This window comes from Brachionichthys hirsutus, chromosome 5, assembly GCF_040956055.1.
Source record: "Brachionichthys hirsutus isolate HB-005 chromosome 5, CSIRO-AGI_Bhir_v1, whole genome shotgun sequence".
NCBI lineage: Eukaryota > Metazoa > Chordata > Actinopteri > Lophiiformes > Brachionichthyidae > Brachionichthys > Brachionichthys hirsutus.
Genome location: NC_090901.1, coordinates 6495003 through 6616898, shown reverse-complemented (window position 1 = coordinate 6616898; position 121896 = coordinate 6495003). Strand labels below are relative to the sequence as shown.

The 121896-nt window shown below is 48.3% G+C and overlaps 7 protein-coding genes across 8 annotated transcripts; 2 read left to right on the top strand and 5 right to left on the bottom strand.

Annotated features, from left to right (window-relative positions):
- Positions 1–236: 236 nt before the first annotated feature.
- Positions 237–14338, top strand: ppip5k1b (diphosphoinositol pentakisphosphate kinase 1b). The gene is made up of 31 exons (XM_068739509.1): positions 237–544; positions 752–947; positions 1054–1144; positions 1217–1302; positions 1399–1553; positions 1687–1788; positions 1871–2032; positions 2112–2233; positions 2317–2418; positions 2504–2590; positions 2721–2796; positions 2923–3032; positions 3260–3283; positions 4113–4198; positions 4287–4412; positions 5045–5089; positions 5927–6048; positions 6163–6345; positions 6418–6559; positions 6712–6935; positions 7024–7151; positions 7240–7354; positions 7453–7560; positions 7656–7772; positions 7851–7991; positions 8093–8201; positions 9374–9526; positions 10768–10830; positions 11854–11991; positions 12124–12237; positions 13346–14338. The coding sequence occupies exons 1-31, from the start codon at positions 368–370 to the stop codon at positions 13435–13437; spliced, it is 3696 nt and encodes a 1231-aa protein (XP_068595610.1). The 5' UTR covers positions 237–367; the 3' UTR covers positions 13438–14338.
- Positions 14339–18607: 4269 nt separating this feature from the next.
- Positions 18608–44000, bottom strand: map1ab (microtubule-associated protein 1Ab). Its single transcript, XM_068739963.1, has 8 exons — positions 43931–44000; positions 43032–43133; positions 30908–30990; positions 30338–30475; positions 23127–30246; positions 19719–21107; positions 19313–19542; positions 18608–18871 (listed from the first exon to the last, which is right to left on the bottom strand). The coding sequence occupies exons 1-8, from the start codon at positions 43998–44000 to the stop codon at positions 18716–18718; spliced, it is 9288 nt and encodes a 3095-aa protein (XP_068596064.1). The 3' UTR covers positions 18608–18715.
- Positions 44001–44551: 551 nt separating this feature from the next.
- scamp2 (secretory carrier membrane protein 2) lies at positions 44552–51077 on the bottom strand. Of its 2 annotated transcripts, none has more exons than XM_068739066.1 (9): positions 50947–51077; positions 48812–48889; positions 48524–48610; positions 47970–48081; positions 47514–47642; positions 47236–47395; positions 47047–47148; positions 45939–46053; positions 44552–45845 (listed from the first exon to the last, which is right to left on the bottom strand). In XM_068739066.1, exons 1-9 carry the CDS (start codon positions 51001–51003, stop codon positions 45708–45710), a joined length of 978 nt encoding a protein of 325 aa, XP_068595167.1. In that variant the 5' UTR covers positions 51004–51077; the 3' UTR covers positions 44552–45707. The 2 variants fall into 2 exon arrangements, with proteins under 2 accessions (XP_068595167.1, XP_068595168.1); XM_068739067.1 differs by having other exon boundaries at positions 48824–48889.
- Positions 51078–52517: 1440 nt separating this feature from the next.
- On the top strand, positions 52518–56411 carry mpi (mannose phosphate isomerase). Its single transcript, XM_068739510.1, has 8 exons — positions 52518–52535; positions 53356–53483; positions 53951–54151; positions 54255–54396; positions 54488–54667; positions 54850–55023; positions 55110–55318; positions 55422–56411. Exons 1-8 carry the CDS (start codon positions 52520–52522, stop codon positions 55638–55640), a joined length of 1269 nt encoding a protein of 422 aa, XP_068595611.1. The 5' UTR covers positions 52518–52519; the 3' UTR covers positions 55641–56411.
- Positions 56412–56505: 94 nt separating this feature from the next.
- LOC137894283 (uncharacterized) lies at positions 56506–58627 on the bottom strand. Its single transcript, XM_068739762.1, has 2 exons — positions 58389–58627; positions 56506–57419 (listed from the first exon to the last, which is right to left on the bottom strand). The coding sequence occupies exons 1-2, from the start codon at positions 58465–58467 to the stop codon at positions 56752–56754; spliced, it is 747 nt and encodes a 248-aa protein (XP_068595863.1). The 5' UTR covers positions 58468–58627; the 3' UTR covers positions 56506–56751.
- Positions 58628–59220: 593 nt separating this feature from the next.
- LOC137894284 (DNA polymerase III PolC-type-like) lies at positions 59221–63963 on the bottom strand. The gene is made up of 4 exons (XM_068739763.1): positions 63849–63963; positions 60606–60675; positions 60403–60457; positions 59221–60034 (listed from the first exon to the last, which is right to left on the bottom strand). The coding sequence occupies exons 3-4, from the start codon at positions 60455–60457 to the stop codon at positions 59514–59516; spliced, it is 576 nt and encodes a 191-aa protein (XP_068595864.1). The 5' UTR covers positions 60606–60675; positions 63849–63963; the 3' UTR covers positions 59221–59513.
- Positions 63964–64337: 374 nt separating this feature from the next.
- On the bottom strand, positions 64338–109333 carry LOC137894282 (unconventional myosin-IXAb-like). Its single transcript, XM_068739761.1, has 43 exons — positions 108431–109333; positions 94432–94526; positions 94272–94334; positions 91417–91516; positions 90421–90474; positions 87977–88077; positions 87706–87832; positions 84833–84922; positions 83111–83227; positions 81538–81672; positions 79376–79497; positions 77719–77860; positions 76624–76819; positions 76198–76317; positions 74350–74425; positions 74107–74250; positions 73723–73762; positions 73528–73650; positions 73312–73392; positions 73119–73229; positions 72909–73031; positions 72689–72838; positions 72181–72470; positions 70765–71889; positions 70603–70687; positions 70230–70430; positions 69211–69308; positions 68946–69052; positions 68616–68836; positions 68421–68537; positions 68153–68341; positions 68017–68064; positions 67826–67937; positions 67360–67421; positions 67056–67248; positions 66840–66968; positions 66607–66712; positions 66304–66435; positions 65977–66151; positions 65562–65582; positions 65109–65326; positions 64802–64938; positions 64338–64726 (listed from the first exon to the last, which is right to left on the bottom strand). The coding sequence occupies exons 1-43, from the start codon at positions 109331–109333 to the stop codon at positions 64338–64340; spliced, it is 7368 nt and encodes a 2455-aa protein (XP_068595862.1).
- Between the last annotated feature and the right edge of the window lie 12563 nt (positions 109334–121896).

The window sequence follows — 121896 nt, the reverse complement described above, 5'->3', positions numbered from 1 at the left end:
GTTTCTCTTTTCGTGCTTCCCCAGGTCGAGGGGAGCGGCGCCGGCACGCTGACCGCGGAGTTTCCCTCCGGCCTGGAACATGTTGTCCCCCGGAGCCAGAACTCCTCTGTCCTGACGCGGGGAGCTTTACAGCCGGGATCCTGACGATCGACCTCAACCCTCTTGGAGTCGGCCGTTCTCCTACCTCAGCGCACGCCGGACGCTCCGAGACAAACGCGCCCGTCACCAGCCGGCCCAGGAACTCCAGCGGCAGCTGGACCTTTAAGATCTCGGGCGTCTCCCGGAGGTGCGGGCAGAGACGGCCGGTTTTCTTCCCGTTCGGCTTGAGGAGTCGGCCCCGAGGAGCCATGTCTCGCGGGCGCCGGTGATGTCCGAGCCCTGCAACGGACTGGGAGCAGAAGAAGGGCGGGAGCGGGAGCGGAGGGGCGTTCCTCGGTTTGTGCTTGGCTGGGAAGATGACGAGCTGGACTCGGGCCACGTGGAGGCGGACATGAGGAAAGAGATGTATCGAGACGAGGAAACGGGGCAGGATGAAGACGAGTCGGTGAGCGGCGTGCGCAAAGTTTGAGGCGTCTTAGAGGCGCCTCAAATGTGACAAAAGGCCGTTTAACAGCGATGGTCGTTGTTAAAACTCGTTAAAACCTTCCTGCAGCCCCTGGGAGCTTTAACGCAGGAGTAAATGTAGGCTGTTAATCCGTGCTGTTCAGTCGTCATGGCTTACCCCCCCGTCCCGTCCCGTCCTGTTCCTCAGCCGCCCGAGCGACAGATCGTGGTGGGCATATGTGCCATGATGAAGAAGTCCAAGTCGAAGCCCATGACCCAGATCCTGGAGCGCCTTTGCAAGTTCGATTACATCAACATGGTGATCTTCGCTGAAGAGGTGATTCTGGAGGAGCCGGTGGAGCGATGGCCCCTGTGTGACTGCCTCATCTCCTTCCACTCCAGAGGTGAGGCCGGAGGGCGTTCCCAACGCTCCGGAGCGGTCTGGAGTGTCTCCGAGGAGCTCGCCGCCTGTTTTAGAGCGGAAACAATCCTTCAAAATGTTTTTTCCAGGTTTCCCGCTGGACAAAGCCGTGGAGTACGCCGAGCTCAGGAACCCTCTGCTCATCAACGACCTGAACATGCAGTATTTCATCCAGGACAGGTAGCGTCTGATGCCACACGCAGTCGGGCTGATCCGTCTCGCCGTTAATCAATGCTTTTGATCTGGCGTCAGGAGAGAAGTGTACCGCATTTTGCGGGAAGAGGGCATTGACCTTCCTCGTTACGCCGTTTTAAACCGAGACCCAGACAACCCTGAAGGCGAGTCCTTTTTACTGTTTGTTTAATGAGTTTGAGCTTCATGAGGCACGGGGGGGGGGGGTCCCCGCTTAAAAACGGACGTGTCGCCCCATGCAGAATGCAACCTGGTGGAGGGGGAGGACCACGTGGAGGTGAACGGGGAGGTGTTCCCTAAACCCTTTGTGGAGAAACCCGTGTGCGCCGAGGACCACAACGTCTACATCTACTACCCGACCTCTGCTGGAGGGGGCAGCCAGAGGCTCTTCAGGAAGGTATCCGTGCCGTCTGACGGGCCGGGGCGGGGGGCCCCTGGGGGGGGGGGGCGCGAGGCCGCAGCAGCTTCGGAGCTGTGCAGAGGAGGAGTCGTGTGTTTGACTTCCTCGTCTCTCCTCCTCTGCGCTGCAGATCGGGAGTCGGAGCAGCGTGTATTCCCCCGAGAGCAGCGTGAGGAAGACCGGCTCCTACATATATGAAGAGTTCATGCCCACAGACGGCACCGATGTGAAGGTACCGTTCAGCCCGTCCAGGAGATGGCCGCCGGTTGGCTGCTGGTGCTGACCGGTCCCGTCTCCTCTCCCGTCGGCCTCAGGTTTACACCGTGGGTCCGGACTACGCTCACGCGGAAGCCCGGAAGTCCCCCGCCCTGGACGGGAAGGTGGAGAGGGACAGCGAGGGGAAGGAGATCCGCTACCCCGTCATGCTGACCTCCATGGAGAAGCTGGTGGCCCGCAAGGTCTGCATGGCCTTCAAGGTAACGTCTGCGGAGCGGCGGCCGGTAACGGCACGCCAACGCCGCGCTGAAAGAACGCTTCCTCTGCGTGTGACTCTAGCAAACGGTGTGCGGGTTCGACCTGCTCCGAGCCAACGGCCACTCCTTCGTCTGCGACGTCAACGGTTTCAGCTTCGTCAAGAACTCCATGAAATACTACGACGACTGCGCCAAAGTCCTCGGGTCGGTCCAGATCTGCGCTCTGTGGAAGACGGAACGCGCGGCGAAACGCGTCTTTAAGTCCGTCCGCTTTTCTGCCTCCCCAGGAATATGGTGATGCGGGAGTTGGCCCCCCAGTTCCACATTCCCTGGTCCGTCCCCACGGAAGCTGAAGACATCCCCATCGTCCCGACAACCTCAGGAAGCATGTACGAAAAGGTTCTCAGTGTTTCGTCTGTTCCTTCCGCTGGAAGTGAATTCCGCTGCGTCCTCTCCTCTGCCCCCCCCCCCCAGGATGGAGCTGCGCTGCGTCATCGCCATCATCCGCCACGGCGACCGTACGCCAAAGCAGAAGATGAAAATGGAAGTCAAACATCCTCTGTGAGTCTCCTGCTTTCGCATCGAGGCGCCGGCGTGTCTTTTACGTACCGTCTGGTCGGCGCTCTGCTCCGGGCGTGACGCTCAAGTCTCGATAACCCTCTCGTTGCTGCTTCCGTTTCTCCTTCCGCAGATTCTTTGAGTTGTTTGAGAAGCACGGAGGCTACAAGTCAGGAAAGCTGAAGCTGAAGAAGCCCAAACAGCTTCAGGTGAGTGAGGGAATCCCGCCGCTCCTTCCGTTATCGCCTCGAGTCTCGTCTTCAGGACGCGCGCCGATGATCCGGCGTGTTCAAGCCTGCCGAGCCGCCATCAAGATAAGATCGCTGTGTTTCCAGGAGGTGCTGGACATCGCCCGCCTGCTGCTGGCCGAACTGGGCCAGCACAACGACTGCGAGATCGAGGAGAAGAAATCTAAACTCGAGCAACTGAAGACCGTCCTGGAGATGTGAGTGACGCCCGGCGTTAAACCCACACCCGCCATCATCACCCGCCCCTCCAGCGGCGCCGCTCTCCTTCACAAAGCGAAACCAGATTCACCTTCTAACATTCCTCCTCAGCAGGGTTGAGTCATTTCTTTCTCGTACTGACGGACACCTTTACCTTTCATTCATCTCTAACTCTTTGCTTCTGTCTTCTTTCCTCCTCTGCCATCCCTCGCTCCGTCTCTGAAAGGGAGTCCAGCTTGAATGACGCTCGGTACGCGCTCCTCTCTGAAGGATGAGGTTTCCCCTTCCTCCTGCCGTTCCGTCCGGCAGTGAACACAGCATGAGAAACACCTTCCCTCCTCCTCACAGGAACGCACGTCGGTGGGAGCTGGGATTCTGGATCTGTTTATTTATTTAGGACAAAGATCTGTCACAATTGAAGCTTAAAAGCCTGTTTGGAAGGTGTTCCTGATGTTTTGTACACTTGGCTGCATCATTTTGAATTAACATCCATTAACACCAAACTCACACACACACACACACACACATGTCATCAAATGCGTTTGATGATTCCACTGTGTGGCGTCGACGTGTGCGTGCCGTTCCCACCACATATCAATCTCCGGATGTCTTCCTGTCTTTAGTCGGTGTGTCTGCATGGAGAGCAGAAAAGGATGAGAGCGTCAAGAATTTAAATAAACGCAAGGTTCAAATCCCGCAGGAGAAACCCTCATCTGTCAGGAGTGAGCTCCTCCCACTTGGAATCCTCTTTAAATATTTGTTTTGAGATTTTGCAGATTCCCACTGAAGCACAAACGGAGGCTCTTGATATGTGTTTGTGTGTGATTTTAAAGAGTAACACAATTTAAATGGAGGTCGCAAAGACGTAGAGATTAAACATGGGTGTCTGTGAGATCCGGGTCGGGTCGGTGAATGATGACGACGCCGCGTCGGCTCTGGAGAATCTCCGCCTGCTTTCCGTCTTCATCTTCAGTCTGTTGGAATGAAAATGAAACTCGAGTCAGACGGTGTTAAATATTTAAACCAAACATCTGATGGTCGATTAAATTTGTGTGTGTGTGTGTGTGTGTTCTCTGCAGGTACGGCCATTTCTCAGGCATCAACCGGAAGGTCCAGCTGACCTACCTGCGTAACGGCCAACCAAAAGCCTCCAGCGAAGAAGAAGGTAGAAATCTGCACATAAATGAACCTCACAGCATTTTGTCGTCATTTGTTGTTGTTTGTTTTTATAACGCCGGGTCGCTGTTTCTCAGACTCTAAGAAGGACGGCCCGTCTCTGCTGCTCGTGTTGAAGTGGGGCGGCGAGCTGACGCCTGCGGGCCGGGTTCAAGCTGAGGAGCTGGGCCGGGCCTTCCGCTGCATGTACCCCGGAGGCCAAGGTCAGTCGTGTAGCTAGCAGGGCGCTCTGGCCCTTATAGCGCATAGATCAGAAACGTGTGTGTGTGTCGTACGGCGCTGCACGCCATGCGGGTCATGCATGAGTGTGTTTAAAAGTTTAACCTCTTCCGACACATCAAACCCTTCATTTACATCTTTGCCTCGCCTCCCGAGTTACGCATCGACAGCCGGGAGCTAAACCCGGATACCCGGCGACCCGGCGCCGTTTACAGGCAACGTGCGTGAAATAGTGCAGGCATTGTGAGGCAGAGGCTGTGTAAACAAGACACACTGTGCAATCAAAGCTGAAAGCGTGCAAGATGAAGGTGTGTGTGTGTGTGTGTGGGCGTGCGTGCACGTGTTGTGTTGCTCGGGCTGAATGCGTCGGTACGTCTTCCCAGATGGCAGCCGGGTGGAAACGCAAATAAAATGAATGCTCTGGAGAACTGGGGCCAAAACCTTGCAGATAAGCGTGGACTTTGTTCGTTGAGCGTCCAAACGTTCTGTTTGTGCGTGGCGATGTTCGCCCTCGGGGCGCGGCGACAACCGCTTGTAATGCGTGAGACCTTTCCCGATGTTCATCCCAGCCGCTGACGCCACTCTTCTCTCTCCTCGCCCGCTGCGGGGCCGCCAGCCGGCAGGCGCCGCTCCCTCGGCTGCGAGTCCCCCGTTGACTTCGGTAAGAGAAGGCTCTGCGTTTGTCGCTCTGCTCGCTAACACGCTCTGATCTCTTCTGCTCATCTCGATTCTGTTCCATTCCACCCGCCGTCCAGGCTGGTGTGTGTGTCCCCCCCCCCCCCCCCACACACACACACACGCACATTGAGTTGCTGTGGATTGCTCGTGCTGTCGTCGACGTGTTTCTATGGCGACAGATGTTTGGTCCCTTGCTCGTGCGGATGCGGGGCAGCTGAGACGACTGCTGCTTGGCGTTATGAGCTAACATGGATCGCTCTAATCCTGCCGCAGTTTTTTCCTCGTGCATTCCTGATGGTTGAAAAGGAGCCCGCTTTATTCCTCCATTAGAGCCCAAACCGGAGCGAGTTCCCAAAACGTCCCGGATCTTTTCAAACGAGGCATGAAAACCCAATCGAGCACACGGCGTCCGACTGCCTGCATGTAGCATCGGTGTGATTTGATCTGCAGCAGTGAGACTCGTCCACCTCTGCAGCTGCATTCAAATATATTTGGCAGGATAAAAATATGCATTCAGAGGCATTCACTCGACATCGCTTCACTTTCACTCCATTTTATTTGGTAGCTTAAGCTGCACAATTTCACATCCACGTGAATCACGAAGCATTTTAGGGCCGTGGATCTGAAGTGAAAGTGATGTTTGACGAGGATGGGTGGAAATCCATGGTACTTTCGGGTACAATCAATACACCGTTGTGTATTTCCCCCTTTCTTTCAGTGACGTCAGCCCTTTCTGTTCTTTGAGAAATGATTGTCCGGTATATCTCAGAAGGTGTAAGCGAGCCTCTTACCCGCGATGCCTCTGGGCGCTCTTTCCCAGGTGACTACGCTGGCTTTCCAGGCTGCGGCCTGCTGCGCCTGCACAGCACTTACCGCCACGACCTGAAGATCTACGCCTCCGACGAAGGCCGGGTGCAGATGACAGCCGCTGCTTTCGCAAAGGTAGCGCCTCGCGCCTGACGTGACCTCGGTCTGGACAGGTCGCGTTTGTGGTGCAGAACGCGAGAGGAAGAGGAGCAGGGTGTCTTCGGTTCACGCTGGCTGCTTTATCTGCAGGGTCTGCTGGCTCTGGAAGGGGAGTTGACCCCGATCCTGGTTCAGATGGTGAAGAGCGCCAACATGAACGGGCTGCTGGACAGCGACAGCGACTCTCTCACTGACTGCCAGCAGAAGGTGAAGGCCAGGCTGCACGAAATCATGCAGAAGGACCAGGACTTCACGCAGGAGGACCACCAGAAGGTTTGTGGCAGCTTCAAGCTTCAAGTCTTTCCTGATCCCACTCTGACGTGTTCTCTTTACGTCGGGTCCCAGTTGACACCGACCGGGAGCCCGTCGCTGGAGAACTCCATGAAGGTCATACAGAACCCGGTCAAAACCTGCGACAAGGTCTACGCCCTCATCCAGAGTCTCACCTCACAGATCCGCAAGAGACTGGAGGACCCGAAGTCTGCAGGTAGTGGGGACCAGGTTCAGGAGACCAGAAGTATGAAATGTGTGCGCAGCGAGCCGCGTTTTCAGAAGCGTTTTTGTCTGTCTAGCGTCGAGCCGGTTCTGAAGATCACGAGACGAGTCGTCCTGTGATCAGTTTGAGTTTTCTCCCCACAGACCTGCAGCTTTACCACAGCGAGACGCTGGAGCTGATGCTGCAGCGCTGGTCCAAGCTGGAGAGAGACCTCCGCATGAAGAGCGGCCGCTATGACATCAGCAAGATCCCGGACATTTACGACTGCATCAAGTACGACTCGCAGCACAACGCCTCGCTCGGACTGGAGGACACGCTGGAGCTGTTCAGGCTGTCCCGCGCTCTGGCCGACATCGTCATACCGCAGGTTCAAGGGTCAAAATGATTCTTTGCTCCAAACGCGTTTCTGACTTCAGTCAATGCGGTTCCAATGGATTTCCTGTTATCCGTATCAGGAGTACGGCATCAGCAAAGCGGAGAAACTGGACATCGCTCAGGCGTACTGCGTTCCTCTGATGAAGAAGATCCAGCTGGACCTGCAGAGGACCCACGAGGACGAAGCCGTGAACAAGCTGCACCCCCTGTGAGAACACACACACACACACACACGCACACACGCCCTGTGTATTCATGGCGGTTACGTGTGACCGCTCTCGTACCTTGGCGTTCAGGTATTCTCGTGGCGTGATGTCTCCTGGTCGTCACGTCCGGACACGGCTGTACTTCACCAGCGAGAGCCACGTTCACTCGCTGCTCAGCGTCTTCCGCTACGGAGGCCTGCTGGACGTACGCTCCCGGACCGCTTCCTGCTCCTCGGGGAAACGTTCCGTAATGTTTTTGCTTTGAAACGTTTTCCTTGCGTGTTTTTTTTGCGCGTTCTTCAGGAGGAGAAGGACTGGCAGTGGAAGCAGGCGATGGACTACCTGAGCGCCGTGACGGAGCTCAACTACATGACGCAGATCGTCATCATGCTCTACGAAGACAACGACAAGGTGGGCGAGCGGCCAGCGGCGTTCCTTCTGTGGCCCGTTTCCCGTCGGCTGTGGCGCTCGGGGCTTCATGTGCGGATTCCTTTGCGTGTTCCCAGGAGCCCACCTCAGAGGAACGGTTCCACGTTGAGCTTCACTTCAGTCCGGGAGTGAAAGGGTGTGAGGATGAAGAGAACGTTCCCCTTGGCTGCGGATTCCGCCCCGCCTCCTCCGAGGTGCGTGAACGCGTCTGTACAACCTGGTCACGTAAGAAAATGTCAGTCATGTCCTCCTCATCTTCTGTGGCCAATCAGAATCAAGACAAACAGCCCAACCAGGGCAGCCTGGAGGACCTCTCCCAGGACCAGCCGGACCAGGCGCTTCCTTTCTCCGAGCCAATCAACATCCAGCGACGGTCTCCCATGATCCGCAGCCGTAAGACGGGCTCCATGGAGGTACCAGGAGGCGGTTTTCTGTTTCTCAGTGAAGCGTTGTGGTTCTGTCAGCGTAGCAGCCCGTCTCCGTTTTAATCCCTGATCTCCGTGGCTCCACCCAGGTCCTCTCTGAGACCTCCCCCACCCTGTCCTCCAAAGGCTGCACCTCCCACCGGCTCTTCCACTCCTGTTCACGCCAGTCTCCCGAGGTCAAACCAACCGTTGGGCTAGGTGGGCACTCCGCACTGCTCCTGCGTGTGTTTCTTTACCTCCACCGCTCACCGATCCTCCCTCTGTTCCTCCCTTTATTCTGGTTTGCGCCCCTCTTTTCTTTCTGCCGTTCCCCTGCTGCTTTTGCTTTTTGTTTTCCCGGTCAAAGCGTCCAGCCCGACTTGGCGTGGCGGGACCGGCGTCTCTTGTCTGTGCAGGGAAGAGGTTAGCAGGGATTCACATTTACAGCAGAGGAATACCGAAACCTCTGCTGGCCAATAAAACGACAACATCGGGGGGGGGGAGGGGGGGTGTGTGTGACGGATTCCATCGCTTAATCCCGAGATATTTGGAGGAAGACGTCCTTTTATTACGGTGATAAAATTCGAACTGCCAGGGATCAAACGACCACTGATCAAACCCTAACATGGAACTAATTGGCTGTTAATTTGGTGTATTTTAACCATTAATAGAGACACACTCGAGTATTCTCTTTATCCAGATAATTATCTTCAGCAAACACAGTGAAGAAGGATTTCCAGAGAACTCGGCAGGAGAACTGAACACTCAGTATTCTTGCAACGGCGCCGAATTTCCTCCAAGAATTGGTCTTCTGTGAAAAATGAACGCCGTTGTGTAAACTTACAACCCATAATAGGGTGAGGTGTCACCTGGGAAACGAGGGCCTTCATCAGCTCGATGCGGTCCGTCTGACCTGTTCCTGTTTGCCCTCGTCATCGAACACGGAAGCGTTCAGTATGAGCCTGATTAAAAAGGAGCGCTGAAGGTCACGCCGGCTCCTGTGAGACGCCTCCGCTTGACCTCCGCCAGCCTGCTGACGCTGACTGGACTCCTGCGAGCTGAGCCTGTCGCTGTGGAGCCCCTCCCACCGCCTGCGAGCTGCCCCTCCCACCGCTGCCCCGTTCATAGAACAAAGGCACCAGCCGCCCACGCCTTAAATGGATGTCATTTGTGCTCCGCCGCTTCACACGTGCCGTTTCCACGGCTTCTCATCTGCTTCGCAGTTATTGATTCATAATATTGGAACGAAAAAACTGGATAAAGTTTGCTGTTAAATCCACCGACGACTGTCCACACACACACACACACACACACAGCATGTTTGAGTAATCGCATGGAGTGTGACAAACATTAACCCTCACCCCCCCCCACACACCTCCTCCCCCCCCCAGGCTCCCTCTGCTCTGGCCTCTTCAGTGCCTCGTCCCTCGGCGTGTCCTGTAGCGCCCCCAACCTGCGGGACTACGTCCGCACACACCATCACCACCTCCACCGAAAGCCGCCCCTGTCGCCCGGCAGCCTGCCGTGCCAGGTCGGAATGTTTGGTACGTTCACGCCGCTGTTCCTCCTCCACAGGCCGGGTCTTTTCATCGCTCCCTTTTGACACCTCCACGTATCTCCTTTCTTCTTCTGCTCCTTTTTTCTTTTGTTTTTGCTCCTTCAGCTTCAGATACCTTGATTTTTGGCTCCTCTCTTTCCTCCCACTCCAATCACCCGGAGCGATGTGTGTGCCTGACGAGGGCGCTGATTGGACAGAATCAGAATCCGTTTATTGTCAATGAGGGTTCACAGGCTAGGAATGTTTCTCTGTGAACTCGTGCAACATGTAACAGTAACGACTATCATAAATGCTAGCTGCAGCGCTACGCTGTAGCACACGGCCGTCGGGTCGGGTCATCAATGTGTTGAAATATCCTCTCACTCTCTCTCTCGCTCTCTGTGCATGTTGTTTTACAGTTCCTACCATATTGTCTCACATATTTTAATTTCACAAACAGTTTTTTTTGCATCCGGATTTCAGACATTTGATTTTCTTAATCTTAATTTGCGGTAATCCTTGCACTAATTCTCCGTCTTTCTTCCGACCGGTTTACGCTCGGTGATATGTCGGCGATGACGAGCTGGAGTTTCAGTCGCACAGGGTTCCACGTAGGAATGGGAACCATCCCAAACATCCGGGTTAGATATCGTTCTCACGGTTACAGCTGATGTAGTCGCACTGGTACCTCCCACGGATTAATGTAACGCGTTCTCAGATTAAATCGGAGGATGACTTTACGCGTCAGCGTATGGATCTGCGAGGGATTTATCCGTCAAAGAGAACAAACGGATGCTTCTTCTCTTTGATGATGTCCAAGACGAAGATCAAGGCTGAAGCTGACATCAGCGCCGGTCGTGTGAGGGAAGGTCTCAGCGGCCCGGTTCAGCCCCCCCCCCCCACCCCCTTCTTAAATACCGTTCACTCGATGAAACTGAAAGCTGAAAACAAAGTCAGGAATGGCTCAGGAAATGAACGAAGGGAGTTGGATTCACGTGTCCATCGTCTCCAGGTCAAAGTTCAGCGTCGCCGCCGTCCTGCATGTCGACTCCTCAGACCGTCCCCTCCTCATCTACCCCCCCCAACCCAGCCTTTCTCTTCACACTGGTCTCCTGCTCTTCATTCAGAGATGAACCCCTTCAGATACTGATGACCTGGTTTCCATGAACGGACGGGCAGAAACGGGCGCCAGCCGTCCCAGTAGCGCCAGCCGTCCCAGTAACGCCAGTTACTCTCTTATCTCCTCAGAGCTGTTTGCTATGCCGGCGGTAAAGAGGTTTTCTGTGTCTTTTGCCAGGCATCCGACCAACGGTATGTCTGCATTTATTCACGTTTATTTGACACTCTAGGTTTTTTTTTTAAATCCTGCATGACTTTTTTTTTAATGGGAAAGCACTTTGATTTTTAACTTTTGCTGCGTTAATCCCATTAAACGTCTCCAGGATTAAACACGATGACCGCTAACCCCAGCTGCTGTGCCTGCTCCCGTTTCATCCGAGCCCGCTTCCTTCACAGGAGCAGGATATTCTCCACGTTAATACATTCCCACGCGTGATCGTCTGTAGCTTAGCATCGCCTGCACTTTGGTCCGGCCTGCTGACCAACAGGAGCAGATTCTCCTCCTGTCGTTGAAGCTTTGGCAGGAAGAACGTTTTAATATTTCTCCGGGCGTGTGACTAAAGCTTCCGACAGACATTGTTGAATGTCTTTGTGTGTATTTGTGTGTTGTCATCTCTGTAGAAAAGCTCATGTGAACCTTTGTTACTTCACATGGAAGGAAATTCCCAGATCAGCAGTGACTACTGATCCTCCCGCTTTACCCGATCTTTATCTGAACGCCACCCAGCGCCTCCTGGCGCTTTGTGCTTGGCGTCGTTCATCCGTCATGTCATTTCTGATACTGATGAGCGATCAGAAGTCATCTAATCATTCAATACGAAAGAAGACGACCTCGCTAAACCAGCTGACCGTCAGGATGAAGTTATCTTTGAGAGGAACAGCTGCGTGCGTGGAACGGTCAACTTGGCGTTGTCTTTAGCGCTCCCTTGAGGCTGGATAAAGAGCGACTGCTCTCCTTCCTGACTTCTATCCGGCCAAAAGAAAGAGAGTGAAACGGGAATTCATGCTCTGAAGAGAAATCTAATCTTGAATTTTGCTCATTACGTCCCGTCGCCGCTGCCGACTGAAACGAGCGACTAATGTTGAACCAAAATTAACAAAAAAAAACAAAAATAAAACCGGCTTTGAGAGCGAGGCTGCAAGCAGCATGCACAGAGAGAGCTTCGGCGCCACCGTCTGGTCCAGTGCTACAACAGGCTGTATTATGTGCTGCAGGGTTCGAAGGCTACTCCATGGTGCCCTCCATCTATCCTCTGGAGACGCTGCACAACTCGCTGTCCCTGAAGCAGGTGGACGAGTTCCTCAACACGGTGTGTGAGAGCAGCAGCGAAGCCCACGCCAAAACCATGAGAGGTAGGTGGGCTGACGGCGCAGCCCCCCCGTCAGAATTCAGAATTCACTTTCAGTCTTAAAGTTTTAGAAATGTCTCTTGATTCTGAAGCCAGAGGTTCAGTCTGGCCCGTTTGGATGTTGTCTCTGCTGCAGCTCTCTCCTGCCTGTTCGACTCTCACAGCCAGTCGTCTCTCTACACCCCCCAGCAGCCGCTGTCCTCCTCCGGGTCCGAGACGTCTCTCCGGCCGCCGAGCCAGCCGTTGTGGCGTGAGTGTTCCAAAGGAGTTAATGGTGTCGTGTGATAGAAGGCCAGAGACGAACTAACCACCAGGTTACAGAACTAGTCCCGCCTCCCTTTGCTTTTATTTCTTCGTCTTCCAGATTAAGTAAAAAGTGATAGCAGTAGTTCCCCTCCTGACTGGATCCACATGGTGATCTGGATCAGCACCAAAAGGTTCTAGATTGTTCTTGGTATCTTTATACACCAACCATGAAAAGTCAAAGTGAATCGGTGTTTCTGTGTATTTTTAACTGATTCTTGAATCCATAAATGTGTTTTAATGTTAAATGTAATATTTGTTCTTGACCTCATTCTGGATCAGAACCAGAAGACATGTTTCATGATGGTTCATGTCGGACCCCTTTATCACTGGGATTATTGTTGAGTGAATTGAATGCAGATTTTACAAGATAGGATTTCATTTTTAAGCCTCCATTATAAGTAAATGGGAAAATCCCGATTTCTTATTTTCTTTTTTTTTTCTTTTTTTTTTTTTTTTTGTATCACGACAGTATCAGCAATCCGGATCTGGTCCTGATTAAATTCGGTGGTGAGATAGACCCCCCCCCCCAATCCTATAAGACTGTCAAATTCCATAAACATCAGTCAATAATCAACCGAGATATTGAGGAACGTATTTTGAAGCATTGTTAACGAACATTTCAAAGTGATCTCGAATCCAGGATCTCTTCTGGATCATCACCAGAATTCATCTCTATTTCCGTGGGCGGCGAGGCGATTCATTCATCCTCTGTTGAGCCGCTCCTCTTCCCACCTCCTCGCCGGCGTCTTCATCAGTCAGCGTTATCTGTTTCTGCCTTGGCCGCTCCGGATCCAGGCAGCTGCTGGCTCATAATGAGTTTAGCCTCATTCATCACACACGCAGGCGGAGGTGATGGAGGTCACGCCAGAATTAATGTTCGCTTGTCCTGCGATGAGCTGAAGGCGCCGGACGGCGGTTTTCCGTGTCTGTTTCAGCGCTGGCGAGCTGGACGACAGCAAGACTGATAGAAAACGCACAGTCAGTTTCTGCCGCAGTTTGACACGCGAGTTCATTCCTGACTCTATTTTCTTTGTCTTCTTCCGATCTGAAAGACGGCAGCATCCCGTCCAGCGCCGTGTCCAGCGCCGGGCCCTCCTCCCCGATCGCGGACAACTCCGCCCTGAACTTCAGCTTCATTGAGTAGACGGTCCGTCGGAAAAACACAAGGACTTCTGGGTATCTGAAGACTTCTGTCTGTCCTCTTGTTCACGTCCACCAAACCACCGGTGGGTAGAAACTGGACCGTCTGGCACCGCTGGACCAGCTCCTCCTCCTGCTGCTCCTGCTGCTCCTCCTCCTTGGTGCCTTTATTTAAATTGTGATTCTGTTTCTTCCAAAACGACAAAAGTACCTGCTGATTATTTATTTTTAATTGTTTTCTCTCAATGCCTGTTTTCTGCCAAACGGCCTCGGTTCTGGTTCTGACTGACCCGTAAGTTATTAGCATTTTTTTCTACTGCGCTGCAGCTGAGAAATTTACAGAACGTGTGACCCGACTCCTCGTTGTCTGTCAACATTGATGGAACATTTTTTTTTTTTCTGTTGATCCGTAAAGATGTGATTCGGTTGAAAATGAAAAATGTGATTTCAAATTCTCTAAATTCGCCAAATCACTTGTGAAAATGTAACTTTCACCGACAAGGATGAATTGTTTCTATGGTGAAAATGGGATTACCAAAGAGTTCTGTTAAACAGCAGTGGAATATTTACTGAAATTTTATGAGCCGCTCTAATTTCAGCTGATGCTAAATCAAGATTCAAACTGATTTCAGGTGAAAATAGAATTTACTTTTTAAATCACCAAAGAAATTCTTTAGTGTAATTCTGTCTGACACTGAACTCTAGATGCAGAAATGTAGAACAAACATAGGTGCAGATATTTTTAGTGTTCTGATCATTTCTTACCGGAAGGTGAGCTTTGGATTTAGTTGTGTATTTGTTGGTATTTAATGTCGTGTTTTTGTTTCAGAACAAACTTTAAGATTTCATTTGTGAAACATTTCTGTAGGAAACGAGGAAAATAAAAAAAACAATGAAACAAAAAATTGTGTGTGTGTGTGTCCCACAGTCCAGACATATAATCCTGTTATTGCCCCATAAACAAATCTCCTTGTTGCTCCTCTCCTCCTTCCTCACCTTTCTCTTCTCCCTCCTCACCTCGATGCTTTTACTTCTCCTCTCTTCCCTCCCACCTCTGTTCATTAATCTTCTCTTACCTTTTTTTGTTGCTCACACATTATTGCTTCGATCCCTTCACCTCTTTCATTCTACATTTTCTTCCCTTCCTCTCCTTCACACCCCACTCTATTTTCATTTCCATCATCCTTTTCCTCTTTCACTCTATTCTGTCCGCTCTTTCCGTTTCCTCTTCTCCATACCTCCTTTTCTATTATTTCACCTCATATTTTCTTTACCTTCCTTCCTCTCTTTTCCACACCATTTGGCTACGTTCCTCTCCCCTCAAACAGCTTTTGCAAATACTGATGACTCACGCCTCCTCCTCTTTCACCCATGTGTCGCCATGGCGACCCCCCCCACCAGATGTAATTGAGTCCTCTGAGGGGCGCCGTGAGAATGGAAAGAGATGGAGTGCCAACTCACTGGAAGCCAAACAGTGACTTCATCTGCTGTACCAGCAGGTTCAGTTCTGAACCGATTTTCGTTCCCAGCTTGTAGACTGGGAGGGGCCACGTGATCGTTATTGCTTAAAATAATCTGATGAAGAATTGGCAAAAATAATATCCAGACACAAAAAAAGATCCCGATGCACCATTGTTGACTGGGGGCAGATTCATTGCCCCGGTGCAAACGGGGGTGTTGGAGGAGGTTTGTTTGCTTTGAACCTCTTTAACATCTGTTTTCATCCGCAGGTCGCTGTGGCCCTGACTGTCCTCCAGTCCAGCGACTCGTCGTTCAGTTCATCACCAGAAGGCAAGTAAAGGAGCGGGAGGCGAGGAGGGTAACTATTAGCCGTTCTGATGAGATAATTACCCTCATTTTAACCCCAATCAAAGCTGACGGAGGTAGGAGGGTGTCACCTCTGCACCCACAATCCATCCTAACCCCCCCCCCCCCCCGCAAGGATTCCTCCCAAAGTGCATCGTCATGGTAACCAGGGAGGGCTGGAGAGGAAGGAGTTGTCTTGTGAGGTCGCAGCCGAGCAGCAGTGTCTAAGAAAACTGCGTAATTCATCCAAAGCAGAAGGTAATACCTAACAATGATGTCATAAAACGTAAAGATGCAAGAACAACTACAACTTTACATTTGAATGGACTTTAATTGATGATCGGAGGGCTGTTTCCCGTTTACAATGAATTTTCAGAAGTTCTAGTTTTACCAGTTAGACAGATATTGAATATTGCACTGAAGGAAAAAAACAAACTAAGATTAATACAATGCAAAAAGAGAGCGAGAGATTCAGATAGAACGAGCAGACGTGCTGATAGGGCAAACGATAAAAGCACAGCCCAGTATTATAATACTGCAGGTCATCTCAGTACCAGTTAAGACAACTAGCTTCAAATATACATCTTTAAAACAGCATTGTATTTTTTATTACTTCTATATTAAACAATTACATTCAGGATTATAACTAAATCAGTCACATGCAGAGATTAGATGTCGCGCTCCAGTGATAATTTCGTTTTTACGCAGGTGCGATGAGGTTGAGCTGAAACAGGCTGTTTCTTCATTCTGCATCTTTTTGTGTAGTTTTCTTCCGGTTTTAATCGGACTGTCGCTGAATTCCTCTAAAATGAGCAGTTATCACCAGATGGATAGTTTGTCACGGTAAAGCTTGCTTGTCGTCTTTCCGGAGCGCGATGTACAAATCTGCGTACGCTTGTTTCGTTTCATCGGTGGGTTTTGAGTCCGCATGTGTTTCAAGTCATATTCAGGAAAAGGACAAACTTGCAGCTGCAGTTAGTACTATTTCTGTGTTACTGTCACTGTTTATTGTGGGATATTTACCTCCTCTGGAGCAGAACTACAAGTAAAATGACAATTTGTCATGACGGGAAACAGCATCTGCCCTCACGGCACGCACCCAGAAATGTATTTCTGTGGTGTTTCTTTTCTTTTTTTTCTTTTTTTAAAATTACTTTTCTGTCCATTGTTTTTTGTTCAGCAGCATTCGCATTGGTAGTACCAACTCTACATTCAGAAAAATACATCTCCTGTATAGTGCATTCGTCACACAGATTCACAGCGTTCTACTGATGCCTTGGGAATGTCAAGGCCCTGTATTTGGAATCTTCCAGTTTTAAAAACACAGCGCAACACATCAGAGCATCCAGAAACCCTGATCCAGATATTAAAAAGCTTTTTTTTCTCTTTCCAGAAACAATCACAGATGGTTGAAAAAGGCTTTGCAGACGGGCACAAAATGTAATTTTAAGGTTTCACTGCGTTAAAAACTCGACACCAGGCTGTGTTAACTTGTGCATTCTCGGCTGTTGGAATAGTGTAACAGGGAAAGACATGGCTGCCTTTTTAAGCGGTGCATAATGCACTAGTGGAATGTTGAGGAGCTAAAGGGAGGCCAGGCAAAGCAACAAGCAGAGAGACTTTACAAGTTGAGACATTTTTAGTTGTCCATCATGCCATGTTCTGGTAAATTAACAGAATCTGGATCTGCTCCTCTGTCCAGCTCTGGATCAAGATGTAATGTCAATGTTTTTTGAAAGTTTGGCAAACAAAATTACATTTTATTTTAAGAGAAAGCTCTTCAGTCCTCGACACTCGATAAAAGTTTCATGGAGTAAAAAGCCTCTCCTGACTTTCACGACGGAAGGAGTTTGTTCCATACTGATGAGCCACGTCGGCAAAAATAAATAAATTACAAGTAAAGTAAAAACTTCTCATCAAATGTTGATAAAACAAAAATTCAGAAATTAAACATCGGGTAATTGTAATATGAATCTCTCGGATCAGGGAGCATGCAGAAATATTTATTTAATTTAGAGACATTCCTACCGTTAAACTGCATCCAGTGCCGTCACATTCATGCTCGTTCTGTCAATACGACTCTTGCATCAAGGCTAATTCCATGGTACAATGGAAGGTTTTCTGCTACTACGCTAACGCCCTGTGCTACTGCTGAAAACAAAAATCCAAGCTCTCTCCCACCTCAGAAAAATACATTCCTATTTGGTGCAAGACTTTGCTTGAAGACTTTACTTTTGGTTTAGGTTAGTGACAGACATTTAAGATTGTGAATTTCCGAGGTTATTTCCGTGTAAGCGTATTATTTCTGGTCTGTGCATGTGGTGTGTTGACGGATTGGTCCTCAACATGGTGCATTGGGTTCTTTTACTGAACCCCCCCCCCCCCCCGAAATCACAAGCTAAAGGCACATGAAAGAAGCCCCCCCCCCCCAAACGCCACGCCATTTTATTCCCTGATAAACAACCCGGATAATAAATATGAATATTCCTGTTTCCCAGCATAACCTCCCTTCTGAAGGAATGAGCTAACGTTGCTACATCGATCACGGCTTGTTTGTTAAATGTTGCTGAACACGAGGGACGGACTCACGTTAATGTGCTGCATCATCACGAAATAAATCATTTATTTAACGTATCCTCAACTCAGGAACATTTTCCGCACACCGAAGTCCACGATACCGACTGAAAGGGGAGCCGTTACATCCAGCAGAGATATGTTGTGTACGATTCGTTCCATTGCCCGGCAACATTACTTGAACCTATTTGCGCTATAACTGCATTCCACACGTGATAAACCAGCTGAAGAAAGGGTTAAACCTATGCGAGCATCATGCAGCAGCGACGTCGTGAAAGCTGAACTTCAGGCGCCTCCTAAAAACCAAACCACAAATGACACGAGAAGCTTCTTTTTTCTTCCTTTTTGTTTTTTTTAAATATAACATTAATTTATGTCACTATTGAGTTAATCCGAAAAGCTGCCGAGCAGAAATGCTGCCGAGTATTATTGTGTCGTGCATGGACGAAGAAGAAAGCATCAAATCAAAGATTTAAAAAATTTCTACTGTTTTTAGAATAGCCTAAAACTATTACGCACTGATTCACTTAGAAGGCGTTTTGTTTTTGGGTGATGATGCTGACGCATTCAAATTAAAATCAAAGAGTTAAAAAACGTACGATCACAGTTTGATTCCTTAATTTCATTGTGTCATTATGCTTTTGTGGGAAAACAATGTCTGAATGTTGATCGGAGGTAAACAAATAAACATAAACATGTAATTGTTGGATACGATAACCGAGCCGTCACACAGAACACGTTTAGAACAGAATCTAGCGTACCGGTGGCTGCAGCAAACGCATCAAAGACTGGAATGACGCCGCGATGAAGCCGAGGATTCTGTTCGCTCTATCTCCAGTAAGAACTGATGATGATGATGATGATGGGAATGGCAGGGGAAGGTGCAGCAGCGATGGTGACGCTCAGAACTCAATTTTGCAGGCAGGAAAAGACTCATCCTGCATGACTACGGTGCTGCTGGAGGCCAGAACCATGATGTTCAGGTCCTGCTGTCTCTCGTGGGTCTGCTGGTACCAGTCCCGGGTCACCGGCGTGTCGTGGGTTGGGATCAGAGTGACCTGGTGGAGACAGGAGGAAGGGAGATTGGCCATCGATGAAGATACTGGTCAAACAAATCAAAGAATAAACATCCATGAAACAGTTCAACAGTTGCTTAGCTTATCTTAGCAGGACAATGACTTTATGGATTGCAGAACATGCCGAAAGACGTATTTCTCTTCAATGAATACATGTAAAATGACAAAATCCTCCATTTCTTCCTCCTCATTGATTTTAAAACAACTTTTATTTACATTTTCTGATTAACAAAAACCAAATAGACATTCTGACATGTTTTTTTATCCTTCAATCACAGACTTGCCTGGTATGAGATTAGTTAATAGCGACAGTAAATTATCCCTATATTTATTCTTCATTCATCATTACATACCTGAATAAAGTGATCATTAGGTTTATAATGTCACTCATAGATTAGAATCGCATCATCAATGAAGACAGACCTGTAAATTGGAGCCCCATTGAGCTTTTCCATCCAGCAGGGCATCCAGAACTCCACGGCAGGGCTCGCCACTTCCCGGGTCGTTCCCGCTCACCACGTAGTACGCCGCTCGCACTCTTTTGAAGAACTCCTGGTCCACGTTCTTGGCACTGCAGTGATTGGGCACATAGGCCAGGTCAACGTAGATGGGTGGTCCAGCGGGGACAGCTGAGATTTTCTGGGAGCTGTTGCCTGGATGAAAGATTTTAAATATTGTTACTGGGTAGCAATAGTGTTTTGTTGAACACTTTACTCGTACGATTCAGTTACTACGGAAAACAGGATCAGACCAGGTTGCCATTGGGGCGGCATAAATATGAACATAAATACCTGTCGTGTTGTATGAGAATTTGTAAACGCACCTGAACTACTCTTGACACCATTGACAAAACCTTTCCCTGGGTTCAGGATCTCACTTCTTGACCCTTGGGTCTCAGACATCTTGATCAGCTTGGAGCTTCTGTCCGGGTCTTTCCTCATGAGGGATGCCGGCCGAGGTGCGGCGGAGTCCTTGGACGTCTGCTTCACTGGAGTAGAGGACCTCTTCCTGGTTTCACCCTTACGTGCTGGGGAAGCCGACTTGGGTTTGCCCTTCCTGAGGCCTTTGGTTGTCTTGTGCTCCTTCTTAAGAAGTTTTTCTGTGCTGCTGTGGTCGTTGAGAAGAGTCTCTGGATCTACCATGCACACATCTGGGTGGGGAGGGTGGGGTAGAGGATCCTTCATTGGGGTGGGGAGGGGATCGTGAGACTTCTGAGCTGGCCTTGGGGATGGAGGATGGTGACTCGCTCCAGTTCCAGATGCAGATAATTTGTCCACTGGCAGATGTTCAGCATCTTCATCCGAGTCCAGATTTCCTTCTGCCGTTATGGATGGACACTCCTCAGTCTCCGGAGGGACGTCGGAGTCGGACTGCAAAGGCAGCGATTCGCTGACTGATGTTGGCGGTGTTTCTTCACCAGCTAGTGTCACACCCAAACCAGAAGGCATGGCACCAGGGAGCTGGTCTGCCCCCTGCCCCATGTCCGCATGGTAACTTGGAACCTGGTGGCGCCTCTGCTTGTGTGACCTCCTTTTTACGGAGTGTTGCTCCCGATCATCCTCCTCCCCTTCCTGGGAGTGGCTACTATGACTGTCCTCGTCACCAGAGAGCTGATGAGGACTTGGGTTGATGAATGATGGAGAAAGTTCTCCTTTGCGGTGCTTGTATTCGCAGGAGGCGTACCCTGTCTGGGAGGCGCTGAAAGAACTAGATCCACTGTTAAAGTCAGAGGGACGATCAGCCTTTGAGGCCCCTTGATCAGAGGTTTCTGTGTGATAAGTATCTTTTGATAAGGATGCAGAGGTGCCACGGACACTGTACATCCATTCCATTGCTTCCTCATCATCGTCACCATCATCGGGCCTCTGTAGGAGCTCCCAGTCAGATAAACTGCTCTTTCTCCTGACGGCTAAACTCTCCAATTGCTCTCCCAACAAGCTTCTTTCCTCTGCTGCTTCTCCGCACATCTTTGGATCCACCTTCTTTTCAGCGATGCTGTCTGTACATGCCTTTTCCTCCAATATCTTATCATCAATTTTCTCCTTGTCTTTATCAATCCTCGTCATGCTGGTTTGTAATTTGACGTCTCCGTTTTGTATTTCTTTATCTGAAAGTTTTGCTTCTTCCTGTGAAAGCGCAGCATTTCCAGTGGACTTTTCATCTTTATCTTCAGGCTTGTCCCTTTTTGGTATATCCTCCTCATCCTTTTTGGACACATCTGTTGTGGCACATGTGGTTTTGTTAACTCCACTATCACTCAGTGGATTAACTGAGGCAGTTTGTTGAGTTGTTTCCATCACTATGTCAGATTTAGGCACTACAGAACAGGGTACGGTGTCTGTCTTTGTCTCCATTGAGTGTGTCGTTCTTTCTCCTATGGAAGACTCAGCTTTTGTAGAAAATGTCTCCTTATGCTCAGCCACTTTGATTTTTTGACATTCAACATGACATGGTAGGTTACTGTCCTCCATTTCAGGTACACCATGCCCTTCGTCTTCAGCTGACCCTTGGGACACCCTGTCAGAGCAATCAGCCCTTTGGGGGGGAGAGAGATCAACACAAACCTCTGACGTGGATGAACTCTCTGACATTTTCACAGGTTCGGCACTTTGTAGAGACGCTGCTGCAGAAGACATTGCAATCTCAGTCTCTGGCATGTAGACGCTTGACTTTTCAGACTTTGCAGAACCACTTTTATCCTCAGGCTGAGCAGCGGTGGCAGACGCAACAGCAGGAGGTGCCTTTGTTTCATCAGACTGGCTGGTTGAAGGTTTCGTTGTCACCTCCATGTACTCAGCTCTCTGAAAACCTTCGAAATAGGATCTCGTAGAGTCTGTAAACGACGGCTCGTCTTTAGCTGGAGTCGATTCAGAGCTAGGTTGCGTTGCCGAAGTTTGAATTTTGTCGCCAAACTGTTGGCTCCCAACAGCAGGAGAGAGCTCTGAGGAGGAGTAACTATAGGACGTGGTAGAGAATGTTGAAGAAGAATATGTTAAGGAGGTGTAGGTGCAAGCCGAGGAAGTCTCCTCATGCTTCGTGGGGTGCTGCCTGTCGTCTACACTCCTTTCTCGGTCGTCTCTTTGGCTGTGATGCTTGTCGTCGCTTAGCTTGGATGGCTCAGCGGCGTGATGGGTCTCCCACGTCGATTCCAGTTGACTCCTCTCGCTGTGATATTGCTCAGGTGATCTGCTCTGTCCTATATCAGCATAGTTGCCTCTTGGTGGAGAGGTTGGACACGATGGAATCTCCGATTCTGAATGGTCAGGTGGGCAAACGCTTCCTCTTATGATGCTTGTGGACGTTGGATGAGAAGTTTGTCCTGTCATAAAACTTAACATTGAGGAGAATTCATCTCCATTTCTGACCACAGAGGAGGTCAAACCCTCCGACGAAGATAACCTTCTCTTTGTGGTTGGTTCAAGAGACAAATGCGACCTATCTGCATCGTCTGATTTCTTGGTGTCGGGGAGTTTTGAGGCACCTGCAGTTGTAGAGCTCGTTTCCATTCTGAGGGCATTCGGGTCTGGTGAAGGACTCCGTTGGCCTAAATCAGCACGCTTGGACACGACTGTATAAGCAGCTGCCTCGTCCTCTTTCAGTGATTTTGTACCAGGAGGTACTTTACTCATGTCTTCTTTGTCTTTCTCAACGACTTCAGAAGATGAGCTACGTCTGCAGATTTCTTTTTCAGACTGTTCTCTTGCACCTTTCTCCATATCTACATCACTTAATTCCTCCTCTTCTTCCTCCTCCTCATCCTCATCTTCATCGTCGTCATCGAAATCTTCTCCCTCTACAAGTAGCCTTTTATCTATCAGGCTGTCAGGAAAGACTAACGTGGATTTGGTGTTGGTGGTAGAGCTGCTGAGTAGACTATTGTCAGATGCCAAAATGTTATCATCTATTCCATGTCCTGAAAATGTACCAGCAGAAGCGGTCCTCGAATCACTTGAGGCTCCTTCTTTCTCTAAAGGCGATGCTTGTTGCGGTAAAATGTCCTTTTCCGCAGGTGAACGCCGACCAGATGGAGATCCCTCACATTCACGATCAAAGGACTCCAGTTTGTCTTTGAGCGGCTCTGGAGATCTATCTCTCTCTTTTTCCGCTGTTCCCTTATCTTTGAAATCTCCAAAAGCTGCGGGACTAGCGGAGACTTGGTCCGATCTGCTCCAAGGCGGAGACGGTGCTTGTCTTAATGATGAGCCGGCTGATTGAACTCCAGTTGTAGAAATCTCACCACTTCCTTCCTTTCTAAAAACTGCCGTGGCACTTTTCATATCCTCTTCCTTGTGCTCTTTCTCAGATTTCCCATGTTTGCTCTCCTTGGGACAGAAAGAATAAGTCTCCTGAAACATCTTGTTGTCTTGCATCTCCACAGATGCAAAGCTCCTGCCAACATGAGGTGCATCCGGCCAGTCTTCCCTTTCTCTCTCTTCCTTTTGGCCTTTCTCTCGGTCTTCATATTTAGGCGAGGCACTCGGGCTAAGGTGGCTCGTCCTTTCGCTCTCTGTGAGGGACACCGGGCTGTAATCGACTCTACTGAAGGACAGAGGCTCCTCTTTGTACTGATCCTCCAGGAGGAACATGTCTCCTGCAGCATCTGTCTGACTTGTTCTTCGATTATCATCAATGCTGAAATCAGAGGCGTGCTCGAAACCAAAGGAAACTCCATTTTCTTCTTTGGAGTCCGGGTCCCTGTCCTTTGGAACAGGCTTTTCATACGGATCATATTTGGACGCCACAAAGGTTTGCTTTTCGGCTCCTTCCTTCTCTGACTTAACTGTCTGAACACTCTCTTCGGAGTCCCTTTCCAACATAAAATATGAACAAGGCTGTAATCCTGGAGAAGCCACCTCTCTTTCTCCCTCCATCTCCCTCTCAGCTTCTTTTCCTGGTCTCTCCATTGCTTTTCCTGTAGAAGCGTCTCCTGAGCTCGTCTGAGGCGGTACCTGCTTCTCCGGTTTTGTTTCGTCCACGCTGGACAGGCTTCCGCTGCTGGAAAGCGTACAGCTCTTGGGTTGACTGTCGGTGCTTGAGACTGTTGACAGAACAGGCCTTTTCTCACTCGACACGGACATCGGTTCCGCTTTCACGACTGCGACACCAGAAGTTGTGACTTGCTTCGACTCCTCCGTCGACGCCACTGACTCAAAAGCTGGCTCTGGCTGAGCAAGTGGTCCAGATGCGGTTCCTGCTTTCACAACATCTCTACCTGCCACAGGTGGAAGTCTGGATTCTTCTTTCCTGAACTCATTGGCGTCTTCATCAATGGAAGGTTCTTGCATCGTCAGTGTTGGTATAACCACTGTCTGCTCGGATGTTGCTGGTTTGGTTTGGGAAGGAGGCGGGCCTGCGGAGGACATGTCACGTTCTGATTTTCTCGGCTCAACTGACAAAGGTCTTGAACCTGCACCTCCCATACAAATGTCCTCGTCCTCCTCGTCTTCCCTGTCTTCATCTGAGGACTGCACAACAAATGCAGGTTTGTAATCTGGCTTCAGCGTCATGGTTTCTCCTCCTAGTCCAGGTTGTTTAATGGTCTTGTCCAGGTCTTTCTCTTGTAACTCCTCTCTCTCCCATTTCTCCTCTTTGGTGTGGTCGGCATCAGAGGAGTCACGCTTTTCCTTCTCATCTTCTGATTTTATCTTTTCATCTTTGATTTCTTCCGTGCCATATGTGTATTCTTTTTCTTGCTCCTTCTCCATTTTCTGCTCTTTACTCAGTTCAGCAACATGTGCGTCATCTTTTTCTTTCTCCATCTTCTCGTCTTTGTTCTCCTGGATGTGGCTGGGAGACAAACAGACGCCACCGTTCGCTGGTTTCAGGTTCTCGGTTGCAGTTACTGAAGTATCTTGTTGCATTGGAATCGATGTAGCACCGAAGGTTTGCTGAGCTCCTGGAAGCTTCCCGGAGACTTCCTGCTGGAAAGGCTGATCAGGAACATCACAGATAGATTTAATCTCCTCTGAGGTCTGAGACGCTGGAATTTCTCTCATTTCATCATCCTTCTTAGAGTGAGACTGAAAATGATAATCATCTTTTTTCTCGTCTTTGATGCTAAATGCCGGCGTGAACATTCCCGTCTCTGACTCCTGTTTGACGGATTCAACTGCGCGGGTCTTTGTTTCTTTGTCACTCATTTCCTCCCCCCTTTCATCTTCTTTTTCATCTTTTATATGTTTGGTAGAAATGTCCGTTTTTTTAGACTCTTCGCTGCCCTTTGCTTTGACAGAATCTTCTACGTCACTCTTCTTCCGTTCCATACTCGTTAAGCAAGCAGTGATTTCACTCTTTTCTTTCCCTTTCTCCATTTCTTCCTCCTTGAACTTCATTTCTTTTTCCTGAATTTCCTGTTTTGGGATTTCTTTCTCCTCTTCCTTAATGACTTGTACATCAGCTTTAACGTCTTTCACCGCTACCTTCTTTTCCTTATCCACGGGGCGTGTTCCACCGGTGTCGACGTCTTTCGCTTTATTCATCTCTTGCCATTTGTCTTCGTCCATCGCTGGTTTGCTAACATCTTTGTCAGTCTCTTTTGCTTCAACCTTGATGAATGAAGCAGCAAAATCTTCATCTTTACATACTAACACAGGCTCTTCCTCCATTTCCTTTCTTTCTCTCTCCGTTGGCTGACCAGTGGAGGAATCTCCTGGACTCTGTGCTTTATCTTTCCCCTCTGAATCGGAAGGTTTTATAGCAGCAGTATCATCTTTTATAGTGTCCTCTGTTTTGCTTTCTTCTGCAGATTGGAGGGTGAAGGCTTTATCTTTGCTTGTTGTTCCGTCTTTCACATGCTCTTTGGATAGTTTTGCTTCAGAGTTGTCAACTTTACCGGTATCTTTCTCTTCTTCGAGCTCTGCGGTTGGAAGAATCTCATCTTTGTGCAACATCACTCCCTTTTCTTCCACTTCGGTGACGCTGACAGACGAGCAAGCCTCTTTAGAAATCGATTGGTCCTTTTCGCCTTTTGTCGAAATGGCTGACGTCTCACCTTTACTAGTAATTTCCTCTTTGGTGATTTTAGCAACAACGTTTTCTGGCATCACTTCCTCTTTGCTTGCAGAAACATCTCCCGCTTCCTTCTCTTCTTCCTCTGCATCTTTGATGTCAGGTGTTCCTGTCTCCATCTTATCTTTACCTGGCTCCGTAATCGGTATATCATCTTCCCTCGTCTCATCAATCTCTTTCTCTTCTGTCTTTACAGCGCCAATACCAAACATGTCAATCCCTTCCTTCATCTCCTCTTTCCAGAGCTTACCCTCTGACACATCTTTTTCAAACATCACCTCAGTAATGTCACCTTGAGGTTTGAGGTCAGCATATTTCTGCTTGTGCTCATCTTGGGTTTGTTTGTCTTCCAAAGCAACGGTTTCTATATCCGTTTCTTTAGTAGTTATGACGTTAAGAGTGTGGTCAGACTCTTTCTGCTCATCTTTAGCACCTCTATCAACAGAGACAGTGTCCTCTGCTATTTGCTGAGCTTCGATGGGCTTAATATCCGATGTGAAATCTTTCTCAGCCGTGAAGGTCTTAATGGCAGGAATGTCTTCCTTGATGACAAATGTCTGTTTCTGTTCATCCTTGATTTGTGCGATACTAGAGGCGTCACCTTTTTCTTTCTCTTGTTCCACCTTGCCAGTTTTAGCTGCATATTTACCATCTTGATGATCATCGTCGTCCAGGAAATAGCTCTCCCTCTCTGGAAACTTTCCTACTTTGGGTTCTTCCTCTTTGAGCCTTTCATCGGCCTCTTCATCGCTTTGTACAGACGGAATGAGGGAATCTCTTCCTGACTCCGGCGGTTGGTCTTCCGCTGGGGAAACGGCAGGGAATGTTTCTGCCTGCCTGACTTCATCTTTTGGCATCGCCGATGTCTCTCTTTCTGCCTCCTTCGCTGCATCTCCTGAAACTACTATTGTCTCTTCTGTCTTTTTAATAATGTCTTCAAATAATTCCTCTGGTCTTTGCAGCTCTAAGTCACAGAACACATTTGTCCTGTCTTCCACCGGTGACTGACAAATTGGAGAGTGGGCTGCACTTGGTGGTCCAGACTGTGGAGGGGAGGCCATTTTCACAGTGATGTCGTCCGGACTGAAGCAGCGTTCTTCACTCTCTGAAGTTATGGAGTCTGATCCAAAAGGTTTCGTAGGCACAACAGATGAAATGTCTTTAGGCGCAACTACATCCAGATTTTCCTCTTCGACCGGAAGGTGAACCGGTTTGGTCTCCTCTAAAGGCTGTGAGAATGGAGACACTGAGCCAAGAGGCTTTCCTCTGTCTTTACTCTGTACTAAATGAGATGAAGCATAGCTCTCTTGGAGTTTGTCAAGGGAAATGTCAACATTAGGGGTTTGGTCCTCCTCCTCCTCCTCCTCATCTTCCTCCTCCTTATCAGGAGCATCAGGAGAACCTAACTTCACCTCTGCAACAGGAAGCTTTAAGTCATCGGATAGAGACTTGGATTGTTTGTCTTCCTCTAAAGAAGGCGGGGAAAGCGATCCCACAGAGAGTGGCTGCTCCTGGGCTTGGGAACCGTCGGGCGGAGTCGCCAAGGCAACCAGAGTTTTTGGCGGTTCCGCAGCTGGAGGTGCAACAGATGCAACAGATGGGTCTTCAGTGACAGACGTAGGGAAAGAGGACACTTTGTCATACTCTGTGATGGATGTTGCCGAGGAAACATGCTCCTCCTCCGCCAGAGGAGCAGTGATGATGTTGGTGAAAACTGAGACCTGCTCCTGCACACCTGGAATGAAGCCTTTCTCGGGCGTGGCGGCGGCTTGCATCGCCCTCATCCCGTGAATGTTTACGAAGGATCCCGTTTGATCTGGAACAGAGATGTCGTAAGCACCGACGTCGTACTGAAGGTGTGGGATCCTCTCCTCGGCCTCCTCGTGGATCTCCTCGTCGGAGATGGTCTGTTCTGTCTCTGAGTAGCCGGGGATAGTTTCGTCTTGGAAGTAGGAGGCTGGCTCGGCTGCAGCGGCTCCTTGAACTACTGAGGTTATAGGAGCTGTGGTCCCTCCGACATGTGACAGGTAGCCCTCCTCCTCTTCATCTTCCTCTTCCTCCTCCTCATGTTTGACTGAAGTTGGAATGTCAGTGGTTTTGGTTTTAGCAACCAATTTTTCTTCAGATGTGAATTTGATCTCTTCATCTGCTATTACGTCTAAATCTTCTACCTCTTCAAGTTCTGCTTTCTCTACTGCTGCCTCCTCATCCTCCTCTTCCTCCTCCTCCTTGTACGGAGCCATTTGTAGTTCAGTCCGTGCTGTAAGAGCTGGCCGAGTTTCTGATTTCTCCATTTCTTCTATTTCGTGTTTCGTGTCGAGCCCGTCGTCCGTTGACTCCTTCCATTTTGATTCATCTTCCTCTTCGCCTATTCCCATATCTTCCTCATCCTCTTCTGTTTTTTTCACTATAGTCTGACATTCTTCTTCCTCATCATCCTCATCTTGACTTGCTGCACCTTCATCTTCAAACCTCTGGGACGGTTCCATTTCTCCCTGCTGTGTCGACTCCTTGTCTGAGACCTCCGTTAGAGGAGATTTTGTTCCAGGACTTTCAGAAATAGTTCCTCGTGCCTCCTCCTTTTCTTGGGTAAGACTTTGTGCTGTCGGCTCCAGTGAAATCTTGTTACTGTCCGTTGGCTCTGCTGATACAGCCAGAAGTTCAGCCTTTTTCAGCTCTTCGTAATCTTTGGTGAGGTCTTCAGGAGGCGAGGTGACAACAGCTTTTGTCTCCTCTTTCTTTGCTTCAGCAGATTCAGCCTTTCCTGATTTTTTTCCAGCCTTGGCTTTGCTTGACGCTTTAGCTTTATGTAATGTCTTCCTGACTTCAGGTGTGAGCGGCTTCAGGTCAGGCTTTGTAATTTTTCTCAGCTCCGGTTTCGACGCGTCCTTCTTTTTGCCCTCCTTTGACTTAACATCCTTCCTCTCATCTTTTTTCCCGGCGTCGTCTTTCTTGACTCTCCTGATCTCTTTCTTTTCCTTGTCCTTTTTCTCATCCATTTTAGACGCCCTTTCTTTAGGGTGCTTTTTTAAGGATTTGTCTTTCATGAGCTTTTTCTTTTCTGGAACGTCAGATTTGGATTTTGCCGTTTTAGTCTCTTTCTCCTCTTTCTTCTCTGATATACTTTCCTTTGCAGCGTCACTTTTTGCCTCAGTTGCAACGGACACATCATCTTGTCCTTCGGTTTCTTTCTTTGAGGGCTTTGACGTGGTCTTTGGGGAGGACTTGAGGCTCTCTTTGCTTTCTGTTCTTTGTTTTAACTTGCTTTGCTTAATAACAGAGGGAGGCCCTCCTGATGCAATGTCCTTTTGTGTCGCTATAGGATAGCGCAAGAAGTCAAGGTGCTTCAGTTTTTCTAGGCCCTCCAGGATCTTATTTTGTGGTGCATTACCAGGAAACAGAACTCTGACTATCTTTTCTGCAGGGTTGGCAGGGAGCCACACGACTAAGGCGGTGACCGAGGTCAGGTAGGGCACGGATATTTCCCCTTCCTTTCCATTGGGCAGCACGATGCCAGTCTTGGCCTTGCTGTTGCCAGCCCACTTCTGCATTAAAAACTGCATCTCTTTACTGTCTTTGACCGGATTCAAAATGTACATGTCTAACCTGCCCACTCCCAACTTGTGGAACAGAGTAATGGGCTCGATGGTGTTGCCGACCACTCGACATAGAGGCTCCGGCTTGATTCCTAGTCTGTTAAGGTACTGTAAAGTCAGTGAGGCCTCCTCGATGCTGCGCTTGACTTTGAGATTAGATTCTGGCATGCGAAGCTTCTCTGGCACGTTAAAGAAAACCACTCCGAGCTCAGGAGAGATCAGGTTCTTCATCCAGTCGCTGTAGTTTGTGGAGCCTTGGGATTGCTCTTCTTCCTGCTCTGCTAACTTCCTCTGGAGCAGCCCGTTGATACCTGGGAGGTTGTCAGCGCCGATATGTGTGAGCAGGATCGAGTCAATGCGGTCCAAATGGCGGACGAGCTTCCAGAAGCATGATTTCCTTTCAGAGCCGCCGTCCACTAAGATGTTAAATCCGTTTACCGCAAAGAGAGCAGAGTCTCCTCGTCCACCGGGGAACATGTAGCAGCATGGCTTCGACAGTTTCAGGAAGCCCCCGGAGGTGGGTGGCTCCAGGAGGTCAAACGGTGAAGGGACGTCCACTGTCTCAGAGACGTACTCTGTGAACTCAGTGATGCCCTCCATCTTTGGGAGAACGGGCTCTGGATTTAGTTTGTATTCCAGGAGCTCCTGCAGGTTCAGCTGCTGTCCCAGAGAGCTCCAGCCAACCTCCCCGCGGCAGGAAACGGTGAGCGTAGCCTGCTGCTTGGGGGTCGCCGCGCCCAGTGATTCGCTCACCTGTGAAGGGACACGCCCAGATTTAAAGAATTCATTAATGCATGGTGTACATTAGACTATTGTCAAGTGTGTCAGATTAGATTCGTCTCACCCCGGGATCAGCAAAGACGCACAAAAAGGTCTGGTGGGTGAAAACCCCAGTTTGAAGAAGAAGGCCACCGTGATCCGAGCTTTGGCCACTCAAAACCAGAAGCTTGTGTCCCGCCGGGTTTGTGATGAGAGACCGGATCTGGGACACGTCCATGGGAAAAGACCAGCGGAGACAGGAGGGCAGGCAAAGGTGAGGGAACAACGGCAAGTTTAGGTCAGATTGAACCATGTCAAGGTTAGAAAGCTCTGACAATAGAACACAGAGAAGGTATTTTTATTATCATTCATTGTTGATGTGGATTTCTGCACTGTCATCAGAATTTAGAATATCTTTGAATTAGAAAAAAGACTTTGGATTGCTCAATATAAACTTTCTTCAGCTTAAGCATCTTTTCCCAGTTGTTTCCAAGTAAAGTAAATGTAGAAACATGGATTTTGAGCTCTCTAATATTGATATAATTTGTAAATTTGCATCTCATTTTTGAGCCAGCTCCTGGTAGGCCTCTGTGTTCCAGTCAGCCGGATGAAGGTTACCTCTTTTCTAATTATAGCCTGCCGTACAGAACTCTACCTCTGATAGGACAGCGCCTTCTGAAGGGTTGACAAGCACCACGGTCTCTAACACATCGCTTCTGTGGTGGAGAGTTCTTTGTCCTGAGGAGAAGAATAGAAAACGTCATAAATAAATGACTTGAAATAACGGCGCCGCTTCAGGTCAGCCGCGGAGCTGAGCCGTCTGGCTCTAAGACGTCCCGCTGGAAGGCGTCCAGACCTCTTACAGTCAGCGGCACTGATTCTGCTGCATTCTGCTCTGCATGTGGGGCAGTCGCTATAAAGAGAGAGGCAACCCACTTCTGCACCAACACAAGAACTAAAGTCGGAAATGGAAAGAGGTCACTGATGTCTGTTGAGCAAAAAACACACACGCCTGGATCCATCGGCCTTTGACCTCCGGGTGGAACGGATGGATGCCTGCAGGCTGAGCGTTCGACTGGTACGACGCTACACTGCAACAACAAAGACGCTTTGAGAAGGGACGACCACACAGAGGGGAACCGCCGCTGTCCGCCTCCAGTCCAGGTCCCGTTCGGTGCCAAACTCAGCTGACGGACCGGGATCTGAGTCGGTGACATCACTGCCTTGAAGGTCAGAAGGTTTCCTTCTGGTTTTGTCGTTGTCGCTACTTCTGAGGTGGAATCGCATGAGCGTGCATTTAACGTTTCTGCTGCACGTTTCCCCGGATCATCGGGCAACATTGTTGTCCGCTGATAAATATAAAGCCCGGTCACAGCTGGTGTGTTGTTTCATCTCAGCTTCTGTTTGCGTTACTTTTCACCACAACATATCCTGATGCGTGTGTGTTACCAGCTAATTTATGTAGCGTAGCATCCTGCTCAGAAACCATTGCCGAACCCACACAACCTGTTTTCTTCCTGCAGAGATCAGCCTGATCTCCAACAGGGAAGACGGATGGATTTTCCAAAGACTTGGTGGGAATGGCCTTTTCTCTGCCGTGCGTCAGACACGCCTTGATTTAAACACTCCTTCAAAGTCCGCATAACGCCACCTCAGCTGTTTCCAAGGCTGGAATCCGTGCAGAGGTAAGAAACCAAACATGCTCGCCGTGTATTTGGGTAAGGATAAGAGGAATAATTCAGGCTTCAGGCAAAATGTCGTATTTGTCGATCCTGCAGCAGAACAGACTTCACACGACAGTACCTGAATGGTACCGGACCTTTAGCACTCTGCTCTTTTTATTTTCACAGATTACAACATCCTGATGACGCGAGTCTGCCCCTTGGGTCTCGAGATCCGGACAGCGAGAAACTAACGCTTCCTCAGGCAGTCCGGCGGCTGCTCCAAACGGGCCTTTAGAACACAGCGATGCTCCGCCGAGTCGCCCTTGTCTATTGCCATCCCAGACAGAGAGGAAGCGTCATCCCTTCACGCAGTGAGTCTCAAACCAGAGGCGTTTTGGGAATCTCATGCTCGGAAATGGGCCGCAGGTTATTTTAATTTCTAATAGTTGATACCGGGGTCAGTCGAGTTGCCAAAACCGATACTGATCATTTATCATTGCCAATTAATAGGCTTGTTAAAGAAGCATTTACGCCCTGTTTGGACCCGACATTTAAATACACCCCGATTGATCCGATCCCAAGGGAACGGCCCTGATTTGAACGATCCGTTTTCTCCACCAAACTAATGGTAGAGGCTGAGCTGGACCGAAGCATCTTGGGAAGTGAACTCAACATTCCCTCTCATGCCAGGTGGGAATCGTGACTCAGAACTCAGCATGTCTTCCTCCGCTGCCCTGCTTGTTAAATATATCCACGTCCGAATTCCCCGATCGGGAACGCTCTGTTTAAAGGCAGTTAAACGGGGGCGCTGAACGGCCAAGGCCCGGCCGCCGCGTTGCTCCAGTTAGCATGTTCCACATCTACGGTGGCGCAGGATGCTCAAGGGACGTGAAGACAGAAATGACTTCACTGTGACCGCAGCATGAAATCAGGCCTTCCGCTCAAAATGTTTCATCAGCAAGGACACCTCCTCTGAGAAATCTAAAATAATGACATAAAAACAAGCGTCAGGCGTCGCTGAGGAGCAACAACAGTCGACGTTACGGGTTAGATGATCAGGATATAAAGCGGGATCATTACCCTCGCCGAAGGGGAGGCGAGGGTATTGCAATTGGGTCCGTTTGTCTGTCTGTCTGTCTGTCTGTCTGCGCGCATAACTCAAAAACTAGTAACCCAATCGACTTGAAAGTTTTACACAAGCAAGGTTTTGTCCGTGGCTCGGTCCTCCCCGAGAATGGCGTTGATCCGGATCTGGATCCAGATTCTATAATTATTTTTACATGATCTGGAATTGTGCCTGTGCTGTAACATGGGAGTGTCACTTTAAGAGGGAAGGATACGAATGGCATGATGGGAAAAAGAGTCCAGAAGGAGTCTTGTAGTACGTTCCGTAGCAGCAAGCTAGAGCAGGTTTGGCCCCTCTGATCCGGAAGCCCTGTTTAGTCTATTAGTCTATTGGAGGCGAGGGTCTGCAATCTCTGATTGTCTTTCTAGTTTACATTTGTTCTGCTGGTAGAGAGACGTAATGTCCTCAAACTGTCAATACGTCAATCAATACGTTTATTGAAAGCAGACGTAAAGTAATCTGACCACAGCTCCTCTGTTAAAATTGAACCCAGCAAAATTATTACATTTTAACATTAAAATTCATTTATGGATTCAAACATCTGTTAAAAATCAACTCTGATTCACTTTGACTTTCCATGGTTTCTGTATAAAGATACCAAGAACAATCTAGAACCTTTTGGTGCTGATCCAGATCAGCATGTGGACGGTGTAGATCCAGTTAGGAGGGGAACGAGCTGCTTGGGGGAGGTCTGTGCTCTCAGGGTGATTTTCCAGTTGTTTATGCGTCACATTTAATCACCATTTAATAATTAATCAAATTAAATGTGTAATTCTGCCAGCGGACACACAGCCTAGACAGCCCTAATAAAATATTTAAAACCATTTTCAAAAAAATTCTCAATCCGTTCAGAACTCCTTGAACCAATCCTATTCATTTATTTCAAATAGTTTTTTGTTTGTTAATGGCATTGCAGTGATGTTTGTTGTTTACACATGACTCTAAATAACAACAACCAGAGCAGCAGTGGGAAGCAAACAGACGAGACAGAAAAAAAGCATGAAAACGCTGCTGGAAAAGGGAAGCAGCAGGATTCTGGCATAGAGTCCTCGTCCACAGCGTGCCAGCTATGACATCACCACCACCCCCTGCACTCGTCCCGCCGTCTAAAGAGGCGCTGGCGGCGGTTCAAACGGCACAAAGAGTACAGAACAGGACTTTAAATGAAACCCCTCACATCATTTCTCCACACTGTCTAATAGAACTCATTTTTAATTTCTTGTTCATTCCTTTTTCAAATGCACAGAGCAATTAAATTCATTTGAAGTTCATCACGCAACGGCAAATATTCCATCGCTCCAGTTGAGAAGGGAAAGAGGCATTCCCTTCCCAACAACCTGTAGGAGATCTCAGGCTTGAGAGCGAGAGGACAGGAATCTGAAGTCACGGGCTGTTAAATTGGGTTTACTGGATTTACTCTGAGCTTGAAAAGCTGCCAGCGAAAAGGTTTGGGTTGCCGGTTGGTTGCTTGGCAATAGCAGCTTCCCAGAAACAGCAGCTTTGGGCTGACGATCCGGTCCGACTCATCCAGAGACTTCTCTGACTAATCACAGCGTAATGATTTCAATTCTTTCTTGCAGTCGGAGCTCTCGGAGAAAGTTGAGCCGAAGCTCGAAGGAGCGTTCCAGTGTCTTTCTGGGCGGGGCTCCTCGTCGATTCGGATCACCTCGCCCGCGGGCTGAAGGCTTCTTTCAGGACGATACGAGCTTTTCAATTTACTTCTCTGCTTGCAGCTTTTAAAACAGGCCGGTTTGGGTTGTTGGTATTTCAGCTGCCATCTTTCTTTCACGAATGCTTTGTCGTCTAAAAAGAACAGCGCCGAGACGCAAAGGCGGAGTCTCAGCTTTGTCGCAACCCCGTGGAGGTACTCCCTATCATACCCGGGTTAATTGGACGACACGGCTCCTCCGTAATTATCTCGTGGCTGCAGAGTATTTTCGACTCAGCGAGACGTAGGTCGTTGGGTGAAGCTTCTATGATCTGCTAACGCAGCGTTTCTCGTGTCTTTACGATGACGTTCATTCACGTCATAAAGCAGCCGCTCGCTAAAAGCAACAGCTGAGACGAGGGAATCGATGTTTGCTCCTCCCCTCTGAGGGAGGAGTGCCACGCCGCTGAAGCATCGGCTCCACCCTGCAGCCCAACATGGCGGCCGTCTGTGGCGGGAGTCCGGTCCGGTCTTTTTCTGTTTGTCATCGTTTCCTGTCTTTTTCCTGCTTCGGCATGCAGCATCCTCTCATCGCTTTCACTGTCGTATCGCTGCGTAATGTCTTTTCACCATTCCTCCATCCTCTTCTGTTTCTGCTCCGGGAGCCTCGGGGTGCAGAAAAAGAAAGGCAATTGATTTTGAACTGGATTCTGATCAGTGCCCGACCCACGGGATGTGGGTCGGAAGATAGCAAATCGCTTCCACGATGAACAAATGACGGCGGGAGCCCTCCAGTGAAGAGCAGCTGAGAGCCGATTGGTCGACGAATGCAGAGAAAGGAGATGGAGAGTGAGGCTGAACAGATTCTGCTTCTTCACATTTTCCTTAACAGAACCGGGCCTCCGATGGCAACGTGGGGGGGGGGGGGGGGGGTTCTATGTCGCATTCGTCGCAGAGAGTCGAAACACACAAACACAGCGTTGCTGTTTTCTGTGTGTCGGTGCAGAACCGCTGCAGACCGCTCTGGGTCAGAACCGCCTCTCTTTTTCCGGGTGTCCTTTTCTCCTCTTTCAAAACAGACAGAATCGACACACATTTATGTTTCAGGCATCGTGTATCTGGACGAACCGATCTATTTCCACAGGAAGCAGGATATTTTCACAACTTGTGCAGCGATTATTGACGCTAGCAGCAGTTAGAGGCTTGTAGCATCTACCTTGTATTTTATTTCTGCCCGAGTCACATCAGGCAGAATTCAATTTCTAGTTCCTCGCCATTGTAACGATGGTGGCGCCCATTCTAGTCCTGGACACGTCAGGAATTTTAATCACAGATTAAGTAGATATTTTGAACGAAAGGAAAAGTTGAATTATTTTGAGAACCTTCAAAGTTTCTGAGCTCCAGATCAAATTTCATGAGATGAGATGGAACAGATTTAGAGTTGAGGGATTAAAGCGTGAATGAAATCGTTATCCTTCTATCTAAAGCGCTAAAAACGAGGCCAAAAAAGGTGCATCTCTGGTGCGACTGTTTATACCGTTTGCCAGCGATTGATGGACGAGCCAATAAAGTGATTTTAAGCCGCAGGCTAGGCTAATTTGCGAGCAGGTTTCCTCAAGGCAATAAGCCAGCAGAATGATGATGCCAGCTTCCCGCATCGCCTCACAATTCAGCACACTCCTAGTGTTTCTGAGCGGCGCTCAGCTGGTGCTCTTATCTGAACCGAGCAGGTAGGAGCTCAAATAAGAAAACATCAAGAGCACGACTCTGCTAGAAGTCGCTGCAGGGCCTGCGGGAAGCAGATAATGGCCCCGTGGGAGCGGGAAAGTTAGATCAGCCAATCACCTTCTAGGAAAACTGAAACCTGTAGCAACGGCTCTGGACCGCTCAAAGTCCGACGGGCACGAGGAGAATCTGGTTCAAGCCGATTTCAGGCGATTGCTTTGACACAATCAAGCTGGTGTCTGAGTGGAAATCCATTTAATGGCCCCATTCCGGCATTCATCCAGCGACTTAAGACGGATAACGCTTCACTAAGGTGACCCGATGAAGCGTGGCGGCGATCGTGGCGGCTGCACGCCGGGCTCCATCGTGTGGTTCTGGTGGCGTCAAACCATTTAAATGGCACGCGGGGGGGAAGTGTGACTTTTTATCAATGAACTCCACCTACATGCGGCGCCCGCCACGTGATCCAGACGCTGCGATAAACCGTGCCCATCATGTTCTCCATCTGAATCCCAAATCCCTGCAGCTTAAGGGACAAGCAGCTTCCTGTAGCGGCCTAGAGACCCGGAAACTGATCAGTCAGTTTTCTGATTGATTGACTGGCAGATTACGTTCATCTGAACTGACTCGCTGTTTCACCCGACGACCGAACTGACAGAGGAGGAGATTAGCTTCCTGCTCGGCGCCGCTGCGTTTGTAGCCGTTGATAAAACATCGCTCTCATTTATTTTCCTCGCCGCTGAGATTCAGATCAAGAGTTTTAAAATCTGCTCCCGCCCTTTTTACGCAGCTGAAGATTCGGGAAGTCTGAGACGACTTCGGCGCCGGCTCTCCCTCTGGGTCACCTGCCGAGGCCCACAGCCCGTCCTACGGCTCCGGCAGAAGCCTTTTACTGACGTGGATCCGGCGTGGGGACGTGCGGACTAAACGACGACTCGGCACTCCTGATTCACCGGCAGGCCGAGCAGCAAAGCTAAATGCGCGTTATTGCCGAGTCACCTTGAGGATAGCTGAGGAACGCTAGCGGCGCTATTAACGCTAAATTTCCCAGCATGCCACAGGGCTCGCCCCTAAGAAGTATCATAGATCTAATCGACTTGGTTCTAAATGGTTCTAAATGGAGGTTTGGACATGCTGGGTTTTGTCGTTCACTAAAAGGCTCCGCCCCCTTTAAACAAAATCAAATGATAGGTTCCTGCAGGCCCTGGTCCCACCTCTTTTTAACGTTTTCTAAAAATGTACGCTTTAATTCCCCCCCCCCCCCCCCCCCCCCAAGTTAAAATTGAGATTAGAATGCTGCAGAGTGATATTCATGCACACACACACACACACACACACACACACACACACACAGGCTGCTTCTATTTCTGCTGAGTCACTGGAAGCATCCAGTCCCAAGACTCAGTGATGAGGATGATGAAGAGATGAAGATGAACTCAATGACACAGACGAGGGTGGCTTCGCTGCGACGGCAGCTTTGAATGAATCATCACAAAACCACATTTGGATAACAAATGATGACTGAGTGTAAACACACACGCACGCACGCACGCACGCACACACACAGACACACACGGGTGCCAAATGGAAATGAGTGTTTTTCTCTCTCGTGCGTGTGTGTGTGTGTGTGCGTGTGTGCGTGTTTTATTCTGCACCCCCCCACCTCTCTAATATTATGATTTACAGTGACTCGGCAGAAAGAGGCTAATTTTAGGGGCTGATCCAGGACGCCTCCATCATCATCCTCAAACCTCCCTCAGCAGGTTTCTGATAACTATTTGTTTATCAATGACGATGATCGATCTGTAAACAACGGGCTAAACAGACACCTGCCCTGCCCGCCGCGTTAATCCCGTTACTTTGGATGAAGATCGGACTTTCACTAATCCGTGCCTCCTCTAATCAAGGCTTAACGAGTTCCGGCTGTCGCACGCTCCATGCATTTATCCCTTTACGCGCCATCAAAAACGCTGCGTAGGAAGGAGCCGCTCGTGGAAGCTGCATTACGCAACAGAATCAGGCGAAGGAACGCAGCTTTTAAAGGTAAACGCAGAAGACAGACAGAGGGACGTTTAAAGGTGGACGCAAAACACACGCACGAACACGCAGCAGCCACCGCACAGCTGAAGACACGCAGGCAGGGGAAAAAAGCAAAAGCATCAGAGGAGTGTTTGACGGTTTACGTACCGGAATGGACGGCGAGCCGCTCCAGCAGAGTTGTGAGACTAAACCCGGCGAGGAGGTGCGTGTTGGTGCGTCAGGAGGAGGAGAGAGGAGGTGCGTCAGGAGGAGACAGGAGGAGATTTGGCACAGTCGGAGCGCAGCGCGCAAGGATGCGGCAGCCTCCGACTGTGGACCGCCCGTAAAGCGGCGAGCGGGTCTAACCGGGGAGGCGCGCAACAGGATCACACGCTGCACCAGCAGTAACCCGTTCACTGCCGGGGCGGTGCGGGAGGGTGCGGGGCGGTGCGGGGCGGTGCGGGGCGGTGCGGGGCGGTGCGGGGCGGTGCGGGAGGGTGCGGGAGGGTGCGGCTCGGTTCTGGTTACGCGTGGTCTGTCAGTGCGTGGCTCTATGCGCCACAACAACGCGTCTGGACAGCCCGACGATTGTGTTTCACACGCACACGCACGCGCGTGCTCGCGTAATCGAGAGAGAGAGAAAACATCGCGAGTTCACACAAGTTTGACCTCCTGGTGGCGCTACAGGACAGATTTATTTTGGAAAAGAGGGAACCCGAAACTCTGTCTTAGGGTGCTTTCACACTGGCTGTTGGCTCCCAAGGGAACCGAGTCCTCCTGGTGCAGTGTGAAAGCACCCTTATTAACAGTTGTAGATTAGGTTTGATTTCGGACCGGAAACAGGGAAGTAAGGATCGATCTTCGCTTTGATCTGGCTCCGATCCTCACCTTCTCTTCAGAACTCGACTGCATTGCACCAACAGTCCAACCCGCCTGTCACTGAAGTAAAACCTATACCAGCTGATCAGATCACCATTCATGAGACAATTAGGCCACGCCCCTCTGCCCGCCCCCTGATCTAAACGACCAATCACAGCATCTGAAAGAATGCCTGCTAATAGATGATGCAAGTTGGTAAATCTCAGTGTTTTCATGAGTAAAACTATGGAAATGTTTGAGCTCTGAAGAACTTCTTGGAGAGAATAATACTTTACTGTCAGACATAGCGGGGAAGATGATGCACGACTCTCATATCTTCCTCTTCTCCCCTAGATATATGCATGATGTAATTATTCTCAGCCGATAAAATAATTGTTAATTCTTTGCTTTCCTCGGATAAAATAAGTTCATAAGCTGTACTTTCAGCACAGCTGAAGTTCAGATAGACTAAGATGCACTGAGCAAACGCGGGAGGCTTAATATTCCACGGCTCTAATGAGATTTGTTGTTAAACTTGCAGACTTTTCCTTGCTTTCGGAATCCGGGTGTAACGTGCTGCACGTTATAATTCTGTTATCATCTTCTGAAAATGTAAATAGCAAACCTTCCACGTCAGAGACGAGGCGTTTACTTCTCCGGTCGAACTGTCATCTAAATTCCTAAGATTCCTAATCTCGTTGTATTCCTAATCTCGTTGTATGTCCACATGTAATGACAATGACGGCTTTCTATTCTATTCTGCTTGATTAGTTTTATAGCACCTATGAGAGCTGTGGAGGTAGAGCATGATATCATAAACATGGCTTCTTCTCCTCCTCCTCTCCTTCCTCTTCATTTGTAGAGCGTTCTTAAGTCAATGAACGTCCTTTCTCTTCGTATCGGCTTTATGCATTATTTATTTATTCATGTGGCTAAAAATAAGACGGTAAATTACCAGGCTGATAAATTACATGTCGTGTTGTGCTTCCCTATTTGGCTCACTTATTCCCCTCTTCTTTGTTCTCCTTTCATTTCTCTCCATCCCTCAGACTGCACTGACGGGAAGCCCTGGGATCAATATCCAGGCGATCAATAATTCAACAGCTGCTTCAATCATTTAGAATGCAACGAGCCGCTTCGTGGGAACTCCTCCCCTCTGCTCCGCCCGCTCTCCATCCCTGTTCTCAGACAGGTGAAGCGATTCATTATTAAAAACCCGCAGTGTTCCAACCCTGACGTGGAATTAATGAATGGATGCTGACCTCCTTCAGATCTGACATGTCATTTCTAATTTCCTAAAGTTTGTTCCCACCACAAGAGGAATCACTGCTAACGTTTGCATTGCTGCTAGTTATGGGTATATCCACTGTAGCTGTGACAAACAGAAGTGACAGTAGCTATGCTACGTTAGCAGTGAGTCTTTAAGGAATTCTAAACACTTTTATGACAACTTTGGACATTTTACCTGAACAAATGTCGTCTCTCCCCCACCAGATTAGCCGTGATGAACTTCCTGGTTATTCTCACTACAGAATAAATTACCTGTGAAGCTACCAGTGAAATATTCCAGCATAGTGTCGGGTGTGCAAACATTCTCAGAGCGATTACAGGAGAGACGATGACGCTGCATTTTGAGCATGTGCTGGATTAGCATTAGCGTGCCGTGCACGCAGTTGTAGATGGGCTCAGTTCCATTTAGCTCATCTCCAGACTTCTCCAGAGATCTCATCAAATAGCGTTCAATCGTTTAAGACAAGACATGTCATTTTCATCTTTCTACATTAGCATGTTGTTAGCGGCCATGCAGCTTCTTTTTATTCTGCGCTGTGTGGATTTATTTACTGCTGAAATTTGCTAAATATAAGGAGCTGCTGGTTCCAAAATGTAAAATTTTCATTTTAAAATCCAAAATGAAACTCACTATGTTCAAATAAAATAGTCTCTGAAAGTCACATTTATTTGAAAATTGAAATGTATTGAAATACCCATGAGCCTCGGCGGCATGACGTAACGGCACACTAAACAGGATTCTCGTGTGTGTGTTCAAAGGTTAATGTGACCCAGAAGTGAGTCTCTGTGACCTTGTCTTCAATGAACGCATCATCAAATCCCACGAGAGATCGATGACCCCGCCCCATTCTTTCCAGTAACAACACAGGAGGTAACACACACACACACACACACACACACACGCACCGCATTGTGACAAGGACAGAGATATTGCAGGCTAGGACAATTTTATACAGCAATTAAATTATAATGCTGGATTCTTTAAAGGTAGGCGGGCCTAAAAACCACTGGTCCCGCCCGCCTGTAAAAAAACAATCAAACAAACAAAAAACTCTACTACCCCCTCAAGAGTTATCCATTCCCTGATAGATTATTCTTAATTTTATCAAGATTCCTTCAATATATCCTGAAAAATGAAAGAAAAATATTTTTATTTATTTATTAATTGATCATTTCTGCATCGATGAGACGAGAATCCGTCAAAGGAGCGCAAACAGCATCCTGGCATCACATCTGCCTTTAACGGCCGATAAGAAGCTAATGGGAGGAGGAAGAGAGGATTTCTCGGGATCGTTTGTCGGATCCAGATCCAAATAACATTCCGGATCAACCAGATCCGCACAGGTCTAATCCCAAACATGGCCAGGATGCTTAACCCTTCTGCTCTGTCTCTCTCGGGGTCTTCAAAGTGTTGGGAAGGGATAGAGCGGTCGCTATGACAACAGCCACAAAAACCCGGTCCCCAGACGCCGAAGCAAATTCATCGAATGTGAGTCTTGAATCACTCCGCCGCCCCCGGGTCGACTCTCACCTCCACACATGCACGTCTGCTGATGCCATGGCGTGCGTGTGTGTGTGTGGTGCGTGCGTGCGTGTGGATCGAACTATTGATTCGTTAAAATCTATTTCACGTCAACCACACGCTGCTTGAGTCCCAACGCGTCAGAAGCATTTGAAAACACCTGAACTGACTGGAAGGAGGTGAATTAATATTCACGCGTTAACTCCATCCTCCATTGTTATAACGGTCGGGCTTAGTTGAGAGGCGTTAATTACACTTTGTGGCTCATTTATAGGCTTCACGCTGAGGCACGACTGGCTTCTCATTCTTAATATCCTTACTGGCATAAATAACACAACATTAAATATAATGATTTTTACAGATTCTCCTAAAACTGAAGTTTTAATTTCGCATCATGACTTGTTATTGGGTGGCGCCCCCCTCCTGGTGAGCCTCCACATCGTGGAAACAAGAGGAAAACTGCAGAGAAAAATGAATTCATCAACTCAGAACGAATCAATAAAGACAGTTAATGAGTAATCAATAATTAATCGGTGAGGGATCTCTGGTAGTCATAAACTAATTTATGTCCAGATAGTGTTGTTAAATATGGACTCGGCCCAGACTTCTCTGGAAAACCATCAGAGCTGCGAGGTCGTGAAATTTGGACTGAAACTATAAGTAAAGTTTTAATATCTGACTATTACAGTTTTTCTCAGTCGTTTTGGTGAAAAGTCAAATTGAATCAGAGTTTCTGTGTATTTTTACCTGTTTTTTATTCCATAAAAGAGTTTAAAGCAAAACTATTTTCTCAACACGCGTCCATAAAAATGTTTGATGTCGCAGTTTTGTAATTACCCTCATTACAAACCCGATGCTTTCACCTGGTCCACACAGGTTTTCTAAGAAAACGTGACCCAAACTGAGCAAAGATGACGTCACACTGACCTCTGACCTCAGAGGAGAAGTGGGCGGAGTGTCGGGTTATGAAGAGCTGCAGCTTCTGGTCAAGGTCGCAGACCTTCAGGTCGATGTCCCAGGATCGAATTCCTGCCGGGAAGCAAAGGAAAGAGGTTTGCATTGTTTTTAAATCTTTATATTCCGGAGTGTTGCTATAGAGACAAACTGATCACTTTGAAGATGGAGCAGGTAGACAGGAAGTCACTTATTGCATCACCGGACTAAAATCAAATCGGGTCTATTCTAAACCTTGTCTGGCGGAACGAGCCCGCGGGTCGCGATCCTGATCCACGGGGCAGAGGAGATGTGCATGTCCTGGGAGGCTGGCGTGATTGGATGCGGTTGCCGTGGCACCGGACCATGACGCTGCAGGTCTTTACATCGTCTTCAACTATCAGATCAATGCTGCCGATCTTAAAGGGTCTGAAACTAATGCCCGAGTGGGAGTTGTGTTGTTGTTGTTGTTGTTGTTGTTCTCACTGTAGATGCAGTTTTGGAAGGTGACAGGAAGACGCACGTAAACACAAACATTAAAAACAGGGGCGTGAAAACAAACATTTCTTATTGCCCCCCCCCCCCCCCATTTATCATTATGTTTACATGTTATTTTTGTCACTCGTTAAGTAAATATTGAAAAGCAACACAAACAACGAGTCAAAGAAGTTGCGCGTCTTTAAATCCCTCGCGTGGAAACAGACCCTCCTCCATCCACGACTTCTCTACGCAGTTTTAGCTCCGTGGTGAAAATGCGTCGCGTCCCGCGGCGCAATGCTGCAGCGGAAACACCGGACGCTGCGTGGAAACATCCCCCCCCTCCCTCCCTCCCGGTAATGCTTCCAGCTGCTGACTCACGGCTGAAGCACCGGGCCCGTTCCCGCATTACTCACCGCGCTCTATCTGCGCCTTCACGGTCTCCAGCTGCTGCTCGGTACCGATCGCCCCGATCACCACCAGCATCCGGTTGAGCTGCACCCCGCGTCGCCGCGTCCCGCCTCCCGCTCTACGTCGGTGGTGTAGCGGGTCCTCGGACCCCGGCGGCGCCGCGCTGTATCCCTCGTCCTCCTCCACCACCGGCAGCGCCCCTCGCACCGGGATCTCCATGGCAACAACATCCGGAGCCGATGCTGGACCAGATTCCATCGCTATGACAACTGATGGGTGAGGAGGATGCTAAGAGGTGAGACTCATTTCCGGTTTTTGTAGTTTTCAAAATAAGAGGGGTTCCAGGCAATGGTTAAAATTTTGCTTTTTTGTACAATATATTTAGCAACTCTATTAATTACTTCTCTGTGACACTATAGTATCTATAGAGGAATGCATGAGTAAATTGTCTTGTTTTATATATACTGTATATATATATATATTCTTTTGGGCCTGTCCCAGAACCCCGTTCAGGTTCGACAACGATCCAACAGCTCCCTCTAGTGGAGAATCTGGATACGTTGAGATTCTACCACTTTTAACGCTTCACTTTGTTTCGTTTTTTAGAAGAAAAACCGAAGTTTAAAGGAAAGCAAAGCTTTTTATTAGATGCTATGTTCAATATTGTAATACAAAAGACACTGAATTCTGTTCTCCCAAAAGGATGCATATAGAAATGTGTAATGGACTTTATTTACATTTATAGTGGATGTAAGATTAAACCTCTAATCACAGACACCCGTCGAAAGAACATCACGCTAAATCTCTAACAGCCGTTTTAAAACGCGCACGTTTTCCCAAGACAGTGACGGATGGCGTTCTGAGAGGAGAGCGTAGAACATGTCAACACGGCAGCTCAAACTGATGATGGCACAGCAACGGTCTTTGAAAGAAAACAAAATGCAGCTACTGCCGCCGTTCCCGTTGATCCCCATTAGAGCAGCATGAAATCGAGCATGTTTTCTGATCATACTTGTATTGAATAACCGACTGCAGACGGCGAAATTAAAATCCCAAAGTCTGAGATCAGACAGACTTTAATCATTCACAAGTTACTTAGTTTCCTTATGAAGAAAAGGTTTTGTCAAAATACATTCAATAAGATTCAACCTTGATTCCCCAAAAGTACTAACTCCATGCGAAATACGGTGGAAAAAAAAGACCGGGTTCTGCTCCTGTTGGACAATATATCAGAAGATTCACCTCCTTAACTTCATTGATTTTTTTAGATCAATGCTTAATCTACAGTTCATGCCAGCGAAACATTTGGGAGAGGCTCGGAAACCTGTTTGGATCATTCCACAGGGAAACGGGCTCCGATAATGACAGATAAACAGGATTGTACGTGGAATAGTTCATAAACTGCTAACAAATGATTGTGTTCTGCTTTATCTCCATTTCACACATCTGTGTGAAACAAATTTGGAATCCGTTTTTTGGGACAGACAGAAATTCCCATCAATGACAACCGGGAATACTTCATTAGTTTTGTTACAGGACCCGCACAAGCGTGAGTTAATGCGATCAGTATGCCGGCGCACGAAGCGTCGCAGATAACATCGAAAAGCATTGACAAACAAAACGTGAAGCAGACAAAGCCATCGCACCATCGTGTTAATGTCCGGCCGCAATAAAGCCAAATGAGTTTTCAAAGCATCTGATGGTTCTTTGGACCCAATAATCCAGACCTGGTATCATGTAGACATCGACCTATCAAGTGAGATTAGCTGAGCTCAGTCTACGTTAGTTGTTCTGCTGGAGGGCAGACGTTGCTGCGCTGGAAGCCGCCGTCTGGAAGGTTTTACTGGTGAAGACGCCGGTGGAGATTTCCTGCTGGGCCTTCTGGAAGCTGGCTCCGGTCCGGCGGTACAGGCTGTGGACCTGAAAGAGAGTCGCCCCGGGTCACACCAGGAAATAACCGGTTTCAACTTCTATAGTCGCGAAAAAGACGCAAAAAAGGTACTAAAGTCTCACCATCTTCAGCAGGACGACGGACAGCAGGGCGCAGATGGTGAACAAGATGGCCACCGTGATCATGATGGCGAGCACCGCCTTGTTGTGGCTGTTGGTGAAGGCAGCGATCCAACCACTGGGTCCCACAAACACAAAGTTAGGAGGACATTTCATTCAGTTCTACAGAGGACACATTTAGGAGACGGGCAGGGAAGACGCGACAAGAAAAGGCAGCGAGACGGTTCATAATGGGGTCGTTACATTTTAGATTCAGAAAGGAAAAAAAAAAAACCACGCTCTACAAAATCAAAGCACGGAAAACCATGTGAAAATAAAGAGTGGTTTAAAAACGCCTTAGCAGCTCGTCAGTGAAGAAAGCGTCTGGACGATGAGGCCAGCGGCGTCATTACAAAACAGAAAAGGGGAAATAACGCATCGGGCGGGCGACGGCCTTCCTGGAACGGAAACTCAAGCACGAAGGCTGAAATAGAACCTTAGGCGGAGGAAGAGTCTCTGGAATATGCACAAATACATTATTCCTAAAAAAAGATAAATGAGCACACGTTTGCTTTTGTGGACATACGAACCGGTCCTGCAACCGGCTTTGCTCGATTCATTTCTTAAATAAATATTTTGACTCTTTAAATTTGTGTGATTAATAAATAAACAGGAAGGACAGATTATGAGCGGCGAGTCGGTGCGAAGGAGTTCTGTAAAAACTGGTCTGGCCGGTCCATCGGCTGGCGGGTAGGAACCGTAGGTTCTACCAAGAACCTGCCCTGCGTTCCAACGCTGGGCTGTAAACGCCAGCGAGCGGTCAGAGGCTGCACAAACGTCCACGTGTTTAAACCTCACAAAACGACGTCGATCCGACGGCACGCGTCTTTATGGAGGACAAGAAGAAGAAGGAGCAGAGGCAGGAAGCAGCCGACCGGCGGACAGGTCGAAAGGTCTCTGGCGGAATTAACAAATGCAGAAAATAGAAAAAGAGGCAGCAGGTGCACAGAACACACCTTTAAATGCAATCATAGTATTCACGCGCTCACATCAGATTATATTTGGAACAATGCACCATTACTCGGCAGGATCCGTCATGTTGAATCCACCCGGTCGGGCTGTGGACACTCACCTGTTGCCCCAGCCGGGGATGCCCACCGCCTGGATGACAAAAATCACCACTTGGCAGAAGAACACGAAGAAGAAGAAGAAGAAGCTGAAGGAGCTGTCGGTCCTGAAGACGGGAAAACACGCGAGTCAGTCAGGAACATCCCCCCCCCAAAGGATCTTCTGGAATGATCAAACAACAGACGCTGCCGACCTGAAGGCCTTGTAGACGGGCCGGTACCAGCAGAGGAAGGAGCAGGGGGTGAAGAGGACAAACCAAAGGATGGAGAGGCCGAGGTCGATGCCGCTCGTCGTATCGACGAAGAAGTGAGCGGAACACGACAGGAGGTTGAGGAACAGAGTCACGGAGCCGACTGCAGGAAGAAGTCGTTTAAACACAAACAGCCCGACCTCAGAGAGAGATTTAAACTCCAAATGGCATCACGGCCATCTTTACGAGGCCAGCCTCAGGTCCTGGATGCTCCGACTCACACATCCACAGGTAGTACATCATCTTGCAGACTCTCCGGTACTCCACGGGAATTTCCTCGGAGAAGTCCTGGTAGAAGCACGGCTTGATGGGGAAGCTCTTGGGGAGCGGAGGCCAGTTGTTCTGCTTGCCTGTCGGGAAGAGAGGACCGTTTTCTGGCGACCGAGTCCGGCTGTCGCATTTCGTACAGACGCTGTACGCTGCAGCTTTTAATGAAGAGCCGGGACAACTCATTAATTGTACAAACGGAACGGCAGAGCGGCGTGAAACGCGGAACCTGGTCGGGAGCAGCTTTGTGCTTTTCTAATCTATCATACGTTCCTCACGTGGAAGCTGGAACTGATACTACGGGTTCCAGATTGGCTTTTCTCGCCGCATCCTGGGTGCAAACATCCTGTCGCTGGTGCATAATGCACACATTCGGTATCGTCTTCCTGTCTGGGTGAGCTTTTAATGACCTGTCGGGCCTCTGCTCTGGAGCTCCCGCTCTCTGCGGTCCAGGTCGGCAGCTTTCTTCTCCAGCTCGTCCTGCTGCCTCAGCAGATTGGCCTGAGCGGCTGCAGCGGTCGCCTGGGGGGGGGGCATCAGAAACAAACACGTTATTCCTAAAACACGTTCAATGCGGAGGAGACGTTACAGAGCGACTGCGAGCTCTGACTGAGCCTTTTCCCACATCCTGTCGAGATCGATGTGGCGTCTGAAATAAGCACGGCGCCGGCTAAGGCGCTAACGCAGATATTCTGAGTCAGCTAGTAAACACGGCAACCTTAAGAATGCAGCTATACCCCGAGCCAAACAGCATTACAACACATTCTATGTGCAGGTCCACGAGGCGCCTTAGAGGTTAACCTTTGACCTTAGAATAGTCCATTATTAATGAATGAGTTTATCTGAAGTTGGCTTAGGAGCATCCGAGGTAGATTTTTGGTATTTGGTGGTTTGTTTACTGCTAGAATGCAGACTTATTATTACATTTTTCCCACAGCAGCAGGTAGCTAGAGGGCGGTCTCACCTGAGGGCTGGGCTCCGTAGACGGCTGCAACACCGCGGGCTGGGAGGGAGCGGCGGAGGGCGTTGTGGTGCGAGGCGCTGGGCCTTGCTGCAATGTTTATTTAGTTTAACATTTATTCAACCAGTTCAGTTCATTGAGAATACATTTTTGCATGATTGTGTGGAAAATGTAAACAACGAGCGGAGAAAAAGAAAAAGGCTGCATCAAGGAGGAGGAGGAGCCAATGAAGGAAGATGGAGACCAAGAACATGGAGAACGCGGCCGATAATGAGGCTGAGGGTTTCTTACAGGGGTCTGGGCGGGGAAAGGGTTGTACTGGTCCACTCCTAGGCTTGGCTGGTTGGTTACTTGTGTGACCGAAGGGTCCTGGAATGACAAACAACAGCAACTCAGACTCATTACTGAATCCACGTTTAACCGTTCCACTTCCACTGAACTGGGTTCGGGGTACGGGTATCCTTCATCACCCCGCGCCTGAGACCAGATCAGGAATTGTGTCACTTTGGAACTGAAGCCGCTTTCAACCTCTTTAACATCTGCCAAACATTTCGTGTTCTATCCCGGCCCGATCGCCTCTGCCGTCGGCTCAGAGGTGGAACCATGAATCCTGAACGGTAGAACTGGTCTGAAAAACGTTTCCTACTCATTGTCATCCTTTTAGTCCCTAAATGAAAACCAGATCAGGCTCTGATATCTTGACGGGGTTGTGAAATAGAGTGCAACAACGTCCGGCTGTTCTCGCGCTGGCCTCTAGGCGTCCTGATGAATCATTACCTGAGAAGAACTCATTCCTGAACAGGTGCCAAGCACAGATCCCAGGTAAACGTTAATCTTTGAGATTCAAGTCGTCCGTCAGACCCCAGCGGCTCGTCCGCTACATTAACGGACCCTGAGCATTTTGTGGTTTTGGACAAAAGATGCGTGAAGACGGCACGTCGGACTCTGGGAGGGAAATGTGAGGCGAAATGAATGGATAAATTGATCAAGCACTGCGGAATCAGTGGATTTTATGGATCTGCAGTCCTGCAAAAATGCATTTGTGCTGTTATTAAGTGGGAGTCATCAGATCATCTCTGATGTTGCCAGAGTATCCGGCAGGGTGAGCTTAAAAGTCCAAGATAGTCACCGAGCAAAGGTACAAAGGTCAATAATAAATGTGCTGCACCTGCCCTGATAGCAGAGCCTCCACATGTGCAGCAAAAACAAGTGGAAGTCTGACTTTTCAGTGAAAGTCAAACCGTAAGATCGTAACAAAACTTCTCAGAAGTCTCATGAAGTTTGTGCTAAATTCCATTTCTCATTTAATGATGTGTGGGGAAAGAGTCATGTGGCACGACCCAACATCGACATCAAGATTTCAACCTTCGTCACGATCCCTTATCTGCGTGCGACGCCCCTGTGACTATTCCCAGCAGGAAACGGAGGGATGTCCACACATTTTCACTCCTGAACGGTTTTATTTAATCATTCAACTTAGCGGAGACAACATTCTCAAAAGTATCAGGCCAACGGCATCATTGAAGAGAGAACTATTAAAGAGGAAAACGCCCATGGAGACATTCAAAGAGCGTAAAAAAAAAGTGTTTACCTTGCACCATTGTCACAGCATGACAAACATCCGCCGAGTCACAGAATGTGTGCGCTGTTCTTTTTCTTTTTCTTACGACCAAGCACAGACAGAAATGAGCAAAGCCTAAAAACTAAACCAGATTTGATGAAAACAGAAAAATAGACCAGGAGGAAATGAAGAGGAGCCACAAGATGACAACACAGAGGTTTGGAGACCAGTACAAACGCACCTCTGACCAGTTCCACACTGGTCCGGTCTGACTTAACGAATTCTACTTACGAGCGTGTGAAAATAAAGCTGTGGGTACATTCAGTGTAACAGGACGGCTTTAGGGCCTCCACAGCAGGTAAGAGAAACAGCTGCGATGGCTGTTTGCTGCCGAGGCGTGGCTGGCAGACATTTCATTCTGCAACTAAAGTGCGACTCTGCATTGCTGTAAAAGTTATGTTTTATATCATGTGAGGTCAAACCGAGTCTCGGCAGAGCACTTCCGTTTTGTGTAGATTACCAACAAGCTTATTTTCATTACACCAAGTGAACATAGCAGACTCGTATCACACCCAATCGAATTCGACATATTAGAAAAGCCACACCACGTTATAAAATAATTTTATATAGACTTGCGAAAGAACAAAATTTACTTAAAAGCAGTTTCGCACAATTTCCTGCAACTAATCTGATGATTGGTTGAACGACTGTCAGTCATAATCGATTCAACCAATGGCTTTGGGAGAACAAGAGAAGACCCCGCCCCAACAAGTTTCCTGACGTAAACCACCTTTAATAAGGGATATGTCAGAACTTCGTCCGTTCCCTATTAGCGACTAAACAAAATACAGTAACACGCACTTACATTGAAAGGGTTTTCGCCGGCAGGCTCCGCGAACGGGTTATTATCATATCCCGACATTTTGTAAAGGCTGCGCGCTGTTTCGTCCCCCAAAAACAACAAACTCTTCTCTGTCGTTTGTGTGAGACGTCTCTGCTACCACTTCCGGGAATGAATTTTATAGCGCATGCGCACCGAAACCGCTGTAAAATGACGTATGTGTCTGTCAGCACGCAGTGCAATGAAATGTAAAGATTTATGTAAACGTCTTAAAAATATGACTTATGAATCGTTATAAATAAGCAACATTCCACCGCTGATATGATTGACAAATACAATTTATCAAGTTCCATATTTATCGTTTGGGGTGCAGAAAATATCAAATGCAAGGCTTTTCTGCTAATAGATACGGATTAACTTTAATCCGGCTATAATATACGTATACATATGCTGTATTATATTGATATAGCACACATAACAGTTTGGAACAGAAAATCCAACTGGTTAGCCACGGCAGTGAAGATATTAATTTATTGCAAAGACAAATTGATTATAATCCAATTATTATAAAATGACATGCTACATTCAGTCATACGTAAGTCTCTGTTTGCACTGCGTGATTATACTAGTTTTAATACATACTGCAAATACACATCTGTGTATCCACTCCTGATGCTGCTTTTTTTGTGATGTGTTCTGTACTTGTATGTTTTTTGTAACTTAGTCGTTACTGTTACATGTTGCACGACTTCACTGAGAAAAATTCCTAGTCTGTGAACCCTCATTGACAATGGCAATAAACCACTTCTGACTCTGATTCTGATTCTGATTAATTTACTGAATGGTGATTGTGGAGTGACTGAGTCTGAGTGAAAAACCACTGATTTTCATGAACTGTTGCCAGTGGCAACAGGTAGTAAGAGCTCTTTAACATCTTAACACAAACTAATGTAGTGGATAATAAACTCACGATGGTGCTTCATTAGAATATTTCAAGTCACGTTAGAATTAAAAATACCAGATTTCAGCTGGGGTCAATGCCCCACTGGCCTCACCCCCTGGATCCACCCGTATATCGAGTAAAACAGCAAACCTTTAAGAACTGACCTCGGTTACAAATTTGAGAGACCATTACAGGTAAAAATTAACAAGCGGGGAATCTAATTAATGTGTTGTTTGTGTAAAGTGTTAGTTTTATAGTCTGTTAATGATCCCTTAATTATCTCCTACTCTTCTGCATCAATCGTTTTACTGTTATATTATAAAATCTGCCTTTTTCAAGTCTTTAACTTAACATAAATCAGTATACCTTGATGCAAAAACATGTTCATCACATATTAATTATTATAATTACTGTGCTCTACCCCGAGATACGTTTTTTCTTGTCTGCTTTTGAACACAGGAACAACAGAAAATCTTCGTGAAGGTAATATGTAAGAAAAAAGAGGCAAAAGTAGAAAATAATAAACTCTAACCATAAATAGACAAACTCATACAAATGATTTAAAATATAAACACCTTTTTGTTTGGTTTCAAATTTCAAGGATCAGTGACGAGTCGTGACGTCACCCGCAGTCTGACAGCCGACGTCGCAAACATGGAGGAAGTGAGAGGTGAGCGAGATTCTCTCCGTCTTAAACCTTCCAAAGCATCCGTTTTATCGATTAACGCGCGGCGAGCGCACGCGGCAGCGTTTTATTTGTATCCTGTGATCTCTGATTACGTCATCGGTACGACGAAACTGGACATACACGGACGCGCGGGCGTGCGTGCGTCTCTTTATCCCGTCCGGCGTTTCGTTTGATAAATGGAACAACGGATCCTGGTCCCAAACACGACCGTGAAATGACGACCATGTTTGATTCGAACCTGCGGACGGACTGTCCTTGAAAAACCGGCTCACGGTTCCGGCAGCTTCCCGGTGCGCTGCCCAATACCGGATCCCGGAGAATCTGCCTGCTCATTTTAACCGATTCAAAGGTGTCTGGACGGGGCGTTTCATTAGTTCTAAAATCTGAAACACGATTTATTGAACGGCAAAGTTGGTAATACAGTAATAAATATTTTATATAACTATCACCTATATAGATTTAAAGCGTAATCAATAGAGATGATAAATATTCAACAAACCCCTTGGAAGCGCATATAAAGTAATAAAAACAATACTACATCTACCACAATTTAAAATATATAAAATATTAGTGCATATAAAAATACTAAAGCAGTATTATTAAAATGGCATCTGAATATGTAATAACAACAAAATAAATCTGAATATTGTTAAAACTGGCTCGTCAGTGTGTGTCGTTAATAACCAATAATCAGTACAGATACTAGAATACATGAATCAGGAGACGAGGCAACAAAGGCCTGCTGTTCATTTTGCAGGTGAAGGGATTGAATTAAACTAAATCTGCCCCCCCCCTCCCTCAGTGTTTCCCCTCAGCTGTGCTGTGCAGAACTACGCCTGGGGGAAGGTGGGTGTGGACAGCGAGGTGGCCAAGCTGGTGCTCGGTGGAGATCCACTGGCTGTCATAGAGGATGGGAAGCCCTACGCTGAGGTAAGCGTGCTACTGGGAGGCTACTGGGAGGCTACTGGGAGGCTACTGGGAGGCTACTGGGAGGCTACCGGGAGGCTACTGGGAGGGTAAATGTTGCGTTACCCTGATCTTTGTACTTTGATCAGTTATCCTTATTGATCAGATCTCAGAGGGGACACAACCGTCCCCTGAAAGCATACGACTTTCATGCTGTTGATCTTTGTGGGGCTGAAAACACACAAATAATCTGTGTGAACTTTAAATAAAACAACAACCTCCTGACCCAGTTTGATAAGAGGGTCCACCACGTGTGCTGCAGTCCATCCGCCGGTGTGGAATTCACACAGAGTAAGGAGGTCAAGGTTCCTGCGTCCTCACCGAGTATCAAATACTTTGGCTCACAGCAGGATCTTTTTTTAGGATATCTCCTGCCTCGATGGGCTAATGCTAATTCCTGCAGATGAGGTAATCTCTGATGCCTCTTCCAGCTGTGGATGGGGGCTCACCCGAAAGGCGACGCCCAGATCAAGGACAACAGGATCGCCCAGACCACGCTGGGCCAGTGGATCGCCCACTTCCCTGCCTGCCTGGGCTCCAAGGTCAAAGACGCCTTCCTGGGACAGCTGCCCTTCCTCTTCAAAGTCCTCTCCGTCAACACCGCTTTGTCCATACAGGCCCACCCCAACAGAGTGAGTGCACAAACACGCACGATCTAGCAAAGCACTGACCTGTTTTTAGTTTCATATAAAGCGTCTTACACCTCAGTGATCCCGTGATTAACCCTTTGCTCAGGAGTTAGCCGCTCGTCTCCACGCCGAGTTTCCTGAGCACTATCCAGACAGCAACCACAAGCCGGAGATGGCCATCGCCCTCACCCGCTTCCAGGGCCTGTGCGGCTTCAGACCAGTGGAGGAAATCCTGGGATTCCTTAAATGTGAGCCCCCAAAACCCCACATCGCCATTGCTTCGGCTGCCAAACACGTGCGCACATTACTGAAGGCTAATCCGTGCTTTTGCCAAATCAGCTGTCCCAGAGTTCCGTGCTCTGGTGGGAGGCGAGGCGGCGGAGGAGCTGCAGAGCAGCGTGGGAGACGCGGCTCAGACCAGCCAGGTGCTGAAGAGGTGCTTCACCAGGATGATGAACTGCGAGAAGAAGGTGTTTGTGGATCAGCTCAACATGCTGGTCAAGAGAGTCACAGAAGAGGGTGAGGAGGAGGAGGAGGAGGAGGAGGAGGAGATGTTTGCGCGTCAGGAGTACGTCTCAGAAAGATAGCAAGCAAATCGGGTTTCACCTGAAAAGTTGCGACAGCAGAGACGGCCGCCGGGACGAAGCTGTGGGAAGAGTCCATGAAACGGGCGATTCACGCGTGGCGTTTCACCCGTGCAGGTGCCGCCGGTACGGACACGTCAAACAGCAACGGGGACCTGCTGCTCCGCCTCCACTCCCAGTACCCCGGAGACATCGGCTGCTTCTCCATCTACTTCCTCAACCACATGATCCTGGATCCGGGCCAGGCCATGTTCCTGGGCGCCAACGAGCCTCACGCTTACCTCTACGGAGGTGAGCCGACGCCGCACCCGGGAGCTCGCGGCGGTTCGACGTTTCCGTTCGTTAAAGCCCTGCTTTCCGTCTGTTGACCCGTCTAGACTGCGTGGAGTGTATGGCCTGTTCGGACAACACGGTGCGGGCCGGCCTGACGCCCAAGTACATCGACGTGAACACGCTGTGCGAGATGCTGAACTACAGCCCCGCCCCCGCCAGCTCCAAAATCTTCCCGTGTGTCCAGGATCCTTCAGATCCCTGCGTGGCGCTGTACGACCCGCCGATCCCAGACTTCACCGTTATCAGGATACAGGTAGGAAAATCTCAGTCTTAAGCGTCCTGATCAATATCAAACATTATCGGTAATATCTCTAGGAACGGGTTCACCTTGTTTTCCGACCCGTCCCCTCCTGCAGATCCCCGCCGCCGTGAAGCAGTACACCATCGCCGCACTGGACAGCGCCAGCATCCTCCTGGTCATCGAAGGCAGCGCCAGGGCAGCCTCCGGCGCCGCCCCCTCTGACATCACGCTGAGGCGGGGCACCGTGCTGTTCCTCTCTGCCAACGAAAGCGTCTCCCTGCACGTCTCCTCCCAGTCGGGGATGACCATGTTCCGAGCCTGCTGCCTGCTGTAGCCGCGGTCCCGGCGGCGACCCCCGGTCCGTCTGCGTTTGACATGGCGAGGTCGAAACCGCAGTACGTGGCAAAAAATATTATCATTCTTTCATTTGAATCAGGCCAAAAATATTAGCCCAAACGAGCATCGTGAATATCTGATTTGTGGAATCCTGCATGGATTAATTAAAATTTGATCTGGTTAAAAAACTATTCTGTGTCCAGACCCACGTAGGAATAATGTTCGTGTTCCAGAGATATAATCCTTGTTGACACTTGTTCCAAAACGTCAACGTAATGTTGAGATGATTTCATTGTGGAGCAAACGCGTGCGTTTTATTCCAGCTCGTACTGGAGTCATTGTCTCCATCGGCCGAGTTTGACATGACGGACGGATCAACGTGAACTTTGTGAAGCTTTAGTTCCGTGTTGTTGGGGAAATCCCCCAAAAATCAGAGGGGGGGGTTTAAAGTTAAAAATCATTACCTCACATTCATCCTGCTGCATTTCTGTAATTGATCCTTTTTATTTGCAGTCTTCCTCTATGTTCTATTGATCTTTTTCCATTTAACTAGAGCACCTTTGTTACTCGTCTTTTTTTTAACCACCTTTTAGTTTTTCTTAAATGAGCATCCAGGATTTTGCACAGATTTCTTTTAGGACTTATTCACCTTGATTATCTGGTGAACCTTTCTCTCTTGAATCAACGGTTTAAGCGTTTGTGATCATGCTCATCTACTGTAACCTGCTTCAATAAAGCCCTGTTGTGTGAACGCACCACGTCAACCATGCATTTTGCCTCTCGTCTCTTTTGCCTTTGTTGGCTCAACCATTTAGTCAATTACAGTTTGTTGACTTTGGGTCAAATAATATTTTAATGTTGTTTCCAAATGTTAGTTTTATCCATTGCAGTACAAGGAAGTACAACAGCAATACGCTCCATTAGAATGTATCTGTCCTCAAACACTTGAAGTCAGTTCATATTAAAAATACAAACATGAATATTAGTAGCTCAACTACCTGCATATTTGTACATCAAATTTTCAGTAACTGCATAAAGCAATAGCTTAAAGATGTCAGCCCCCAGAGTAATACTGTAGTATATTCCTTCTCCCAGTGGGTTTCAGCGCTTCATGATTCATTTATCTGTCCATCTTGAACTTCCCTGCTTCGCGTCCCTGAACCTTCATCATCGGTCCGACGGGGGGGGGGGCGCTGTCGGATGGCCTGGCAGGGTTCTTTGGTTTCCGCAGCTGGGTGGCGGTTGATGCTTTCCAGAGAGAACCTATGCTTCAGGATCAACTCAGGTGTGGGCTGAAGAACCCCGAATAGTGCCTGCAATGCCCGCACGTCCTCCAAAGCATCATGGGCCTTGTAGTCCACACCCAGCAGCTCCCCGACGAGCTTCTCCTGTCGAAAACTCCGGAGGCAGCGGTCCTTCAGCACCTCACGGGCCAGCGGCAGAGTGTCGACACAGCCAGAAACGGATGACTCAAAGTCGGCCCGGAGGTTCAGCTGATCTAGATCCCGGGCCAGCAGCGGACAGTCGAAGCGGCGAATGTTGTGGCCTACGATGAGCGGGCGTCCGAGCATTTGCAGGAAAGCTATGAAGGAGACCAGGACCTCTCGAAGAGAGTTTGTGAGGACAAGCTGCCGATGGAGGTACAGTCTCCGTCTCCGGACTCTGAAGCCGGTCACCTTGGCGGCTCCTCGCTCCACCCGAGAGCAAGGGACGACGTAGAGGTTGAGGGAATGGCCTCCGCACACTGCAGCCAGCTGGATGACCTCACAGCTCCGACCTGGAAACACACAGGATGCAGATCAAAGGCCTTGCTTCAGCCTCAAAATGATTAAAAGGTGCTTTTTGCAGCTGTGGCACATTTCTTACAAATCTTTCTTTAAGATGTTGGATTGCAGAAAGTGTGTTAAACACAGGATCATCTCATTATGGGGAACATTTATTGATTTCCCAATGATTTCCCCCAAATTCCCCAAAGTTGATTTTTTTTTTTTTTTTTTTTTTTTTTACCAGCAGCCCTACTTGCATACCCCGCTTATAAAGTTTATCCAGCCATGAGACAGTAGTGATGGGTTAATGATGCCTCATTGACACATTACACAAACTGTGTCAACACTGTGTTGGTCACTCAACAGTGACCTCTGCTGTAGATCTAAAATCATTTCTGGTAAACAAAATGAAAAAAAGATGGGAAAACTTGCACGCTGTAAGCCCAACATTAGCCTGTGAAATAATATTTAATCTTTATTAATCTTACTTAAACTATGATCATCTTTGTATAATATCATTTTCTCCACTTGTTTTTTGAGTGAAGTTGTTCGTGTGAAGGGTTCAAATGTTGCTTGTTTGTGTAAATGCGCAATAGTTGACTTGTAAAATATAGAAAATTTGTACGTAATAAAATTCAGAGTTAAAATGTTTATGTGGTATCTTATTAACCAAAGTGTTCAATCATGTGAAATAACACGAAAAATGGATTCATTCACACATTTCCGAGAATGATCCGTGAATGGGGGCAGAGCGGAAATCCGGTAGGGACAGCAAACAATGCAATCTCCGTCCACGAACCCGCAACAAGTCGATACACTTTGTTTCCTTTTTAACACAATTTGGCGCGGAACATCCGGACGACACATCCTGTATGGGTCACGTGGGTTCCTGTTGAAGCGATACGCGCACCAATCCGGGGTTTCACGTCCCCATGAGACAGGCTGTAGATTAGAACAACCGTAGAAGAAATGGATCTTACCGAACCCGGTTGTCTCCAAGTCAAAGAAAACCGGCGACTGTTGCGGGTCCTCGTCTCGGTCCGGTTGAGTTTGTTGCATCCCGACACGGACGGAGCCTCAACAACGTTTCTGGAAAAGGTCTCATGAAGTAAACAGCGCCAGACGAGAGACACCAGAAAGACGCTTTCAGCCACTTTACGTCACGCGACAAGACCGAGTTTTTAAATAACTGCGCGGACGGAAGCCGAATCCTTTCAAATTAAAAGCCTCGTTGATGATTACATCAGGAAAGATAAAAGCAGATCATTATATAGATCATTCATATCTATATAAAACATCGCGTATGTGTCTGTCTATTTAAGGTATTATTGCTTGTCGATAGCAGAGTAAAACAAAAAAACACTTATTTTTGATATCGCGCAGCGCGGGGTCCCTTTCTTCTTCCTTTTAATTGAAAACCGGATGAGCGTTTTCAACAGTGCTGCCATCTTCAGGAGATTGTTGGAAGCGCATCGGGGTCATGGTAAATAAGAAACAAGTAATGTAAAACTGTAATTTTACAGTTTGAGGAATATTTTTGTTACTACTAGTATTCCAGTGACAAAAATATTGCTGTTAAATTTGCAGTCTTTCTATTCTGGAGAAATTGCATCTAAAATATTTCTTTATTTTCCAAACACATGGAAATTATTCTTAATGAATATTCCTTAAGTGTTAATGCCGTTTCATAATATTTTGATTCATTTTAAGTGTTCAGGGTTCATTTATTTGTCATTCTACAACAAAGGACTAGATTCAAGATTCAAGATTCAAGATACTTTGTCATTATGCGAGCATAATAAAATCGTGAGAAGGCCCACGGCTTAAGGCACACATCATAACATAAACTAAATTCTCTCTCTTAAGAAACAATATATAGCCGGGAGCCTCGGGCCGTAGCGTGTGTACGCGCCGCCATTCAAATAAGACGCAAATAAGATGAAAGTTGTCTCTTTATCACACAAAACAAACATCTTAGTGATTAAAAATCCACCAGGAGATGAGTCAAATGGAACTTTATTAATACTTTTGAGAAAGGCCTGCTTCAATACAACACTTGTGGATTATGTGACTAATGTGTGTGGCTACACCATAAACACAAAGGTTCAATAAAGAAATCTTTTAATAACATGTTGGCTGGGGTTCAGGTGGATCAATAAATCCTGCAGCGCCCTGGCGTCTTCAAGAGCATCGTGAGCATTGTAGGACTTTCCCAGGAAGTGTTGAACCAAGTTTGGCTGAGAATAACTGCTCAGGCCACGATAGACATTTTTAATTAACAGGAAGGTGTCCAGAAACCCGGTAACCAGCGAACTGAACTCACGCCAGAGGGAAAGCGCCTTGAGGGCTGAGGTGAGCACCGGTGCGTCAAACAGCCGTGCGTTGTGGGCCACCAGCAGCACGGGGCGGGGAAAGGACCGGAGGAAGTCGATGAAGGACACGAGAAGATCGTGAAGATCGATGGTTTTCATCCGTTTTCCACGGCAGAAGAGTTTTCCGTTGTCGACGACGAAGCCTGTGACGCTGGCGGCGCTCCGAGTGATGGTGTCATGAGGGACGGTGTACGCGTTAAACACGCGCGCGCCACAGACGGCAGACAACTGGATGATTCCACACGATCCAGTGTCTGAAAGAGGGAACATGGACCAAAGGAGGAAACAGAGAGGCGGAAGAAATGAACGTTAAACATCTTGACATTTGTCTGATTGAACAAAAACACACGACAGGATGCAATGGATATTAATCATTAATCAGGAATGTAAAAGTTTATAGATTAAAATTAAATGTAGGAGAATTTTGTGGATGGGTGCGGGTCTATCTGATGATTCGATTTGGAGGCAGAACCTGATCTGGATTTCAATGAGTTCCTGATTAATATTAGAATTATTTATTATTCATTTCATTTCTGAGAATCGATTTGCTGAGTTTAAAACGATGCCCATCACAACGCGTTTATTATACATTCAGGATCAATGTTCGCAGATTTGAAGTTACCTAATCCGGTCGTCTCCAGGTCAAAGAACACTTTGGTTTGATATTGATGATCCATCTGCAGGAGAAGAAACACACGCACGCGATCATGAGCCGATACATCCAAACACGATCAAAGTATCTGATAATCTATTAAAACCCCGTGTTGAGTTTTAATTAAAGGAGCTAAAACTCTATTCTGGTATAGTTTAGGAGATAAACCAAACCTTGGACGGAGTTGGACCGAACCTTGTGAGAGATGCGAAGTCGTTGGAGCCTCCGGTGGATCGCAGCGATCTGAAACGCAACACAAAGTTTTATACAGCGCGGAACTCACTTTACTTTCATTTGCGTAGAACAGAGACTCGAACCACCGCCCTGCCGTCAAAACGAAAACAGAACTTAAGTAATTCGAATTTTCATTCACGTGGCGAGCTCGACCCGCTAAATCTCACGCAAACAGCTCGTTTCACCCGGTTCCGTGCGTGCGTGGGTCGAACGTTCCAGTCCGATCAGCGCACATAACAGGAAACTTCTTTATGTTCTGTCTTGTTTCAGCTCGACCCAGCTGGTGACGTCACGCTAATGATTTGTTTTTCCAAGTTCTGTGAACTGTGGCGTGGACGAAGAACGAGAACGCGTAAAGATGAAAGGAAATAAAGACGAAATGAAACAATTAAAAACCAAAAAGATTTCCTCAGACGTCTTTCTCTCTTTTTTTAACCCGCTGATCAGTATTGATTATTATCACAATTTCTTCCTCAACAGGAGTTGAGTAGAAAAACCGTCAGAGAGCCTATAGACCTCCTCCAAGCAGCTCGTAGAAGAGTCCCGAATGATCTCTAGGGCATTGATTGATCTTTATAGCTCAGCCTTACAATTATCCTTCAATCCCTCTGCCAACCTCTCGATCATAGGACGGCCCGCTCAGCCACCGTCGCCCCACTCTTAATTACATGAACAGCAGATCCCTAGCAATCAAAGGAGTCCTATGTAAGTCCTATATAAACCCAATGCATTATTAACAGCTCTAAGGCCTCATAGCGTCGCTCTCAGACTGTCATCGGGTGAGGCGTCATTAGGAAGGAACGTGCTGCAGCTATCATCAAACACGGAACAGACACCTCCCTCTCAGGTGGCAGACAGCCAAGAGCAAGACGACTTCAGTGAATCTGTTAAGCGACCAGTGAAGTAGGAGATAATTTAGCATGGACGGCTTCGTATCCGCTGCACACGAATTAGGTCAACCTCTGAAAAGTGTCGTGTACATGACTGATCATGTTGATGTTCCGTGTGGGGTTGTCCAAATAACATTTGATTTGAACCGTCTATAATTTGGGCTAATTGAGTTTATCTTAGTGTTAATGAAGTCGTCCGAGACGCCTCCGGGGATTCTCACCCCATCTCTAAGTTTGTGCTCTATCTACCCCATCGCATCTCGAAGTTTGTGCTCTATCTACCTCATCCCATCTCTAAGTTTGTGCTCTATCTACCTCACCCCATCTCTAAGTTTGTGCTCTATCTACCTCACCCCATCTCTAAGTTTGTGCTCTATCTACCTCTTGTTTATGACCTATTGCGTCTAAAGCCTCTATGAAAGGTGTTCCGAGAGGTTCATAGGGACAGATAATGTCCCAGATCATCTTGACCCATGTCATGCATTCTGTTACATGCAGCACTGCTCAGTGATTGTCTGGTTCCGGGGGGGGGGTATCTGTTATCTCCCCTGCCTCGTCTCTAGTGGGGTGCAGGGGCGTCATATATCCAGAATTCTTCTTGGGGTTTTACGGCGGTCATATAGCTTCTCTGTCACCTTATCAGTGATCTACTGGCATAGCCCTTTGTTATCGGAGGTCTTCATCCTGCCTCTATCCCACTCTGGCGCCTCTATGAGGCCTCGATCTCCCCTCAATCACTCCCTTTATGTGCAGCAACACTCGTTGATTAACCAGTGCTGGGGTCTGTGTTTACATCTGGATCCTCGAGCGCATGCTGTAGCTTCTCCCTCACCTGTGTATAAGGCCTAAGAGGTCCGGTGGTGGATTGGTGTAAATTTTACTAGTCTACTTTAATGTTTGTGTCCATAAAGCAATTTGAGCTTCGTGGGGCTCGTAAACAGGCCTGCCAGCCCCTGCCCCCTGAATGACCTTTTTGAGACCACTTGTCAAACTTCCACAATTAAATCTTTTAGCATCTTATTGGGGCTTTGTCACTTCTAGTTTTTTCAGCTTGCATATCGCCCCACGACTCAGGCTCCACACACACACACACACACACACCAGTGGTGGGTCGTTGGGGCCAGCAAGGCCTCCTCTGCTGGCCTAAAATAACCAGAAATCATTACCCGAATGATCTACTATGGTGGAGTTTATATGTTTGCAAAGCAGCTGTAGATGGGGTTAGGGTTAGACACACACACACACCTCATTTGTGTTTGGCTGCACTTTTTCTTTTTTAATAAACAGATTTACCCCCCCCCCCCTTTCCCCATCCCCATAAAATGTTTTTGTCCTTACAACAATAGACAAATTAAAAACAAAAAACAAAAACGCAAACTACACCTGATACAGAACCATGTCCGGACAGGTACAGATAAAAAAAAAAAAAACTTTTTTTTTGTCATGACAGATCTGTTCTGATCCGTTCAGATATTTTCATGGTTAATAGCAGATAAAAGGACTGTACACAGGATAATATATCCTTTTTATGACACAGAATCTTTTAAACCAATGTACACCCCAAACACATGGTCATAAATACTACATACACGGTGTATAAAAGAGGAACAAAAAAACGACAGGAAACGCAGCGCATGCCTTCCAGTGACGGGTACATTCACTTGTTTTTTTTTTTTAATATTCTGCTGCTTTTAGGGGTCCAGATGCCGTACTGACAGCCGGAACATGTACACAGACCATCCCAACAAGTATCCGCTTCAGGATAGTCGACCTGGAATGATTAACGCCGATTGTGTCCGTGAGGTTGGAGCGGAGGTCCGATCGCAGACGGATATTGCAGCTTAAAGTAGAGACATCATTTCCGTTAAAGGTTACACCGACTGTCTGGACAGAAACTGAAATACGCAGAGACACACGGACACGTCGGGTTTAGCCGCTACTAGTTTTTGTCTGGATAACAGTGAGGATTAAATATGCTACTATTCACAGCCAGTGCCGGGAGAGAGGAGAGGACGGAAGAGCTGCTGTCATGCTACGAAAGAGGAGGAAGAAGTGCTCCGGATGGCTCAGAGGACACCGTGGACGGTCCGAAGGCGTGGGCGAGTGCAAGGGTTTCCCCACAGCTTCAGTGAAATATACGCGAGCTGGTGTCACGCGATGGCAGCAAAGACTTTTCTCGCCTTTGCACGAGGAACACTTGAGAGGAATCGTGGTTCATGCAAAGACATGAACCACGATTCACGATAAAACACCAGAGAGAGAGAGAGAGGAAGAGGCGTTTCAAGTTCTGACCTGGTAACACTGATGATTCCGATTAAAACAGAGGAAGAACAGGACGCCAGGTAAACACTCCTGGATGATTGACACCCGACACGTTTGTGCCAACACGCCACACGGACAGCTTTTCCTTCAGTTCTGTCCAACCCGAGGACATCCAGGACCGGTTTTGGTCACCGTGGAATCGGAAAAGAGAGGATCCCACTTCAGCTAAAAGCGGAACCTGACTTCACTTGGTAAAAACAGGAACAGGAAATCAACAATGAACCACCCAGGAGCAGCACCGGAGGTTCTCCTATGTACACTTGTGTTTCCTCTGCAGCATAATAATAACAACAACAACAACAACAGGTTTCTGTACAGTCTCAGAATGACCTGCAGCCTCCCGGCCGCTGCGTCCCGTGTAAACGTGAGGCGGGAACCGAGGAGGGGCACAAACCTCGCTCAACCCTGGACTCTCGCCCCTCCCCTTCTAGTGCACGCTCCGGCACTCAAAATGGCTCTTCACACCATGAACTCGTTGCTGCCATACAGAACCAGCTGCTGTGGCCCTGAGCTAAAGTCCGACTCCCTCCCGTTGCCCCCCGAGGGCTCGCGTGGCGAGCTGCGACTGAGCCTCATCCTGTGACGGGGCTTTCCTGCTCTTTGACTCCCCTCCGGCTCCGCCAAGGGGGCGCCCAAACCGTAGGAAGTGAGCAGAGGCCCGGAGGATGAGGAGCGGAACCGGTAGTGAGGGGAGGGAGAGCCGGAGGCATTTGAGGAGACAGAGGAGGAGGGGTGGCAGGAGGAGGAAATGGTGGATGTGGAGTCGGCAGAGTCCTGGGAGTCGGGCTGTCGACGTAATGTTCGTCGGCATTTCGTGTCGGACTTTCTGGAGCGATAAGTTCCGAGTTCTGTGGAGAGAGAAGCCGTTACGACCAGGGTTCTGGATGCAGCACACGACCCCACAGAGGATGAGGAGGGTCTACCAGAAGGGTCTGAAGCGGCCCCCTCCACCGTGATGTTCTCAGAGCTGTCCGCCGTACCGATGGACGCCTCGGACTCAGGAGCCTCATCGTCGGAGGCCCGCGGCTCCAGGATCAGCATCTCAAACGTCAGCTCCTCTCTGCCGACACAAACACACACCTGGTGACACAGGTGAAGCCGCCTGGGCTGCAGCTAAGGTCTATTCTGTAATACGATGTTATTTTATTCATGGATTAAATCCGTGCGAAGCTACAAACGCCGATTCCTTTTATTTGAATAGGAACTACATCCCAGAGAGAGACGTCGTACTTCTCTTTCTGCAGACTCTCAATCTGTTCGGTGAGAATTCGCTCCTCCTGCTGCATCGCCAGCTGCTGCTGCTCGATTGGCCCCGCCTCAGCTGCATCGTCTCCGCCTCCCCCGACTCCTCCTCCTGCACCGTCTCCATCTACTACAGGGAGAAGAACTCTGGGGCTGAGAGGAGGCGAAGTCGCTTGGGTGCTGGTTTGACGAACACGACTTTTATTCTGAAAATTCACATGACATCACGCTGAGTTAGCAGATACTGACCAATGAAATTCATCCTCTACAGTCAAAGATAGTGATGGAAAGAGGACTCACTATAGACACGATTTAATGCTGTGACCACAAACGGGCTACAAAAGACGATGTACTGACCACAGTTCAAACTATGAGGTCTGCTGCTCAGCACACACACGCACACACACACACACACACACACACACACACACACACGATTACCTTCGGTTTAGCTGTGTTAGGCTGCATGTTAATAAGTCGTGAAGCAGAAACAGAAAGTAAAGAGCTGTCAGTGAAGCTGCCATTTTCTCACCGCAGACAAGAACCGAGAAAAAACAACAGTCACACCAGAGAACGGGCGACGAGACCAGCGACGGTAGCGCTAGCTTGTTAGCAGTGCAGTCATTTCCAACATTACATGCTAGGCTGTAAGGTTGCCGCCCCCTTGTGGAATATTCGGTGACATTTGTTGCAAAAAAAATACTTAAATACACAAGCAGAAGGTCAAAGGAGGACGATCTGAAGACACACGCGACGAGTACTAGAACTAAAGAGGTAACACGGACAGGGCGGGGCCGGGCAGGGACACATAATGGGAGGGGCATACATACCGGGGTGGAAGGAAGGAAGGAAGGACGGACGGACAGGTTAGGGTTAAGGAGGGGCTGCTGCTGGGGTCCGGTCTTACCATGGACTTCCTGATGTGGGTCAGTCGGCTCTTGGCTTTGCTTTCTGCAAACTCCAGACTGCTGATGTCCTTCAGACGAGCTTTGTACTTGCTCATCTGCTCGTTGATCATCAGCTCCACGCACCTGAAGGGAGGAGGTCAGAACCGGGTCACCTTTAATAGCATTTAAACTCTGCCTGATCAAAAAGCACAGGCCGTCACGCAACGTGCTATTTAGACTAATTCAGTGTTAATGCACCTGTGGATCTCTATTACACATATTTTGCTCAGACGTACGCTGTGGTCTTGCTGATGTCCTGGACGCTCTGCAGCGGGTCGATGGTGTCGGGACAGCGAAGGATGCAGGGCGCGAACACGATGGCGAGGGCATTGGCTGACATCCTGTTGGTCTCCTCCTGCAGGGCGATCCTGAAAACGGCAGAATTCAACCCTGTTACAGCTAGCATGTGACCGGGACAGTTTGAGGATAAGAAGAGAAAAAGAAAATACTTTTTTAAACTTTGTCCGTGGGGCAAAAAACCTTTTTCACGGGATGCCGGAGGCCGGAGGGGCCGTGTCGATTATTATCCCATCACCCACCTGACCAGATGGAAGATGAGGCGCTCCAGTGTGCTGAGATGCGTCCTGCTGAGCTGCTCGATCACAGAATACACTCCTCGTATCACCTCCCGCCTGTCTGGCTGACCTGTAGCGAAAACAAGCGCACACCATCAGCACCGGTAACATTTCACCTCCTAATAGCGACTCTGGAGGTGCCTCTGGACTCGCAAACAACCGAGAGGAGTCACCGACGGGGCTAATTTTGAGCTCACCCAGGGCCCTGAGGAACTCCTCGTACAGTTCAAAGGTCATGAGAGGGCTGGGAAGGTCACGGAGCCACTGTTTGAGAACGCTGGCGATGACGTGGATGTTGTAGTCGTCCAGGCTCATGCTGCTCACATCTGGAACAGAGAGGTGAAGAAGAAGAAGAAGAAATGGTAGCGCTGGTGGAGTAGGAGGAAGGAGTAGAAGAAGAAATCTCGTCCCACCTGTGTCCAGCCCCTGGCGGAGCTCTTTGATCTTATTGGTGGAGCCCGACTTCCTGTAGATCCCCTCCGTGTAGAGGCCGTGCATCTCGATGTAGTTGATGAGCTTCTCCACCAGCTGGGGCACCGTCCTCTCCTCGCTGGTCAGACGGGACAACTCCACGCCGAACTGCCGGGACGACAGCTCGGGATCGTACTTGGGTGTACAAAAAACACAAAGGAGCACGAAGTGAGGCGACCGCGTGGCTCGTCGAATAAACCGACACGGCAGCCACGATGAAACAAGAGCGTTTGGAACAACGGCTACCTTTTTACTACACTTGGTGGTCATCCTGGAGCAGCACTTCCTGTGGCAGGCGTAGCGACACACTGCAGGACGACAAACACAACGGCGCAATCAGAGCGGCTTCTGAGGCGGCCGCGGTCGTTCACCGCCGCGGGGGGAGAAGGTGGAGTCCGGGCGGGACGGCCGCCGCTCCCGGGAAGTGGAGGTTTAATCTAATCATGCCGAGTCTCAGCGAGTCTCAGCGAGAGTGTGAGGTCTGTGAATGTGTGTGTGTGAAGGAGTAGGAGGAGGTGGAAATAAGAACCTCACACACACACACACACACACACACACACACCCGCCTGAGGGTAAGTGAGTCAGGAGAACGTTAGGAACTGATGGTGGCGTGTTGGAGGGAGTGGCATCAGACAGATTCCCACGGTAGAATAATACGTCAACTTGTTTTGTTTTCTAAACATTCTTGTGTGCGTTTGTGCCCGATCCTCACGTTTGCAGACGCAGGCCCGGTCCATCATCCAGATGAGGGAGGAGCAGAACTCGCAGTAGGTGGGGATGCTGTACTGGGTGGACTTGAAGATGTGGCCGTTGTGTTCTTCCACCTGCAGGGGGCAGCAGAGTCAGCTCAGCTAAGGCTGCTTTTATTCCCAATATTTAAGTGGAATTAAATCGAAGGCTCACGATGTCCGTTTCCTTCTTCCGCGACTTCTTCCGTTCACGTTTCAGAGCCTGGAAAGAAATTCAGAATTAATTATCGTAACGTTATCTGCGTTACGATAAAAAGTGTTTCTCGAATGAGCTTAGCCAGCTTTCTTACCCTGCCAATAGTTCCCTCCATCGGCTTATACTCCGTCATAAACTCGTCCAGGAAGACCTTGAAAGTGTTGACCCACACCTTCACCGGTGATTCGCTCCAGTCCCTCTGCTCCAGACGCATGGATTTCTCCAGGATGTGCTCGAACAGGGCGTAGAGGTCCTTGTAACGGATACTCTTCCCATCGTCCATCTGTTGGCGAGCGCAGAGTAAAGCAACGGAACCTCATTTGATGTTTGGAGCTGCGGAGAAAACAGCGGCACAGACTCACGGCCAGCGCGGTGGAGTAGGAGTTGAAGATGTTGATCCTGAACTCCTTCAGTGCTTTCTTGAAAACCACATCCACCATGGTGTCATTCTTCCCGTCTTCAGACTCCAGATCAGCGATCTGGAAGCAGGAATTATAGACGATTCATGTCAACGAGCATTGAAATGAGAAGTGATGCTCAGACAGACCGATTCTCACCTTCTTGATCAGGAAGTCATTCATGCTCCGGTAGTCGTGGGCCGATGTCAGGATGTGCAGTGCATCGTTCTGCCACTGGGTGGGTTCTAGAGTGATGCTGCTGATCTTCACGCTGCGACGCCTCCTCATCTTAGGAGATGGCTCCTTGTTCTCCTTGCTGTCCCTGACCCCCTGGGAGGAGGCCGCCTCCAGATCTGGACTGTGAGGAGGAGAGGAGCCGTCTGCGGCGGGGGCGGAGAAGGAGGCGGAGAGAAGGTGGATTGATTTAACATTTGAATAGAACCTGTAGTTTAGATAAAATGTTATCATTTTTTTGCAACAATGGGCTACCAGAGGTGTGTGTGTGTGTGTGTGTGTGTTCACCATGTGCACCTCTCGACACTTTTTGCTCGCCGTGTTTCGTTTTGCTCCAGAATCTCATCTTTCCTCTCATCCTGCTGAAATCACAAACGGAATGAATCCGCAGATCAGAAGACATTTTTTCCACCAGTAACGAGTTTCATACGACTCTAAAGTCTGTTCTTGCATTATGATGATGTTTAACGTTTATAAAAGAACGCAACGCGGCTAGGCTATTTAACGGCTGCGTCTATACCTTCCATCCTGGCTGGAAGTCTTCCTCAGGACCTCCACCTTGCCCAGGTCTCCTGAGGACATGGTCTTATGGACCTTCTTCTGGTCTTTGTGAGATGGCTGGAGGGGCAGAGAAAGAAGTGCTGCTCAGGTTCTGGCAGGCTTAGATCCAGGTTGTCCTCTCCAAACATAGATTACAGAATTGCAGGAAAAGTCTTCAGATCGCTTCATTTATCCTGAAAGTGACGATGCAATGTGATGTCATCCTAAATCAGGATACTGCAAACGGAGGTCATGCTTAAAAGATCCTGTTAAGAAGTGGTGATGTTAGTGAGAAGCTACTCGGCTCAGGGTTCGAACGGTCGCAGCATGCAGGAGCAGCGGTCGGCGTGCGACGCCGGGCGCCGTGACGTGGTTTCGGTTTACGGAAGAAGATCTCCAGTCAGTCGTCACTGTGGAAATCTTTGTCATCAAAGAGGAATCGATGCGGGGATACCGGAACGCATCGGATTTTTAACTTTTCATTTTTCCTTCAAGACAATCCACACAGGAAACGGCGACAAAAATTGTACGAATTCAGCATCAGATCAGCAGGAAGGCTAAGTCTGAACCAATCGGCTGATTATTGATGACTTGAAAATGAATAAAAAGGAATCAAACCATTTCCTTTTGGCTTTTTTCCTCTAATTTATCACATCTTACAATTACTGTTAATTTCATGTGTGTTTACTGAAGGAAAAATACGAGATTAAACTCCAGTATGTTGGCGTATCCCTCGATGAAGAGGAGACTCTGAGAGATGAAGAGAGGCGACAGATCAGATGCCTCGGCTTCAAACCAACGGCAATCTGAGCGACGTGCAAGGCCATTCAGTCCAGAGGTCAAACAGTCCAACAGTAGTGCAGCGTACAATGAGAGTGGGGTTAGCAGTGTTCATAGGCTCCACCCCTTGCCCCTTCAGGCCCACCTGAGAGGCGGGAGGGGGGGAGGCGGCCTGAGCGGACAGGGAACGGATGAACGGTCTGCGGTCCAGCGGTTTACCATCTCAGAGTCGCTGTGGCAGTCGGCCTCTGGGTGGACGCTTATGGGAGACAGGGAGGGGGGCAGCGTGTGGGAGTGGGCGGGGATGTAGTATTCGTCATCGTCGTCTGATTGGGTCGCCCCCTCAGAGTTACAGCGGGTGAGGAAGTCGGAGCGTGTCCGGGACATTCGGGCTTTCTTTTTAGGGCCGGGGCGGCCCATCTGTTTCCAGGCAACCAGAGAAACATGAGGTCAGCCATTGTGGGGTGTGTGTGTGTGTGTGTGTGTGTGTGTGAACACATCTCAACTATGCATAGCTTATATCGTTAGCATTAGCAGAGATGCGCATGAGGGGTGGGAACCAGCCGGTGGGGTCCGTTCACAGGCATCCTACCTCTCTGCTTCTGGATCCGGCAGGTTTGGAATCGTCCCGGTACATGGACAGAGACCGCTCCTGGTTCACTAAATCCTTGTCTGACCTGCGACACAAAACCGGACGTTTTTACACAAGTATAGGAGTCGATGTTCCCACGTCACAGCCCCCCGGGTAACTTACTTGGAGAAGGGCAGCTTTCTTCTGGGTGGGGAGAACACGGCGCTGGAGGGTTTCTCCACCATGTTCACAATCACCGTCTGGGCCGAGCTCTTCCTCTGAGCTCTCTGAGCTTTGGTGTCCGGGATCGGGCTGCTTCTCTCCTGCTGACCGTCACAAAGAGCGGGAATGCCATCCTTTGGCTCCAGGACAATCTTGATGTCCACCTCCGAAGCGCAAAGTCCAGGTAGGTCGAGACCTTGTCCATCACCGACTCCGTCTCTCTTAGCTGGGACGCCGTTCCCTGGAAGCGTCTCCGTCTTTGATGCTCCTTCCAAGGCTGTGATGGGGATCTTGTGGGAATCAGATGATGCAGCTTCAGTTTCCAGAGATCCTTCTCGGGTTTGGGCTGCCAGCAGCTCCCCCTCCTCCACTGGGCTCTCCTTCTGCATGCTGATCAGAACCACGACGGGCCTGCGGGACGTGGACTCTCTCCTCTCTTTGCAAGGTTTGCTCGGGCTTTTGAATTTTGGATCGTGAACTGGACTTTGGTCAGAAGCAATATAAAACGTTGCCCTCTGGCCCTCCTCTTTATTCGGCCACTCCATCAAAGGCTTTTCATTGTGGTTTGAATCTCTCAGCTCCTCGTGCAGTTGGACCTCCACTCTTTGATGTGCTGTCGACGGGGGACCTCCAGAATCTTTGGTTTCCACGTCTTCCACACTCAGCCGTTCTAAACTCCCGTGACTCTCTGGAGATCTCCGCAGCGAATGGCTGTGACCGTCGTCCGGCTTACAGGTCCTGGCCTCCTGATCAGAGTCTTCCGGCGGAGGACCTCCCATACTGGTGGTTCGGACCTTCAGGAGATCTAAGCTGAACTGAGCCTGCTCCAGCTCTCTCATCCGTCTGCTTTCCCGTTTGGAGCGGTTCTTGTTGCTCGTCTCATCTGTGCTCCTACTTCGCTCTTCTCTTTCTCCCACGTCCTTTAGAACAGGTTCAGAGACTTCATAAAGTTCCCCAGAGACATCATGGATATAGACTTCCTGTCCTGACGAGGGAATGTCCTCCAAAGGTCCTGCATCCGTCTCTGCTGGTGGACTGCTGGACCGTCTACAGAGTGTTTCATGCTGCTTCTTCATTTCACTGAACCTGAAGGCATCAACAGGAAACAAAACAGGAAATTAATATTTGTGTCCATCCACCAGGTGAGCTCCATTACAGAATTTTATGGAAATGGAAGGTATCCCACAGGGAGAATGCTGTGCCGTCTAAAATTCAGTGAATTTAAAATGAATTGTGACGTCTTGATAAAAATCACAAAATACTTGAGAAAAAATACCTCCAACAAGAAAAGTTCAGATAATCCTGAGAAGAGGAGAGTTTAAATGTTTAAATCTCTCTCTCTCACACACACACACACACCAGAACCCGCCCGCTCACCTGAGTCGAGCCAGGTAACCCCTGCTCATCGCCTGAAGCTGCGTCACGCTCCGGTACGTCTGACGGTAGCTCCTCCTCTCCCTGAAGCCCCTCCAGGCCGTCTGAACCGTCACGGCTGCCAAAGATCTGCGGCGACAGAAATGCCTCCAGCTCCTCTGGAGGACGGCGGCGGCGTCCCACCACTGCAGGAGCCTCCTGCGCTCCCTGTAGCTCCTCCAGGCTGCCTGCAGACACACTGCCGCCGCCTCCTCGGCACCGGTGTCTCTGAGGAGGCAGCGTCGCCACCATCGCTGGAGAGGGAAACACAGACTTTGTAAATCTCTGATAGAAGGAAAGATTTTATTCCCAACTTCCAGTCCTCTAAATTTATCCTCCCTTCCTTCTCAATATTCCCGGTTCCTTGTGTCTGTATTTCTTTAGCGCGCCAATGATCTGGACAGTTCACGCCTCCAGAGGGAACATGCATACATGATGCTTCGGGTCGTAATCAGAATCTTCTGCCTCTCACCTGAACAACACAGGCTGATAGCCTCATGCTAACGAAGTGCTTCCTCTCCAGGACGGCCCTGAAGCGACGCTGCAGCGCAACGATTCGCCGCAGGACTTCCTGGTGGAGGAGGGTCTGAAGTCGCTGACGCTCCCCCTCCCGCAGGAACACCTGTGCACAAAGACATAAATAAGACGGTGGCGCCTGAAGTCAACGGTGAACAGTTTGTTAGATTCCGCACCATCGTGTTCCCCACTTGGTACCCAGCGGGCTGCAGGTGGATCCGCCGGAAAAACTCCCTGATGCCAGACTTGGTTGGACTCGTGCCTCGAGGCAGCAGCACGTGGAAGCGATGCACAAAGTCCTGCAACAATAAAGCAGGGTCGGCGGTAACAAACCGCCAAAGGGACTCCTGTTCTTTAGATGAGCGGCTTCAGCAGAGGAGGTTTACCTGGAAGGTATACTTGATGCTGTAGCCCGATTGTCGGATGCGGACGGTTTCCAGCATGCCTGTGTACCTCAGCTGCCTGAGCACCAGGCCGTCGTTGAAGCGCAGCGGCAGCTGGTGAACGCAACGACGGCAGTTCATTTAACGATCCCGAAAAGGGTCATCATGAACGTGAATACGATCCAGGCGGCGTTACCTTCTCTGCATTGGAGCGGATGCATTTGACAAAGTAGGGCTCCGATTGGTCGAGGGTTTCCATCAGCTTATTGAGGGAAGCCTGCACACGCAAAGCAAATGACGTCACGTCCTCGTTCAAGAAACGCGCTTCTGCTGTGAAGCAGCAACACTAATGGCTAAATGATTGTTGTTGTAATTCACGCGTGGTCCAGCAGAGGGAGGCAGCGGCGCCCACCTGGAACTGTGCGCTGATGCTGGGCGGTTTCTTCTTCTTGTGCAGGTGAAGCAGAGACTTGGTGATGCGGTCGTGCAGCGTGACGCTGCTCAGGTAGCGCAGTGACTTCACGTCCAGCAGGTGCTGCGAACACAAAGCCAGATGTTTGAACCCGTGTCTGAGAGGAGGCGGTGAAGTCGCCGCTGTCCGTCTTACCTTGGGGAGGGTCAGCTTGCTTTTGCAGGTTTTGTTTCTCCTGCAGGGGAGGGATATCGTTTTGTTTTATTAAAAGACGTAAAGTTTATTTAAACTGTCGCATGATTACAGAATTTAAATATGTACTCTGTTGAAAGAGTTGTGCGAGTAATTTGTGTAATTAGCAACCCACATTTTATTTCCCTTGATTATTATCTAAAATTAATCAACAACAAATATTATAATGTGAGGAAATAATCTCATGTAACAATCAGTAATCAGTCGCCCATCAGTATTGATCGCATCTGTAATCCCTCTCCACGAGGAAAATCTCCGCATGAGGCCAACCTAATGGAGGATTTCATTGGTTCCTGCAGCTCTGACAGCCAATCAGCTGAGACTCACAGCAGGATGCCCTGAGCTCGCTCCAGGAGTTTGCTGCTCGCCGTGTTGAGGAAGATCCCGTCTTCCTCCAGAGTGGGACTTCCAGCGGAGGCCAGACGGGAAGACCTGGAGCTGCGACCGTTACAGCCGACGCCGTAGCCATCCCTACAGACGATGGAGGGATGGAGACGAAGGGAGGTGAAGACAGATGGAGAGAGGCGTGGGATCGTAGACGATTAAAAGCCAGAGTCGTCTCGTTCTCACCAGCTGGCCTTCTCATTCAAGGCGTTGGTGCCTTGAAGATCGGACAAAGGAGTCCGCGGATTCTTCCTCGTGATGCCTGGATGGGAGGAGGAGACGGAGAGATTTACTTACACCCCTGATCAGAACATGAAAATCCAACCCCTCCATTTCTCCAACTCTCCAGGTGATAACATCTTTCCCCGTCTCTCCCTTTCTGCTGCCTCATCCCCCCCTCTCCTCCCGCGCTGATAACTTTTCCAGAGACAGTCCTGAGGGGTTTTCTTGCGATTCCGTGTGGTTTGATCAGTAAAACACGTGTTTCCAGTTTACTGGATGGAGAAAAATCCCACATTTTGAGATGTAAATGTATTTGTTATCTCGCAGCATTAGATGAAAACATCTCCTGTTTGTGCTATGGAAGCGTTTGAGCTCGACTGTGTGGCTGCTGGTTGTCTCATCATAAAGAAACTAAAACTGTGTCTTAATATTATATTTCCATAACATTTGTAAACAATAAAAAGCGAAGAAGGCACAGATTTATGAGTCAACCTTCGCTGAGATGGAATATTCCCTCCGAAGGGCCTCTTCCCACATGTAACATTCCTATTTATATGCAACACCTGTATTTAGATCCTTTCCCCATGAAAACACACACCTACATCTTGGATCCTCGATAACCTTTGTTATAGGGAAAACAGCTGCTCCAAAACGACCCACGATTTCCAATTCTGCTTTGTGGATTCTCCCCACATTCGATCACCTGTTGCCTTTCCTGATGTTGATCTCGTGCAAATGTGTCTGTGTGAGTTCCGGTTATCACAGCGGGAATAAAAGCCCTTTATTCAGAGCTGCGCCAACATTCCCTGGATCCGTCGTTGGGATGTTGCCCACTCTTCCACCAAGCTTCATGGGAATCCATCATCGGATTCAAGCGTAATCGACACTAAGCCCCATCAAGTGTTGTGTGAACTTGTTAAGGATATTTTGTGGCAGAAATAAATGTATTCAGTGAACAAACCCGCGAATAAAAATGTTTACTCCTGCTCACCAATTGGATGTAATTTTACTTCCTGTCCCGTAGCAGTCCTAGTCAAGCTGCTATTTCTAATTTTATATCTTACAAAGCGATCACTTTGACTTTATAGTCGGCTTCTGGTCGGATCACATCCAGCAGAAACGCAAAGACATCAACGAGCTGACTTCACGGGCCGAGCCGCTCCGGCCGTGACCAACCCAGAGTTCTGGCCTTCATATCGAACGTCAGCTGACTTTCCCCTCCAACGGAGCAAACGCTTGGGGGGGGGGGGGGGGGGGTTCACCAAATAATAAATTTCAGTAGTGGCATCCGTTCAACGCACACTGACATGTCACATGACACGCCAGAAGCTGAACGTGTGATAAAAGAAGAACGGAACATCTGAGGGCGTCGTTAAACCCCCGGTGGTCCGATTCCCTCGTCTGATCTCTGGTGAGTGGGAACATGTTTGGTTTCGATTCGCTGCTTCCAGATGAGTCAATCCGACCAGAACCCAAACGACCCAGATGTTGGATCTGATCACCGGTTCGGGTCATGAATGATCCCGTCACTCTGTCCATCCAGGACTGGATCGATTTTTATCTGCCCGAGGGGAAGGGGGGGGGGGGGGGAGTTAACAAAATAAAAGTTATAATATATGTGCATAATTTTTTGCTTTGTGTTCATTAGGATAAGAAAAATTCTAATTCTGATTCTGACTGATTGAAGCATTTTGAATAAAACATCAGTAAAAAAGTGGAGTTTCGTCCTTTCATGTCTTCAGTGTCTGTCGCGCAAAATAAACACGCCGTCTAATGAGGAGGAAGAGTCGCGACTCGTTTGAATTTCCTTACTGTATTTCTCATCTTTGCACCTCTGCAGGATCTCGAGGCTCCGCTGGTGAACCGGGTGATGAAGGAAGCTGAAGCTGCCAACAGTTTTGATGACGGCGCTGGGAACCGCTGCATCGTTCCCTGAAACCGCGAGGAGGAGGAGATGCTCATTAGGGAAAATAGTTCATATGGGAAAAGAGGAAGAGTAGGAGGAGAGGTGAGTAACAGACACCAGCATTCCACAAACGTCTGTTTCTGTATTCCTGCAGAGCTGCTTGTTGATTGATCGATTGACATCAGGATTGACCAATCAGGTTGTTTGGAAGTCTAACTCAAACAGTGGGAAGAATCCTGGAGTTCTGATGGGATTACATACAATTGATCTAACTTTCAGGAAGTTTAACCCCGAAGCTGCCGCCTGGCTTCTTTACTCGCCTCTTTCCTCACCGGTTTTCTTGTGGGAGTGTCTGCGGCCGGCCTCCCGGAACGCCACCAGGGCTCTGAAGTAGGCTCGGAGGACGGCCCAGCGGAAGGTCGCCACGGGGTCGATCCCCATCAGGTTGCAGATAAAGGCCTTCTTGCTGCTCTTGAGCAAAGCTACGACGTCTGGGCGCATGTGGTCGGTGTTCTTCTCCCGGAAGTCCTGATGGAGACCCAGGAGCATCGAACCAATCATCAGTCACAGTTCCATATTTCCCACAACCACGTCTTTCTCTCCCAGCGCTGCAGAGCGATGGAACAACAACCCCCCCTCCACCCCTCCACCCCTCCGTCCAGCTGATCCGAGTCGGCTGAGTGTTCATTCCTGGGCTGACGTCAGGCTCCTCGTTTCACACCAAGCAACTCCCCGTCTGTCGGGAGACACGGGATCCCTCCACACACACACACACACACACGCACGCACACAGCGGCCAACTGTTCCAGATTTATACCATGCAGTCAAACAATAACACGCTCGGCCCGCTCCAGAACATGCGCTTCTTATCAAAATGCAGCGGGGAAGCGAACACGGAATCTGATTAGCCGAAAAGAAATAGTTCGACAGAACAGCAAGGAGGCCTGCTGCCGATTTAAGATCGGAGCAAAGAGAAAAGAAGTTAGATTCTAGATTTAAAACAAAGACAAAAAAGGTCCAGATCCAGATCCTGAAACGGGACAACGGCGCTGGAATTCTCTGATGTTCCCACATCAAGAGTTTTTTAATGAGACAAAAATCAATCAGTAACACTAAAGTGTGTTATAATGCATTCATAATGCTTCCCAGCGACATTCCGACTGTTTTCCTATGAACTAAATCTTTATAATTTAGTCTCATCCGGACTTTTATTATTTCACAGTCACGCGTTTGACCATCGGGTCACTGACGGCGCTTATAATGCATTATAACCACTCAAATGTAGGGACGCACATTATGGCCGGCCTCTTCTGCTCCGTTCGGATGCAGTTAGCAATCTAAAGGTGCCTCATAATGGGGCAGGATGCTGCACTAACGAAGCCCCGCCCAGGTGCAGGCCGCACGGCGCATCAAAGCAAACGTCTCACCTTGACTCCGTACTTGACTTTGCCAGCGTAGTGTCGGATGATGAAGGCGGGCTCCATGACAGCTGGGAACTCAATGTAGGTGTTTCCTTCATGCTGTCGCTTGAACTTGTCCAGCAAGGTCTGATTGGAAGCCTGCGGGAAGCTGGGGGAGGGGGGGGGGGAACAGGCGCCGTTATTGGACGCATCAAAATCTGAAATCCACAACCAAACAATCTATATAACGATATGTGACATGTCATCTGGTCAAACGGAGACGGGAAGAAGCGGGAGAGGAACAGTGACACCAGATGGAGTGGATGCAGGATTACTTTCAACGTTCACATCACAGGCAGCATCAAAGAGATAAAGAGATCTCATTGGTCCACATCCAGGAAGTCCTACAACCCGGCGGCGCTGTTCCAGTCATTGCTTTCCTGCGTGACGGAAGGCCTGATGATGATTTCACCGTCTCTTCCTGCATCCCTCAGGGAATAAGACTCAACCAGGATGAACGCAGCAGCGGATCTTTAACCAAAGTCACGTCTTCGCTCTTTTTCTGTTGGACAAATTCTCCTTTGCTTTCCGGACCTTTGACGGATCAAGTTCCAACCTGAGGCGGCTGGATCAGCAAAGCTGAAGGGATGATCTAAGCCCACACCTCTGGAACACGTCCCGTCTGAAATGCATCCGCAGGGGGTCTCAGAGCGGATGCTGTTACTGTAGAAAAGACCCCTCCCCTCCTGCACTCGCCCCCCCCACCCCCACCCCCACCACGCTGTAATCTTATACGGTTCTCCCGAGGCTCCGCTAACTGTGAATGATGAGCTCTCAGAGTGTCCTGGTGTTTTTCGGTGTAATCATTTATCATGAAGCCCCCCCTTTCACTTTAGAGATCCCCCTTTGACCCTAATTCAGTAAAGTACCCCCCCCCCCCCCCCCCCTACACACTCATGGATTGTAGGATGAGAGGAATACGACGGTGCTCAATCCCACATCCATGAAACCTGCACCAATCAGCTGATGGCCCGGTCCACACGGTGACTTTCACAATAAGAGATGGAGGCAAGCGCCTTTTGAAATATGGAATCCATCAGCTCCCACTTTAAATCGACTTTCCACAAGCCGTGACAGTGACGTAAAACACGCCTCCAGGTTCTACTCCAGCCACATGAAACGGTAAGATGACAGCTAACAGAGATGGATGCGCCTCCTCACAGCCCCCTCCCAGGTGTGTTTCTATGCAAGCGGGGCGAGGGGGCGGCTGACTTTGATTTACGGCGGGTGAAGATGTGGAGCGCCGACCTTCATTCAAACATGATGCTGGAGGAAGAAGAAGTTGTGCCCGCTTTGAGTCCTGGTGTCTGGATGCATCAGGATAATGAGTATAACCCTTTACAGGGGGGGCAGCTGTCTCTGACTCATGCAGGGTCATCAGAAGGTCAATTCTACAAATCACGCCACCTTGAAATATACTTCTTTGCATTCTGACCAGATACGAATGTAAATAATGACCAGACGTCGAGAACACAAAACCTGAGGACATCTTTCAAAATAAAAACCCGCAGCGGTCGTTGATCGGAGGCGAATCGTCAATGATTCCGCGACTCTTTGGAAATGAGTGCCGATATATATAAATGTTTTCCTTCCCAGCGTCTTCCTTGTAATATCGTTGACGTACTTGCACTCCTCGTCCAGCAAGTGGAACAGCGCCGTGGGTTTCTTGCTGATGAGGTTGATGCAGCCGCTGTTGTCGATGTAGTCGATGTTGTGCCAGCTGATGCTTTCGGCCCTGTACTCCTCCTGCAGGGAGGACGGAAGGAGGAGGTGAAAGGAGGATCGCTGTCTGTTTTGATGCAGTGAAACTTGTGGGAGCGCACACACACACACGCAGAATCCTATGTCATCATCATTAATAAATAAAGCTAAGAAGAAGAAGAAGAGGAAGAAAAAAGGAGAAGGAAGAGCGGGAGATGAAGAAGGAGGATGCAAAGAAGGATGAAGAAGAGAAGGAGAATAAGACAGACATTGAGACCTGGCAACCCCTCATAATTTGTCATGTCTAAAACGTGAATGAAAGAATTTAAAAAGTGAACTAAAGATTTTAAAATGTAAATTAAGGATTTTAAGAAGTGAATTAAGGAATGCTGCTGCGGGGAAAATAATTTAAGAAAAAACACATATTTTAACAGAGGATTTCTTCCTCCTTAATAGTCATATTTTTCTGCTTCTGCTAAACAAAGAGTTTGTTATTAACAGCAGCGCCTCCAGGACATGGGAGAAGGGAAACTCCATGTTGGGACCATCAAACACTTTGGAATTCTGTGAAGGAATTACTTTAGAATTTCTCATAAATTATTGATAATCTCTTGACAACAAAATAATCACTTCTGTGTCTAATTAAGTGCAACAGACAAGGTATGAAGGGCAGCGCCTCCTTTGAGCCGGTTCCCAGCGCCTGTATAAATGCAGGAGGGTTGCGGCAGGAATGGCATCCGGCGTAAAACTTTTCCAGAAGTAAGCATGCAATCGACTGGAGGGTTGATTTGCTGTGGCGACAGCTGACGGGACGGAAGAGGAAGAAGAAGACAAGGTATGAAGAGTGTGTGTGTGTGTGTGTGTGTGGTGTGGGGGGGGGGGGGGGGGGACAATACTAGGCACCATCCGGTGCGGGACAACGGCTCTGCAGCAGGTTGACACTTACTGGATCAACAGAAGACAGGAACAAACATTAAAGAGAAAGGAAACAGACACACCCACCCAATGACATCATTAGGTATAACTTAAAGGAACAGTTCACCCGGTAATAAAAAAAACAGTAAAGAAAAAGAGATGAAATAGGGAAGTCAGATCTAATAGGAAATAATTTCTTTTAAAATCAAAAACTGAATTTTTATTTTGTTAAAAACACATTTTCATATTAATCTCTACTTCTGAAATTTTGAATTTCATTGTTTGGAGTCATTCGTAATTATTTTTTTGTTATATTAAAGAGAACAATCAGGATGAAATTTTCCATTTAGAGCGAGCTTCTCTTTAAAAATATTTACATCTGTGCTAACTGCTAATGTCAGAATGCAAACCACCAGCTTCAACAGCGGGAAATGTGAAATGTAAGCCCTCCGGTGCTGATCTGTCGCTTCAATATTCATATCATAACCTGTTAGAGCACGAGCATCCTGCAGCGTGTGTGTTTGTGTGTGTGTGTGTGTGTGTGTGTGTGTGCATGCGTGTGTGTGTCTAGGGCCTGAGGGCTAACTGTCAGAAGCAGATAACAGAACCATTAGTGCATCTGTGGTCTGTGATCTTCATTCAGGTTGAGTGGATGTTGCTGCACTCGTTTATTGAATTATTGCTCTTTTGTCACGCCTCTCCTCCCCTTTTGCCTTCAGCGATAGGCCCCGCCCGCTGAGTCGCCACAGCCAATCGAGGCTCGGCATGAGGAAGACAAAAGCCGATGGATGGCGGCCGGTTGACACTCATTATCTTGCCAGGAATGTTTCTCTCTCCCTCTTTTCTTTCACTCTCATTACTCTGCTGTCTGTTCTGGAAAGAATAAAGCGTTCGCTGGTGTTTTATTAGAATACAATCAAAGTGAGTAGACAATGGACTGGACAAGGATATTATTGTCCGTTATGGACAACGCAGCCGACCTCATACGAAGCAGAACCACCCGTTTTGGGCTTCGACAAGACGTTTATTCTTTTAGCTGGTTCATATCGGGTCTGGTTCTAAGATCCAGAAATAAAACAAACAGGAACGAGTCGCCGATGTCGGTGATCAAGTCAAGTGATGCTCGCTCACGAGCTGGGGTCACGGACGGCGGTGGAAACGGGACGCTACCTGCTCCAGCTTGAAGATGTGTTTGTTGAAGTAGTGCTGGAGACGCTCATTGGCGAAGTTGATGCAGAACTGCTCGAAGCTGTTGTTCTCGTAATCCTCGAAACCGAAGATGTCCAGGACTCCTATGGAGAGGATCTGGACAGAGGACGAAAGCAACGTCAGTAAGGTTTCAGTCGTCTGCTTTGAGACCTACAGCGTGTTTCTGGTTCCATCCGGTTGATTCGCCGCCTAAAAGCGTCGTTAATAGGAACCGCGTGAAGAGGCGCTCACTCAGAACGCCTCCTAATTTATTCCCTTTTAATTTGTCTCTGAAGGGTAATAATTTCATACTGGCAGAAGAAGGGCCGACAACCTTGATGGAGAGTGCAACTTCATCGACCCCCCCGCCGGCGCAGAGGGGAGGAGCCAAACGCACGATGATGTCACTGCGAAAGGACGCACACACACACGGTGTGCTGGGACGGGCAAGGGCCGCAGGGGGGTAAACTGAGCTGAGGGGAGTGTGATGCCATCTGCCCCCACACACGCACGCACACCTACACAGACACACACACACACACGCGGGCGCACACACACAAACACACACACTCCAGCTGCCACTCCAAAACACACACAGGGACATTTTCCTGTCTCACCACTCCCTGCCTTCGGGAGCCAGAAAGCAGCAAGTCGAGTTTTTACACACAGACAGACCGACAGACAGACCGACAGACAGACAGACAGACCGACACAGACAGACAGACAGGATGGGGTGCGGGCTCAGCTCCGTTTTTGAACGTAGCTGGATAAGGTAGTCAGACTTTCAGCAATAATATAAAAACTACTGGCCTCATTATTATGGACGTTTGCAGCGGGGCGGGTCACGGATCACGTGTTCTAATGAGTACCGTTCCAGTTTGAACTAGAAAAGCACCCAGAGGGCGCAGACCTCCGCCAAGCAGCTCAGGCTCCCTATATTGTGATTTACGCCAAAAATGATTGTTCAACATTTATTTATCTCTATCTTTAGATTCCTTAACCATGAAAACAAACCTTTAACAACTGGATTCACATTGATATCATTATTAGTTTAGAAGTTATTACACTTTCAGTAATGGTGGTTTCTTCTGGATCGAGATCCAGAGCTTTTGAAGAGAGAACAAATCTCCCCCTACATGACTGTGTAAAATTCCATAAACATCCAATAATCAAGTAAGATATTGAGGAACACATTTTGAAGCTCCATTTACTACAATATAATTAATTCTCTAAAATCTAAAGTCTAAAATCTAAAATCAAACTCTTTGCGCTGCGACATTTTTGAAATGAAAAAAAGGATGATTATGTGGATCTCCACCACATTGCCCACACCGACAGATACCGACCCTCGAGATATTAACCTTTTAATATCTTAATATTTTAAACTCCATGCATGAGAAACAAAAGACAATATGGAAAAGTTTTGCAATCTTTGAACGATCTTTGGAGACGAGCAAAAGATGAGCTGCATTACACAATATTTTAACTATTCAGAAGAAAAATTAAAAACACACAGAAGACAATGACACGGAATGAACGGAGGACGTCTCCTCACCTTCGACTTGTCCTCCAGGTCTCTGTTGTTTAGCAGCGCGTGATTGGTCCTGAACACAATCCAGTCAAACAGAGCGCTGTACAGAGACTTGGCCATGGAGTCCCTCACCGTACCCGCCTACACACACACACACACACACACACAGAACATGTCAGTTACTTCCTGATTAAAGCCATATGGATTTCATCGTCTGGAATGTGGGCCAACACTTTTTAAGGCCCCTTTTATTTCTAACAGACCCGCTGAAACAACGCGGCTGTGGTGTTATAAACCATAAGCTACTAGGCATACTAGCTATGTATTTTGTACAAAACAAATAAAATATTTAGGAACGTAACCTTTAAAGGAAATATGTTATATTATTAATTATGGAATGATGGAACTGCAATGTTAATTGCTTTTGCTATTTCAGAAAGCCATCTAGCTCTCACAGAATTCTTCCGTTGCAGATGAAACTGATGTCTTTTCGGAGCTTAGCATCGTGACGTAGCAGGATGGGTTACAGATTACAAATCGGACTCCTTTACCCTTTATTTGAAGCCTGTTTATTTGAAGCCCGTTGACTGAACTGTTCAAGCTGGTAAAAAACAGAACCAAGGGACAAAATTGGGCAAACAGGAAGTTAACATGTGGTGGCCTTAAGGTGGATTGGTGACAATAATGTTAACCTTGGATGCCAACATGAATGTGAATGTTGTTTCTCCATGTGTGATGAATGGGTGGTCTTGATCATGGAGTCTGGGATAGGCTCCAACCCGGCTATGAGTGTTCAAAGGATAAGAAAATGGATGAACGGATAAAAAAAAAAGCTGGAATCAAAGCTGAAATGCTCGACTGATGCTTTTAGCTGAGGCTCTGAAGAACTCCTTTGCTGTCCAAGACTGAAAGACATTAAGAAACTCCAGATTCTGACCTCCTTACCGGTTGCCAAGAGCATTTTCCCTCCTTGAAAAGAGAATTACTTTCATTAGCCTGGAACCAAAACCACGCGATTCATTCCACCTGACTCATCCAGAGATTATCCAACCAATAGTCTGCAGAGGACGGAGGTCAAACAGGACAGACATCTTGCAAAAATCACATCCATAAAGAGAGGACGGATGGGATGTCTAATACAATCCTTCAACCGTTTTCATACGAGGTCTTTTCTGAGAAGAACAGGCAAAATTGGCTACGCTAATTTCCCCCTGAAATATTTCCTTTGTATTAAAACTGGCATGTTATGAATTCCATCAAATCAGGGCGGGGCTTGAGAAGCAGAGGTTTATCGGTCGGGGTTTATCACAGCTGTAGCCTCGTCCTGGATAAAGCTCCTCGTTATTTGTCTGAGGAAGAGGCGTGCAGGGCAAGACCTTTCCTTGGAGAAAAGGCCCTGCGGCCAGAACGATTTAGGATCTGCCCTCAAGCATCAATGGCTTCAGGGAAGGAGCAATGAGGAGACTCCCCTCTCTCCCGGTGAGACTATCTGGGCCAAGACGGGGATCCAGGAGGTGCATTCCAGTCCGGACTGCTGCGTGGACGGGGTTAAATCTGTGCCTAGACTCGACAGGAAACAGGAAGTTGCAGAGGAAGCGACCCCTATCGAAAGAGCCTTAGAAATACGAGGTGGGGGTTGGGGAAGTACCACAACAAAACCACTGGGTTTTTTTTGCGTCTGTGTGTTTAACTATGAGGCAGGAAGTTGTTGGTGTTTTGATGCGTTGCTGCGACTAGAAGTGTCACCTCGGCGAGTTTGTAGGGCACGATGAGCCTCTCCCCGACGGTCATCGTCTTCCTGGTCGTCAGCGCTTCCAGCAGCATCTCCTCTTTGACCTGAAGATGAGAAATGATGGTTTACGATCCGATTATTGGACAGCCAGAAGGCTAAACGAGACAGCGTCAATGAGCGAGGCTAATAAAAGCTCCAGCTCCATCTCAGCGATGACCCGGATCACAGGATGTAAGGAAGACCATCTCTGCATTCTGACACAGCTCATCACACGAGTACTGTAATACTACACCGTACTATGTATGTAGCGTTGTACTATGCCATGCGGCCTTGCACGTAGGTTCACACAGAAGCTAAACTTGGCCCCAGATGAGCGTTTGATGACGGGGCCACACTGGGAGCAACAGATATCAATGCACACATCTCCTTCATCTGCAGGGATTAAGGGATTGGTCTGAACAGCTGCTGCTGAGACCAAGTGTGTGTGTCTGTGTGTGATTTCACGCACTCATTCAAAGGACGGGGTGTCTATGTTAGAGTTAATGGCATTAAGGGTGTATTTGTCTCGTTTTGTCTGCCCCCTTTGTAAAGACTGACATAATCGGAGAAGGGAGGAGTGGAGGAGGTGTGTGTGTGTGTGTGTGTGTGTTAGGGGGTAATAAGACTTCATTTCACACTGCCTGATAATCCCTCCGCTATGAGCGAAGCCTATTGTGCAGCTTCTTTAGCTGCTGTTAGCGTTCCTTAAAATACTCTTTTTTGTCTCTCATGTCTGAAATCTTCGGCGCTGACAGATTTATAAAATAAAATTGAAAATACATTTTAGACAAAAAAGCTTTCAGTCAGAATTAAAACGCCACCCGCCAGCTTCGGTGGGTTCGCCTCCCACGGTGAGACCGATTATCAGGGGATCCGGTCTGTCGGTCGTCCGTCAGCTCCTGCGACCTCTACTTCCTCTTCCACTTCCACAGGAAACAGGAAGCTCGCTTCATTCCCATGTATTCATCACTCCACACTGGGGCCGATCAGTTCCCGTTGAGAGGAGCTTCACGAGGAACCGGCTGGTTCCAGTTTCGGTTATTCACAAAAAGGAAGTTCACTTCGATCCAGAATCCATCTGGATCACATGACTCCAGCTAACCTGCAGTCTTTATTGCAAAGAGTCTTCCTCTTCATCATCACATAGCATTACATTTTGCTTGCCTGAGTTGTGATTAATTTACCCGCCTGGAACATACATCTTTTTAAGGGCATCGTCACATTAAGTCCGGCTGGTCCTCCATTGTCTGACGCTTCAAACGCATCGGAACGCTAACCAATGAAAGGGTTAACACGCCTCAAAAATGATGCTTTGTTGCAACTCTTAAGCCAAGTTTTGTTTTTTATTTCTTCCTTTTTGCTTGAAGAATGTTTCAACGTCCCCGGGGACAAATAGCCGCCGTCTCTGCACCAACTTACAGTCCTCCAAATAAACTTGAACTTAAAACCGTAACCCGAAGCGTGTGGCCAACATGTGGCCAACATGTGGCCCGGCTCACGTCACCGTTTCTCCGCCGCGACAAAGCGACGGCCTGGATGTTGAGGGGAACCCTGGCAGGCGATCGGCACCCATAACATCCCTGCTGGGATGTTGACAGGAGTCTCCGGCACACGTCCGACATTGTTTTGTCAGCGACTCAAGAAAGCACATCCGGCTAAAAGTCGCTATCGGAGACCAGGAATGTCACCATCCCTCAGTCCCAAGGTAAATCACCACGGTGTGTAAATGTCATAAATACGTATGTAGGATTGTGTGGTCTGCACACCTAACCCAAAAGTCATAAATGTGTGTATTCCATACAAAAACATACATATTTTAGCGTATTAGAAAATGACTTAAAGGAACAATTTCCCCCAAAAACTGCACAATATTTCCTGAAAATGGAAAAACAAGATCCGTCTGTAACTTTTGGAGTTATATTGCTGACAGACAGATAAATGACGGCAGATACACAATGTCGTTGGCGTAGGTTTCCGTAAACAGGAAAAGATCTCACCTTAAAAAGGGTGTAAATAAATCTTAATCAAATAAATCTGTGCCTCCAGAGACGTGCATAAAACAGCGTGAAATCTTAAAACAAGTCTCTATTTCCTTCAGTTGTTCAGAGGAAAGCTGCGTCGCTGCTTTGCGACGTTCCATCGGTGCGAGGGTGAGAACACAATGACTGGATTATATTTTTGGGGTGGACTGTTGCTTAAATCACTCGGGTCACACAGCAAGTGCTTGTTCTCCGTGGAAAGTTAACCGACGTAACGCTAACAGACGCAGCCTCGAAACAAGCAGCGCTTTGTGGTCGTCGGACGACGTGAAGCTCCTCTTCCCTTCACTGCGAGTCCTCATCGCTCTAACAGGCTGTTTGTCAAGCTCCTGATGGGAACCGTGGCAACAGGAATCACCATCTCAGTATATTTACAATAAGTAAACGCTTAAAGGAAAGTTGATTCCCTTAAATGGATGCTACTTGCTTTTTAAGTTCACAGAGTCAATGGTGCTTTAAGTGCCTCCAGAGGGCATGTGATGGAATAACTTCTGGAGACAGAATGGCAAAGAAGGTATTTAGGGGGAATAAACAAGCCCTGCGGTAAAGCTCTGCTCCAATTCTCCTTTTTTATTATCCGTCATAGTATTTGGAGTATTTCATTTCAGCATGAAGACAAAATGCTCCGTATTTGTGGGCCCAGAAAGGCCATATGTAAGGTCCGATCTATTTACAGTGCATTTTCAAAGGAAAACTTGAAAATGAATGAATAAATGCACAGGAATATTATTTTCCTGTCAGATTCGATCGAGACGTTTAGGCTTGAATCGGATGAGGTGAGGAAGGTCGTCGATTGTACGACTGATCACCTCCAGCAGCTCTGAGATGATGGGCAGGACGTCCAGGTTGCAGATGTCGATGGAATCGTCTCTGTACGTTTTCTTCTTGTAGCGGATGTTTCCCAGGTGGAGGATCGCCGACAGCAGGGAGAAGATCCTGGAGAAGAGGAGAGTCGCCCGTTGATAAAGTCACATGATTCCTAGCTTTAGCCGTATAGCCACAAAAATACACTTCTGCACGTTCACGGTCCCGATTCGGACGCAAACAGGCCGGTTCTGTCCGGGGCCGGACCTGTCTTACTGTTTGCGTGTGTTGGGTAAGAATCCGACCATCTCCATGGCGAGCTGCAGCCGCTCAAAGTCGTGTTTCAGATCCTCTCCTTCCACGGTGAAACAGTCCTGCTGGTGTGAAGAGGAAGAACAGAGAGACAGAGAGGAAGAGGAGAGCGACATCAGGGTTACAGAATATCAGTCGTTTAGTTTACTACACGGTCCAAATGCTGGCACAAATGCTAAGCTAACGTCAGCAGAGGTGGGGTGTGGGGGGGGGGTGATGCTTCTGTGGACCCATGCGTGCATTTCTGTGCAGGACACACTAATGTGAGACTTTGTGTCTGTCCTCTCCGACCGGACAGCGTGTCTCTGCTCCAGCAGCGAGCCGCAGGCTGTAATTAGCACATGCCATGAAGTCCTTCCAGAGCGAGAAGACGCAGCAACCCAGAATCCACTCCGGGTCGCGTCCTCCACGCTCTAACATTCAACACTCCATTGTTTTCCTGGAAGAGGTTGGAGCCAGCGACGGCCGTTCCTCCTCCAGCGAGCTTCTCCGATTGCAACAAAGGCTTCCTGAGTGACAGCAAGACCCAAGTAATATTGCTGAGTAGGTCGGACCTCAGCGCCAAGCAGCACAATGTGATACGTGGAAGCAAGTTGAGAAAATAAAGCGATCAATTTTGGCCGGTCGCGAGAGAATACTTTGGTCAAAACCAAAACCTTAACTATTATTTAGAGGAAAAACCCCAAGCTGCTCGAGCGCAGCGGTGGGATGATTACGAAACAATCTGCTCCTCTTGCTTCATTGAAACGGCTCTTTTCTCTTCAGAACCTGAAATTGTAATTTAGCGCCAGCTGCAACACTCGTGGCGCAGATTTACGCTGAGCCGTGTTAGCACGCCGCTTTTTAAGCGCTGCTTGGCTCCAGATTAAAGTTTTGAGCGTCCAGTCGAGGCCTTTCCTGTTACGTACCACGCTTTGGTCATGTTTCTGTTGTCAAGGAGCCCAGTCCATGTTCCAAAACTAGCATGCCACCCCATCAGTATGCATTCCACATGGTCCAGAAACCCATAGACAGCCAAACAGGCACAAAATGCAGAACCAAGAACCCCCCCCCCCCCCCCCCCCCAACGCACACGTCAAACGCAAACATCCGCAACATGTTTGGTCTCTGGGATCTTTAGTTCCTGCTCTATTTTCATATCCAGACGTCGCATCTGGAACACACACATTTAGCATTATTAGGGCAACGTGCCCCTCCACAGTGAAAGGTCAAAGGTTAAATAGACCCAAAGGGTTGGTCAGACACGCAGACAGCTGTCACAGGCTGATGATATGTGTGTGTCTGTTTGTGTGTGTGTGGGTACACGGTGACATCATCTCCTCAGACGGCCGGGTCGCAGACTGAGGTCACGGACCGGCCCTCGAGAGAGAGACGGCATGTCAGCAAACAGCGAGAAAAGGAATAACTACGTCGTGGACCAAGCAGCGGAGACAGACTGAGAAATGTTCAAGGAATAATTTGGCATTCTTCCTTTTCTTTTTGAGGTTACAAAATTAAAAATAACCTCTGGTCTTTTGTTCTTCAGATCGCATCAAGCATCTTAGCATCTAGCAGGCAAACTTAGCATAAAGCATCAAAAGAATGCACAACGCATTGATTTTTAAATAATTAAATATGAATCTAACCTGATGCAACACATCTCACTCGAAGAAAGAAAGTTAGCACATTTATGAAAGCAAAAAAGAATGATTTCGCAACATAAGAATCTGCAATGAGAGGTTAGTCTTCCCAAATAGAAGCCAAGGTTTCAGGTGTTAGGAGGCGGAGTCAAATACAGGAAGTTCCATCTATCCCACTGACCAAACACTATTTCCTTCAGGTGAGCACAACACCACTCAAACACACACACACAGACACAAAATGGAACACACCCTAAGAGGGAAGATTCAGGATAATATAATATTGATTACTAATTAAGCCTTCTGATCGGAGCGACAGCAGGTAAAGGAATGCTAGCTAGCGCTTTAGTTCCTCGCCTGCTGTGTTACCTCCCTATATTTATTAGGTGAAAACATGAAATCCTGAACCTTCCCTTTAAACACGATATTTCCCAGTTGGACCTCATCACCCAGCAAAGCGTCAAGCCAAAGATTAGAGTAAAGGGATTCCTTTAACTTCACAGTATAATCGATAATCAATGGATATAATGACTTGAATCTTAAAACGAATCAATCAGTTTTTAGTGTCCCTTTTAGCAATTTAAATACAAACGTGAAATATTAAAATATATTAACGGCATCCCTTTAAACGTTTTGGAGGCGGGTCTTCCTTCGCAGCTGAGGTCACTTCAGGTCGCCTCCATCCCTCCAGTGAAAGCCGACGAGGAGTCGACAAGACCAGGACCAGGAGTGCCACGACACACACCCACGAGCACAAACACACACAAACGTCATCCGCACGATACTGACCAGCTCGCTCTCATAGAAACTGTCCCAGTGGCGTTTGGGTGACTTCTTTGTCATCTGGAAGCAAGGCAGAGTGGGTTAGGAAGGCGTGGGTTAGGAAGGGTGGGTTAGGAAGAGTGGGTTAGGAAGGCGTGGGTTAGGAAGGCGTGGATAACACACAGTAACACACACTGAAGAGAGAAGAGGGCACACGGGGTTAATACAGCAGGAGGAACCGAACAGGAAGGAACATCTATGATATTCCAGCAGCATCCAGGTCACTCTCGTACTGTTACTATATTTGTTGTTTCTATGCCGACCAGCTGCCTGGTGACGAGCAGGCGATCGTAACGGCCGGTTTTTTGCAGGATGACGATTCCTCAGCATCAGCATCACTTTCACATCGTTCTGTCGCTTTCTTTTCCTTTAATACTCTTCATCTTTAAGTGTTGTGTTTCAGAAAAGGAGGACAAACTCCTTCTTAGGGAGCAGAGAGGCAGATTGAGGAGCATTTTACTCCACTGTGACGTCTCCGTTAGGAGAAAGCACAACCACCGGGATCCACTGCACGAGGGTCGGATTAACTCCTGTTGCTATGGAAACAGAGCTGCGTAGTAAAAGGGTGTCGCATGTGTGTGTGTGTGTGTTGGGGGGCGGGCTTTGTTGTTGGGATTAGAGACTGTTCCTTTTTTGATGGAGACAAAATAGGTGAACAAAGGAGGTTTGTTGCTGCCATGAAACAGATGCAGATGCACACACACACACACACACACACACACACGCACACACGCACACACACGCACACACACACACACACACACACATACACACACACACACACACACGAGAGGTGCAGTCCCTGAACCTTCAGGGACTCTTTATGATGTCACAAATTGCACTCCTTGGTCCCGCCTCTTGAAATGAGATATTCAATGACCTGTATGTAAATAACTTATTTTGATGTGTTTCCATGCGCTGACTAGTGTGTGTGTGTGTGTGTGTGTGTGAGTGTGTGCAGACCTGATTGAGGTAGTGGTATTCCTCAGGTTTGAGCAGATGGAAAGACTTCCTCTCCTCCTCGCTGGCGCCGGCCAGCAGGTAGTAGAACACATGGTAGTTCCTGTTAATACACAATCAGTTAGAGGCTAAAATTCTACAGCAGCGAAAACACATTTCCTGTATTGATCTGTTGAATCATCTTCCCTGAGAGGATAACTGAGGACAGCAGCTTTAACTCATTCAATCAGGGGACGGTCTTGCGCAGGTCTACAGCGAATAGCAGACCTCTCCTAGACTGTAATGAGGAGCTACGGCCCTGTTGGGGCAGCTCTAAGCAGGTTGCACTGTAGCGCTACCGAAGCGGACCGACACCCGATCTCCTCGCTCCACCTGCAGCCGCTTTCACCTTCAGCTCCTCAGGTGTAAATCCCACTCTTAATCCTCAGAGGCTGCGTTTCAGCAGCCAAAGCTGGAGGATGATGCCGGAGGCGAGGAGTCCTGCGTGCGTGACAGAGGAGGTGTAATCCGATTACCTCTGCAGGAGGAGCGCTGGAAAAGTTAAAGAGCCCAGCGAGCACATGAAAGGATCCAGGATGCGCCGCTGCAGCGATGACGCAACAGCGTGGAGCGTTGCTAATGAGGGGATGTAAAGGTTGATTTATTACCTATTTATAACTGACATTTATTGTTTTATTTTATTACTCACACTAATATGACACTGGAGCCAAAAAGGTCCCTGAGATAAACTGAACATTTCACTTTTATTCTCCATAAAATTCGTTTTGTTGTGAAGATTTACCCCGATTTCAACTGGATGTGTTTCCTCAGGTATTAAAGATAGAGCAAATCCGTTGACCTGCTCCGCTGTGGATTCGACTCAGCTATAAGACGACGCTTGTTATCCGTATGAAATTCAGTGAGGATTGGGTTCATGGCAACATTCCCAACATTGCCTGGAAACTTCCTCAAAATCCGTCTGTAAATCTTTGAGTTATGTTGCTAACAAACAGATAAACGGCGGCAAAAACAGAACCTCCTTGGCGGCGGTAAATAAATTCCAAACCACGAGCTCATAGAATTTACTTTTACAAGGTTTGTTAGAGAATTATCAGAAACCCATGACAGATAAGTCAAAGGTTCAACTCCTATTTTACTCATTGATGGAATTAAAGTAAATGATCGTGCTTTAGCTGCGCGGCCCCGCGGGTCCCCGGGCAGAGGAAGTCATGTGTGGCGGGTCGTATGCATTTTGCGTGTAACGGCAGCAGCTGCCAGACGTTCTCCGTGTAATCAGTGGTCCCCATAAATACAGGGTGGCGGCGCGTCACCGTCCCAGATCCTACAACATGTGACACGTGAACGCCACTGCGGGAATATGTGTCACACCGGGAGCGCAGCGTCACAGACGTTGGGTTTGTGTTGACGGAACGACCCACGTAGTTCTGGTTTTGAAAGGAATCAAAGGCATGTTTTAAATTGAGATATTCGATTAGAAGACTGCAACTTAAGTTTAGCTTAGTTTAGTATAGTGTAGCTTATCTTAGCTTATATAGAGTAGTGTAGCTTAGTTAGACACCAACACATCTAAAGCTCTTTAACATACATGTTAAATCAGCTCACGATGCGTTCAGGCGGTTTCGGAATAATTCGAAAATTATGACACTAGCGTTAAGCCTGATGATGTCATTATTTTTGGGAATGCACTCGAGTCTGGGACAAAATTACTTCATAAATACTTCAAAGATTTATCAAGATGCTTTTTAAACAACACAGGAAATATCTGGAGAAACAAAAGTTTGGAAATGGGACATCTGAGAAGCATGTGGATGCAATAAAGCTTAAATAAATATAAATATAAAATTGACTAAATGTGCGTATTTAATCAGCTCAACAGAATAAAGAGTAAGAAGACCAGCCCGTGCTGCCTGGGGGAGTTGGAATATTTCTCATCTGGGAACGATGACTTTGAAGAATTACTGGAGTATCTGGAATGCTAAGCTAACAGGCTGCAGCTTCATCACTCAACTCCTCAGGAGCTCCCCAGTCCCGTCCTTTGCACCAACTAGCGTCACCCTTCAGTCCTGAGTCGTTAAGTCCCTGCTGGTTCCCTGCTGCGTTTCGGGTCGTTCAGAGGCGACCCGTCACAAGGCTGGTTTTTAGATTTAAGACCATCGGGTCATCATCGGCCTTCCTGCCTCCCCCGATCTCCCCGGTTCAGATCTGCGCCGTCTGTGCGGTCCCGTCTTCGGTTTCCACGCTATCAATATGGCCGCCAGGGCCTGTCATCGGGAGGAAATAAAAACCGTGGGCCTGTCCGGGTTAGAAGGATTAGATAAACGGTGGAGCGTTATTTTAGACAGGTGAGAACAGGTGGAACTTCCTGTTTGTGGGGGGTTCATAAACAAACAGCTGGAAGCAGTTCGGTTTTAATCCCAAACCGGAAACCAAATTCTTTAAACTCTTTCTCATTTACCAAAATCATCAAGAGTTTTAATGAGTTTTAACAAACAGCCGTGTCTCATATGTGTAAATGATCAGACAAAGAGAGAGCGGGTCGTTTACAGATACTTCAGGGACGTCCTCAGATCCCACAGGGAATCCCATTTCTCAGAGACGACTTATCTCCCAAACGAGAGGGTGCTACTATTTTGGATTTGTCTGTAACTTTCAGGAACAGACATCTGGACGGATCATGAGAGCGTGCAACGGAAACACGTTAACATCACGACAAAAACACGCTTAGCGACAACGAAACATGTCGGATGCACCGGTGAAGCAGAGAGAGAGGTCAACGGGTCTTCACCGTCCGACCCTCGACCCTTCATCACCCACGATCCCTTGTGTCAGTCGGAGCTCTGCTTCCCGTCTCCTCTCACCTCTCGTTGTGCTCCTGGTACACCAGGCGGGATTTCTCCAGCAGGTACTTCTCCACGTAGGCTCTGAGGACAAAAACACAGACACACAAAGTCAAAGGAGCAACGGATGATGAATCAGCCGACGTCCAGCGATAACGTGACGACGGTGTGTGTGTCTCACCCCCTGACGGTGCCCCTCTCCTGGTAGTTGACCTGGATGAACTTGCCAAAGCGACTGGAGTTGTTGTTGTGAGCCGTCTTCGCGTTCCCAAAGGCCTGAGGAGGAAATGCAAAGAGTCGGCTTCAGGTTAGCGGACCCAGGCTGGTGAAAACCCGGAAGCACCGGTGAAAACCATGAAGCACCGGTGAAAACCATGAAGCACCGGTGAAAACCATGAAGCACCGGTGAAAACCATGAAGCACCGGTGAAAACCCGGAAGCACCGGCGGGAAAAAAAAAAGTCCAACAGCGACCTTTATAGCGCAAAAGCCTGAATCTGTGACGTATGAGGCCGAGTCCTAAAGGGGTATTCTCAACATATGAATAATATATGATAATAACCTAATTTAAAAAAGAAAAGAAAATGACCATCTATCAATATAAAGTATTTAGTCGATTAGTCTGAAGATTAAAAATGTTTTCCTTGTCCTGTTTTCAGGCTGGGAGGGTTCAGAATGAAGATTGTAGCAGAAAACGTAATGATGGGAACCAAAGTGCAAAAATGTGTTGGAACGGAGGAATCTGCGACCAATCACAGCGCTGCATGAGGCTCTCACACACACAAACACACACAAGCGCGCGCAAACACCACGAAACTGCCAAATTCCTATATAGGCAAACACACAGAGTTGAAAACACACAACTCACAGAAGTATGCAGGGATTTCTGCAAACGGCAAAGATGATAGAGTGTAAATGAAAGAGGGAGAGGATGTGATGAAGGGTGAGGAGAAGGGGGGGGGGGGCATCCAGGGAAGAGGAGAAGAAAGGAGAAAAAAAAGAAAGGACGAAACGAAGGGCGAGAAGGGAGCGAATGAGGCCGGGTTGGATATCGAAGCAAAGGAAAGGAAATAAATAAAAAGGAAATAAAAGAGGAGAAGAGGATAGGAGGGGAAACATGAGGAAGAAAACAGGAGGAGTGGTGCAAAGCATTAGCATTTTAGCAGGGCCGTCCACATCCGTGGGGGAGGGGAGTCTGTGTTTAGACGACGACAAAATAAAAGACGGAATAATTAAATTACTTCATAAGAAGGAGGGAGACGGAAGGGAGGGAGGAAAGAGGGGGGGGGGGGTGTTCGCTGGAATAACACGGTTAATCAAACTAAAAGCGCTCCTCTCATGATGCGCCCAAATCCCCCCGCCTGTTCCCCCCAGACCGACACATTTAACGAGCCAATCAGGACAGACCGCGTCCTGTTTCCATCCTTCCACCTCTCGTTCTCTCCATCACATCCCTACCGAGGCTTCCTAAATGGGAGTCCTCTGCAGAGAGTCCTCGCCCATCGCTCTCCATCCAGGATGGAAATCAAAACTGTAATTTAAGCAATAATGACAGAGATTTAAAGTGAATTATTTCAAGATATAAGAGAAGGGCTGTGGCGAGACGCTTCCCGTTTTGAGATCCGGAGGTGATTGAATGAAAGGAAGGGACGATCAAATGGGGCTTCTCCCAGGACATACCTCATAATGTGGTGATGTCACTTTTGCCAGTCTTGCCTCATGCCAAATAGCATCTTATTTTGCTCCCTGTAACCATCACACATTCTGATTTGGTTTATTTCAATTAATTTAAGCATGTTATTCGGTCCCGAATTACTTTTTGGGAGACAAATCCATAAATTAAAAGTGAAGTAAAGGCTGTGTGTTCAGTGTATAGTCAAATTTAAACCAATGCTGAGGGATTTATGTCAAAATATTGACCCAACACACCACAGTGAATAAAATACTGTTCATGGGTTTTCAAAAATAACATTCAGGAGTTTGGATTTGTTTGAATTTTCTTTGTCTAAATTTATGACAGGCATTCAGAAAAATAGCAAATTCCAGTTTTATCGGTGTTCTATTTTAAAAAGGAGGAACCCAAACAAGTAATTCTGAGCTGACACCAGAAATAACTTAACACAGCTGATGTCAAACTCTGGTTTTGATCCACTCATATACAAGTTATTAAAATGCATAATTTCCTGGACCTGTTTCAAATTAAAAACGCTCTAATGTTTCAGAGACAAACCCACTTAATACATTCACTCGAAGTACGTCGACTACCACTCCACTTTTACTCTGAACTCTTTGACAAAATGTCAAAGAATATGAAAACATAAAGTGGACAAAGCCTTCTTTGTTTTCCTTTCTTTCTTTAAGCTTTTCACGCCCAGCTTCTTTATTCTCTTTCTCTCTCTTCCTGTATGTTTCTTTTCTTTCCTTTACTTCAGACTCATGGGACGAGCCCTCCTTTCTAGGAAAAAAGGAAACAAGGGAGGGAAAAGGAGTCGAGGGCGGTTACATAATCCCGACTGGTCACACTCTGCAACAGATGGCATGAGCAGAAACAAACGGGCGATGCAAAAAAATAAAATTGAATGCAGCAATAGGGCCTAGCCTGGATAATGCACAGGTTAAAGCAAACGTTTACTGACATCGGAGAGTAAACAAACAGAATAAACAGTCGTTTAGCACTTCCTTAGTAAATCCAAGCCTTACAGAACACCATTAACTAACTTCCTGTTGAAAAGTAAAACTACAATCCACCTCTTCTACTGCTTGAACAGTCAGTGACACCGATTGACATGATTTTCATCCCTACTTGAAAATTATGACATCACAGCTGTACAAGAGTTAGCTTAGCATAGCATAAAGAGTAGATACGGGAGTATCGAGTGCGCCCCTCCTCCAACTCATCTCCACCGAGTCTTCAAAGCTTCACCTGCTTCAACCGATTCAGCAGACTCATCGGCCGCCGCCGCCACCACCGCTAACTGAACCGGGCAATAATAACAACAACTTCTTCGTTCGCTCCTGATTGAAATGCTTTCATAAAAGGAATCTACTTGTGCGATCCGCTTCCTTGACATACTGCAATAAAATGTTGATTAAACGTCGGCCTCAACATCTGCTGGAGAATTTTCATCAGTTACAGAGTCGACCCAAATGGGTTTCAGCTTTCCGAGGAACGGGCCTCAGCATGTCTCTCCAGTATGGGAGTAGTCATTGGCTAATAGCGCTCTGTTATTAGGTGACACACTGAGACGGAGGCTCGTTTCATGTGGTGAGTGAGAGCAGTTAACGTCACCGTGTAATGACTGGCGCTTGACATTAAAAGCCTTGCTTGCCGACTATCAACCAGCCGAGTAAATTCCCAGTATCTGTTGCCCGTTTCGACCGCAGAGGATGGAAATGAGCTTATGTTGGCCTCTGGGTCCCCAGAAGGGTAAAACAGACACGGCTGTCGAACGTGAAGGTTTATTCTGGAAATATGTGGTTAAACATGAGTGGGTTCAACCGTGTGTTTAACACATTCTTCAGATGCGGGAAATACGGCACCGACGACGAGTGTGTATCGCGGAGGTTACTGATATAAATTCAAACGTGAAACACTATCCCACTAATACCCGTCAAAGTTTACATGACTCTGCATGAAAGTAGAACATAAAGTAGTCATTCGTCTTGGCTGCAGAGGATTTACTGCACGAAGGCGGCGCCGTCTCCGTGTGTCGGCCTTCGCGAGCGTTTCCAGGACGCGCCTGCGTGAGCCGACGGCATGAATCATCCACGGTGCTTCATTCTTGCCTGTTGTGTCTCCATCAGGGTCACGCTTTCAACAGGGGCCCATTACTCCAGTCACACACACACAAACATGCACACACGTGTGCAAGGTCACGCATCTGCGGCGTGTCTTTCCTACAATGCATCGCACACAGGCTGCCGACACAACAGGAAAGAGGAAGCAGAGAAAGTCACGCAGGAGAGACACAATAATGAATGACAGACACGCAACTGTGTGACTGTGAGCATCGCCTGACCCCCAGCACACAACCAGGTACCGGCTGCAGACTGATGCTAGCTGTTGATTAGCTTGGAGCTAAAAAAATAGAACAGGAAGCACGTGGCCTAAACATTGGAGGAAATCAAATGAATGTCTGATTTCTCCTGCGTTTGTCAGCGTTTGAGGTTTTACTACGTCATCACCTCCACCATCTTCCTCTGTATCGTCATCCTCATCACCCAGGTAACAGCTGACAAACATTGTCACACTTTAGACATTTAAACGGCATCTTTTAATATGTTTAAATATGCGACCAATATCTGCATGATCGCCACATTTCAGATTTCCTCCCACCGCAAAGGGTTTGTTTCCAGGGGAAAAAACAGTAGAGGAACTCCCACAGAGCAGAAAGGTATGTGGAGCAACACAACAATTACCTTTAAATCATCTTCATCACCGCGTCTCCCACGGAACATGTGGATTTATTGCTCCAAGAATGCACTTATTTCTTTTCTACAAACATTTAAATAAGTGCTGCTAAAAACATCTGTGGAGAGAATTTAAAGACCGCATTTAAAAGATGACAACTCACATCGTTCTCTCTCTCTCTCTCTCTCTCTCTCACACACACACACACACACTCTTTCTCTCCATAAATGGCTGCTGTCGCTCCGGTGCTGAACTACATCTGGATCCCATTGGGCCTCAGGAAGAGCAGAACACAGAGGCCCAATAAAAGCACTGTCAACGGGCCCTCCATCGCTGTCAGGAGGTGAGAGGAGGAAGAGGAGGACGAGTACGGCAGCAAAATGAGGAGAGAAAGGGAGGAAAGGGAAGGCGAGGAGGTGAGGGAGGAAGGTCACACGGGCTGAGTTTGTGTGATTTTATTGGCATCCATGGAAAAAAACACAAAATGGATAATTGAAATGCCATTTGTGTGTTTTTTTTAAACAGTTTGAGCCTATTTATACTCAGATTAGGGTATAAACACACTGTGTCTGGTATGGTAAAAATGCAGCCGGCTGCTAGTTAGCTTAGCGTGAAGTCTGGCAAGATGGCCTGTAACCTGCGATCCTGTAACCCTGCAGACTGTGAACGGAACCCGGTGTGGGAAAATCCCACGACCGAGCGTGATGAAGTGTTAATCCCTCGAGAGCTCGACTCCCACACGTCGCAGTGTGGGAGTTTAATTGAGATTAATTGACAGATTAATGCAGGAGGGGTGTGTGTGTGTTTTAATCCAGCGAGACCATCAAGCCGCATTCTGCCATCTTAAAATATTCAGTGTATATATATTTTTCTGTTCAACAAAATCAAATATCCAATTTGAATACCAATCAGTTGTGTCCACTTCCACCTTCCAACCTCTTCAGCTGCGGGCCCGATCTCTTCAGTTAAACAAGGTTTTCCTCTGGACGGGAGGCGTTTCTAAAACCGCATGTCACATGAAATGAGAATAAATCACGCGGTATAAAAAGCATGGGTCAAAAAAAGAAAAGAGCCTGGCGGTCCGCAGGTTTATGGATCGTCCACGTATCCAGAACGTTCACTGAGGAGATCTTATCCGTCACAGACGCATCGTCTGGATGTGATTACTGTAAAACTTCCCTTAAAATGGCAGGTTTAGCCTCTACCAGTAGATCATATCAATTTAATCTGCAGCGCTGACTCAGCAGGCCCAATATTTCCTCCTTATGAGAAACAGATCCCCAACTAGAGGACGCCATATGAAGCCATTATATGATTCTATTATACATGAGCCTATAATATTTACATTTCACAGATGGGTATCAGGATGTGACATCCGTCCTATAACACAGATATCACATGACATGATCCGTCAGGGATCCAGCGGGAAATCTTCAGGACACCGTCGACAGACTATCCAAACTTCGCGCGTCTTTCCCAGTTTAGGTTTATATTGTATTTGTACATGTGTTTTGTGTGTAAATGCTTCTGCTTCGTACACTGGGTGTTCTGCGGGGGAAGAGAAGACTGATTACAACCCAAGGCATTTCTTACTCCTCCTCCTCCTTGGTAATTTGGCTTCATTAACTCCTCACTGAGCTCATTGCTGCTCCTTTCGTCCTTGTCGGCAGCGCTCTTCTCCAAGCGCTAAATCTTTTTGTCTCATATATGCACTCAGTATGCAGCACACACATTAACGTAAAACACAAACACCACACAAACGCTATTCAGCGTTAGCATTGGAGCCATTTCAGGCAATGCCTTGGATTTATTTTTTGCAGTCACTTTAAATGTCTTCATGTTGAGAAACGGCGCATTCAGGCTCACAAGAATTTGTGCTTATGTAAGGCCTCGATGCTGAGCTGCAGCCAACACTGAACCTTGTCCCTTGAGCCCAAAAGCTACAGCAACTCTGATCCAGTAAAGGTCACAAAAAAGGTTAAAGCAACATCTTAAGTGGCCAAAACGTCACCAACACGCGTAGCAGCGTGACGCTAATGAAACATGTTGGTTTGACAATTAAACTACACTTGATCCAGGCGTCTCCTCAGGCTTGGCCTCCTTCGAGCAACTTGGAAACGATTATTCTGTTTCTACGAAATGAAAAATGGAAAAAAAGAATCAAAAAACCCTTCAAGGAACGAGAGAATGGCGGCGTCTCTTTTGCGGCTGGGTCATGTCGTAGAGGTCAAAACTGATGTGAGGGAAGGTCAGGACACTTCAGACACAACAGCAGAGTCACTTCCCGTCTTGGGTGTGGGTTGAACCTCCCAACACACTCTGGCCACACTGTGACATGTGCGCTATATGAAGGGTGGCATTTCCTCCCGTCTTATCTCAGCCCGTCGGATGAACGGAACGCCAAAAGAGACACTTTTATCTTCCCGGGAGTCGGCACTACTTTGTCCACCTGAAAATGAGCTGCAGCTTTTCTCTGGAGTCTCCACTCCAGATCTACATCTAATGATTTTCTAATAATAGTCAGTTTCCAGCTTCTAAGCCTCATTATCTTCTTTATCGACTTCTCATCTCAACCCTAAGACGCTTCAGAGTCCGGGATGATACGAGCGCAAATATCTAGTTTGATCGGATAGTGACACAGTCTGTTCCTGGGATGAGGACGCCATTGGAGGCGGAGCCAGGCGTGTGGACACGGCGGGAGAACGGCTGCAGGGAAGAGTAAAATCTTCCAGCGCCACCAACCTCCTCTCGATTTCTCTAAACCTCAGAACTGGGGCACTTGCTCGCCTGAAGATGCCTCTCGCTCTCTATTATTTAGGCAAGGATTTCATCCTCCCCTCATCTTTCCCCGTTGTCCTCCCGCTTCCTTTTTATCTCTCCACCCCCCCATCATCATTGCGCCCCCGGTGCTGGACCGGCTCGGATGGAGAGGAGATTGAGGTAGCCTTTCATCTTCCCTCTGTTGGGGATGCTGCATGCCGGCGGTGCCCAGAGAGTGGCGTACTTCACATGGCTTACAACAATCAGGTCAACTGACATGAACGGCTTGTAAAAGAGGGTCAAGATGAAAGAAGTGCTAATCGGGAGAAGGGCTCTGATTGGCTCTACAATGTCTGTTTCTCCCTGATCTGTGTTTTAGGACGAGCATTCACTAGATTTAGTCTAATTATAAGAAAACTGAAAGAAATCTCTCCATCACATCCCTCTCACCCCCCCCCCCCCCCCCAGTTCTGTACCTTCCGTGAAGTTGTTGAATATTTCATGCTAACAAATCAAACTGAAAACATAACCTCGATGGCGGAGGAGCTTCAGAACTCAAGTCTTGTTGCGTTTTCACGCTCGAAGATCACAACGTTTCTCCCTGAGCGAACGAATGAAAAGAAGGAACTCCAGCAGAGCTTCGGCTTCGGCAGTAAAATAGAGAGCAGCATCCGTCAACGGCGCCGTCACGCTCTATAACCCTGGATGAAACTTTAATGATCCCCCGGGGCGGGAGATCGGCTCGTTGCACCATGAGAACAGAATGTAGATCACAGCAGACCAAACACAATCAATTATCAGGACAGCAAAAGCAGCACCAGTCAGGGCGTCAGGTACGGATTAGGGTCCGCCTCTGGATTATTTAGCTTGTTATGCTCATGTAGCTCCACACAAGTAAACTACACTAAACGTTTTCTGCCATGAAAAGCGACGGCGTGCGTCCAACAGAGCCGAAGCATCGCCCGTCGGGATCAGAGCGGGAACAGCAGCTCCACGGGGAACGTGTTCGGACCGCCACCTGCCACGCCCGGCCGGATTGGTCGCCCACGCCCAGCGGGCCGCCGTTCATCCCGCCATTCATTCACAATCCCGCTTCATTCAAGGAGCTTCCTTTACAAAACCGGACCTGCTGAAACCTGGCGGATGTGTAACCTTCGGCTTTGTCAGTGATTATAAAGACGCAAATCCAGGGATGAAGAGACACAAAGATGATCCTGGACAAAGACGAAAACACGCCACCGATGATGATGATGATGATGTCACACCAACTTGCACGGCAGCACACTGGTTTCATGTAAAAAAAAAAAAAAAAGCCTATTTCGCACTGTTAGAAAAAAGATTCTTAAAGTCGTGTCTTTCTTCAGGTCCACTCTAAAATTTAACGCATTCTTTGTTGCTGCATGTTAAACCATTTTACCAGGTTTCACCAAAATCTGTCAAGTAGTTCAAGCATAATCCTGCAGATGCTAAGCTAGGCTAACCAACTACCAGCCGCTACACATTACAGTAACGTAACACCTGACCTTATATTACTGAGAGACCGTTTGATCTGAAGTCTCTGCAGCTTCTAATTAAAGACATTTCAATTGGGAACATGATAATAATAAATCCCATCTCTCATCAAATCTTTTCGTAGGTGGAAAACCGTGACGACGCTCGGTCACGTTGCGTTTGATTGATGAGCGTCTCGTTAACGAGTTCATCCCAGGTGTCCTCGTGTCCGACTGCGACTCTCGCGTCCGTAATCTCATCAGCGTCTGATTGCTGCGACACCGAGAGAGCAGACGCAGATCCAATCAAGTCCATTTGGACAATCAATTTCCTGTGGCGGGCCGTTCCTCGCCGGGTGGAGTTGTGAGGAGACCAAGAGAGGGAGCCCTTTATCCCTTATAAATGTCTTTAAGGGTTGCATTTCTTCAAAGGTAGACAGATTAAATAATTTCCCCATTACGGAGAATGGTTCCCATCCTGCAGAGAGGAGCGTCGGGAAAAGGTTGCGTAAATGGCCGCGGCGTTAGAGGACATAGTGTTCGGCTGTCTGCGAGGATAAATCCACGTTCCTGAGCGAGGAAGAGAAAAAGGCTCCAGAGAAAGAACCAATGAGAAGGAGATGAGGATAATCCGGCCGACAGATGTGTGGGAGCCCAACGGAGAGGGATTATAGGGATGGAAGTGCTAACAGAATCACAGAGGGCCCGAGGTGGACTCTGTGATTAGCTAACGCGTGATCGCTGAGGTAAAGGAAGACGCTGTTGTTAAGCCACGTGTTTGGAAAGCGAGAGATTTCTGCACAGGAAGTCGCGTGAGACTACAAAGCAAGACGGTTCAACCAGACAGACGCTTTGACTGTCATTGTCCAATCAGAGAGAAGTTCCTCCAATCCAACGGTTTGTTGTTAGATGTGATGAACGAGAGCTGAAACCAGCAGGTCCTCAGCAGACCGGTCCTGATGTCAGAGACCGGCCCTGATAGCGGAGACCGGCCCAGACCAGTCCTGACGGATGTGAGCAGACGCGTCCCATTCCCCTGCTGCAGGGAGAGCTGACATGTTCTGACAGGAACTGCAGAGGTTAGCATCACACACACACACACACACACACACACACACGCGCCTGGAGGAAAGATGCTGGAGGACACGCTTAATTTGCGGCAGTATTGATTCGGCGGGTTCAGTCACAGCGACGCCGGCGCTGCTGCTGGACCTCGGGTCTAAATGCACGCCGTTGGAGTCGAGGCTTTAAAGCAAAGAGCCGCCCAGACCTGGCGTCTACAGTACTGGGTCTACGGCGCCGGGTCTACAGTGCCAGGTCTACAGTACCGGGTCTACAGCACCGGGTCTACAGTACCGGGTCTACAGTACCGGGTCTACGGCGCCGGGTCTACAGTACCAGGTCTACGGTGCCGGGTCTACGTATACCTCTGTGCTAACCAACGCATCAGCCTTTGAAGACACATTTAATACCTGGATCCATCCATCAGGCACGGGAGACAGACCCCGTCCCCGAAGGTCCAGTTAAGAGCGGGGGGGGGGCATCAGGATGAGAACCATCTGGTGAAGGGGGGCAGCTCGGACGCTAATGGAGGAGACAGTACTGATGGCAACACCACCAGAACAAAGTCAGGCCATAGACCGGACCGAGCAGCCCTGCTGAGTCCCCCCCCCCCTCAAGACCCAGCAGCACACAGCTGGGTCGGTCTCGCCCCGTCGCCCGTCTGCTGGTCGATGGGTGCAGGGGGGACGTCCAACAATGGAGGACTTACTGGATTCCTTTCAGGGACACTTAACATATTTCAACATTTACCGAACATAAACAACTTCTAAGTTTGTTATTGCACATTTTTATTTTAAAGTAAAGGCCAGGATGTTCCACAGAGTCGTCCCCCCCCCCGCCCGAGGCAAAACGTCCGACCTCGATCAATCGATCATCCTTGAATTGTGTGCATTTGCAGGATGCAGCGACTCAAACGGATAATGCAGCATCATCTTCACCGACGTCCGGACACAGTGCTTCCCGTCAGCGGCGCCTATATCTGCGGCACCCGGCTCAGATGACACACGGTCATCCGTGGCGAGCTATTTAAAGGCTTTCTCATGTCCAATCAGAGCGTGTAGAGAACCGCCCACAGGACCACTGGCGTGATGTCAAGCTGACCGCGGCTACAAAGGCTGCTCTGTAACCAAGATGTCACGAGACGGGTCCCCACGGCGGCCGGGCGAGGTCGAAGGTCACAGTGAGTCAGCTCCACGCCAAACACACAAACACGCACTGTGTCCTGGAAACCAAAGGAAAGTCGCCGCCGGTCGCGCCGGACAGCGTTTGTGTGTGGATAAAGCTGCTCCTAAAAACAAGACTAAACAACTAAACTGGATTTTAAAAGTCCGGCTGCAGCGGATGACGTGAAATCGTTTTTTAGACTTTGTGTAGGTGAAGTGCTCAGCGTGCACGCCATGCACAACTTCGCCGACGACCTCGAATTTCACTGAATCGCGATGAGAAGCCGGAAGACGCAGAGGAAAGGAAGCACGGCTTGATTTTCACGATCACGCGTAATAAATCGGATTTTCTTTTATATCCAGAGTGGAAAAATAATCCGGGAACAATAATCCAGGAGCTGTTCAACATCAGCTTCCAATATGTAAATTCGGCCAATTAAATAGTTTTATTTAAATTATTAATAAAGAAGCAGATTCAGAATGGAATATTTCCCCTGCCTGCCGGTTCCGCCCCCCGCCCGGATCCACGCAACGGGCAGGAAGAAGAATGACTTATCGGAGTCGACTGGCACCACGCAAATGTTCTCAAATCCACGTCCAACTCCGGGATCTGGAGCCAGAGAGACATAGTTGATCTTGAGAAGTATTTTCCTTTTCATCCCAGACGTTCCTTCTGGAAGCTGGCAAGGCGTTCCCTCTGGAAGCTGGACGGCTCGCATCAGAACCTGGACCGCTCCGGTTGCTGAAGAAGAAAACCTGCCAGGTAGCAAAAACCTGTTTTTGCCAAACTTCTCAAATTGTCCGTCGTTTATGGAATTCTTTTTTTTTTTTTTTTTTTTTAAAGATGCTTAGAAAAAGATGGCGTTGGACAGTCTTTGCTGCAGGAAGGTGCAAATATCACTGAAATTGGTGAAAATGACAAAGAGAAAGCAGAAGAAAAAGGGCTTTTGATCAAAAAGTAAAAACGAGGAGAAACGCTCGCCGATTCGCTTTGGCTTGTCCGTTCTGGGACAGGAAACAGTTCGGAGGCCAACTGGAAGCAATCCAGTGTGAATGTTAAACACAGTGCTAAAATGTGCTCCTGAAGTCTTCCAGGTGAGACGCGGAGCAGAATCAGAGTCTCGGTTCCTATTCAATCAGCTCCGTCTCTCGGTTGGACGTCTTTACTCGCCTGTACTGTATTTTGAACAAAGGCCTTTAAAGACAATGCGTTGTCTTGTTTGTTTGTTGTCCCATTTTTCCATTCGCCTGCTTCCTTTGTTTTTATTTGTGATGGAAGGATGGGTCGGGAAAGAACCGGATCTTACGGCCCTGAGACGGATTGTCACCAAACTTGGTGCTTTTTGAAATGAGCTCCAAACAGGAGTTTGGAAATTAAGAATAAAAGTCCTTATTCTCTCCAGGAGAAAAGCATAAATGCAGAAGCAGCTGCCGCCACGTTCTTCCCTGTCAGGACAACGACCCGCACATCCCACCGAACCCGGCTCCGCACACGGCATGCACACGGGATGCACACGGGATGGACACGCAGCCTGTGCGTGTCGACACGGTGTCCCCGTACGTCCCGACAGGAAGCCGTGAACCTAGCGGGAGCCGCAGGGATCACTGAGATGCATCTATCAGCTTGAAGAGAGCATGACCTTGAATAGACCTTCCTAAAACATGAAATTCCCAATGAAATGTCATAATCCATAATCCTTTATTCAGGGCGGATTAGGAGACATTTCATTAGGTTTTTTGGGGTTTTTTTTAGATAAGTGCAGAGATTTGACAATAAACCTGGTTTCTGGGTCAAATAATATTTGTTCATGGTAAGGTATAGGGCTAAATATAGGTTACCCCCGCGCACGCCGAGGCATTCCAGCTTCGGAGGGGCACTTCTGTAATCCATTTCACGCCTCGTCTCACGAGCTGACATTCCACTGCTGGAGAAACTGGCGGCTGACTTGGCTTCAGATTTCATCAGGCTTTGGTCGCTTCCTCTCTCCAGCAGGGGCGATGAATTCACTTTGTGGTTCTGTTGCAGCTGCCCCACGTTGTCTCGGCGCGGGGTAAATTTACAGAGATGAAGTCTCCAAGCCGAAAGAGCTGCAAGCCTCGGCGTCCGAGTTGGTTTTTTTTAATCTGTATACTTCCCGCTATTTTTGCATGGAGTAAAGCAAGTTCATTGAGGACAAGCTCCCTTTGGCTTCACGGCACATACAGGTAATCTGGGTGCAACGTGAAATCCAACACACCAAGGAGGTGAATTTAGCCGCTTAAATATTCATAGCTGCGTTGCAGGTGGGTGAAAGGATACATTATTAATGAGGGAAATATTCATTATGCGACTTGCAGTAACCTCCCAGCAGCAGAAATGTTAAGTGTGTCTCTGCCGTCTGTGCCGGAAGCGACAGCAACTTAACTTCATGCATTATTTAAATCTCCCAACACAAAGACAGGATATCATATTAATTACTGTTCTTTGTTCGTCTCCGCATCGAAAGGTAGCCGGAATACAGCATCCGTCCTGATGAATCCTCAGACGCCAGTTCATCTGGGTCTAACTACTAACTACAGTACCTCTGGCTTGTCCCATCAGGGGTCGCCACAGCAACCCAACGTTCTCCACTTCACCCTGTCCTTTGCATCGTCCTCCCCAACACCAGCCGCTCTCATGTCCTCCCTCACTACGCCCATGTATCTCCTCCTGGGTCGACCTCTAGCCCTGTTCCCTGGCAGTTCCATCCTCAGCATCCTTCTGCCGATATAGTCCCCGTCTCTCCTCTGGACATGTCCAAACCATCAAAGTCTCTCCTCTCTGACTTTATCTCCAAACCATCGATCAAACTGTAGCTAAAATTGGGCTCATAAAAAGGTTTGTGGGTTTTTTTCAGAAATGTTTTTCTAATGCAGGGGGGCCCAACCATTGGCCCGCAGCCCGGTACCGGTCCTAGAAGCTAGAAAACAAGTCAATTAAACCTTAAAAACTACTTCAACACACAGAGACCAAGAACCCTGATTAAAAAACAAGAAAGAAATGTGAACATGACGGACAGAAGCAACTATGAAGACCACAACTTCAACATGCGTGTGTCATGAAGAGTAGTTACTGGTGTAATGATCCTTTAATAGTTATTAATAGTGTATAACATAAGGTTTAGTGGTTACATTTACATTCCTCTATATTTATTTGAAACCGGTCCGTGTCAGGAAAAAGGATGGAAACTGCTGTTCTAAAGGACAAAAGCAATTGCACTCGTGGAACAACATCAAGCAGGTTCAGATGGACCGACGGATCGAGAGGCTTCCTTACCTCCAACACTGGCCCCGCCCCCAGTATGGTCTGCTCCACCCCGCTGGCGAATCCCTTCTGGCTGAGTGCAGTCAGGTGATGAATGAGGAAGTTGGTGCTTTGGGTCTTCCCGGACCCGCTCTCACCAGAAATGACAATGCACTGGTTGCTCCGCCTCTGCAGCATGGCGTGATACGCCACATCCGCCACGGCGTAAATATGCGGCTCCAGCTTCCCCAGCATGTGGTTGTCGTACAACTTAACATATTTGGGATTGTAGATGGGCAGGAACTGGAAGGGGTTAATCACAATAAGAATACTCCCAATGTAGGTGTAGATCTTCTCCTGGCGGAAACGTGCACGGAGGCTTTCCAAAATGGCGCGCTCCGTTAGCTCCGGTAGAGCGCAGAGGTCCGACGGCGGGTCGCTCCCTGCAGGTTGCGGGAGGAATCCCCGTTCGACCATGCGGCGGCGCTCCTCGGTGACCCGCAGCCACATCTGCAGGCTGCCGCCATAATGAATGGATCCATCCAGGTTCTTCTCCCGCAGGAGGAAGCGATAGTCGTCTCCGCTGCCCAGGCCGCCGCGGTTCTCCAGGGCGCATCGCGGCCATAGCATCATCCGCTGAACGGGGCAGTCCCCGGGGTTCAGGATCCATTCCTCCCCGCCGAACTCCTTCACCTCGGCCAACACGTAGCATTTGGTACGCTCCAGGCGCAACCGTTCGATGAGGAACTCGATGGCTTCGGCGGCCGTGGCGTTCTTGCGGGCGATGACGGGGCAGTAGATGGTGCCCTCGGCAAGGGCGCCCGGGTAGACGCGCAGGGCGAACTCCTGGTCCTCCAAGCGCCGCCGCATGCTGCCGCTAGCGGTGGCCATATTGGCGCTGCTGGTGTAGCTGCAGCCACCATCTTGCAAGCTCATGGTGGCGCAGAAGGTCCCATCAGCACGCCGCTCTCTGGACCCGGGGGACTGACTCAGGACATCCCAACTGGAGGAGGAAAGAGGAAGGAGGTTAACAGAACAGCCAAAAGAAACGAGCCGCTCTCAGGCATTATCGACCCACTGGACCGTCTGACCACCTGCACCATCTGCAGCAGGCCGCCGCCACCAGACAGACGTGTGTCTGAGAAACGAAGGGGCCAATCGTGAGGGATGGAAGATGAAAGAGTACAGCATCCCTCCCACGCATCCGACATGTCTGGCCGGGACGTTTCAACGAACCACGGGTCGCAGATAACACTGAAATGTCCTACACGGGTAAAAGACGTTAGAGTCCTACGTTCCCAGGCTGCAGATTTAAAGACAGAAAATGTTTTCAGAGGATTTTTGTGGAAAGCGATAACCACTAAAAAAAAAGGGATGAGACGGACACAAATTAAAACTTCGGTTTCTTCGGTCCCTCCTCTGGCGAGGAGGTTATGTTTTCTGTTTGTTTGTCTGCCAGCTGGAGGAACTACTTGGCGTGGGTGAGGAAGAGTTGGGATCTGACTAACGGGGCGGACTCACAAATTGTCACTTTTAGGACAAGACAGTGAGTCAGAGAGACGAAACCTGCAGCTCTTCATGCATCCATGAGGCATCAGCTGACTGGTGCCTCGAACCCTGCAAGCCTCAGCTGAGGGGAAAGAAATACGCCCCACACAAAGGCCTAGAAGCATCCTCAGGAAGCAAGATGATGGGAGGGGTAATGAAAAGTTGTCCGACGTGTCTGTTTGCAGAAAAACGGCTGGAGACACAAGGCCGGTGGAAGGACGGAGGAAAGAACGGGAAGCAGCATTCCCAAACACGCATGTCACCGGCACAGAAGGACAACGCGGATTATCAGAGACGATCTGAATTCCTCCTCTGGGATTTGTCTTTTTCCTCAAATCCAGACAGATGTAAAAATTCAATTCTCTCTCAGCCAGTAATTATATTATTCTGCTCTGACCTCTGAGTTACACCAAGAACCCCCCCCCCCTCTCTCAAATCTGTCCTGGGGTAGAAAACCAACAGGAGGGGTCAGTTTGGGCAGATCTAATCTCCTGCACACCCCCCCCCCCCCTCCCCTCCCCCCCCAATACTTCATGAACCGGCAAGTTGGACAGCAGGAGACACAAGAGGTTTGATGGCGTTCAAACCTTTGATGGATGCTCCTCAGGGGGTCGAAGGTCAAAGTGAGGAGTCATGGTCACATACCAGCCGATGCTCCAACAAATCACAAGCCACGTAGTCGGCCGGCAAATGTCAAACAGCTGCGTGAGGTGAGGTCATCCAGGCGGGACGAGGAGGAGGCGGAGAGGGAACGACCTTCATGCTGCATTTTCGGGATTCACAGACAACTGCGCCTCGCGGGGTTTCGGTGACGACGGATGAAACCGGAAAGGGATTTAAATTGTACGCGGCGAGCGTGGGAGGAGACGGGATGAAAGAGGAGGCGGCTAAACGCCTGTTAGCTCTGATTGTAACTGCTAACGGCAGGTTGAGGCCTTTAAACCGAGGAGCGGCGAAAGAGAGCCCCTCCCAAAGAGGAGTCGACGTCATGACCCTGTTTTTGTGGTTTGGAACTTTTTGCTAAAAGGGGGCGTGACAAAAAAAACCCCTCTGTGGTGACTCACGAATATCTCCTCCATCATCCGGTCAAACCGCAGCAGCCTTTTTGTTCTTTCTGGTAACTGAGGTGAGGATGTTTCTCATCGACCCCCCCCCACCGCCGGGCTACGGAGTCTAAACGGTGTAACACCATCAACCCCCAAACCTCAGCATTCCTCAACGCTTCACAAACACACACACACACACACACGCACACACACACACACACACACACACAAGCTCGCTTCAGGTCTTTCATTGGAGGAGCAGAGTCGTGATTTTTTATCAGTGCTGCTAAAGGCAGCCAGACGTCACTGGAAGTTTTTGAATTTAAAAACAGCCTTTAATGCAGCCTGTCTGGAAAATGTCAATCTGAGGGCTCGTTTGCAGACGACTTTATTTGTTACAAGCAAAATGGAGAATCCTGTCCAGATATAGCGGTTTGGCTACGACCGGGTTCGTAGAATTACTGCAGCTCATTTCACGCCACGATGGCTGGAACAGTTCTAAATCAAAAGGGCCCAGTTTGTTTAAGGCGTTCTGAGACGTTGCTGTTCGCGTGGCGCTAACCTCAGGTGCGAACGTGGCGTCGAGGGTGTTACCGGAAAACAGAAAATGTGTTCAGGCAACATTCCCTGGAAAGTTAAAGGTTAAAAAAATATATATATAAAAAAGCTACATAATAAATGCCTTGTGTGTGTGTGTGTGTGTGTGTGTGAATTCCAGCAGAGCTCATAGGAACTGAGCCCACACAGATGCAAACATCTGTGCACTGAGTGTTGGGTCATGCAGTGCAGCCCCGCATGCGTGTGTGTGTGTGTTGCTGTACGAACACACATGCATGCTAGTTGTAATTTCTGCACCGACAAAGACGCTTTACTGTCCAGCGGCTGATTCTCCCATGACGGATTTGACCCTCGTCATGTGACTCCTGGTCCACGGAAACACAACCCTGGCGTGACGGATCACACTGGAGTCACTATCGGCTTGAGAGATACCCAGGAAACGTTTCTGTTCAGGTTCTCCAGGATTTAACCCTTTAACTTTTGAAGACATGTCAATTTGGCAAACAGAACCACGGCTTTCGAATCTCTTCTGTGACAATGAGAAGAATTGTTGGTTTTCTCTCTCGCTGTTCTTCTGCAGATATAGAATCTGATTCGGGGAGAAGATTGGCCTCCGTTTTCTCTCCCACAGCCTGAGTGAAGCCAAAAGAACCCCCCCCCCCCCCCCCTCCCGAGCATGTTTGCATTTAAGCAGCTTGGCTCAGCATCTGTGCAGCAGAGAAAGGGACGATCCAGCCACAGCTTTGGCTATCGAGGTGCGACGACACAGAGGAGCTACCGGCTGAGAAGAGAGGAGACCTGAAGAGTCAACAGAAGCACCGCAGACCCCCCCCCCCCCCCCCCCCCCCCCCTGTACAAACCCCGCATCACTAACGGCGCCATCACGCTCATCGATCCGGCACCTCTGCCTCCCGCCGGACCCTCGGCTCGGTGCTGGGATGCGTCCTGCAGCTAAACCAATAGCAGCCTCTGCTTCGTCCACATTTTTCATTGTCCAATAATCAATGCCGAGATAAACTCTGAGTTATATTTTCCCTGGAGAGTGGCAAAATGTCACGAAGAGGAGGCTGAATTATTCCTCATTGATCCGATGCATTTTCACCGCAACGAAAGCAAACAGGAAATAGATTTAAGGTTTACGGGCGTCCGCGCAGGATGCGTTTCTGCTTTCTCCCGTAATTCAAAGCGGCTTTCCAGTCATGTCTTCCAGCTTCCACGCTGACAGAGCCCCCCCCCCCCCCTCCCCCCCTTTGCTTTGATCCTGGAGCTATAATGAATCCTGAAACGTCATGTGCAGATGAAAGAAAAGCGAAGTCCGGACCTACTAACGGCTCGCAGAGCGCTGGACCAGGAAGAACCAAACATGTCACAACCAGCAGGAAGTTTTTCCAACTGAAAACCGGGAAGACACTTTCTGCAGCCGCTGGCGAGGTTTGACTGCCGATTCGGAGAAGTTTTGCATCAGGCGTGGATCCAGCGGAGCGAGGCAGCGGCTGAGGAAGAAACTTCAAATCTGATGCGGATCCGACTTGGTGTCGCCCAAACGAAGGAACCAATGGACTCAATTGTCTCTAGACCTTTAGGACACCACCGTGCCTTTAAGTCTGATCATTGAGACAGTTATGGGTGCGGATCAATGCGGGACCCAATCGCCATTTGGAAGTGTATTTCTGGGCACGCTTCCTTTAGTTTCTATGGTCTTTGGGACACGGCTCTTTGACAATTTGAGTCGTGTTTTTATGGTTTCCTTCGACTCCACCTACTGTTTGGACCGGACCTCGGCGTTCAGCGCTTTTCTTACGGCCTGTTTTTCCTCTCTTAATAGCGGAAGCTTATCTTGGTTCTCATTTTTCCTTGGGTAGCATTAGCGCACTTCCCTCTTTCACTGAAATGTTAAAGGAAATGAGTCTCCAAGGTCCTCTTTTCATTCTGATGAAACATGAGACGATAAGAGGCAGGGTGGGGGGGGGCACGGCAGTGTGGTCGCTTTCACTTCCACCTGAGGTTTCAGCCTCAGATAAATCATTTCCAATCACGATCCATTTGAATACCGCCGCGCCGCACGACCTCTGGATGCCGGATCATGGGAAACCTGCGAGTCGGAGGGCCTAAATTACCGACATGCATCCTCGACACGTCGTCTCGTTGTCTCTGAGCCGATCAGACAAACAGAAGAGGGAAGACGATTTGTCTTGTCAAATATTAGAACTGATAAAAACAGTGAAAACAACAAATCAAGACGTCATTTGTAACTAATATGTTCTGACCGATTCCAGTTTCAGGGCTTCAGTAATGGATCCAGCCAATTGGTCGTATCTTAAAGTGGTTCACGGCATCGTCTCAGCGCTGAAAAATGGACAGCAAGCTGAAAGAGGCCGGCGTTCTGTTCTCACCAGAGGTGAAGAGGGGAATACAAAAGAGACTTTGGAGAAGACCGACCAAAAGGGGGCCATAAATCAAAGGTGACGCCTCAACCAGATCAGCAGCATGGATCCGTTACTCAAAGTCCAAACAGCCTCGCAGAACGAAATTCATCCATGGGACAAGTTTGGTTTGAGTCTCTCTAAGTGGACACACCAACCGTCCGAATCGATGGAGCCTTCCCTTCCTGGAGGAGGCTGCCGCTAAGAACCGCACATTTACAGCTTCATTCGCCCATTTTGGGGATTTTTTTGTTTTTGTTTGCCCCTGATGCTTCCCGGTCTCTTTGGCTGAACTCTTATGGATTTTCCTGATGAGCAGATGGCTTTACCTCTTCCTGCTGCTAACTGTACTGGACTCTGACTAACTGACGACAGAACATCCAGTCCGGACGTGGTTTGGGGAGTCAAATGTGGTCAGTTTCATCAATAGTTTCCGTGTTTGGATCCAAAACATTTAGACATTAGAAAGGAAACGCCTCTAATCATGCCTGACGCCAGACAACCGATTCTAACGCAGCAGAAACCCTTCAGACGTCTCCGTCTTTCCTGAAACCAGATGCCTGGCCCAGCAATCATCTTTCATTTCTGAGGGTTACCATGGCAACAGCCTGGGATCAGTCCCCCCCTCTTCCCTCCCAATCCAATCCCCCACAGATTAGATATGACCATCCTACAGAGGAAGCGAACCCTCTGGGATTAGATCACAGAACCAGACGCTGAGTGACAAACTCACGGCTCCGGGCCAGCTCTCAAAGCTGGAAGGATGCCCGGGAAGGGCGGATCCTGAGGAACCTGGTCCAGAGGTCTCAAGGTAAAAACCAGCTGTCCGACCCAGAAACAGCAAGAAACGTCTAATGGAACCATCTAGTATCTGGTTCCCTGCCGTTTCCCCCACGAACCCTGGAGCTCAGAGAAAAACATCTCAACCTGGAGCTGGGCGTGGTCAAAACAAATCAGCCAATCAGAACCCGTTCCATGTCAGGAAGTACTCCTGACTCCTTAGCCGTTAATGATCGGCGTAATAGTGGGTTTAATCCAACTAGAATGAGATTTTATTAATAAGCCAATTTTATTAGCAGTTTATTTAAATGTCAATAAAAATATTTAAGATTCTCTTCTTTTGAAATTAAACAAAAAAACAAGATATGTAGTCAACGAAACTAAAAAAAACACAGGATAACATTGCGTAAATATAATAAACACCAATAAAAACGTTCAACACAGCTCAACCATGAAATAACTCTAATTAGATGAACGGTTGTTAACATTTAGATGCATCATTCACTTAGACGTTTTTAAAGGGCAGGCGTTCAGTGTATTTGTGTGTGTGTGTGTGTGTGTGTGTGTGTGTGATATCAGTGACGTAGATTAGGTACGCTCCATTTAGTCATAAGAATGCAGACATCAGACCAAACGCATCCAAGCCGCCGGGCACTTTTCACAAACCAGGACGGGACCAAAGGCATAAGCGCCGCCATCGTCATGCAACCATGTCTTCTCTCTCTCTCTCTCTCTCACACACACACACACACACACGCTCTGGCAGAAGAAAAGACGGTAACAGCCTCATCAATAATTCAAGTGGGGTAACAGACAGGAAGTGAGCATTGCTGAGGTCAGCTGGTCGAGTGCATCAAGAGTTTAAGTGTCAGGAAAGGAGTTTGTTCCAGGTTTCTGCAGCTCTATCAAAGGAAATATCAAAGGAAAGAGAAGAACAACTGCAACAAAAGGTTTGACGTTTGCTTTGTGCGTTTGTTCAACAAGAAGTTGAGCTCTCGCTTCACTTTCTTTAAAGGCCGACCCCAAAATCTCACCGAGTCAAACGCACCAACTGTGTCACAACGACCTGCCGCAAGAACCGCTGATGAGACGCCACAACGGCAGAAGACAAGCGAGAGGAGCCGCTTGTCTTCTTCAAGTGTCCGAGACGATTCTGCGTCTTACGTTGCTTCTTTTTTTCTGCCGTCTAATTGCGCTATCTCTTCTGGCATTATTTTATGGACTGACAAGCATTTCAGTATTGATTACAAACGTAATCAGGTATTAGCTTTCACACCGTGTGTGCAGCTCGGTCGTAATTCATATGACATCATCTAGTAATCAATACAGCAAGCATTAAATCAGCTTTAATGTTCAACAGCCTGGATTTAATGGGTTCGTGGTGCTTAATGCAGGAGAAAGACTTTGTTCCGAGATAGCTTATCGAATTTGAAAATATTTAGATGATTTCTTTATCTATTAAAATGACTTTATTTAATAGCAGTGGCGCGCTGACTCGAGGACAAACACTTACGTTTCTTGTGAGGCGTTAAATACAAGATTTTTTGCCTCTCCGCGTGTCAACCTAAATACCCTCGTGTGCCAGACATGACAGGAGTGTCTTAGGTTGCCGACCCCTGAGCTAGACAGCTATAAAAACGCTGTTCCATTTCCGGCGTAGCTACTGCGGTTTGCCTTTGCAGGGCCGATCATCACTCACTCTTTTCCATTATCGGCTGATGTTTTTTTTATTTCTCAGAGAGAACGCTCCGTTTCTTCACCGTATCGTTTTAATTTGTCACTGGGATGACCCAGTTTCCCAGCACGCATTAAAATTTCATCCTCTGCACACAAACGCGACACATGTCCAACACATTGTTGGAGAAACCAAATCACTGCACAGACACTGGGACATACACACACACACACACACACACACACACAAGCACTCTCCCCTCCCCCTCCATACTTCCAGCCACCAAATCCACTTAGAGGCCAGTGATTGTTTTTTCTGTGTGGCAGCATCTGCTCCTCCTCCTCCTCCTCCTCCTAATTGACTGCCAGTCAGGTGGGGATGGACTGGTGATGGAGAGGTTTCCTCCACAAGTGTTCGTAGTGAGAATCTTGAGAGGAAGAAGTCTGATCGTTTTGTGAAACATGCATAACTAACAACTAACTAGAGAGCGCAGACCTCCACCAATCCCCCCCCAATATTGTGATTTAAACCCATAATTATTATCCGACATTTATTTTATCTACATTTTTGACCATGAAAGCGCTGAAGTGATATCAGAAAACAAGGACCATTTGTAGTGCAGGGAATTTCCCATTAGGAACTTCCCATACTTTTGATTTGAAAAATATCAATAATATCCACAATCTGGATCCGATCCGGATGAAATTCGGAGACAAAAATGTTTAAGCCGCCTGAGTTCATTTACACTCAACAACACGACAGCAGCTTTTCCCCTTCTATTTGATCAGAGGATCCCAGACGACATTTCCATTTCCCCCTCCTATGAGTTAGCTGCTAACTGCTGCTAGCTGAGTTAAATTGTCATTATTATATTTCTGCTACATGACATCACTTTATCGTGTTCATTGTGTGTGCACGTGTTTGTGCATGTGTGTGTGTGTAAGGACTTAAACACCAGCTCCATTCACACCCATGTCATCACAGCAGGCCAGCTTTCACACTCTGCTCTGACTAAATTAAAGCTGCTGCTCTCACCTTGACCTGAGCTGTAACACACACACACACACACACACACACGAATGAGAGCTTTCAGAAGGGTGACAACAGCCAACCAAATCACAGTTACTCAGAAGCTGTGAGCCAATCCCCTGCCTCCCCTCGTTCTTCACCGACCAATGACAAGCCTTCATCATTGTTCCAGATGAGGCTGCTGCTTTTTGTAAAAATCATTATACTGCATGATCTACACTCTTCACTTATTATTCCAAAGTTGCCTCAGAGGGAACAGAGAGCCCTTCATCAACCATGGATTCGGCTGTAGCGGCACAAATATGGATATGCAGCGACGAGCATCTCCATTGGCTCTATCTTTGTGATTTTATAATAACCGGATAAACACAAACACGCATCCAAGCTCATTTTAGCTTAGCGGTTAGCTTTGAGTTCAGGCTATTGTTCCTGCTGTAAATTGCTCGTTTCTAACGTGAATATTTTGTTCAATTTTGCAAAGACACATCTATGAATAAAGTGAATCAATGACATGATTAGTGGGTAATTTTACGGACAGCTGCATGAATATTCTCTTTTGTTCGTGCAAGTCTGCAGAGGAAGAGCGTCCGCCCGGAGGCGTCGGACTGCTGATCAAAGAGACGCCAGCGAGGCAGATGACTTGGGTGGGAGTCGCGTGGATCATGTGGACGAACTCTCCGAACGCTAAACCCCGGAATTTAATGAGGAAAGAGAGATGAAGAGGAAAAACGTTAAAAGAGGATAAAGAGATAAAAATCAAAGATAAAGAGGAAAAGGCTTCACAAGACTTTCATTTTTGTCATGTTGGCCGTCATCCCTGTCGTTAGATAATCTGATGCTCACCATGCTAATCCCTGAGATCTGGAGAGGTTTCAAAAATATTGAAAAAAATACAGCTAATCATGCAGGTTTTAAGCAAACAAGCTAAAATTAGAAGGTTCAAATAAAGTGGTTGGACGCAGCTTTCACTAAATTTAAAATGCATCAGCGTCTATCCTTAGACTCCCTGCAGGATGAGGTAGCGCCGGTTTCCAGGGAAACGCAGGAATTAATGACTTCTGACTTTCAAACAAGCATTTCTGCTTCACAAATTCATGATTTATTCATTTTTAAAATGATTCATTTATTAGTTGAACCAAAGTTTGGTCGGCACTGACACGAATAAATGATCTGGTATTTTTATTTATGTATTTACAATATATTTAACAATTAGTGCCAGATTAAAGTGGAAAGTGTCATAAATAAAGTTGAGCGGCCGAGCTGAGACCCGCTCCGCTTCACAATGAGCAGTCTGGTTACGCCCAAAGCAGCGACAAATGAAAACTACAAAGAGATGTGAGGAACAATAACGGCTGCAGAAATTCACAGCGGGCCGCTTTGAATGGAGAGAATAACAAACAGCATCAAAAGGGCGTCTGCTAGCATGCTAACGACCAGCCAATGACATTCATAATGCAGCGATGCCTTTGAAACTGTCTACGTCACCAGGAGGAGACTTCACATGTGTCACCGAACGATCCGACCTACTGCCAATATTCAGGAAGTACTCGGGATCATTTTCAGATGTCGGAATATTTTCCGCACAGCTGCGTCCAAGTCCTTGAGGATAAAAAAAAATGCGACCAGATGTGGTCAAAGTGCCACGGCATCCATGATAGATGTTAACGCCGTATTAGCGTTTATCTTTTACCATAGAAATAACCACCATGTCTTTAAAAAGTAAGCCCTCTCAGACCCACCCCCGTTGAGATGACGCCTGCCAGAACGCCACGGATGGGGCAGCATGGCTAAGATCACGCCAGGGTGACGAATGCTAGCTATTCCGCGGCGGTGCGTCTACTCCGGCGCTACGTAGCCGGATCATCCACCTGCTGGGCCTCAGAAACCGGTTCTAACCAGCCCCGGGGGGGAAGACGACATCTGATGTCATCAATGCCGACGGGCCGAAAGTTAATTGCCGTTTGCGCAAAACGTTGTTTACTCTGCGTCACCTGAGACACCTGAGACATTTAAGGAGCCGACTTCCCAAGCAACTCCAGAAGAGTTTCCTGAATCCCTCGCAGATCGACGGTACATCAAAGGCACCTAATTTTTCCTTAAGGAGAAGGAAGCTTCATTTATTATTGAAATGTTCCACTGCAAACACCGTGACAAAATTCATCCGTCCAGTACAAGGACACATGTACAGGGGCCCCACAGCGTGCGTAGAGGGCATAGGGTGAAGGCGCCGCTCGGGGGGGTGGAGCTTTGCTCAAGGGCAGTGCTCTGAGTAGACTGGCCCCTCTCCAGCCTGGGGCTGGGATTTGAACCGGTGGCTTCTCTGGTTCCCCAGGCCCAACCGACTGAGCCACCCTATGAAATAAAGTCTGCTGCAGCTGCATCGGGGGAAACTACCCAAATGAAACAAAACAAATAATGTGCGCCATTCCGGAAAAGCACTTCCTGGGAAATTTGAATTTTCTGTTGCTGAACGCCGGGAACGACAACGGAAACCTGAAGAAGGTAGTCGCCTCAGGACAAAGACAGATGCAATGTCAGACTCCACCCCCCCCCAGCGTTGTGGGCGGTCCTACGAATACACCTGGATGCTTATAGCCGCGCTGACACCTGTATGTTCAGCACCGACCGCATCCTGGTTCACAGCAGCAGGTCGGAGCGTGAAGCCCGAGTTCTAAGAATTTAGAAATACGCTAAATGAGACGCAAAATGAAACATTCCAGAACTCCTGCAGGTTTTCAGGAGCTGCGCTTCAGACGAGGTCTACCTTTTAAAGCATGACGCAAAGCAGCCTGAAGGCGTGAAGACACCTGGAAGGTGAACCTCCGCCACCGGCTCATCCGCTCAGTCGCCTCCAACATGTGGAAGGCCGGTGTAACGTCATCACCGACCTCCATGGCGCAGCAGCAGTGTGACGTCAGCAGCCTTTGCGCCTCACCCATGGCGTAAAATGTGACGACCGTCCAAAAACGGACCCCCCCCCCCCCTCCCCCGACACGCACACCGAACCGATCCCATCCCATCCAGCACCTCCTCATCCCGTCCGTGCGTCACGACTCCTGCTGCACCGCGTCACTCTCCACGCTCACGACTGCAGCCCAGATGTCGAGTCCAGCACGCCACGCAACATCCGCACATTAACGCGTTATGTAAGGTGACATGGGGGGTTCCATCACGATAACAACACGCATCATGTGATCTAACGTGACACCTGAGCGTGGACCGGGACGCCACCACCCCGCAGAGTCTGTGGACCTGGAGTGGAAGGGGGGGGCTTACCTCCTTCTTCAGTCCGCTGCTTCTGAGCCCTCTTCTCTGACGAGGAAGAGGAGACCAGCTGTGCGCCTCCCGTCCGAACCCGCAGGGAAACGCTGTCGTGCGTCTCCCGCAGCTCCGATCTCCAAATCCGCGGCAGATACGATCCGGATCCGGATCCGGGTCCGGGTTCGGGATCGGGATCGGGTTCGGGTTCTGGCCGGAGTCCTAAGTCCTCCCGTCACGTCTCCTTCCTCCCACGGCTCCTCTCTCCTTTCTCTTCGCGTCTACAACCGCGGCCAGTCCTACCAGCGCGTGCACTCGCGCTGCGCGTCCACGCCGGGGCCGCAGGGTGGGAGCTACGTAGCAGTGTCACGCGTGGCGCGTGGGTGGGATGAAGGGAGGACCTTCCCCTGGAACAAATGTTGGGAAGTGAATAATTCACATTCAATTATCCTTCATCGGATCGAACACGCGGGATCTGATAGCAGGGGGTGTAATAGTTACTAATAGTTGTGATTAGATATCAATAATGTATTATTAATCATGATATTGAAAGAACAATTAAGTATTAATAAGGAACAAAATACAGGTTTTTATTTTCATAGCAAGCGAACAGTGGGGGTTTTTATGCTTTAAGAGCAGACAAGTGAGTCTAACATTTGGGAATACAGTAAATCACGAAAGAAATAAATTCAGCGCAGCCAAAGAAAAAAACGCCTAAATAAATAAAGCCGCATCCTTTATTTACCCAGACTGCCATCCTGTTCTGCAGGATGGCAGTCTGGGTTTGCGGTGCAGCTCTTTCCTCGTCAATATTTATGTGGATTCACACACGGCATTTAAAATGTGTCCCGGCTGATGATTCGCTCTCTTATCCACCGATGGAGTTGTCTTTGACTGAATGATGGGGGTGAGGAACAGGCCCTTTGTCCTCCAGACGCGTCAACGGCGAGCCGAATCTGTTGAAAGATTACAGTCTTCTCATTTTTGTTATCACCGTGGAGATGTGGGTTGAAATCCAACTCTTCCCCAGCTTCAAAGAAATAACACACCCTGTGAATCTGGGAGATTTATCTGCTGATCTCAGATAAACTCCTCCCTCCAGGGCTGCTCAATCCTGCCAGGTGATGCCTCCATCAACCACCTCCATGTTCTCCCCGTGTCTGCCTGGGTTCTCTCCGGGTT

Bases quoted from the DNA above. Each gene is read 5' to 3' on its own strand.
- ppip5k1b (XM_068739509.1), top strand. From the start codon at position 368: ATGTCCGAGCCCTGCAACGGACTGGGAGCAGAAGAAGGGCGGGAGCGG. The intron at 6,049-6,162 runs GTAGCGCCTCGC...CTTTATCTGCAG, and splicing joins CAGCCGCTGCTTTCGCAAAG to GGTCTGCTGGCTCTGGAAGG. The intron at 7,561-7,655 runs GTGGGCGAGCGG...GCGTGTTCCCAG, and splicing joins TCTACGAAGACAACGACAAG to GAGCCCACCTCAGAGGAACG.
- map1ab (XM_068739963.1), bottom strand. From the start codon at position 44,000: ATGCTGGTGGTGATCGGGGCGATCGGTACCGAGCAGCAGCTGGAGACC. The intron at 30,476-30,907 runs GTAGAGTTCTGT...GACGTGTCCCAG, and splicing joins AAGGCGCTGTCCTATCAGAG to ATCCGGTCTCTCATCACAAA. The intron at 30,247-30,337 runs GTGAGACGAATC...GTCCCTTCACAG, and splicing joins GCGTCTTTGCTGATCCCGGG to GTGAGCGAATCACTGGGCGC.
- scamp2 (XM_068739066.1), bottom strand. From the start codon at position 51,003: ATGTCGGGATATGATAATAACCCGTTCGCGGAGCCTGCCGGCGAAAAC. The intron at 48,082-48,523 runs GTGAGACCGCCC...CCCCCCCCCCAG, and splicing joins CTACGGAGCCCAGCCCTCAG to GCGACCGCTGCAGCCGCTCA. The intron at 45,846-45,938 runs GTGAGACTTTAG...ACTCTCTTTCAG, and splicing joins CCGTCGTCCTGCTGAAGATG to GTCCACAGCCTGTACCGCCG.
- mpi (XM_068739510.1), top strand. The intron at 54,152-54,254 runs GTGAGTGCACAA...CCCTTTGCTCAG, and splicing joins TACAGGCCCACCCCAACAGA to GAGTTAGCCGCTCGTCTCCA. The intron at 55,319-55,421 runs GTAGGAAAATCT...CCCCTCCTGCAG, and splicing joins TCACCGTTATCAGGATACAG to ATCCCCGCCGCCGTGAAGCA.
- LOC137894283 (XM_068739762.1), bottom strand. From the start codon at position 58,467: ATGCAACAAACTCAACCGGACCGAGACGAGGACCCGCAACAGTCGCCG. The intron at 57,420-58,388 runs GTAAGATCCATT...GTGTGTTTCCAG, and splicing joins CTTGGAGACAACCGGGTTCG to GTCGGAGCTGTGAGGTCATC.
- LOC137894284 (XM_068739763.1), bottom strand. From the start codon at position 60,457: ATGGATCATCAATATCAAACCAAAGTGTTCTTTGACCTGGAGACGACC. The intron at 60,035-60,402 runs GTAACTTCAAAT...TCCCTCTTTCAG, and splicing joins CCTGGAGACGACCGGATTAG to ACACTGGATCGTGTGGAATC.
- LOC137894282 (XM_068739761.1), bottom strand. From the start codon at position 109,333: ATGAGCTTGCAAGATGGTGGCTGCAGCTACACCAGCAGCGCCAATATG. The intron at 88,078-90,420 runs GTCAGTATCGTG...TCTTCACACCAG, and splicing joins GTTTCTATGAGAGCGAGCTG to CAGGACTGTTTCACCGTGGA. The intron at 76,318-76,623 runs GTGAGGAAAGAG...TCGCGGTTTCAG, and splicing joins ACACTCCCACAAGAAAACCG to GGAACGATGCAGCGGTTCCC.